General features: G+C 40.5%; 4 protein-coding genes and 1 pseudogene across 4 annotated transcripts; 2 read left to right on the top strand and 3 right to left on the bottom strand.

The window, feature by feature from the left end:
* Positions 1-27,161: 27,161 nt before the first annotated feature.
* LOC138892798 (uncharacterized) lies at positions 27,162-29,143 on the bottom strand. Its single transcript, XM_070176537.1, has 4 exons — positions 28,373-29,143; positions 28,199-28,225; positions 27,449-27,989; positions 27,162-27,319 (listed from the first exon to the last, which is right to left on the bottom strand). The coding sequence occupies exons 1-4, from the start codon at positions 29,141-29,143 to the stop codon at positions 27,162-27,164; spliced, it is 1,497 nt and encodes a 498-aa protein (XP_070032638.1).
* Positions 29,144-70,409: 41,266 nt separating this feature from the next.
* LOC104090376 (large ribosomal subunit protein eL14y-like) lies at positions 70,410-70,855 on the top strand (annotated as a pseudogene).
* Positions 70,856-72,559: 1,704 nt separating this feature from the next.
* On the bottom strand, positions 72,560-73,969 carry LOC104090374 (E3 ubiquitin-protein ligase CIP8). The gene has a single exon (XM_009595447.4). The coding sequence runs from the start codon at positions 73,904-73,906 to the stop codon at positions 72,755-72,757; it is 1,152 nt and encodes a 383-aa protein (XP_009593742.1). The 5' UTR covers positions 73,907-73,969; the 3' UTR covers positions 72,560-72,754.
* A 16,753-nt stretch (positions 73,970-90,722) lies between these two features.
* On the bottom strand, positions 90,723-93,766 carry LOC104090373 (uncharacterized). The gene is made up of 4 exons (XM_009595445.4): positions 93,609-93,766; positions 93,433-93,514; positions 91,986-92,936; positions 90,723-91,728 (listed from the first exon to the last, which is right to left on the bottom strand). The coding sequence occupies exons 3-4, from the start codon at positions 92,919-92,921 to the stop codon at positions 90,838-90,840; spliced, it is 1,827 nt and encodes a 608-aa protein (XP_009593740.1). The 5' UTR covers positions 92,922-92,936; positions 93,433-93,514; positions 93,609-93,766; the 3' UTR covers positions 90,723-90,837.
* A 31,123-nt stretch (positions 93,767-124,889) lies between these two features.
* Positions 124,890-125,336, top strand: LOC138892799 (uncharacterized). Its single transcript, XM_070176539.1, has one exon. It carries the CDS (start codon positions 124,890-124,892, stop codon positions 125,334-125,336), a length of 447 nt encoding a protein of 148 aa, XP_070032640.1.
* The last annotated feature ends 18,843 nt before the right edge of the window (positions 125,337-144,179 follow it).

Raw genomic sequence — 144,179 nt, forward strand, 5'->3', positions numbered from 1 at the left:
CCCTCTTCGGCTCCGGGCCGATGCGAGCCCATGTCTAGATATACCTGTTCGATATCCGAAGGCGATCTCGAGTAGGTAAAAAAAGGCTGCCACTGGGAGAATAAAGAGGTGGTGATTCCTACCCCCCGAGGAGGACATCACCACTCATGTGAAAAGGGTTCTTAAGTGTGTATACTTACCCTTTCACACTGGGTTTCGTTGGTTATGTCATAATCAGCTTCTGCCGCCAATACCGGGTAACCCTACGCCATATCTACCCCTTTTTTTGGAGCATTATCATTTTGCTCAGATTCTTCTCGAGCAAGGTCGAGGTGATGTCTTTCACCCTCGATCATCTCATTAGGCTATATAGCCCTCGTCTTTATCGGGGCGAACTGATAAGGCTTCAGCGTCGGGCCACGAAGGTGTTTTTCTCGAGCATAGACGAGGACAAGGAATGAGGATGGATGGGCCGGTTTGTCCGAGTCAGGACCTCCGACTTAATCCCCGACGAGAAGATGTCATTCCCCGAAGAATGGAACATGAAGCGTAAGTAGAACCTCACTGATAACGTTTGATTACTTGTCATGTTTCCTTTACCTCTTCTCATCTATATTCTTCTTTATGGTGCAACTTCCCCCTGATTTCCTAGTGCAGTCCCGGACCTTGCAGGTTGGGTTCGACAACTGGTTTCAACTTCTTCGTATGTTGAGCGCTTGTGGCTCTATTTGGCCAAGGGTCGATGAGAGGCCAAAAATCATGTAAGTTCCCCTGTCCGTGTTTGATGCTTTCCTGTGAAATACTTTTTTTTAGCTTGATTTCTTCTCATACAGGTCTTGGAGATAATGTCGTCATGAGGCCTCTTCCCCTGAGGGAAGAGGAGGTCCCGAAGCCGACCAAATACAAGAAAAAAAGAAGGGCCTCTCCTCCAGATACCCTGAAGCCCAGGAAAAGCAGGGCTCAAAATTCGAAGACTGATCCCGCCGTTCTGTCTACCGATGTAGTCCAAATGCTACGAGATGAAGACGAGGAGGGAGAAAATGCCGACTGCCTGCTGGTGGCTCGGAAGAGAGGAGGCATCGAAGCTTCAAGAACTGCTGAGTCGGTGACGGTCGAGGAGGTTTAGCCACAGACCGAGGTGATCTCAGAGAAAGGTCCGAGCAGAGTCCCCGAGTCATCGGGTGTTGATGATGCCTCCTGCCGTGGTGAGCAACCGGCAGGTATGCCCGAAGGGTCTAGTTCTGAGGCCCTTCAAAGAGAAGAGAATTCCCTGAGTGACTCGCTCGGGTAATTAACATTGATGATTCGCCGCACGGCCCCACGTTCTCTAAGGGGCAGTTTCGGGATGCCCGGTCCATGGGAACCCCCGATGTGGGGATGGCCCCCGAAGGTGATGATATATTTCACGGCTGATTTACGGGGGTCGATGATGTTCCCGACTTGGATGCATCACTCATTTTTTATGAGGCTCAGCGGCTTCTGAACCAAGTGAGTTTTAGCCCATGTTACCATGCTTGCATTTGTTCTTATTTCTCTAAGTCTGATTTTCTTCCTTTCTGTACAGGCTATGGCGCTTCATCAAGAAGCATCCTTTAAATATCGAGCTGATCTGGCCCGATGTGAGGCTAATCTCAAAAAGCTTACAGAGGAGATAGACACCCTCAAACTCCTCTATGTGCAAAAAGAAGAGGAGATCATGAGCATTCGAGCTGAGATGACAAGAGCTCATCAAGATCAGACCGAGCTCATTGAACAGGTAATGTAAATTTTTGGGAGCTTGTTATGTATTAACTTGATATTGGCGACTAACACTTTGATCCTGCAGGTTCAGCAGAAGGCCGAATTGGTTGAGCAACTTCGTGAGGAGGCCAAGGTGAAAGAGGCAGAGACTTTGGGGTGGAAGCATAACATGGACCGTCTCGCCTCGGAGAAAGATACGGTTCGGCCCCAACTGTCTTTGGTTGAGCGTCAACTCCAAAGTGTGAAGGGGAGAACTTGACCTGAGCCCATAAGGTTGAAAGCTCGAGACTTGGTTGGCCGCTGAGCTTGTAAGGGCCACATCCGAGGCAGAGGCGCTCGTGGCCTCCTACCGAGACGACGCTGAAGCCGCTAACACTCGGGCAAAGGAAATTTCTGATGCTGCTGAAGTTAGATTGTCCATCATGTTATTCCAATTATTTGGCAGTTGTTCGCCGTCCATCGTGTCGAGCTTATAAGATCCCTTACTGACGATGTCGAGCACTTGGTAGGGTCCCTCCCAATTTGGCCGAGATTTCCTTCATTAGGATCTCGAGTGTTGATGGTGACTTTCCTCAAAACTAAGTACCCGACTCTGAAGTGGCGAAGGTTGGTTCTCCTATTGTAGTATCTTTCGATTCGTTGCTTTTGTGAGACCATTCAAATGAGTGCGGCTTCTCATTTTTCATCCAATAATTCGAGGCTAGTATTCATAACCTCGTGATTTGACTCTTCTGTTGTATGTCAAAACCTGGCACTGGGTTCCCCGACTTCAACTAGAATCAAGGTTTCGGAGCCATATACTAAGGAGAATAGGGTTGCCCCCGTACTGGACTTTGATGTTGTTCGATATGCCCAAAGGACTTCGGGTAGAATTTCTCTCAATTTCCCCTTAGCGTCGTTCAACCTTTTCTTTAGGTTTTGAATGATAGTCCTGTTCGTCGATTCGGCCTGTCCGTTCGCACTAGGGTGATACGGCGTTGATAATATCCTTTTTATTTTTTGGTCTTCGAGGAATTTCGTCACTTTGCTACCGATAAATAATTTTCCATTGTCGCACACTATTTTGGTGGGTATCCCAAATCGACATACGATGTGATCCCAGATGAAGTCTATAACCTCTTTCTCTCTCGCTTTCTCGAACGCTTGTGCTTCAGCCCATTTAGAGAAATAGTCAGTCATAAATAAAATGAACTTAGCTTTACCTGGGGCCGATGATATCCATTCCCCATTTCATAAATGCCATAGGGATAAGACTGAATGAAGTTGTTCTCCGGGCTGACGGATCATCGGTGAAAACCTTTGACATTTATCACATTTTCGAACAAACTCTTTAGTGTCTTTTTCCATGCTATCCCAGTAGTATCTTGCTCTAATGATTTTGTGAATCAGTGATCCGGCGCCGGAGTGGTTCCCACAAGTGCCTTCATGGACCTTTCGTAGAACATAATCGGTGTTTCCTATTCCTAAGCATACTGCCAATGGTCCATCGAATGTCCTTCTGTATAATGTTCCATCTTCAGCCAATGTGAATCGAGCAACTTTGGTTTGTACGGTCCTCGACTCTTTAGGGTCTGATGGGAGCTTTCCGTTATTCAAGTATTCAATATATTTATTCTTCCAATCATAGGTTAAGCGTGTAGAGTTTATCTCTGCATGACCTTCCTCGATCACGGATCTTGAGAGTTGAACGACAGTCCCCGAGCTGATCTCATCTTCCTCGATCGATGACCCCAAATTTGCAAGTGCATCAGCCTCATTGTTTTGTTCTCGAGGTACATGCTGCAAAGTCCATTCCTTAAAACGGTGCAAAGTTACCTGTAGTTTGTCCAAATACCTTTGCATTCTATCCTCTCGAACTTCGAAGGTTTTGTTTACTTGGTTCACTACCAGTAAAGAGTCACACTTGGCTTTAATGACTTCAGCTCCGAAGCTTTTAGCTAGCTCGAGACCTGCAATCATGGCCTCGTACTCGGCCTCATTGTTAGTCAACCTAAAAGTTTTGATAGATTACCTAATAGTGCTACCCGTGGGCGGCTTCAAAATGATGTCTAGCCCGGATCCCTTCACATTCAAAGCACCGTCTGTGAAGAGGGTCCATACTGTCACAAGCCAATTTCACCTATAGGTCGTGATGGTGCCCAACACTACCGCTAGGCAAGCCAACTGATAAATCAAACATATATTGATTAAACTTTTAATCCAAAAAAATAATAAAATACCAAATTCTACCAATGTGTGTGCCAAGACCCGGTGTCACAAGTGCATGAGCATCTAGTAGATTATACAGAACTCCAAATATTGTCTGAAATGAAATAGACAGAATGTAAATATAAGAAGAGACAATGGTAGCTGCAGAACAACTCAGAAAGGCAGCTCACCACTATGCCTCAGAATGGCATGGATATGTGATGATAGGTCATCCACTAGTATCTGTCTCAGATCCTGCACAAAAGTGCAGCAAGTGTAGTATGAGTACGTAAACAACGTGTACCCAGTAAGTATCAAGTCTAATCTCGAAGTGGTAGAGACGAGATGACATACTTTGACACTCACTATGGGTCAATTATAATAATTGAAATAAAGCTAGAATATTTAAATCAGCATGATTCATAGAATATAACAATAATTTATTTAACCAGTAGAAAATAATTAAAGTCCTTCAAAATGCAACAATTCTCAATATATATATATATATATATATATATATATATATATATATATATATATATATATATATATATATAACTCCTTTAATTTCAATAAAAAAAAAATTTAATTTATCAAATAGCTTTACAAGCTGTAATAAACCGTCAAAGTATCGTGTAATTATTATTATTATTTTTAAGCATAATTTCTGCCAAGGCGTTCGGCCCGATCCACAAGAAAGGAGGACATTTTCTTATGTACCTCCGGAATAAGAGTATTTATTGTAAAATTTATTCGAGAGGATAATAATTTATTTCCAACAATTAATTAATCTAAACAAAATTAAGCATATGAAAATTTTCATATTTCTCTCCTTTCTTAACAATTCACAATATATACATCAAATATTTTAATTAATAAAGAATACAATTTACACAAGTAATTCATGCTTTGAGTCCTAAACTATCCGAACTTTAGCATTAATAGTAGCTACGCACGGACTCTCGTCACCTCGTGCGTACGTAGCCCCTGCAATTTAGCAAAAATATATTTAATTTAATCACCTATGGGGTAAATTTCCCCCTCACAAGATTAGGCAAGAGACTTACTTCAATTTAATCCACTAAAAGGCCTTTTCCACGATAATCCAACTCTGTCTGGCTCGAATCTAGCCAAAATAATTTAATATTATCACTAAAATTATAGGGATCAATTCTATAAGAAAATACTATATTTTTAATAGAAATCCCGAAATTAATTAAAAATTCATTTGTGGGGCCCACATCTCAAAATCCGGCTAAAGTTATGAAATCCGATAACCCATTTACGAGTCCAACGATACCAGTTTCACTTAAATCCGACTCTGAATCGATACCGAAATCTCAAAATTTCGTTTCTATGAGATTTCTAAACTTTTCCAAATCTCAATCTCAAAACACTAATCAAATGGTGAAAACAATGATATATTTATGTTTATAGACCAAATCTAAGTTAGAATCACTTATCCCAATGTCTTCTCCTTGAAAATCTATCAATACTCGTCTCTGCTCAAGCTCCAATTTGTTAAAAATGGCGAATGGGACAAATGCCCTCTTTTATAATTCTGCCCAGGCAGCCCTCGATTGGCGGCCTCGATTGGCAGCCTCGATTCACATCCTCGATTCTTGGGAGCTCAATTTTTGTGCTTTGATTTTTGGGCCTCGATTTTGGGCCAGAATTTCCAGTAGAAAGGAAAAAAACTTGCAGCAACTGTTTTAAGTCCAATTTTTGATCCGTTAACCATTCGAAACTCACCCGAGGCCCAAGGGACCTCAATCAAATATACCAACAAGTCCTAAAATATCATACGAACTTATTTGAAATCTCAAATCACATAAAACGACGCTAAAACCACGAATTATGCTCCCATTCAAGCTCAATGAAACTTAAAATTTCCAACTCCTATATTCGATATCGAAACCTACCAAATCAACTCCGATTGACCTCAAATTTTATACACAAGTAATAAATGACATAACGGAGCTAAAAAAAATTTCGGAACTGGATTCCAACTCCGGTATCAAAAAGTCAACTCCTCGGTCAAACTTCCAAACTTAAATTCTTGGTTTTAGCCATTTCAAGCCTAATTTAACTACGGACTTCCAAATAAAATTCTGAACACGCTCCTAAGTCCAAAATCACCATACGGAGCTGTTGGAATCATCAAAATTCTATTCCGGGGTCGTTTTCACATAATTAGACATCCGGTCACTATTCGAACTTAAACATTTTAATTTTTCTTCAAAATTCCATATCTCGGGCTAGGGACTTCAGAATTTGATTCCGGGCATACGCCCAAGTCCCAAATCACGATACGGACCTACCGGAATTGTCAAAACACTAATCCGAGTTTGTTTACTCAAAATGTTGACCAAAGTCAACTCAATTGAGTTTTAAAGCTCTAATCCACATTTTAAATCCATTTTCACATAAAAACTTTCCATAAAAATTTTACGGATTGCGCACGCAAGTCGAGGATTAATAAATAGTACTTTTTGAGGTCTTAGAACACATAATTAATTATTAAATTTAAAGATGACATTTTGGGTCATCACATTCTCCACCTCTTAAACAAACGTTCGTCCTCGAACGAGTTTAGAATTATACCTGAAGTGCTGAATAAATCTGGATATCTGCTCCGCATGTTTTCCTCGGCCTCCCAAGTCGCTTCCTCGATTGGTTGGCCCCTCCACTGGACTTTGACTGCAGAAACCCTCTTGGACCTCAAATGGCGAACCTGTTTATCAACAATGGCAATTGGCTCATCTTCATAACCCAAGCTATTATCTAGCTGAACTGTGCTGAAGTCTAACATATGTGATAGGTCGGCATGATACTTCCGGAGCATAGATACGTGGAAAAGTGGATGAACTCCCGATAGGCTGGGAGGCAATGCAAGCTCATAAGCAACCTCCCCAACTCATTTCAACACCTCAAATAATAAACCTTGGGCTCAACTTGCCCTTCTTCCCGAATCTCATAATTCCCTTCATCGGCGAAACCTTCAAGAGAACTTTTTCACCTACCATAAATGATATATCACGCGCTTTCTAATCCGCGTAACTTTTCTGCCTGGACTGTGCTGTACGAAGTCGTTCCTGAATCAACTTTACCTTTTCCAAGGCATCCCTTACCAAATCAGTACCATATAACTTAGCCTCACCTGGCTCAAACCATCTGATAGGTGAACAACATCGCCGACCATATAAAGCCTCAAATGGAGCCATCTCGATGCTGGATTGGTAACTGTTATTATAAGCAAACTCGGCCAAAGGCAGGAAACGATCCCACTGACCTCCAAAGTCGATTACACATGCCCTGAGCATATCCTCCAAAATCTGAATTGTCCGCTCTGACTGCCCGTCGGTCTGCAGAAGAAAGGCTGTGCTGAGCTCTACACGGGTCCCCAACTCACTCTGTACTGCTCTCCAGAAATGTGAAGTAAACTGAGGGCCTCTATCTGATATGATGGAAATTGGCACACTGTGCAACCGAACTATCTCCTGAATATAAATCTGGGCCAACCTCTCTGAAGTATACATAGTCACAATGGGAATAAAATGTGCCGACTTGGTCAACCTGTCAACAATCACCCGAACTGCATCAAACTTCCTCAAAGTCCGCGGCAACCCAACTATAAAGTCCATAGTAATTCGTTCCCATTTCCACTCTAGTATAGTCATCTGCTGAAGTAGGTCACCTGGCCTCTGGTGCTCATATTTCACTTGCTGGCAATTTAGACACCTAGATACATACTCAACTATGTCCTTTTTCATTCGTCGCCACCAATAATGCTGCCTCAAGTCACGATACATCTTAGTAGCACCTGGATGAATAGAATATTGAGAACTGTGTGCCTCCTCCAAGATCTTTTTCCTCAGTCCATCCATATTAGGAACACATAGACGATCCTGGAGTAGCAGAACACCATCCGCTCTAATAGTAACTTCCTTGGCACCGCCTCGTAGTACCGTTTCACGAAGAGCCGTCAAGTATGGGTCATCATACTGGCAAGCCTTGATCTGTTCAAATAGTAAAGATTGGGCCACCACACATGCAAGAACTCGGCTGGTCTCTGAAATATCCAGCCTCACAAGTTTGTTAGCCAAGGACTGAATATCCGAGGCTAATGGCCTTTCCTCTGCTGAAATGAAAACCAAACTACCCATACTCTCCGCCTTCCTACTCAAGGCATCTGTAACCACATTTGCTTTACCCGGATGATACAAGATAGTAATATCATAATCTTTTAGTAACTCCAACCATTTGCGCTGCCTCAAATTTAGATCCCTCTGCTTGAACAAATGCTGCAAACTGCGATGATCAGTATAAACTTCACAAGACACCCCATAAAGATAATGCCTCTAAATCTTTAGAGCGTGAACAATTGCAACTAACTCCAAATCATGTACTGGATAATTCTTCTCGTGGGGCCTCAGCTGACGTGAAGCATATGCAATAACTCGCCTTTCCTGCATCAATACACAACCCAAGCCAACGCGTGACGCGTCGCAATACACTGTATATATTCCCGAACCAGATGGTAACACTAACACGGGTGTTATAGTCAGTGATGTCTTGAGCTTCTAAAAGCTTGACTCACGATCATCGGACCATCGGAACTGAACACCCTTCTGGGTTAATTTTGTCAAATGTGCTGCAATAGATGAAAAATCTTCCACGAATCGACGATAATAACCTGCTAAACCCAGAAAACTCCTGATCTTAGTCACCGAAGTGGGACGATGCCAATTCTGAACTGCCTCAATCTTTTTGGGATCAACTTTAATACCTTCTCCCGATACAATATGTCCCAAAAATGCTACAGACTCTAGCCAAAACTCACATTTAGAGAACTTAGCATATAGCTTTTGTTCCCGCAATGTATGAAGCACTACTCTCATATATGCTGCTCATGTTCCTCCTTACTGCGTGAATAGATTAATATGTCATCAATGAAGACAATGACAAACGAATCAATATATGGCATGAATACCCTATTCATCAGATCCATAAACGTTGTCGGAGCATTAGTTAAACCGAAGGACATTACCAGAAACTCATAATGACCATATCTAGTCCGAAAAGCAGTCTTCGGAACATCTGAATCCCGAATCTTCAACTGATGGTACCCCGACCTCAAATCGATCTTAGAGAACACCCTAGCACCCTGCAACTAATCAAATAAGTCATCAATACGCGGCAATGGGTACTTGTTTTTAATAGTGACTTTGTTTAATTGGCGATAATCAATACACATTCGCATCGTGCCATCTTTCTTCTTCACAAATAATATCGGTGCACCCCAAGGCGATATACTCGGTCTAACAAACCCTTTGGCTAGTAAATCTTCAAGCTGTTCTTTCAACTCTTTCAATTCTTTTGGAGCCATACGATACGGTGGGATAGATATAGGCTGAGTGTCTGGAGCCAAGTCAATATAGAAATCAATATCACGATCAGGTGGCATACCTGGAAGATCTGAAGGAAATACATCGGAGAACTCCCGAACTACAGGCACTGAATCAATAACCAAAGTCTCTGCAGTAGTATCCCGAACATAGGCTAGATAAGACAAACAACCCTTCTCAACCATGTGTTGAGCCTTTATAAAAGAAATAACTCGATTAAACGAACTAACAGGCGAACCCTTTCACTCCAGCTTAGGCAATGCTGGAATAGCCAAGGTAACAGTCTTGGCATGACAATCTAGAATAGCATGATATGGAGACAACCAGTCCATGCCTAGAATAATTTCAAAATCGGTTATCTCAAGTAATAGGAGATCTGCTCTAGTTTTATAAGTGCAGAATGTAATAATACAGGACCGGTAGATCCGGTTCACAATAACAGAATCGCCCACAGGAGTGGACACATAAACAAGAGTACTCAAGGACTCATGAGAAACACCTAGAAATGGAGCAAATAGAGATGACACATATGAATACGTAGATCCTGGATCAAATAATACTGAGGCATCTTTGCCATAAACAGAAATAATACCTGTAATCATGGTATCTGAGGTCTCTACATCTGGTCTAGCCGGAAAAACATAAAATCGAGCTGGAGCGCCAACTGGCTGGCCTCCGCCTGGCTGACCTCCACCCCTAGAACAACCCCTATCTACTTGTCCTCCACCTCTTGGTGGTCGGACTACTGGTGGAGCAACTGGTCCGGTAAGCATAGGCTGCTGACCCTGCTGTACTGGTCTACCCCTAAGCCTGGGGAAAAACTTCCGCATGTGACTGGGATCCCTGCACTCGTAATAAATCCTCGGTGCGATAGGATGCTGACTAAGTGTCTGGCCTTGGGGACCTGAATACCCACGGGAAGAACCCTAAATAGCTGGTGGGCGATAAGAGCTATCTGGTATAGCACTGAAATAAGGTCGTACTGGAGCACCCCGAGGAGGTGGTGGTGCCGGATATGGGGGCCTGCTGGACTGCCCTCTCACGAACTGACCTCTGCCCCCAGACGGAGCACCTATGAACTCTCCAGAATACCTGAACCTCTTATCTCTCATACCCTACTCTCGGCTCCGTTGACGTACACCCTCAATCTTGCGGGCTATCTCCACGACTAGCTCATAAGAAGTACCCATCTCAACCTCTCGAGCCATAGTGGCATGAATGTCAGTATGTAAACCCGCAACAAACCTCCGCACTCTCTCTGCCTCAGTAGGGAGTATCATAAGTGCATGGCGAGATAACTCAGAAAACCTCGCCTCATAATCGGTCACTGACATCTGACCCTGCTGGAGCTGCTCAAACTGAAACCTCAACTCTTCCTTCTGGGAGGGTGGAATATACTTGTCCAGGAAGATACGAGTGAACCTGTCCCAAGTTATGGGAGGAGAATCTGCTGGTCTGCCAAGAACATAAGACCGCCACCATCTACGGGCTCTGCCCTCTAGCTGAAAAGTAGCAAAGTCTACCCCATGAGACTCCAATATCCTCATGTTGTGCAGTCTGTCCCTGCAATGATCAATGAAGTCCTGTGGATCCTCATGTCGCTCACCCCCAAATACAAGAGGATGTAGTCTAGTCCATCGGTCCAATAATTTCTGAGGATCGGCGGCTACAGCTGGCCTGGGCTCAGGTGTAGCTGTTGTCACTGGCTGGGCTACACCCACAGGTAGTGCACCCTGGGTCTGATATACAGCAGCTGCCTGTCCATGGGCCTATGCGGTAGGGTCTGTGCTCCCCAACCCGCCTGAGATGTGGCTGGGTCTGCCGGAAATAAACCGGTATGAGTCATATTGTCCATGAACCGCATCATACGACCCATGACATCCTGAAATCCTGGTGCAGAGGTGAAATCCACCGGAGCTGGCTCTGCCACAGGCACCTCACCCTGTTCCTCAATAATGGGATTTTCAGCTGGACCCACTGGCGGCATAATTGGAACAGTCCTGGGACGTCCTCACCCTCTACCACGGGCTGGAGCCCTCCCTCGGCCTCTGCCTCGGGGAGTAGCTCTTCCCTGATCTGGAACCTCATTAGAGCGCATTATCACCATCTATGAGAGAATAAGAGAAGGATATTTAGTATTACATTAATTGCACGATGGAATATGGAGAAAGGTAGTTTTCTAACACCCTATAGCCTCTCGAAGATAAGTATAGAAGTCTCTGTACCGATCAGTAAGACTCTATTAGGCCTGCTCATAACTTGTGAGACCTAAGTGAACCTAGTGCTCTGATACAATATTGTCACGACCCAATTTCACCTATAGGTCGTGATGGCGCCCAACACTACCGCTAGGCAAGCCAACTGATAAATCAAACATATATTGATTAAACTTTTAATCCAAGAAAATAATAAAATACCAAATTCTACCAATGTGTGTGCCAAGACCCGGTGTCACAAGTGCATGAGCATCTAGTAGATTATACAGAACTCCAAATTTTGTCTGAAATGAAATAGACAGAATGTAAATATAAAAAGAGACATTGGTAGCTGCAGAACGACTCAGAAAGGCAGCTCACCTCTATGCCTCGGGATGGCGTGGATATGTGATGATAGGTCCTTCACTAGTACCTGTCTCAGATCCTATATATATATATATATATATATATATATATATATATATATATATATATATATATATATATTAACTCCTTTAATTTCAATAAAGAAAATTTCAATTTATCAAATAGCTTCACAAGCTGCAATAAACCGTCAAAGTATCGTGTAATTATTATTATTTTTAAGCATGATTTCTGCCGAGGTCTTTCGGCCCGATCCGGAATATTGTGTACACTGCCGAGGGACGTGCGACACGATCCATAGATGCATCTATCCTGCCGAGGCGTTCGGCCCGATCCACAAGAAAGGAGGACATTTTATTATGTACCTCCGGAATAAGAGTATTTATTGTAAAATTTATTCGAGAGGATAATAATTTATTTCCAACAATTAATTAATCTAAACAAAATTAAGCATATGAAAATTTTCATATTTCTCTCCTTTCTTAACAATTCACAATATATACATCAAATATTTTAATTAATAAGGAATACAATTTACACAAGTAATTCATACTTTGAGTCCTAAACTACCCGAACTTTAGCATTAATAGTAGATACGCACGGACTCTTGTCACCTTGTGCGTACGTAGCCCCCGCAATTTAGCAAAAATATATTTAATTTAATCACCTATGGGGTAAATTTCTCCCTCACAAGATTAGGCAAGAGACTTACTTCAATTTGCTCCAATTTAATCCACTAGAAGGCCTTTTCCACGATAATCCAACTTTGTCTGGCTCGAATCTAGCCAAAATAATTTAATATTATCAATAAAATTATAGGGATCAATTCTATAAGAAAATATTACATTTTAAATAGAAATCCCGAAATTAATTAAAAATTCGTCCGTGGGGCCCACATCTCGAAATCCGGCGAAAGTTATGAAATTCGACAACCCATTCAATTACGAGTCCAACGATACCAGTTTCACTTAAATCCGACTCCGAATCGATACCGAAATCTCAAAATTTCGTTTCTATGAGATTTCTAAACTTTTCCAAATCTCAATCTCAAAACACTAATCAAATGGTGAAAACAATGATATATTTATGTTTATAGACCAAATCCAAGTTAGAATCACTTACCCTAATATCTTTTTCGTAAAAATCTATCAAAAATCACCTCTGCTCAAGCTCCAATTTGTTAAAAATGGCGAATGAGACGAATGCCATTTATTATAATTCTGCCCAAGCAGCTCTCGATTCACGGCCTCGATTGGCAGCCTCGTTTCACAACCTCGATTCTTGGGAGCTCGATTTTTGGGCTAGAATTTTCAGTAGAAAGGAAAAAAACTTGCATCAACTATTTTAAGTCCAATTTTTGATCCGTTAACCATCCGAAACTCACCCGAGGCCCTCGGGACCTCAACCAAATATACCAACAAGTCCTAAAACATCATACGAACTTATTTGAAATTTCAAATCACATAAAACGACGCTAAAACCACGAATTATGCTCCCATTCAAGCTCAATGAAACTTAAAATTTTCAACTCCTATATTCGATGTCGAAACCTATTAAATCAACTCCGATTGACCTCAAATTTTACACGCAAGTCATAAATGACATAACAGAGCTAAAATTCCGAATAAAATTCCGAACACGCTCCTAAGTCCAAAATCACCATACGGAGCTGTTGGAATCATCAAAATTCTATTCCGGGGTCGTTTTCACATAATTAGATATCCGGTCACTATTCGAACTTAAACATTTTAATTTTTCTTCAGAATTCCATATCTCGGGCTAGGGACCTCGGAATTTAATTCCGGACATACGCCCAAGTCCCATATCATGATATGGACCTACCGGAACTGTCAAAATACTGATCCGAGTCCGTTTGCTCAAAATGTTGACCAAAGTCAACTCAATAGAGTTTTAAAGCTCTAATCCACATTTTAAATCCATTTTTCACATAAAAACTTTCCATAAAATTTTACGGATTGAGCACGCAAGTCGGGGATTGATAAATAGTACTTTTCGAGGTCTTAGAATACATAATTAATTATTAAATTTAAAGATGATATTTTGGATCATCACACATACCCCTGATGATGTACCCGATTTTAACAATAGTTTCTTTTCAACTTCGGGTACAAGGGTTTGCATGAAATCGGCCACGAAGTCCGCTAAAATTTGAGACTTGATGGACTTCCGAGGTTGATATTTGATGTCGTACCCACTGAGTTCGACGACCCATTTGGCCACTCGGCCCGATAGTTCGGGCTTGTGCAAAATATTACGAAGTGGGTAAGTGGTTAATACGCATATGGGGTGACATTGAAAGTATGGTCTTAACTTTCTAGGGAGCTTATCAGTGCAAGTGCCAATTTTTTCAAGTGTGGATATCTAGTTTCTGCTTCTCCTAAGGTTCAACTTACATAATAAATGGGAAATTACGTACCTTGCTCTTCTCGAACTAGGAAATCACTTACCGTGATGTCCGATACTGCCAAGTACAAGTAAAGTTTTTCATCTGCTTTTGGAGTGTGAAGCAGTGGTGGGGTTGATAGGTATCGCTTCAATTCCTCTAATGCTTGTTGGCATTCGAGGGTCTAGGCGAAATTGTTCTTCTTTTTGAGTAGAGAGAAAAATTTGTGGCTTCGATCCGACGACCTCGAAATGAATCGGCCTAAGGCAGTTTTCCGTTCAGTTATCCTATGCATGACTTTTACATTATCCATAACGGTGATGTCTTCGATGGCCTTGATTTTATCCGGTTGATCTCGATCCCCCGATTCGATACCATGAAGCCAAGGAACTTGCCCGAACCAACCCCGAAAGCACATTTCTCTAGGTTAAGCTTCATGTTACATTTCCTTAAAATCTTGAACGTTTCCTACAAATGAGCCAAATAGTCCTCTACGCGCAGGGACTTAACTAGCATGTCATCAATATAAACTTTCATTGATTTACCTATTTGTTCTTCAAACATTTTATTTATTAGGCGTTGTTAAGTAGCTCCTGTATTTTTTAGCCCGAAGGGCATTACATTATAACAATATGTTCCATAATTGGTGATAAATGAAGTCTTTTCTCGGTCCTATGGGTTCATTTGGATTTGATTGTACCCACAATAGGTATCGAGAAAAGTAAGGATCTCGTGGTCGGTCGTGACATCGATCATGCGATCGATGTTTTGCAGTGGAAAAGAATCTATGGGGCACGCCTTGTTTAAATCCTTATAATCTACACACATTCTATGTTTGTTCCCTTTTTAGGGACTACAACTACATTGGCTAATCATTCGGGATATTTCACCTCACGAATGGACCCTATTTTGAGAAGTTTAGTTACCTCGTCCTTTATGAATGCGTGCTTTACCTCGGACTAGGGTCTTCTCTTCTGCTTCACCGGTTTGAACCTAGGGTCCAGGTTTAGCCGATGCGTCGTTATCTCTGGTGAGATCCCTGTCATGTCTAAATGGGACCAAGCAAAACAATCTATCTTATCAATAAGAAGTTGAATAACCTTTTTCCTGAGTTCGGGGGTTAATCCCATTCCCAGGTATACCTTTTGCTCGGGCAGGTACTCGAACAATATAACCTGTTCCATCTCTTCGACCGTTGATTTGGTGGCGTCAGAATCTTCGGGAACAATAAAAGTTCGAGGGGTCAGAAAATCCTCTTCTTATTATATCTCCTGCTTCCCCGATTCGGTCGAGGCTGGTGGCTGTGATTTCTATTTGACTTCTTGTTTACCTTTGATGCTCGACCTTTCCGAGTTGATAGCGCCGATATTGGTGTTACCTCATCGACCGTAAACATTTCCTTTGCAGCATGCTGCTCCCCGTATACTTTTTTTTACACCGTCCGACGTCGGGAATTTGATCATTTGGTGTAGAGTCGAAGGGACTACCCTCATATTGTGGATCCAAGGCCTTCCGAGCAGGGGCATATTACCTCATGTCTCCCTCGATTACGTGGAACTTGGTATCTTGAATGGTTCCAACCACGTTCACCGGTAGAATAATCTCCCATTTAGTTGTTTCACTGGCCATATTGAAGCCGTTTTAGACCCAAGCTACGGGCACAATTTGATTTTCTAGGCTAAGCTGCTCCACGACCCTCGATCGGCTGATATTCTCCGAGCTACCTGGATCCACTAAAACACGCTTAACTTGAACTTTATTTAATAAGATAGAAATTACCAGAGCATCGTTGTGGGGCTGAGAAATGCCTTCTACTTCTTCATTGTTGAATGATAAAGTGCCTTCGAGCACATAATCTCGGGTTCATTGTTCCCTGGTGATTGATACCTTAGTGCATTTGAATATGGGTCCCTGTGGAATGTCGACCCCACCGACGATCATATGAATTACATGTTGGGGTTCCTCCTTTTCATTTTTCCTATTGACGTCCCTTTCTCTGAAATAATTCTTGGCTCGATCACTGAGGAACTCTCGAAGGTGGCCCTCATTGAATAGACGGGCTACCTCCTCCCTTAATTGCCTGCAATCCTTGGTCTTGTGACCATACGTGCCATGATACTTGCATATCAAATTTGGATTTCTTTGGGAAGGATCGGTTTGTATGGGTCTGGGCCACCTAGTATCTCTGATCCTTCTGATTGCCAATACAATGCCCGATGCATCGATACTAAAGTTATATTTCGATAACCGAGGTACCTCTGTGGGATCGGCATACTTGTCAAAACAACTTTTGCTCATAAGTCCCCGAGAATTCTGTCCTCGATCACTTCTTCGATCGTTTCGGACGGAATTGCGTTCTGAACCATTATTCCTTCAATCTACGGTATATGGTTGATATCGATCTTTGTTCGACCTTGGCTCTCTGTCGATATCCCTATGGTTTTTAACTGCCGACCTGTTTGGATGTACTGAACCGAAAGAGGCTCCTAATTGGTCGTCCTCGACCCTGATCTTCGATTGATATTGATTGTGCATATCTGCCCAAGTTACAGCTGGATACTCGATCAAATTTTGTTTCAACTAACGTGATGCTATCGAAATCCGCTCGTTCAACCCTTGGGTGAAAGCTTGAACGGCCCAATCATCTGAGAGCGGTGGAAACTCCATGCATTCCATTTGAAATAGGGACACGAACTCCCTCAGCATTTCATTATCCCTTTTTCTTACCTTGAAAAGGTCTGATTTCCTCGTTGCGACCTTTATGGCCTGGGCGTGTTCCTTTACGCAAGAATCTGCTAATATGGCAAATGAGTCGATGGAATTTGGTGGCAGGTTGTGATACCAAATCATTGCTCCCTTTAAAAGGGTCTCATCGAATTTTTTCAACAGCACAGATTCGATTGCCATCTTCTAAATCGTTACCCTTGATGGCGCATGTATATGAAGTAACATGCTCGTTGGGATCGGTGGTCCCATTATATTTGGGTATGTCTGGCATACGAAACTTCTTTGGAATAGGCTTCGGAGCCGCACTTGGAGGAAACGACTTTTGTACAAATTTCTTCGAATCCATCCCTTTCAATATTGGCGGTGCCCCTAGTATCTGATCAACTCGAGAGTTGTATGTATCCACTTTTTTATCGTTGGCTTTGATTTTCTTCTCCCCTGATTCAATTCTTTTGGTGAGCTCCTTGAGCATTTTCATTACCGCAGGATCAATCCTCAATTCGTTACCATTCGACCTTTCCGGTACTGGCTCGGTACGACGAGTAATTTTTGGCTCGACCCTATTCGGAGCTCTATGTTGATTTTGTAGCTGAGCAATAGCGGCTTACTGAGACTGAAGCATCTCGAATATCACTTGGAGACTGACTTCTTCGTCTCCTCTGCCCTGTGTTCCTTGGCCACTAGATCGGCCTTCTCTGCGTACACTCCCATCGAGATTTGCATCTAGCTCCGCGTTTAGAGCAACGTGCGAATTGACATCGACTGGGTTGGCAACCGGTGCTTCCCCGAGATTAGCCTGTGGCACCTCGACTCCTGGAGCAATCACATTTTCGTTTTCACCGTGGAATCCGAGGCCATTGTCACCGTGTGTGGATGCGTTTTTGTGAGTTTGACATGTTTTAATCTGAAAGCAAAGATACTTGACAAGAATAAGCATAAAATAGTATATTTTACCAGAATCAGTACTGAATAATCACTATTATCCTTAGCCCCAAGGTGGGCGCCAAACTGTTTACCCTAAAAATTGAGTAACAATTAAACTTATATTGTGGTTTTAAGGATATGTGATTTAAACTAGTACCACTATCAACAATGAATTAAATAGATAAATTGGACAATAAAATAAATCAAACCAGTCTGCAAACAATGCCCCGACCTTGATTCGAGATAGTCTTGAGATTAGTTAATAAGAACAGTAGAGGATGGAACAAACAACGATGAATAGTAAGTAAAACAAAGAAGGCAGCGTGTGTATATATTCTTATCCATGAATAATTCTTCCCCCTTACAAGTGAATAGGATCCCTCTTTATATAATAGAGGAATCTTAAATAAGGTACAACTCTAATAACGGAAGTAGATCCCATGATTGGTACTAATAACCGCTTTGATTTGATTTGTTCTGGGATTTCCGTCGTGATTTCCGACCGGTTACTGATATCTCGCCATTCCGTTATTATGCCTTACTCAAAGTCAGTCATGCTTGATCTCGATTGTTGCTAGCCTCGATCTCAATGAACACTTCGATCTCCAGGCTTGATGTTCTATCTTCGAACGCTAGCCCGATCTATTATGAGGTTACCCTCGAGGCAACTCTCCTTCCCCGCATTTCCACCGTATACATGTATCACTTTCCCAGCTATGGTTATTGTTTAACGTTGTCCACTCCAAAGTAGAATTCATGGCCAACGAGACTCATGATTTATCGCTTTTGCAACATATAAAAAAAATGACGATAAAATATGTGGAGCTTGAATCTCAAGCGAGAACGAAGCTCAAGCTTCTTTGGAGTGAAACGGCCAATTTTCGAAAATAAAAAAGGGCAAACATATGTAAATTAACTGCAATAATCAAATTAAAATAACTAATTTCATCATCCAATGGGACAATAATACCAACATTAATCTAACTCCTCAAAACTAAAATTCAAAAGAACGGCTGTTATTCGTTTGGATCACTTTGTATGATATTGTTTGAAGCACACACTTCATAACCCCTTGTTTCGCATCGCTTTATAACTTTGATGACTTTTAATAACATTGTTAAGAACAACACCACGAAAAGATATCTTAAATGAAATGACAGTTCTAGTAATAGGTAAAGAGATTCCGGGAAAATATTATGCAAGAGGAAATTTTCCTCTATTTCTCTTTGCTCTTCCCTGCCAGAGGTTTCTACTTTTATCTCCCAGCCACAAAAGCACACCAAAAATATAATACAACCAAAAAACTTTCGAATTAAAACAGATTTTCATAAGCAGTTGTAGAACAGTTTAATTAGGGCATTATCTTAGCTACACCCAACAGCTAAAACTCATTTGCAATGAATGAACAAGTAATATATAGTAATTACTAAGGAATTTTCCTTTACAGATATATTCTCCTACGAGTTTCCCATAAGAAAATTTGGACTTGTTAAAGACCACTATTGCAAGGATAATTTTTTTAAAAGTTTTGAAGGCTGGGTTGAGACGACGACAACAACAACAACAACCCAGTATAATCCCACTAGTGGGATCTGGGGAGGTTAGTGTGTACGTAGACCTTACCCCTACCTGGGGATAGAGAGGCTGTTTTCGATAGACCCAACTTACGACCTCTTGGTTGAGATCATTCTACATATAAGTTAGAAAACTGCAACAAACTCATTTTATTTTTTGTTCTACTTCACGATTTCAATCTCTCTTATAACCCTCATATTCATGATTCTCAGTAATTCTCTTTACCCACAAAATCTTATACCATGGTTCGTTTGCCTACCCCCTCATGATCATCTGCCCCAACACTAATCTCTAAAGGGCACTAATTGATGTTCTTACTATCCAAGAAGGTATCTCAAGGTTTTCTCATCAAGTACTGTTAAATTTGTGGAACGAAATCGAACCCAGAAGAGAGAAGCAATTGCAGCTAGGAGTGGAAGAGAAAAGCAGAGAAAGAAAGTGAATCTTCATTTCTTGTTATGATAGTTGTACAGTAACGTATCTATTTATGCACGTCTAACTACTATAACTAACTATTAACTATGGCTAAATAACTATAGACTCTAGTTAGTATTATAAATATATTTAAGTTATGTTACACCACTAACAACATTTATACTACTACTTTCAACACCTCCCCCCCTCAAACTAGAGGAGGTGAAGATATCTTCATCCCTAGCTTGGATAATAAGAAGTCATGTTGCAGCCTGCCCAAGCCTTTAGTGAGAAGATCAGCTTGCTGATCAGCAGTGTTAACATAGACAGTGTGAATCAATCCCGACTGAATTTTTTCACGCATAAAATGGCAATCGATATCTATGTGTTTAGTGCAATCGTGAAAGACATGATTGACAACAATATGAATTGTTGACTTGCTATCACTGTAAATGGGAACTGGAGCTTGTTGATCAACCCTTAACTCTTTGAACAGACCAACTATTCAAACAATCTCAGCTACAGTCGAGGCCATACTCATGTACTCTGCCTCAGCAAAACTCTTGGAAACTGTTGATTGTTTCTTGGATTTTCATGAAATGAGGGACTCAACAAATTTCACCAAGTATCCAGTGACAGATCTCCTGCTGTTGGGACATGCTGCCCAATCAGCATCACAGAAAGATGACAAAGAACCAGAGCATTGAGCCTTTATTAATACCCCTAGACTAGGACAATGTTTGACATACCTCACTACTCTGAGGGCAGCTTCCATGTGAGAGGATTTGGGATTGTGCATAAATTGACTTAAGGTTTGAACTGCAAAGGAAATGTCAGTCTGGTGATTGTCAAATGCAATAATCTACCAAGTAACTTTTGATATGGCCAAGGATCCTCCAGTAGAGTGTCATCACTTGTAGAACCTGTGTGTGTATCAAACTTCAATGTGGTTAGCTTGGCATTCAACTCCAGGGGTGAATTAACAGGTTTGCAACCTAATAATCCCAAATCAACTATTAACTCTAAGGTATAATTTCTCTAATGCATTAAAATACCCTCTCCACTTCTGGAAAATTCGATTCCCAAAAAGTATTTTAGCTCTCCCAAATCTTTGATCTTGAAGTTATCTTGCAATTGTGATTTGGTCTATTGTATCAGATGTAGATCATCTCCGATAATAATGAGGTCATCTATGTAGACTAGGACCACTACAAACTGTCCTGAAGTTCTCTTAGTGAACAAATAGTAATCTAGGTGGCTCTGTTGGAATCCTGAAGCAAGGAGTATTGTAGTGAGTTTAATATTTCACTATCGAGATGCTTGCTTGAGGCTATAGAGGGACTTATGAAATTTATACACTAATGACTTGTTGTTAGAGCATGAAAAACTAGGTGGAATGCACATAAACACTTCTTCAGTCAAGTCACCTTGTAGGAAAGCATTATAAATATCCATTTGGTGGATTGCCCCATGCTTAGCAGTAGCTAAAGCAATTACACTTCTGACAGTTACCATCTTCACCACTGTGAGAATATTTCTTGGTAATCCAATCCTTCCTTCTGATTGTATCCTTTAGCCACAAGTCGTGTCTTGAACCTTTCAACCTCTCCAGTTGCCTTGTACTTAATATTATACACCCATTTGCATCCTATGGCCCTTTTCTCTGGGAGCATAGACACTATCTCCTAAGTTTTGTTATCCTCCAATACCTTTATTTCTGCTTGCATAGCCTTAATCCATCTTTTATCTTTTGCGGCCTCATATCTATTGGGTTCTTGTTCAGATAAAAGTTGAGATAAGTAGCTTTGGTATTTGGGAGACAAGTGATCATAGCCTATGACAGCAGCTATGGGATATCTATAATCCTATAATCCTTAGATGAGACAATGAAGGTTGTTTGTGATACAGCATCTTAAATGGTGACTTATTGCCCAGGACAGTGGAAGGCACTCTATTGATAAGATATACAACAGTCTCAATATAATCGCCCCAAAATCTAGCAGGTAGATGGCCTTGAAATCTGATAGTCTTTGCAATTTCTAAAATATGTCTATGTCTTCTTTCTACTACCCCATTCTATTGAGGTGTGTAGGGACATGAACTTTGATATAGGATCTCATGCAACTGAAAAAGTTCTCTACAATGAACGTTGAAAAATTCACTTTCATTATCTAATCTAAACATCTTGACAGACTTGCCAAATTGAGTTTTGACCATAGCAATGAAGTTTTTAAGTATGAAAACTACATTAGATTTCAATCTCAAAAGAAATGTCCAAGTCCATCTAGTGTAATCATCCACCAAAGTAAGAAATTTTTTTATTCCATTAAATGTAGCAACCTTGTAACGTCCCCAAACATCTATGTGAATTAGTTGAAAAGGTTCAACACTTCTAGTGGTACTAAGTGGAAGTGGCATTCTAGTTTGCCTAGCCAAGGGGAAAATCTCACATTTATGAGCATTATTATTAGTCTATACTATTTCTGAAATAATGCAATTTTCTAAGGACTGGCAGAGGTACATATCCCATTCTCTTGTGCCATATACCTGGATCTCCTTGTTTTACAAATGTAAAGACTTTTCAAGAGTGCAGTATGTTTTGTGATTCTACAGAAGTCATAGTGTATAACCCATCTTCCTCCCTACCAATCTCCTTCACCTTCCAGACAAGAAGTCCTGAAATACACAAAATGTAGGAAAGAAAGAAGCAAAACAATTCATATCTTTTGTCACCTTGGAGACAGACAAAAGATTGTAACTTAAAGGCAGGAACACATAGGACATTCTTAATAGTGTCACCTCCTGACAATTGACAATCCCCTATGTGAGTAATTTTGGAAGAATACCCTGTTGGTAGTTGAACTTGTCCTGCATTTTCTATTTGTGTTCCATGGTGCAACAATTCTTTATTTCCTATCATGCGGTTTGTAGCTCCTGTTTCTATAATTCATGTAGGATTGCTAATATTTTTACAAAAATATTTACCTGCCATTGCTGCCACAGTTCCACTTGATTCACCAATGCTTTTGTTCAATTTTTTTTTAAAACAAACTACTACTATATTAATAATTAAAAACAAAATTACAAAAACATTGCCATGCGTCCTCGCTTGATGGAATTGCAGAGTACATAATACCTATTACCATATTTGAGCAAAGATTCTTAAATTTGGCATTACAATTTGATCTAGTATTTAACTTTCACCTAGTATAATCAAACATGAAAGTTATAAAAACTAGCCCTTTGAAAGTCTTAAACTTGTAACAGAAAATTCTCCAAAATGAGATCGTGATCTTCATGAACCATGGCATTAGAGTTGCACAGATAGTAGGGCTGATAAGTGTACAAGATTTCCTGATCAATTGCATTGTCCAGTTCACTTTTTGTGTGTCATACTCCATGTTTTTTATCCTATCATGTGTATTTGAAGAAACCAGGAGTCTTCCTTGTCTAGCTGATGATCTTCACATGCTTTGTTCCTTCCTCTTTGTGTGTAGCGTCTGTGAGGGAGTGGTTGAGCGCTTAACACTAACCAATTTTTGCACAAACTCCATTTTTGTTGCTTTTGTTCCCATGATTCCATGAAGTGAAAGCCCTTGATGTTGTGATTCTGTATGTACCACTGCTCCATCCCAGTTTCTAACAATTCTGTTGTAGCTCTTCCTTGTGGATATCTTTATCCTTGTGATATCTAACATTCCCACACGCACGAGACTCCACTGTCCAGGAATGGACAACCTTAGTGTCAAACTTATGAGTGGCCTCCCAGTAAAATTTGTTATCATCTTTATCTGTATCTTATCTTGATCTATTGTATTAATGAAATACATTGAAGATTGAAGTCACAGTGCATCCATAAGATCCTTATCTGCAGCCAAAAAACAGTGCATAAAATGGCCGCACATATAAAACCAATGTGCATTTTTTTTAGTAGTTGTGTGTCTTTTCCCATAGTTGCTGCTTCCATTCTAGCTGACAACTGCTTTACAAAGTGATGAAACCACACTATGAATACCATATAAAAGATAGTGTATGTGTACAGTATTTATTCCTGCAAAAAAGAATACATTGTTAGATAAAAAATGTACCATCTTATTCTCCTCCCTTAGGAATCGAATAACATGGCCATTGATTCCTCCTTGTATATTTATTCTCCTACTAGTATAACCCATCATTATGGCCTTAAACTCCTCCACATGTGTATCTACTCCCCAAGGTGCAACTTCTTCACTTGTAATAAACTGTTCGCACATACACCAAAACTGGGCATTTCCAGTAACATCCATGTGTTTGTTACTACATTTGTTTATCCTCTTTTGAGCATTCTTCTTTATAGTCCACAACCAAAAACCATACACACCTTCTTCTTGATAGAGTGGTGATGTCCTCCACATTGAGTAGTGCTTCTTGATAGAGTGGTGATGTCCTCCACATTGAGCAATCATAGCACTCTTCACTGTACAGTAGATGTATGTTATAGGTCATCGTATCATCAGTGCATAACTCACTATCATTACCTAATTGTATTTAAGTTGTGATGCTATTTTTACTTAGCTTATGCCATTTTGTTGTTGCATCCAATAGCATTGCATCTAGTGTAACAACATCGTTAGTGTATTGCTCGAAATTCAAAGCAACAAGACTGCAGAAATAGTTCAGTTTCTTGTTGGCTAATCCCAGTAGTCTATTGATATCCTCCAGCTCCTTGTTCGTGCCTATACTTTCCTCACCTTCAACAAAATACGCAATTAATACCATCCATTTAAGGGGGAGCAAATAGGTCATTCTCACAGTAAAACGTCCTCAGAAAATACAACAACGGTGATGCCATCACCCCAAAAACAGGAAGATGAGGTTCATCTATATACACCCTCCTTCTTGAGAACATATGAACAAATTAGCTAACAAAGAAATTAGATTTTTCATACTTTATCCTTATACTAGGAAGCTGTCATTTATCTAGGAGGAAAGGTCCTTTTGCACTGTTGGGCATTTGTTGGAATGAATGAAACAATCTCCTCTGATTTGTGGTGGTAGCCAATTTAGCAAGACAATCCGCTACCTGATTACCTTCTCTGAAGCAGTGCTTGACATTAACTCTAGCTTGTTTAACAATGTAGGAAGCTTTGTCAATCACCATCTTTATCTTCACATTGTTGGTGTCTCCTTCTGCGAGCATATCTGCTACGACCATTGAATCCAGTTCGAGAGAAAAATTAGTGTATCCATTTTGGCTACACCATTTCACTCCAAACTCAGCTGCTTTAGCCTTCACCATGGTATTACTATCACAACTGATAGGAATAGAAAATGCCATAATAAGATTCCCGTGGCAGTCTCTGACCACCCCTCCAATGCCTGCTTTTCCACTTTTCTTGCTAAAACTACCATCCGTATTAACTTTGACAGTTCCTGGTAGAGGGGGTTCCCATGTAACTTGCATCCATTTTTGGGATGATTTGAGTCTCTCAATTTTATCACATAATAATGGCCATTCCATCTGAGTGTAGTCACCGGGAACAAAGTTAGAGATAGCTACTTTTAAGGCCCAAATGTTTTGATGTCTCATAGTGTTTAACTGAAACTTCTTATGTTTTCCATATCTACACGCATTTCTCTGTTTCCAAAGTTCCCAACATATGATTGTGGGAGCTATCTGTAGGATTTGATTATGTACTTTATTGTTGGCGCTTGTCTCCCACCATCTCTTGAAGGTAGCAATAACAGGTTCTTGTTGGTGTTTCATTCCAAGTGCATTCCCAATGGAATTCCATATGAAGTTGGCAGTATTACTACTGTTGAAGACATGTTGCACTATTTCTACCTGCGCAGAAGAACAACAAGAACATATGGAAATGATATTAGTACCAAATCTGCAAATAACATCATCAAATGGCAACCTATTTTTAAAAATTCTCCAGGTTATAAAAGACATTTTGAAGGGGATAGAATTATGCCAAATTTTGTTTATAAACTCATTCTTTTGCTTTTTGAATCTAATAGAGTGCCATGCTAAGTTAGAATAAAAGTTTCCATCATTAGAAATAATCCAAACGGGGAAGTCATCTTCATTTGGATCCCCAATTTTCAGGTGAGCAATACTATCAGTAATATGAGCAGGGAGAAATTCATTGAGTTTGCCATTACTCCATTCTCCATTATCCAAGAATTATTTCACCTGTACTTTAGTAGACCTCCCACATCCTTATAAAAGATTGGCTAAAGCACCTTTACTAGTCCAGTTGTCTCATCAGAAGCTACAATTACCTTTCCTTCCCATCTAATGTTACTCTCCGCTTTGTTCCTGATTTTGAGGATATTTTTCCAAATATAAGAATAAATTGGATTTAGCCTTTTGTTCACCGGATGAGCTCTTTTGCAATATTTACTCTTGAGAAATTTGGCCCAGAGGGAAGGTTGAGTTTTGAATCTCCACCACCTTTTAATGCTAAGTGTATCAATGATATCCTCTATTTTTCTGACACCAGCTCCTCCCTCATCTTTAGGGAGACATAGGTTGTTCAATGAAGACCAATGATCTTTATTTTTACCATCATTGGTTCCCCAGAAGAAGTTTGCAAAGTGTTTCTCCATGAGCTTAGTAATTCCTTTAAGAGGATTCATAGCAGACATAATGTATGTGGGAAGGGATTGCAGAACATGTTTGATCAAAATTATTCTCCCCCCAGAAGACAACATATTGGCTTGCCATCCATTGAGGTTTTTGATAATTTTGGAGAGCATACCATCAAAGAGATTGCTAGTCTTTCTCCCATAGTATATAGGGCACACAAGATAAGAGAAAGGGAAAGACTTATCCATATAACCATTAGCATTTCTGATTCTATTAATTCTTGTGGCACAGGGGTGAGGGGATGTAATAAAGAAATTCTTGTCACTGTTAACTTTCTGCCCAGAATCCTTTTCATACTTGTCAATAACCTTTTTGATAAGCTTGATAGTCATGTTGTTGCCTCCACAGAAAATAACAATATCATCGGCATAAGCTAAATGGTCGATTATTGGACCTCTGTGATCCATGCTAAAAGGAGTGAAGCTAATAAAGTCATTCAGCTCATTAAAAGATCTGGAAAGAACCTCAACTCCGATAATAAACAATGAAAGGGATAAATGATGTTCTTATTTGAGGCCCTGAGTAGATGTGAAAAAATCAGTTCTAGCCCTATTGATGATGATAGAGTACCAGATTCCTTGTAGAAGCTCCTAGATAAGGTCAATCCAATTTTTGGAGAAGCCAAATTTCCTCATTACTGCCATCAGGAAAGTCCAGGACATTCTGTCATAGGCTTTTGCCATGTCGAGTTTTATAATAACATTGCCTCCTCTGTTCTTCTTGTTCACACCTTGAGCAATCTCCTGGGCTAGCAGAATATTTTCAGTGATCAATCTACCTTTAACAAAGCCACTTTGATTCTCTTATATGAGCTTCCCTAGGATAGGATTCAATCTTCTGGAAAGGATTTTGGAGATAATCTTGGCCGTAAAGTTACTCAAACTAATAGGTTTCAAATCTGAGAAACTACTAGGAGAGTCCACTTTAGGAATAAGAACTAGGCAAGTATGAGAAAAAAACTTAGTAAGTCTCCTATCATTGAAGACATCTTGAACAAAAACAATAATATCCTCCTTAATGATATCCCAACAGGTTTGGAAGAATTTTCTATTATATCCATCCGACCCAGCTGCACTAGTAAGACTCATGTTGAATACAACATCTCTAATCTCTTCAGTGTCAGGAATGGCAGTGAAGTTTTCATTGTCATCATCATTTACGCACTGAGAGATACAATTGATGATATTATGATAATTGAAGTGGTGATTGATATTAAAGAACTGTTGGAAATGGTGGACAACTGCTTTGCCAATGTTAGAATCTCCCTCAATCCAGTGGCCTCTGTGGTCTTTAATTTTGAGAATTTGAAGTCTTCTCCTTCTATCTCTGATGGTGCTATGAAAGTAATTAGTATTAGCATTACCTTCTTTGAACCAGTTCACCCTAGCTTTCAACCTGAGAATGTCATCCCCATCCACCTAATGTATTCCGCTTGGCCTTTATTCAGTTCAGTCTTAGAGATGCCATTATTGTTAATAAGATCACTCTGTTCCAAGTCTTTTATTTTATTTTCTTAATATTAAACTTGATCAAAAACATTGCCAATGTCTTCTTTAGACTATTGAGTCAGCCTTCTGCTAAGCATTTTAAGTTTTTGTTGAAGTCTCCACAAAGGATTTCCATTAACTTGATTCTTCCAGACTTCTTCAACTACCTGCAAAAAAGATGGTTGATTAGTCCAAAAATTTAAAAACTTGAAATATTTAGGCCCTCGTTGGTTAGAATCATGGCATTGAATTATAATAGGTTTATGATCAAATCCAATTCTAGCCAAGTGATTGACTATGTTGTTTTGAAAAACCTGGGACAATTGATCATTGATAAACACTCTATCCAGCCTCTTCCATATTCTTCTTCTAGGTTCCCAATTATTACACCATGTGTATTTTGGCCCAACAAAATCCAAGTCCATCATTCCACAGTTATCCATGCAAGTACTGAATTCAAGACTTTTACTCATTCTATAAGGTCTGCTGCCTTTTTTCTCATCTGGGTCTAGAATGACATTAAAATCACCCCCAATGCACCATGGAACCTTCACCTGTAGATTAGTTAACTCTAAGCTACTCCACATATCTCTCCTTTCTTCAGGAGGGCATTTAGAATACACTGCTGTAATATAGAGATCACTGTTAGCAGCCCCATAATCCAATTTGATAGTAAGTTGTTGCTCGTGATTGTTCAATATAGTGGCCATGTTGTTGCCTGACCACATGATCCAAATCTGACAATTTGTATTAGAGACACAATGTTGATAGCCAAGGAATCTCCTGCACCTTTTAATTTGATTGATACTGGCAAAAGGTTCCAGAATGGCAACAAGTTCCACGTTATAGATGGCAATCAACGTTTTTAGCCTTGGCAAGGCTTTTTTGGTATTGACTCCCCTAATGTTCCAAAATATTACACTTATCATGGAAACAGAATTCAAGTCAGCATGAGTGTCCTCCTTTAGGAGGTGTAGTATCTTTGTTTTTGTTCTTTCTTCTTTTTTTCTTCCCTTTTTTTTACCTACTATAACCTGAAAGGATCCTTCCTTCGAATATGTTTGGATCTGGTCTTCTGGAATCATAATTGTCACCCTATTAGGGGAGGTCACTTCAATTTATTGGCTTGTAACATATTTGTCTTGTTTTGGATCGGGTTCTATATTGAGATCAACTACCACATTGATCCAAGGAAGATTTCTAAATCTCTGAAGGAACACTGGTTGATTCATTGACATAATATCTCATGGTAGGAGCTTTCTTTCCTTATTGTCTTTTCTCTTGATCTCCATTTTTATTTTGATCATCATTTTCTTGCATCGATTCCTGATAAGTTTCTTTAGTTTCACTATTATTGGAAGTTCCAGTGTGATCCTGACTGCTTGGGTTTTTACCAGAAGTATCTTGATTATTGGCATCCCCAAAGTGATCCCCCTTTCTAATGTTACTCGACTGCCTCTGTTCATTATTAGCCTCTTCATGATCACTTTCCTGATTCAAATTTTTAAGATCCACTGTGATTTCTTTGTTGTTCTTCTTACCCCTGTTTGTGACATCAGATAGATTGAGCATAGGTTTGGAGATAACTTTAGATTTCTTCTTGGGCAATTTCTTCTGTTTGCGCTTCTTAACTTTTCTGCTGGATCTATCTTTGATATTGCTTGAAGGCTTTTGATGGTGATTCTCCAGTTCATCACCACTCTTTTGTTCCACTTGATTTTGTATCCTATTGTCACTATTCTGATCATTATTTATAGCACTGCCATATTCAGAAGCATTCTGTTTGTTATCAATTTCATTTTCTTTTGTTTCATCACTCTGATTTGTCACAGTTTTTTGAGCTTCTAATTCTCTGTTTTCAACAGCTTTCTTCCTTTCTAGAGCTCTACAGTTGATCATATTGTGTCCCATCTTTCGATAAAATTTATAGTATTTAGGCATGCCTTCAAATTCTAATTTTTGCACAAAACCTTTCTGAGGAGCATTGTCGTATGTCTGTCCAACATAGATAGAATTTGGCTGGTCTTTAAGCAGGTCTATTTCAACTCTGACTTTAGCCATGCTAGGCCTCGTTCTTCCTCTAATAGCCAAATTCATTTCAAGGGGAGTACCAATTGCACTCACCACGTATTTAACATAGTTCCATGTGTGCATATGAAAAGGTAAACCAGGAAGAAGGACCCATACCAGAGCAATATGCAGTTCCTCTTCAGGCTTGAAATCAGGGGACTATTTTTGCAGCCACATCTGCTGCCCTTCCATTTCAATCACCCTTTTAAACCAAACTTAGTTAAAGTCTTCTTCATTGGTGAAATAAAGGAAAACATTATAGTTGTCATAAACCCCAATCTTGGCAGAGCCTTTAATCGATATTAACTCTTTGAATTTTGACCTAATTTTGTCAATTTGTGGCCTTGGTTTGAGGAATAGCCCAATAATTATGAGCTTGCATTCTTCGGCCATAACACCATAATAATCCGTTGCTTTGAAGAGAACCGCTGGAATTCCATTATGAGTGGTGTGAGTAGCTATGACTGAGTCCTTGCCATGGCGATTTTGGGGAGTCGGAGCATTCGAGGTGGAGACAACTTTGGTAGCATAGGACAGTTTTGGATCAATAAGTTCAGTAGGTTGGTTCGGCGTTGAATTTGGAGTCGATTGACCTTCCAGACGCGCCAGAGCGGCGCCGTCTGGCGGGTCCATCGGTGGGTGCGTGTAGGGGACTTTGGTTAGTGTATAGCCGTTGTTATTCTATTTTAGAGAAAGAGCATTGCATGTGTTTTTGTGAGCTTTTGTTCAATAGTTGTAGGATTTGAGAATATTGTTCATTTGTGAACATGTGTGTTGGAAGTCCTCTATTTGCTTCCTGTGGGTGGGTCATTACTTTTTATCGATGCTGCATTACCTCTTCTCTTAGGTTTAAAGTCAGATGGATAGCCCACTATTTTATAGCTATTATCTTTCGAATGACCTGGTTTGTTACAGAATTCACACTTCATCAACTTGTAGCAACATGCCTTCTTCCTTGGCTTGTTCCCTGACTGTGTGGTGAACATAGCAGTATGCCCAACCTGCCCTGTATGCATATTAAAGTGGTTTCCTGAGATCATTCTCGTTCTTTCATCTTGAACTATCATAACATAAGCTTTGTTAATGGAAGGGACACTGGGCATCATCAAACTTTGACTTCTAGCTTGGTCAAAACGATCGTTCAACCCCATCAAGAACTGCAATAACCTCTAAAATTCTAGCTATTCAACATAATCCTTAACAGGAGATGGTGGTTATATATCATCATATTCAGCCCAAAGATCAGTTAATTTGGTAAAGTAAACAGAAATAGAAAAGATACCCTTTGTAGAAGTAAAGATCTCCTTGTGTAAGTAATAAAGCCTCGAAGCATTTACTTTGTCAAATCATTCCTTAAGTTGCGCCCAAACAGTTTGAGCATTTTCAGAAAATAGAACACTAGTTAGGAGGTGTGAATTAACATTGCTCATCAACCACGAAGTAACAATGGTGTTACAACGATCCCACTGATGAGCTTATCCTGGTCCAAAATTACATTTTAAAGTAGTACCGTCTATCAAACAAAGTTTATTCTTTCCTAAAAGAGCTACTTTCATATCTCGATTCTACAACGTATAATTCTCCATTCCGGTTAACAACACACCAACTGACAACGAGCCTGGTCCATCAGATGGATGTAAGTAAAGTGGGTGATTATGATCTAGAAAGAAGTTCCCACTATTCACAGTTCCAGTTGGTGCCACTGCTGCGGTGGTGCTATTACTGGAATCGTCAGCAATCGTCATGGAAAATTGCAAAAATCTAGCGCAATTACACAATTAAAGCAAAATTAGGGTTCCGATCATAGATCGTCGTTCCCAAAGTGAAAGAAATTGAAGAAACAATTGAAGCTGATTCTCTCAATTTTCTTCAATCTTACAAAGAAATCCCTAGAATCGCTTAGTAATTTGCTATGATATCATGTTAAATTTGTGGAACGAGATCGAACCCAGAAGAGAGAAGCAATCGCGGCTAAGAGTGGAAGAGAAAAGTTGAGGAAGAAAGTGAATCTTCATTTCTTGTTATGGTAGTTGTACAGTAACATGTCTATTTATATAAGTCTAACTACTATAACTAACTATGAACTATGGATAACTAACTATAGACTTTAGTTAGTATTATAACTATGGTTAAGTTATGTTATACCACTAACAAAATTTATACTACTACTCTCAACAAGTACTCATTGTACTTCTTTTGCGTTTCAAAAAGTTATCAAATTCTTGGGTGCTAGATGTTCTTGTTGTCGCTATTGATTGCCCATTTCTAGATTTTTGAATACAAATAGAGTAGTGGAGGAAGAAAATGACTTGGGTGGTTGTAACACCCCAGAAAATTTTGAAGTACTTAAGCGTTATTAAGAAAGTTGATGTGTGCTAGTTATATTATTTTGTGTACAAACGAGGACTATTAATATGGTGAATTTTAATTGGATATGATAATAAGTGTACGAGGCATATTATAAGTGGTGTGGGGTCTAAGGAGAGCCCTAAGTCTAAGTCAACTTGAAAAATTACATAATAGACTAAAGTTCGAAAAGAGTACGCACAAGACTAAATTTTGGACGAGCATATCTATATATATATAAAGTGTAATATGATTCACAACCTATCAAATGAAAGATATTAGAGTCTAGTTTCTAAAGCTTCAAACCGTTTGTCATTTGGATACTCCTACAAGAAGTTATGACCACATTACCAAAGGCCGAAAGAATGTGATTTTGCGGTCAAATATGCGACCGCAGAGTCATTATGCGAACCGCAAAAGTGGTCTGCGGACCGCAAAATGGTCGCAAACCTGACCAGTGCAGCCCAATTCCGGGTATCAGTTTTGTGGTCCATTGTGCGACAGCAGACCTGAGTTCAGAGGGTCCATTTTTCTATTTTTATAACCCGGCCCATTTTGATAAATATCATTTGGGGCTTATTTTGGGGCTATTATATGATGATTTTAGAGAGAAGTGAGAGTGTTCTAGAGAGATGAAGAATCTGAAGTGCTTTGTTCATCAAGATCAAACTAGTGCTATGCTTGGTAGGTATTTCCAATAGGTTTTGAGTTCTCACATATTCACAAGTCGAGATTGTGTATTGCCCTTTTTCGGAAAAGGTATTTCAAGAGTATTCTATATGATGATGTTTATGATGATAATCCTTGAAAGTAAAGAAATGAAAGTGAAAAATATGATATATGGCCATAGTTCCATAAATGAAGAATAATATGTATGGCCAAGGGAGTCAATAAAATAATGATGTTGTAAGTAGTTGAAAGTAATTGTGAAGTGATATATGGTGTGAAAGGTTATGCTATGAATGTATTTGTACTTATGTTTCCAATGTGTTATAAGCTCCTATGCCCTCATGAGGAGAGGCTATGGTGTTCATAAATATTTTAAATGTTCTTGATGTCCTATGATCACCCATGGAAAGTACAAGTAAGTGATAGTATGAACATGAAATGTGATCATTTGCCAAAATAAGAATTATGAGGTGTTGTATGTCCCTATTCTTTCAATCATAGTATGTATGCTACTAAAATAATTAATGTAAATGACTTCGACGTTAAGTCCCCAAGAGTCATGAACTTAGCTAATGGCCTCAAGATGTCAAGTGAGTGAATAACGAGATGAAAGGGAGATGTCCTATGCTAAGTGATGATGAACCTTAAGAAAGGAAATTGGACCCATGTGCCATTGAAATTGACTTATTGATTTACCATGCATGTGCTAATGTAATGAGTTGTGTTTCTCTATAATGAGCATGGACATGAAGTATTCCAACGATATGAGAAATTACGACCTTAAATGTAATGACAATCTATGTCGCCTTGAGTTTATATATGGTATTGTGATTGGGATTATACCTTCACCCGCATATATTGGGGTGAGGCGGCATGACCGCTTTGTATAGGGAATGTGGTATTGTGATACACCTCCACCCGCATATATTGGGGTGAGGCGGTAGGACCGCTTTGTGTAAGGAATATGGTATTGTGATACACCTCCACCCGCATATATTGGGGTGAGGCGGTAAGACTGCTTTGTGTAGAGATTGTGGTATTATGATACACCTCCACCCGCATATATTGGGGTGAGGCAGCAAGGTCACTTTGTGTAGGGATTGTGGTATTGTGATACACCTCTACCCGCATATATTGGGGTGAGGCGGCAGAGCCGCTTTGTGTAGGTATTGTGGTATTGTGATACACTTCCACCTGCATATATTGGGGTGAGGCCACATGACCGCTTTGTATAGAGATTGTGGTATCGCGATACACCTCCAGCCGCATATGTTGGGGAGAGGAGGCAGGGCCGCTTTGTGTGAAGGTGGTTATAGAGGATCCCCGACTTAATATCTATAAATGATTAATGAAAGCTCTTAGTAAATTGGCTCGACGTTGATGGCTATCTAAGCCTTTTTATTGTTACCATGATTCATCATATTCATGTTGTATTTTCAAGTGCTTAAATAGGTATATTATATAGGTGATACTGTGAACGGTCTATGAGACGCATAGGTGTATACTATGATATGGGAACACTAAGGACGGTCTATGAAATATATATGTGAAAAATAAAAGAGGAAAGTGCCATTTTCATTGGCCTTGTTTGTACATGTTATTACAATTACACTATATTATGTATTCCACGTATAGTTCATATGGCTCAGTTGGTCCTAAAAGAAGTTTAGAATGATGCAAGTATAATAAGACTTGAAATGCGATCCTGTGGGATGTTTCGTAGTTTCTTGATGTACTTTATTTGCCTCTTATTTGAGTTACCGTATTTTCATATGTTGCTTTGACTGCCTTACTTATGAGTACTATTCCACATGTACTCTCGTCCCTTTTGCCGGGGGCGCTGCATCTTTTAATGGATGCAGGTATACTTCTACAAGATGATATGGATCTTTGATATGGAACTTCTTCACTACTCAGCTTATGGTGAGCCCGCTACAGTTCTAGTGGGTGTTTGGGTCTAGTTCATTTTATGTATATAGGTATCTATTGTCATAGAAGCTCCATGTATACTGTGGGTTATGTACTTAAAGTTTTGAGTTTTGTCATGTATTTACGTTCACAGTATTTACAGATATTTATAAAGCTATGTACCCATCGTGAAGAGAATTTTAGGCCATTGAGCCAAAAGTATTCAATATGAAAGTCAAAATATAATTATGTTATGGTAAATCATGCATGAGTAATGATGAGAGGTTAATGTTAATTAGTCTTGCTCGACTGGGTTTACTCGGTTGAGCGCCGGTCGTGCTCCTCGAGTTCGGGGCTTGACAAACTTGGTATCAGAGCATGGTTTAGGAGTCCTAAGGTGTCATGGAGATGTGTTAGTAGAGTCCCTCTTATCAGTATGTTGCCGGCCATACTTATAATAGGGATGCTATAACGACATTTAGGAAATGTTTCTCTTATTCTATCCTTGATCGTGCGTTAAGGTTCCAAGTTAGTATCGGAGTTCCCTTGTTAATACCAAGGAATGTTGCACATCGTGCTACGAAATGAGAAAGGCCTAATGATTAAAGGAATGACGCACAATTGTCCTCGTAATGGAGGGAGGAAAAGTCACGGATATGACCAAGGTAAGCAAGGTCATACAGTTGGCCTCGAGAATCGTAGTTGTTGATTTCATGTATATGGTGCAATGTGGTGTTATCTATATGTTGTTTAGGATTGATTTTTGGGATTTTCTGACAGGTGGATAGGCCCAGTTATAGGGAAAACTCTGCCAAAATGTTTAAGAATTTGTAAAGATAACCAAATTTTAAGAGCCATAAGTAAGTTGAGATATTGGAAAAGAAGTATAAGATCCATGTAGTCATAAGTGCCTATGCATAATGATTGGAAGTAAAAGGATGGTAACTCTATTATTAAAAGTGACTTTTAAAACATTCGAGGAGAATGCTCTTAAGTGGGGGAGAATGTAACACCCCGAAAAATTTTGAAGTACTTAAGCGCTATTAAGAAAGTTGATGTTTGCTAATTATATTATTTTTTGTGCAAACGAGGACTATTAATATGATGGATATCAATTGGATATGATAATAAGTGTACGAGGCATATTATAAGTGGTGTGGAGTCTAAGGAGAGCCCTAAGTCTAAGTTAAGATGCAAATTACATGATAGACTAAAGCTCCAAATGAGTACGCACAAGACTAAACTTTGGACGAGCATAAATACATATATATAAAGTGTTATGTGATGAAAAATCTATCAAATGAAATATCTTCGAGTCTAGCTTCTAACGCTTCAAACCGTTCGTCATTTGAACACTCCTACAAGAAATTATGACCATATTACCAAAGGCTGGAAGAATATGATTCTGCGATCAGATGAGCGATCGCAGAATCATTATGTGAATTGCAAAAGTGGTCTATGGACCGCAAAATGGTCGCAGACCTGACTAGTGCAGCCCAGTTCTGGGCATCAGTTTTGCGGTCCATTGTGCGACCCGCATACCCATTGTGCGGTTCATTGTACGACTGTAGACCTGAGTTCGGAAGGTCTATTTTCCTATTTTTATAACCCGACCCCATTTTGATAAATAGCATTTGGGGCTTATTTTGAGGCTATTATCTGATGATTATAGAGAGAAGTGAGAGTGTTCTAGAGAGAGAAAGAAGCTCAAGTGCTTTGTTCATCAAGATCTTGTCCAAGCTTTGAAATTCAACAAGGAAATCTCACAAGTTCTTCATCTAAGAGGTAAGGTTCCATACCCTAGTTTTCAATTTTGAATTTGGCTAGAAGATGGTTGATTAAGGATATGATTCTTGGGTATAAGAATATTATTTATACATGAATGTACCAATAAGGTTTGTGGGAAGATTGTTGAGCTAAAATGGGTAAAGATTGGGTTGAGGAGTGAAGGAAATCTTGTAGAAGAACCTTGTAGTTAAATTTGCACACCTAGTGTTTGATAAAATGCTCAAATGAGCTGAGACCATGAATATCTTCCTAATTATGGTTCAATTTTATTATGTCTCAAAATAGATTGGGATTTCTAGAATTTTCGGAACATTGTAGAAATTTAAGGAAAGCTCAAAGCGAGGTATATTGACTAAACTTCTTTCCTAGAATTGAATCTCATGATGTTCTTATAAGTCCCGAGTTATTCTTTATAAATTAACTATTCCGAATAAGCTTTGTGTTGAAAAGTATACGTTCAAAATGTGTTCCGGATGCTCTTATCATATGATGTTATCCTTCGGGAATGTTTTCAAAGTATGAGCTAGGTATAAAAATGTTATGACTCCAAGTAATGTTTCAAGTGAAGGCTATTATGCCAAATTGTGTAAGAAGTCTCAATGTGCTTAAGACTCTTAATTGCTCATAGGTATACTAAAAGTCATGATTAGAGATTCTTTGTTGTCGATAATCTATAAAGTTTCTTGAAAGCGAAAGTAGTGAGTTGAGGATATAAAGTGTGGACACCGTGCCAAGAATGAAAGTATACTTGTGGCCAATAGCGCCAATGAAATGAAATAATGTGTGAAATACTATGAAATGAGCCTTGATTCAACTATTCCCAAATTGACTCCGAAAATAGAATTATCCAAAAGCTTATATACTCAAGTCATGTAAAAATCTGGTTGTTCTAACTAATGCTATGCTTGGAAGGTATTTCCAATAGGTTTTGAGTTCTCACATATTCATAAGCCGAGATTGTATATTGCCCTTTTTGGGAAAGGCATTTCAAGAGTATTCTATATGATGATGTTTATGATGATAATCCTTGAAAGTAAAGAAATGAAAGTGCGAAATATGATATACAGCCACAGTGCCATAAATGAAGAATAATATGTATGGCCAAGGGAGCCAATAAAATAATGATGTTGTAAGTAGTTGAAAGTAATTGTGAAGTGATATATGATGTGAAAGGTTATGAGATGAACGTATTTGTACTTATGTTTCCAATGTGTTATAAGCTCCTATACCCTCATGAGGAGAGGCTATGGTGTTCCTAAATATTTTAAATATTTTTGATCACCCATGGCAAGTACAAGTGATGGTATGAACATGAAATGTGGTCGTTTGCCAAAATAAGAATTATGAGGTGTTGTATGTCCCTATTCTTTCAATCATAGTATGTATGCTACTAAAATAATTAATGTAAATGACTTCGACGTTAAGTCCCCAAGAGCCATGAACTTAGCTAATGGCCTCAAGATGTCAAGTGAGTGAATAATGAGATGAAAGAGAGATGTCCTATGCTAAATGATGATGAACCTTAAGAAAAGAAATTAGGCCCATGTGCCATTGAAATCGATTTACCATGCATGTGCTAATATAATGAGTTGTGTTTCTCCATGATGAGCATGAACATAAAGTATTCCAATGATTTGAGAAATTACGACCTTAAATGTAATGACAAACTATGTCGCCTTGAGTTTAAATATGGTATTGTGATTAGGATTACACCTCCACCCGCATATATTGGGGTGAGGCGGCAGGACCGCTTTGTATAGGGAATGTGGTATTGTGATACACCTCCACCCGCATATATTGGGGTAAGAGTGTAGGACCGCTTTGTGTAAGGAATATGGTATTGTGATACACCTCTACCCGCATATATTAGGGTGAGGCGGCAGGGCCGCTTTGTGTAGGGATTGTGGTATTGTGATACACTTCCACTCGCATATATTGGGGTGAGGCGGCAGGACCTCTATGTGTAGGGATTGTCGTATTGTGATACACCTCCACCCGCATATATTAGGGTGAGGCGGCAGGGCCGCTTTGTGTAGGGATTGTGGTATCGTGATACACCACCACCCGCATATGTTGGGGTGAGGCGGCAGGGCCGCTTTGTGTGAAGATGGTTATAGATGATCCCCGACTTAATATCTATAAATGATTAATGGAAGATCTTAGTAAATTGGCTCGACATTGATGGCTATCTAAGCCCTTTTATTGTTACCATGATTCATCATATTCATGTTGTATTTCCAAGCGCTTGAATAGGTATATTATATAGGTAATAATGTGAATGGTCTATGAGACGCATATGTGTATAATATGATATGGGAACATTAAGGACGGTCTATGAAATGTATATGTGAAAGATAAGAGAGGAAGGTGTCATTTTCATTGGCCTTGTTTGTATATGTTGTTACAATTACCCTATATTATGTATTCCACGTATAGTTCATATGGCTCAGTTGGTCCTAAAAGACGTTTAGAATAATGCAAGTATAATAAGACTTGAAATGTGATCCTATGGGATGTTTCGTAGTTTCTTGATATACTTTATTTGCCTCTTATTTGAGTTACCATATTTTTATATGTTGCTTTGACTGCCTTACATACGAGTGCTATTCCACATGTACTCACGTCCCTTTTGCCGGGGGCGCTGCATCTTTTAATGGATGTAGGTATACTTCTACAAGATGATATGGATCTTTGATAAGGACCTTCTTCACTATTGAGCTTATGGTAAGCCCGCTACAATTCTAGTGGGTGTTTGGGTCTAGTTCATTTTATGTATATATGTATCTATTGTCATAGAAGCTCCATGTACACTGTGGGTTATGTACTTAAAGTTTTGAGTTTTGTCATGTATCTATGTTCACAGTATTTACAGATATTTATAAAGTTATGTACCCATCGTGAGGAGAATTTTAGGCCATTGAGCCAAATGTAGTCAATATGAAAGTTAAGATCTAATTATGTTATGGTAAATCATGCATGAGTAATGATGAGAGGTTAATGTAAATTTGGCTTGCTCGCATGACAATGGTGGAATTTTTGGGGGGTTCGGATTATGTGTAATGAAATTCAGGAAAAGAGTATCTTTCAGGGGTTTTGATCAACTTGTTGAGTATAGGGTGTCACTACTAGAAATTCGGTAAACACCGACCAAAAAAACCGACCAACGTTGGTCGGTAATGGCCAAAAATCGATCAAAATACGACAATTTATGTGTGGACGGTATTTTTGTGGTCGGAAAGGCATACCAACCAAAGTTGGTCGAAAATTACCGACCAACTTTGGTCGGTCAATTAAATTAAAAAAGAATATTGCAAAAAAAACCGACCAAAGTTGGTCGGTATTTTAATTATGTAATAAAAAGATTCACCATCTGGGAATCGAACCGGGGTCTGTACTATGGCAGGATACTATTCTACCACTAGACCATTGATACATTTTGTTTTAAGATCGTCTTTTATTTGATTTATACTCTTTAATTATATTTTTGCACGAAAATAACCGACAAAAGATGGTCGGTTTTATTAAAAAGTAAAATTACCGACCAAAGTTGGTCGGTTTTTTAAATGACCGGCCGAATTAACCGACCAATTTTGGTCGTTTTTTTAATATTAATTTTTATTTATTTTAATTAAAAAAACCAACCAAAGTTGGTTGGTTTCTTGAAACATAAATTTCGCGGGACATAAAAATAGTTTCCCGCATTTTTGCGCCAAAGTTGGTCGGTTTCGTAAAAAATATATATATATATATATTTTTTTTGAAAAACCGACCAACTTTGGTCGGTTTTTTGATCGGTTTTTTGACCGACCAAAGTTGATCGGTCGTCCTCGGTCAGTTTTTGCCGAATTTCTAGTAGTGTGTGTGGAATATGATGAGAAAATTAAAGTTTCGAAAAGAAAGGTTGTTAAGGCCATTGATTTGGGTGCTGAAAAAATAGGGAAAGCATTGTGGCAAGTGATTGGTTCAATGGGATTTTGCACCCGTGGATTTATTTTTTAAAATTTTATTACTAAATTTAAATTTTATGTATAGCCCAAGAGAAAAAGACAGATGAACACTGACGCTAGATATAGTCCTAGATTTTATCTATCTTACTATTCCCACAGGCTACTCTCGTACAACAATTACTGCCAGTTTCCTCTATTGCTGAAGCACAAAAGTTTAGGCTAAACAACTTCCTAGACAAGTGTGATTTCATACTTCTCTGTGAATTATTTTCTACACTATCAACTTGATGATTTCAGAAGTGCTCATCTTCTTGTTTTGGGATACTTTTTGGTTCCTCTCATGCCAAATATAGTAGACACAACCTGCAAGGGATATTCTATAGATTTCAGCATTAGCGCACTTGCCATTGAACTTAGCTACAACCCAGGATTAGCACTTGTGAATTTGGTTTTGCATGATTTTGCACTGAGTTTGAGTGTTAATTGGGTGTTGGAGAATCGAGAATTACTTAGAAGTTTGGTACTCTAGATAGTAGAATAGCATTGCCATTATGAGTGTTGGAAATACTAGTAATGAGGGATATTGCTTTGGGGTATAAATTTACTTTTAGGAGATTAATTGGAATGTGTTGATGTTCTAGATTAGATGAGTGACTTAGAGGCTGAGAGTCATATGATTATTTTGAAGGAAAAGGATAGAAGAAGAGTTGTCGTGGGGATGGGGAAGAGTTTGAAACGTAGTTTTGATTTGAAGGAATAGGTTGCTTTGGATGGGGGTGAAAGGATTGTCGATGCAAGTAATTTTGTCCAAAGAGTGGACAGAGGAAGGACGCCAAGTGGCTGATGCAATCCTTCACGCGGAATTTGTCACTCATTCTGGTGAAATGACCTCGTGAGCATAATTCTGAAGAAATAGTTGAAAGTTTGTTTTAGTTTATCGCTTCGTTACCAAAGTTTGTGAAATAAATTGAGAAAGAACATGCACTCAAACATATCCAAAAGATGCTTTATGATAATGGGTGGGCTATGTAATTTGCTTTCCGGGAAATGTACCCAAGTTGATTGCTTTCCATATTTTAGGACTATATTCCTATTGTTAAATTACTCTCAATTTTAATGGAATAGTGTTTACCCGAAAAATGGATAGAGTTGAATTTATACGCAGTTCCGAGGATATGTGACATAACTTAACACAAAATGTAATGATAAATACAAATGTAAATATAGATTGTAGAGAATGCGAAATAATTAAGGTTGTCAGGAACAATGAATCTTAGGATTCAACAAATAGAATCAATCTAAGAAATCTGAAAGAACGATTCTTTACTGTAGAAGAATATAGTGATTTTATTACAGTGTAAGCCTGAGAAAAACCTGTCTTATAGAAATGGTAACCAAGCCCTTTTATAGTGGAGGGATTTGGCTCTAAGCATAATAAAATAAATATTAAGTGGGAGACCCATGATAAATCAGCTTTTCCGTAATTTCTACCAAGATTCTCTCTAGTGGGATTGCAACGGCTTTTGTCTGCGAGCTCGATCTTGCTTAGAACCCTCGATTTTGGTTTGAGCTTGATTTCGACTCGAGCTCATGATCTTGGTTCGAGCCCGATCCTGGCTCAAGCCCTCGAATTGATTTGAGGTCAATGTTGGTTGTTCTCTAGATTATCAGCATGATAGATCTACTCTGCATCATGGTTCGATTTCGATTCGAGCTTGATAATGATATCGAACTCGACACGGATCGGCCTCCCCGGGTTTGAGGTTAATTTGTTCCACCTTCGGGATCTTACTTCGATAGATCATCATTCGAACTCGATCGGACATGTTAAGGCCGAAATCTATTTCGACCGTATACAGATAGTCCCCTCGTTTCTCAGAAAGAATGTGGCGAGAAACGATATGATTTTTTAACGGCTCGATCGGATTATAATCTGACATTTCCATCAGGTTCGACCACGACGCATCTGGTAGCTGTCCCGTCGGTTTAGTCTTTCAAGGCATTTAATGCATGTCAGTCGGTGGTCGGCCATCGCTGATACTGAACCGCCATCGCTTGAACCTATAAATAACCCTTTCTTTTATCTTTCACCACTTTTACATCTTCTATCTTCCAAATTTCCCAAGTTCTTCTTCGTACTCTCCAACTTACGAGTAAATCTATGATTTCTTTCTGCACAAGCCCCTCTTCAATTCTACCAAATCTTTGTCACTTTCTTCTATTCCTCACCTTTGAATTCGAAAATGACGAAAACATCACAAACCATTCCTCATAAAGAGAAGGCTTCATCTTCACAGTGTGCCGCCGATGAGACACCGACAGAACCACGGCCTGAGGAGTGTGTTCCCGGGGCATGTGTTCTTACTTCAGATTTTAAGGTCGATAAAGATTCATCGGTCCCTGGCCGGTGTGAGCCGGTATCAAGGTACATGTGTTCGATAACCGAGAAGCATCTCAAACAACTAAAGAAGGATTGAAATTGGGGTAAAAAAGAAGTAATAATTCCTACCCCTGACGAAGATATCACTTCTTACGTGAAAGGGTTTTTGAATGTGTATACTTACCCTTTCACTTTAGGTCCCCTCGATTCCGTTATTATTGACTTCTGTCGTCAATACCAGGTAACCCTAGGCCAGGTCCATCCTTCTTTGTGGAGGATCGTTATCCTGATCCGATATTTTGTGAGCAAAATCGAGGGGATGTCGTTCACCCTCGACCATCTTATCTGATTGTACCGTCCTCAACTTTTTTGAGGAGGGTTAATAAAACTTCAGCGTCGGGCTACCAAGGCTCTGTTCTTGAGTATTGACGAGGACAAGGACCGGGGTTGGATGGGCAGGTTCGTTCGAGTAAGGACTTCGTACCTGATTCCGATTGAAAAGATTCCCTTTCCCGAGGAGTGGAATATGAAACGTAAGTGTGATCTTGTTGTTCTACTTTGTTCTTTCATTTATTCTCTCATCGACACTCCTCTTTTTGTGATGTAGCGGTTCCCTGGATGCCCAGAACAGTTCCCGATCTTGAGAACTGGGTATGAGCCCTTGTTTCGACCTCTACATACGCCGAGCGCTCATAGCGTGATTTGTCAAAGGGTCGGTGGGAGGCCAAAAATCACGGTAAGCTCATTTCTCGTACTCTTTGATGATCCGAACGAGGTGGTTTTCAAAATATTTTATTAAGGTTTTCCATATGCAGGTTTGGGTAAAGACGCGGTTTTGAGGCCCTTGTCCAATGAGGAGGAAATTTTGGCCTCTGTCCCAAAGCCGGTGAAGGAAAATAAAAGGAAAAGAGCCTTCATTCCCGAAGATCCAAAACCGAAGAAGAGGATGGCTCGTAAGCCGAACAAAAATGTCTATCCTTTGACCGTGGAATCCGTTCTGCGCCTAAGGGATGAAGATGAAGAAGAAGAAAATGATGAGTCCGCACTGGCGGTCCGAACGAAGAGAACCACCGATGCCTCATCGGCGGCTGGATCGATGATGCTCCATGAGGCTCCGCCTCGTATTGAGGATATACCGGAGAAAGATTCGGGTAGAGTCCCCGAACTATCAGATATCAAAGACGCATCTCATCGGAGTCAACGGGCAGGGGATACGACCGAGGAGGCCCTCGAACCCCTTCGAACCGAGGAGAATGCTCTAGGCGATTCATTTGGGACAGCAGCAATCGAGGATTCGCCTACCTTTCCCGCTTTTTCCGCAATGATGATTCGGGAAGCTCAAGCTCTGGGAGCCCTCGATCTAGACAGGCCTCATGATGAAGAAGATCCCTTTCGTGACCAGTTTACCGGCATTGAAGATGTTGTCGGTGTTGGTGATGAATCAGATCTTTTTCACGGATTGCGGCAGGCTTTGAATCAGGTGAGCTTTTAAAATTATTTTGTTGGTACTATCTTTATGTTCATTTTTCATTAACTTCGCTTCTTGTTTCTTTGTAGGCAGCGGCAATTCATCGAGAACAATGTTCTCGATCCCAAAATGAGCTGCATCGATACGGGGCCGACCTATAATGGGCTACTGACGAGAGGAACTCCCTTAGACTTTCCTTAGGACAGAGAGAAGAGAAAATAAAAGACCTCCGAGCTGAGCTGGCCAAGGCTTATCGAGATTAGACCGATTTGTCTGAGCAGGTAATGATGCTTTTGAAAGCCTATGGGCTTGATACCGGAATGATAGCTAACATTTCGGTCTCACAGCTGCAACAAAAAATCGAGATGATCGGGAAGCTTCGTGAGGAGGTCGACGTGATAATAATGGAGTCTTTGCGGTGAAAAGAAGGTATGGACTGCTTTGCTGCAGAAAAAGAGACTGCTCGAGCCCACTTATCATCGTCCGAAACCCAACTTCAAAAAATAAAGGAAAAAAGCCCGGTTCAAGCAAGAAGAATTGAGGAGCTTGAGGCTTGGTTGGCTTCCGTACTTGCCAAGGCCGAATCTGATGCCGAAAAGGCAAAGGCTAATTCGGATGCGCTTGTGGCAGTCTATCGGGCCGATGCTGAAGCTGCCCAAGTCCAGGCAAGAGAGGCAGCCGAGTCCATCGATACTCGAGCACATTGGGTCGCCGAACTTGCTAAGTGTCGATCCCGAAGGAAAACTCTCGAGGAGATCCATGCTCGTGGTTTCGATCTCGCTGAAGAGATAAAAAGGACCAAAGAACTTGAAGCCGATGCTAAAGCTCTGGTTTCTGATGGCGATGATGATGACGATGTGAGAAAGAGCGGATCCGAAAATAGGGGGAGCCTGATAAAGAACAGACCGCTCCTGACCGAGAAGTTTAGTTCTTAGTTTTTACGTTGTAATCACCCATGCAGATAAATCTGTATATAGATATATCTCTTTTTTTGCTAACTTGCTTCTGTTTTTGTTTCCTATCTTGTGAGGATTTTATTCACGCCTTATGAATGTTTTCACAATGATTTAAATAACTTGATCAAATTTGGACTTCGTAGCCTCTGTAACCGAGCGAGCGCTTACTCAAACTCGGAGCGATGTAGCCCTTAGGCTTATTAGTTGAGTCGATGATTCGATCTTGAAGAAATATAGCTCGTAGGCATAATGGTCGAGTGAGAGCTTGCTCGAACTCGAAATAAAAGTAGCCCGTAGGCTTAGTAGTCGAGTGAATGATTCGAACTCGAAGCAATGTAGCCCGTAGGCATAATAATCGAGCGAGTGCTTGCTCGAACTCGAAATAAAAGTAGCCTGTAGGCTTAGTCGAGTGAATGATTCGAACTCGAAGCAATGTAGCCCGTAGGCATAATGGTCGAGTGAATGTTTGCTCAAACTCGAAATAAAAGTAGCCCGTAGGCTTAGTCGAGTGAATGATTCGAACTCGAAGTAATGTAGCCCGTAGGCGTAATGGTCGAGTGAGTGTTTGCTCGAACTCGAAATAAAAGTAGCCCGTAGGCTTAGTCGAATGAATGATTCGAACTCGAAGTAATGTAGCCCATAGGCGTAATGGTCGAGTGAATGTTTGCTCGAACTCGAAAAAAAAGTAGCCCGTAGGCTTAGTCGAGTGAATGATTCGAACTCGAAGTAATGTAGCCCGTAGGCGTAATGGTCGAGTGAGTGTTTGCTCAAACTCGAAATAAAAGTAGCCCGTAGGCTTAGTCGAATGAATGATTTGAACTCGAAGTAACGTGGCCCGTAGGCGTAATGTTCGAGTGAGTGTTTGCTCGAACTCGAAATAAAAGTAGCCCGTAGGCTTAGTGGTCGAGTTTATCTTAATTCTGATTGCATAATAAATCTCCAAATAGAGGAATTTTTCTTGGATATAATATATCGGTAAAGAGGAGGACTTTATTTGCACGTTATTACACGCCCGGGTTCAGGCCAATCTATATGAGCATGGTTCGCTTCGACCATTTGGCTCTTACAAGTTTTCCTATTAGAACCCTGTTGTGAAATAACTCTCTTGAGAGGCTCGGATATTGTTGTAAATGCTACACGATCAATGGTTGCCTCATTAAAAACCTTGCCGAAAAACCCATTTGGGATAAAACCGGTCTAAGGGAAAAAGAGTTCAACGTGTGATGTCAAGCGAGAGATCCATCTCAGCCCTTGTTCGGACTTCTGCAGGGGTCAGTTTTGAAGTATAAACAAATATGGAAAGGTCGTACCTTAGCAGTAGTACTATTTTAGATGTAATACATTCCAGCTACTTGATAGTTGTTTGCCATTTATAATGCCGAGCCTGTACGATCCCTTCCCGATGTTCTCGAGCACCTGATATGGTCCTTCCCAATTCGGTCCTAGTTTACCTTCGTTCGGATTTCGGGTATTGATGGTAATTTTTCTTAACACTAAGTCCCCAGGCTTGAAATGGCAGAGCTTGGTTCTTCGATTATAATATCTTTCGATTCGCTGCTTTTGGGCGGCCAATTGGACGAGAGCAGCTTCTCGTCTTTTGTCCGATAGTTCGAGGCTGGTATTCATAGCTTCGTTATTTGATTCTTCCATTGCGAATAGAAATCTGGCACTGGGTTCACCAACTTCGACTGGTATCAATGCTTCGAACCCATATACTAAGGAGAATGGGGTCGCCCCTGTACTGGATTTTGACGTCGTCTGATATGCCCAAAGGACTTCGGGCAGGATTTCTCTCCATTTCCCTTTAGCGTCGTCCAACCTCTTCTTTAAGTTTTGAATGACAGTTTTGTTCGTTGATTCGACCTGTCTATTCCCACTGGGGTGGTATGGCGTTGATAGTATCCTTCTTATCTTGTGGTGTTCGAGGAATCTTGTTACTTTGCTGCCAACGAATTGTTTTCCATTGTCACACAATATTTCGGCGGGTATCCCGAATCGGCATATGATATGGTCCCAAATAAAGTCTATAACTTCTTTCTCTCTTATTTTCTCGAACTCCTGCGCTTCAACCCATTTAGAAAAATAGTCAGTCATAAATAAAATGAATTTGGCTTTACCTGGGGTCGATGGCAGAGGGCCGACGATATCCATTCCCCACTTTATGAACGGCCATGGGGATATGACTGAGTGGAGTTGCTCTCCGGGTTGGTGGATCATCGGTGCAACCTTTGACATTTGTCACATTTACGAACAAATTCCTTCGCATCTTTGCCCATATCGATCCAATAATACCCTGCTCTGATTATTTTTCGAACTAATGTATCGGCTCCAGAGTGATTCCCGCAAGTACCCTCATGCACTTCCCGTAGGATGTAATCCGTATCTCCCGGACCCAAGCATACTGCCAACGGTCCATCGAATATTCTTCAGTATAGCGTTTCGTCCGAAGCCAATGTGAATCGAGCAGCTTTAGTCCGCAGGGTTCTGGAATCTTTAGGGTCCGATGGGAGTTTTTCACTCTTCAAGTATTCAATATACTTGTTTCTCCAATCCCAGGTTAAGCTTGTAGAATTTATTTCGGCGTGACCTTCTTCGATTACCGATCTCAAAAGTTGAACAACATTCCCCGAGCCCGAATCATCCACCTCAACCGACGACCCCAAATTCGCAAGTGCATCGGCCTCATTATTCTGTTCCCGTGGTACATGCCGTAAAGTCCATTGTTTGAAATGGTGCAAAGTGACAAGCAGTTTATCTAAATACCTTTGCATTCTACCTTCTCGAACTTCGAAGGTTTTGTTTACTTGACTCACCACCAGCAAGGAGTCGCAATTGGCTTCAATGACTTCTGCTCCCAAGTTTCTAGCTAGCTTGAGAACTGCAATTATGGCTTCATACTCGGCCTCGTTGTTAGTCAACCTGATAGTTTTAATAGATTGCCTAATAGTGTTACCCGTGGGTGGTTTCAAAACTATGCCCAGCCCGGACCCTTTCACGTTCGAAGCCCCGTCCGTAAAAGAGGTCCATACCCCCGATGATGTACCTGATTTCAACAGGAGTTCTTTTTCGACTTCGGGTACGAGGTTTGGCGTGAAATCGGCCATGAACTCTGCTAAAATTTGAGACTTGATGGCCGTACAGGGTTGATATTCGATATCGTACCCACTGAGTTCGAGGGCCCATTTGGCCAGTCGGCCTGATAACTCGGGTTTGTGCAAAATATTACGAAGCGGGTAAGTGGTTAACACACATATGGGATGACATTGAAAGTACGGCCTTAACTTTCTTGAGGCGCTTATTAGTGCAAATGCCAATTTTTCTAGGAGTAGATATCTAGTTTCCGCTTCTCCTAAGGTTCGACTCGTATAATAAACGGGGAATTGCGTACCTTGCTCTTCTCAAAATAGGACACCGCTAACGGCGACTTCCGATACTGCCAAATACAAACAAAGTTTTTCGTCTGTTTTTAGAGTGTGGAGTAGTGGTGAGCTTGATAGATATCGCTTTAGTTCCTCTAATGCTTGTTGGCACTTCGGGGTCCAAGCAAAATCGTTCTTCTTTTTTAGTAGAGAGAAAAATTTGTGACTTCGGTTAGATGATCTTGAAATGAACCGGCCTAAGGCTGCAATCCAACCCGTTAGCCTTTGTACGGCCTTCACGCTGTCCACGACGATGATGTCTTCGATGGCCTTGATTTTATCGGGGTTAATCTCTATTCCCCGATGTGACACCATGAAGCCGAGGAACTTGCCTGAACCGACCCCGAAAGCACATTTTTCGGGATTGAGCTTCATGTTGTATCTCCTCAAAATTTCGAACGTTTCCTGCAAATGGGTCAAATGGTCCTCCGCGCGCAGGAATTTAACTAGCATGTCATCAATATAAACTTCCATTGATCTTCCCATTTGTTCTTCGAACATTTTATTTACTAGGCGTTGGTAAGTAGTCCCTGCATTATTTAGCCCGAAGGGCATCACATTATAACAATACGTTCCATATTTGGTGACAAATGAAGTCTTTTCCTGGTCCTCCGGGTTCATCTGGATTTGATTATACCCGGAATAGGCATCGAAAAAAGTGAGGATCTCGTGGCCGACCATGGCATCGATCATGCGATCGATGTTGGGCAGCGGAAAGGAATCTTTGGGGCATGCTTTGTTCAAATCCTTATAGTCCACACACATTCTAAGTTTGTTCCCTTTTTAGGGACTACAACTACGTTGGCTAGCCATTCGGGATATTTCACCTCCCGAATGGACCCTACTTTGAGAAGCTTGGTTACCTCGTCCTTTATGAATGCGTGCTTTCTCTCGGACTGGGGTCTTCTCTTTTGCTTCACCGGTCTGAACCTGGGGTCCAAACTTAGCTGATGCGTCGTTATGTCCGGAGGGATACCTGTTATATCTAAATGGGACCAGGTAAAACAATCGATGTTATCGATAAGAAATTAAACGAGTTTTTTCCTGAGTTTGGGGTTCAACCCCGTTCCCAAGTATACCTTTCGCTCGGGCCATTGCTCGATTAATGTGACTTATTCTAGCTCCTCGATTGTTAATTTGGTGGCGTCAGAGTCATCGGGAATCACAAAATATTGAGGGACCCTTTGATCATCATCCTCTTCGATTTTTTGATTGTCTGGCTGGGTTGAAGCCGATGTCTGTGATTGCTATTTGGTGTCCCGTTCTCCTTCCGGGCCCGATCCTTTTATCGGCGAAAGTGAGGACATTGGTTTAGTTTCGTCAACGACGAACATTTCCTTTGTGGCTGGTTGTTCTCCGTACACCATTTTGACACCTTTCGATGTCGGTAATTTGAGGGCCTGGTGTAGGGTCGAAGGTACAGCTCTCATGTTATGGATCCATGACCTTCCAAAAAGGGCGTTGTATCTCATATTGCCTTCGATCACGTGAAACTTTGTTTCCCGGATGGTTCCGGCCACGTTTATTGGTAGGATTATCTCACCTTTGGTGGTTTCACATGCCATATTGAACCCGTTTAGAACCAGAGTTGCGGGTACGATCTGATCCTCTAGGCCGAGCTGCTCTACTACATTCAATCGGATGATGTTGGTCGAGCTACCTGGATCGATTAACACACGCTTAATTTTAGTTTTATTCAAGAGTACAGATATTACCAGTGCGTCATTGTGAGGTTGGATGACCCCTTCTGCATCTTCATCATCAAAGGACAAAGTCCCCATAGGTGCGTAATCTTGAGTCCGAGATCGCTTTTCCCTCACCATCGATGTTTTAGTGCGTTTAAGCACTGGTCCCTGAGGGGTATCGATGCCGCCGATGATCATGTGGATGACATGCTGCGGTTCTTCTTGCTCGTTTTGCTTGCTGAAATCCCTGTTTTTAAAGTGGTTCTTCGCCCTATCACTCAGAAATTCCCGAAGGTGCCCTTTGTTAAATAAGCGAGCTATTTCCTCTCTTAGTTGCTTGCAATCTTCCGTTCTGTGGCCATGGGTACCATGATATTCACACGTTTGATTGGGATTTCTTTCGGCAGGATCGGTCTGCATGGGTCGAGGCCATTTAGTATCTTTGATGCGTCCGATGGCTGACACGATAGCGGATGCACCAACGCTGAAGTTATATTCTGATAATCGCGGTGCTTCTATAGGATCGGCATATTTATCGAAGCCGTTCTTACTCATAAGCCCCCGAGAATTTTGTCCTCGATAAATCTTTCGATTGTTCCGAACTGCATTGCGTGCTGAACCGTTGTTCACCCGATCTGCAATGTACGGTCGATATCGGTCTCTGTTCGTCCTTTGTTCTCTATCGATCTCCTTTTGGTTTTTAGTAACTATCATGTTATGATGAACGGGTCCGTACAGTGCCCCCAACTGATCGTCCTCGACCCTAATTTTTGATTGATATCGGTTGTGTACATCTGCCCAAGTTATCGCTGGATACTCGATCAAATTGTGTTTTAGCCGATGTGATGCTGTCGAACTTAGCTCATTCAACCCTTGGGTGAAAGCTTGTACGGCCCAATCATCTGTGACCGGGGGTAATTCCATGCGTTCTATTTGAAATCGGGATACGAATTCCCTCAGCATTTCATTCTCCCTTTGCTTTACTTTGAAGACGTCTGATTTCCTTGTTGCAACCTTTATGGCACCAGCATGTGCCTTTACGAACGAATCTGCCAACATGGCAAAAGAATCGATGGAATTCGGTGGTAAATTGTGGTACCAGATCATAGCTCCCTTCGAGAAGGTCTCCCCAAACTTTTTCAACAACACGGATCCGATCGCATCGTCCTCCAAATCGTTGCCTTTTATGGCACATGTGTAAGAGGTGACATGTTCGTTAGGATCGGTCGTACCATTATATTTGGGAATTTCGGGCATACAGAATTTTTTGGGGATTGGCTTCGGTGCCGCACTCGACGGAAAAGGCTTTTGTATGAATTTTTTTGAATCAAGCCCCTTTATCATTGGTGGAGCCCCCGAGATTTGATCGACCCTGGCATTGTACGTTTCCACCCTCTTGTCATTGGCTTCGACTCGTTTTGTTAGTTCCTCGAGCAATTTAGTAATTCTGGGAGTAGTCCTCAATTCTTGCTCGTTAGATTTCACTATGGCGGGCTCTGTTCTGGGGGTGACTTCTCGAAGTGGATTGGAATCCGGCCTGCTTTGTGTGCGAGTTTGGCTCTGTAGCTGAGCTATCGCTACTTGTTGGGCTTGTAGCATCTCGAAGATCATACGTAAGCCGGCCCCATTTTCCCCCGCATTTTGGGTGTCTCGGGCTACGGATCGAGTACCGTCCTGAATGCTTCTTTCGGGTTCGGAATGTTGATTCACCTCCAAAGCTATTTGTGAATTGACATCCAATGGTATTTCGGCTCGACTTTTGGGTACTTTGATTCGAGCCTCGGTGCCATTGTCAATTAGCCTTCTGGCCCCGGGTGCCAAGTTGTTGGTTTCATCTTGAAGGCCGGCTTCGTTATCGATCGGTGAAGCCATTTGATTGGTGGTTATTCGTAGCTGATCCGAAATTCAAGATGTTTTCGAAAATAAGCGCAAAGCACAATGGCATGTTTTTTCAGATTTGTATCAAATAACCATTATTATCCTCGGCCCCACGGTGGGCACCAAACTGTTTACCTGAAAAATGGATAGAGTTGAATTTATACGCAGTTCCGAGGATATGTGACGTAACTTAACACAAAATGTAATAATAAATACAAATGTAAATATAGATTGTAGAGAATGCGAAATAATTAAGGTTGTCAGGAACAATGAATCTTAGGATTCAACAAATAGAATCAATCTAAGAAATCTGAAAGAACGATTCTTTACTGTAGAAGAATATAGTGATTTTATTACAGTGTAAGCCTGAGAAAAACCTGTCTTATAGAAATGGTAACCAAGCCCTTTTATAGTGGAGGGATTTGGCTCTAAGCATAATAAAATAAATATTAAGTGGGAGACCCATGATAAGTCAGCTTTTCCGTAGTTTCTGCCAAGATTCTCTCTAGTGGGATTGCAACGGCTTTTGTCTGCGAGCTCGATCTTGCTTAGAACCCTCGATTTTGGTTTGAGCTTGATTTCGACTCGAGCTCGTGATCTTGGTTCGAGCCCGATCCTGGCTCGAGCCCTCGAATTGATTCGAGGTCAATGTTGGTTGGTCTCTAGATTATCAGCATGATAGATCTACTCTGCATCATAGTTCGATTTCGATTCGAGCTTGATAATGATATCGAACTCGACACGGATCGGCCTCCCTGGGTTCGAGGTTAATTTTTTCCACCTTCTGGATCTTACTTCGATAGATCATCGTTCGAACTCGATCGGACGTGCTAAGGCCGAAATCTATTTTGACCGTATACAAATAGTAAATAAAAAAGAGTTCCTCTACCTGCATTCGCTAACACTCCTCAATGGGCTGAACGGTTATTTTTACCGGAATCAAAGAAAGAGACTAAATTCGAATGATTCATAATGACAGACATCTGAATCAGTGATCAGGTGACAGTTTGGCTCGACGTCTTTTGGACTTCCTCATTTCATGGACCTCCATAGGATGGGATTGTTCGGATTATAACTGTCAACGACATAGAAGCCTATAAAAAGTGGGGGAAGTGAAGAACGGTTGTCACGAATAGTGCTTCATAAAAGAGACTGAATTTTACTTTGATTTATCCATGTAGCAATTAGTCCTTCGATGGTGTATTATAAATGTTATTATGCTCATTCTCGTGGCCCACCAATTGAAATTTTCAGGATACGAGGTTGTTATTTCCTATAATTTGAACTACGATTTCACTAGTACTGCTATATTTCTTAATATTTACTATTAATCAGTAGATTCAGGGAGGTCCGGAGACTAGGTGGGTAGAATCGAAGGTGAGGGATGCAGATGAGTTTAAATTGTGGTACTCCGGAAGCATGAAGGGTAAGAACGGAGTGGGTATTTTGGTGGATAGGGAACTCAGATAGTTAGTGGTAGAGGTTAGACGGGCGAATGATAGAGTAATGGCTACTAAGTTAGTAGTTGGAGGTATCACTCTGAATGTCATAAGCGCTTACGAGTGTGGGCTTGGATGAGATCAAAAGGCGCTTCTGGGAGAGGTTGGATGAGGTGGTGCATGGTATTCTGCCTACGGAGAAGTTATTTATAGAAGGGGATTTCAATAGACATATTGGGTCATCTACTGGTGGACTATGGCAAGGTGCATGGCGGCTTTGGCTTTGGGGATAAGAACGGAGGATGTACTTTGCTGTTGGATTTCGCTAGAGCTTTTGAGTAGGTGATCACGAACTCTAGTTTTCCGAAGAGGGAGGAGCATTTGGTTACTTTCCAAAGTACGATGGCTAAGACTCAGATTGACTACCTCCTCTTCAGTAGGTGTGATAGGGGTTGTGCAAGGATTGCAAAGTCATCCCGAGTGAGACCCTCGCGATACAACATAAGCTTTTGGTGATGGACGTCGGTATCATGAAGAGGATGAAGTGGTTTGTACGGGGGCATCCGAGGATCAAGTGGGGAGCCTTGACAAAGGATAAAGTTCGGGAGTTGGAGGGGAAGTTAATGGCTTTGGAAGCCTAGAGAAGTAGTGGGGATGCTAGCATTATGTGGACAACAACAGCGGACTGTATGAGGGAGGCAGCGAGAGAGGTGTTAGGGGTCTCAAAGGGTTACTCTGGCGGGCGCTGAGGCGACTGATGATGGAATGATGTGGTCCAAGGTAAAGTAGAAGCAAAGAAAGCAGCATATCTTAAGTTAGTGAAGATCGCAGATGAGGATGAGAGGAGAGCGAACAGAGAAAGATATAAGGAAGCTAGGAAGGAGGCAAAGTTAGCAGTCACGGAGGCTAAGGCTGCAGCAATTGGTCGTCTGTATGAGGAACTGGGGGTCAAAGGCGGGGACAAAAAGTTATTTCGGCTGGCCAAGGTGAGAGAAAGGAAGGCTCGTGACTTGGACCAAGTGAGGTGCATCAAAGACAAGGAAGGCAGGGTATTGATGGAAGAGGACTAGATTAAGCAAAGATGACAGGCTTACTTTCATAAACGTCTAAATGAAGTGGGTGACAGAGACATTGTGCTGGGGGAATTGGGCACTCTGAGAGTCACCAAGACTTTAGGTACTATAGACGTATTAGGGTTGAGGAGATCGTGGGAGCTATGCATAAGATAAGTAGGGGCAGAGCGACTGGGCCAGACAAAATTTCGGTGGAATTTTGGAGGTATATGGGTAGAGCATGCTTGGAGTGGCTGACTGAACTATTTAATATTATTTTTAGGACTAAGAGGATGCCAGATGAGTAGAGGTGGAGTACGATGATACCGTTGTACAAGAACAAAGATGATATCCAGAATTGTAACAACTATAGGGGTATCAAGTTACTAAGTCATACCATGAATCTTTGGGAGAGGGTGGTTGAAGGGAGGGTGAGGAGGGAGGTGTCTATAACAGACAACCAGTTCGGGTTCATGCCGGGTCGATCTACTACGAAAGCTATCCACCTTATCAGGAGGTTGATGGAACAGTACAGGGATAGGAAGAAGGATTTGCATATGGTGTTTATTGACCTAGAGAAAGCGTATGACAAGGTCACCTAGGGAGGTTCTTTGGAGATGCTTGGAGGTGAAAGGTATGTCGGTAGCTTACATTAGGATGATAAAGGATGTGCATGATGGAGCTAAGACTCAGGTTAGGACTGTGGGATGTGACTCAGAGCATTTTCTAGTTGTTATGGGGTTACACCAAGGATCTGCGCTCAGCCCTTCCTATTTGCCCTGGCGATGGACGCACTAACACACCATATTCAGGGGGAGGTGTCATGGTGTATGTTGTTCGCCGATGATATAGTTCTAATTGATGAGACGCGAAATAGCATTAATGAGAGGCTAGAGGTTTAGAGACAGGCCCTTGAGTCTAAAGGTTTCAAGTTGAGTAGGACTAAGACATAGAGCCCGTTTGGATTAGCCTAAAAAAAGTGGCTTTTAAGCATAAGTGCTTAAAAACACTTTTTAAATGCTGGAACTTGTTTTATAAATAAATAGTTACGTGTTTGGATAAATGTGCTGAAACTGAAAAAAAGTTGTTAAAGGGTTTGGTAAACAAGTGATATTAAGCACTTTTTCTGTTAAAATAATTGAAATATCCTTAAAGCTGGTAACAGTTATTGCTAAATTAATTCATATACAAATGAATTTATGTCTAGTTCTCGATAAGTTCTAAAGGATTAGATAATATTATTTGTAATAAATATAAATTATTTGTTTAAACAACATATAATAATAATTTGACTAAAATAATCACTTGGTCAATAATAATAATAATAATTTAACTACTTTACCACTATGGCCAATGAACATACAAATGAACACTTGCTCAATGACAGCCATTGATTTAAGGGCCAACGGTATTGCAGGCCTTGATTTTCACCTCAACGAGAAAATATTAGCGAAGTGTTGTCGATCAGTTTATGCTAGGTACAGGTTTCTATTTTCTAATAGAAGTAGTAATTGTCTTTGTAGTTCAAAGTGTCTACCTAAATTAAATATATCTGGATGGTTCCAACTTTCAAATCTTTCTATCGCTTCAAGTGCCTATCAAATTTGACATTGCAGAGAGGAGAGTAAGGGGAAGAGAGCAGCACTGGAGGGGAAGAAATGAAAGGAAAAGAGGGGAAAAATAGATGAAGAGGATGATGTCTGGGTGTACTCTAGGAAAAGCAGAAAGGCACGACAAAGAAGAGGAGAAAGAAAAAGATTGGAGCTAGGGATTTGATGTAGTTAAGGGTACTTTAGGGATTATAAAAAAGTACGAGGGATAATAATGTAAAGTACTTGGTCAACTCCAAATAGCTTTTAAGCTAAAAAAAAAAGTTGGGATTGCCTAACTTGTTGCTTTTAGCTTATTTGGGCTTAAAAGCACGTGACTTAAAAAGTTGTTTTTAAAGTTACCAAACACTCAAATATGCTAAAAAGTGCTTTTAAGCTGGTTTGACCAACTTTTAAACCAATCCAAACACCCTCATAATATCTGGAGTGCAAGTTCAGCGACGTGACAGGGGAAGCAGACATGGACGTGAGGCTTGACTCATAAATCATCCCCAAGAAAGGAAGTTTTAAGTACTTTGGGTCAGTTATCCATGGGGATGGAGAGGTCGACGAGGATGTCATGCACCGTATAAGGGTGGGGTGGATGAAATATAGGTTAGCATTTGGAGTTCTGTATGACTAGAATGTGCCACCGAAACTTAAAGGTAAGTTCTATAGAGCGGTGGTTAGACCAGTCATATTGTATGGGGCTGAGTATTGGCCAGTCAGGAATTCATATATTCAAAAGATAAAAGTAGTAGAAATGAGTATGTTGAGATGGATGTGCGGGGACCTAGGCTGGATAAGATTAAGAATGGAGATATTCGGGAGAAGGTGGGTGTGGCCCCCATGGACGACAAGATACGGGAAGTGAGGCTTAGATAGTTCGGGCACGTGCGGAGGAGAAGCCTAGATGCCCCAGTTAGGAGGTGTGAGCGGTTGGCTTTGGCAGATATAAGAATAGGTAGAGGGTGGTCTAAGAAGTATTTGGGCAAGGTGATCATGCAAGACATGGCGTGGCTTCAAATTTTCGAGGACATAACTCTTGATAGAAAGGTGTGGAGGTCGAGCATTAGGGTTGAAGGTTAGGGGATAGTCGAGCATCTTTCTACTTTGTACCGCAGGTGGGGCTAGTCTGATAGTGTTTTGTCTTAGACTACTAGTGGCTTATGTTGTGTTCATACTATTTTTTATTTTTTATAGTACTGTATCATTATTACTTGTTATTGTTATTGCTTTTCCATCTATTTTTTGTCACTTACGATACCGATATTACCATTCTAGTTTATGTTGCTGGTACGGATCTACTGTCTCTTTTTGTCTTCTTGAGTCGAGGGTCTTTCGGAAACAACCTCTCTACTCCTCGTGAATAGGGGTAAGGTCTGCGTATACTCTACCCTCCTCAGACTCCACTTGTGAGATTTTACTAGGTTGTTATTATTGTTGTTGTTGTATTCAGGGAGTGCGCATCTATTTCGTGGCACTGAATGCCTCTGGTTTGCTGCTTCACGCCCATGTTTATCACTTGCAGTATGTTAGGAAACCTCTGACTATTGAAACAATTTATTTTACCTAAACTTTAGAGTTTGTTGTATGCGGATTCTCTCAGAACAGACACTCATGGAAGGATTGGCTTGTTTGGGTACCAGTTTTTACATATGCAAATGTTTATTGTGTATGGTGTATTTCTATGATCTAGTAGGAAGTGTATCTCCTATATGTATTCTATAATGTGTTTAGTTATCTCTTTAGTTCAAGAAGCTTGTAACTCTTATGGTCTTCATAATATTATCTATTTTGTTGCGCAAGATCGTGGGTTAACTATCACATAATTATGCATAATTCAAATGGAGAAAATAAATAACACAAGAATTTAATGATGTTCGGCTAAGCCTAGTACTCGTGGCAGAAGTAGAGAGAGCTTTTCACCCTGAGTGAGAAGAAAAATATCATACAAAGAATCCCCAACTACAACCCGTGTATATAAATTTAAAATAGTCCCATACCTACAAGAAATTATTTTTTCTAGTCCTACAAGGACAATAAGATTTTCTTTCTCAAATCCATTAGAACAAAGGTTTTTTCAAACCTATAGAGATTATGAATTTCTTAAGAAGATACTAGGAAATCTAATATTACTAGGATTCATAAGAATTAAGATACAATTAATAAATCTTTCCCTTGACTTAAATTTTTCCCATCAATAGAAACTACATCTCTCTGCCTTGCCCGCAGACCTTGCAAGGGCTCTATCCAATGCTACACATATCAACCAAGTCTAGGCAACACCTAAACTTATTAAGAGATCCAATCTCTTCAGCTATAGCACCAATCTGCCAATCTATTTTTGCAATTGAGATAGCTTCTAGATGGCTATTTCACTCAAGCACATCAATGATCTCTACAACAAAGTAAATCCCACAGGATTTATATATCCGAGAAGATTTTCATTAACTATATTTGTAAACCTTTGCAGTTGATTGATCACTTTCTTTTCTCTGCTTGTTGCAATGATATAGATAGATATTTCATAGGCGCATTAATATTATCATTTTGATCAATATTTTGTACCTTCTCCATTTTTGAACTACTGGCTGAGCTAGTAGAGATTCAATTCTTAGCTCTATGTGGTGACTATCATCAAAAGTGTTTCTAGTGTCAATAATATTTGCATAATTATCTACTTTTTGTTTATCATTTTTCTCTTTTCACTTAGAACCCCATGATGACCTTGCTCCCCGAACTTATAGCAATTATGCGTCCTTACTCTTGACTTTGATCTGATATTAGACTTTTTCTCTTGAAGTCTTTTTGTTGTGTTCTTTCTCTACTCACAAGATCCCTGCCCTCAGTTCTGCTGTCTGAAAAGCTCATTTTCAATTCTTTAGAATTTATTGCATTACTAACATTTTCCAGGGGAATATTACTATTTTTTCATGTAGTATTTTATCAGCAAAAATATCGTAAGAAGGTGTTAAAGAACATAACACAATTACGGCCTGACCCTCACCCTCAATTTTTATATCTACGTTCTTTAGGTCCATTATAATTGAATATAACTCATTATGGTGAGTTTTAATCGGTGTACCTTCGCTATGGAGATTGTACAACCTCTTGTTCAAGTAGATGCAGTTTGACGGTGATTATTTTAGAATACAAATCTTCCAGCTTCTTCCACGCATTGTTACAGAAGTTTCTTCAGCAATTTCCTGAAAAATGCTATTTGTAACGCTCATGAAGATCGCACTTAAAGCCCTCTACTTCAGGTCTTCTTTCTTTGACTCTTTTATATTTTCAGCAAATTCCTCATCAATTGCTTTCATAACTCTTGTAACACCATGGGCGATTTTATCATAATCTTCCATAGACTGAAACTAGACTCCCCTATTGAATTTCTCTATTTCATACTTTGTTGAAGATGATGAAGACATCTTAACTTTAGAGTATGTGTAGAAACCCGAGCGTAGATTTGATACCAATTATTGTGCAATATCGTGAGTTAACTAGCGCATAATCACACATAATGGAAATAGAGAAGAAAGATAATACAAGGGTTTAACGAGGTTCCGCTAAGTTTATTCCTCAATGCAAAATTAGAGAGAAGTTTTCACTATGAATGAGAAAAAATCAACATACAATGAATTCCCAATTCCAACCCCTAGATCCCAAGTAGTTCCAAACCTATAAGAGAAAACATACGAGGACAATAAGTTTTTCTTTCCCAAATCTGTTAGAACAATGGATTTCCCAAACCTATATGGATTATGAATTCCTAAAAAAATTAGAAAATTTGATATAACTAGGATTCATAAAATTCAAGACACAATTAATATATTTGTCGGAGAAAAAAAAAAGAAACGATGCAAATATCATCCTTTTCCCAAGATTCACCCATTATATTACCATTTGAGTTATAATTTTCGCAAAACTTATGTCAACCATATAGAAACTTGTAGATCAATTTTTATTTTTATGTTTTATTATCTCTAGCTTTTTAAAAGAAAGATTTATGTGAGAATGTATCCATGGATGGTCGATCAGATCCCGAGAGCGCTTCTAATATTGAAGGGGTCGGATTCCAAAAAAATCATTCAGAAGCCTTTCCCTCCATGTGCGGCGCCGAAGCCAATCCTGAAGAGATTTCGAATGCCCGACATTCCCAAGTATAATGGGACCACATATCCAAATGAGTATGTAACCTCCTATACATGAGCAATCAAGAGGAATGACCTGGAAGATGACGAGATTGAATCGATGTTATTGAATACATTTGGGGAAACCTTGTCCAAAGGAGAGATGATATGGTATCACAACTTGCCTCCAAATTTTATTGATACATTTTCTATGGTTGCAGATGCTTTCGTAAAAGTCCATGTCGGCGCCATCAAGGTCGAGATAAGGAAATCAGACCTTTTCAAAGTCAAGCAGAGAGATAATGAGAAGCTTAGGGAGTTCGTGTCGAGGTTCCAGATGGAGCGAATGGACTTGCCCCCGATCGCAGATGATTGGGCCATTCAAGCATTTACTCAAGAGCTCAACCCCCAAAGTTTCATTTCTTCTCAACAAACTTGGTGGAGTACCCGGTGGTTACTTGGGCCGACGTCCATAACAGGTATCAGTCGAAGATCAGAGTCGAGGACGACCAGTTGGGGGCCTCCTCAGGGTCTGTTTACCCCAACAAAGAAAATGATAGATATAAGAGGATTATCGACCAGGAGCCAAGGCCGGTTCGAGGTCGGTATCAACCATACGGCTCAAACATAAGGGGAAATGTATCTGATTGCCACCCAACTAGGAACTACAGGAGAATTGATCAAGGACTAAGCAATCAGGGTCTGATGAGTAAAAAGGGTTTTGACAGGTTGCTAGGGGGTAGGGAAGCATCGAGATTATCGGAGTACAATTTCAACGTGGATGTTGCAAGTATAGTGTTGCCCATAGGTCGCATCAAAGAGACCAAGTAGCTTAGACCACTTCAGTCAGATCCCGCATAGAGGGATCATAGCTTGGTGTGTAAGTACCATGGTACTCACAGTCATGGGACCGAGATTGTCGACAGCTAAGGGAAGAATTGGCTCGATTATTCAACAACGGGCATCTTCAAGAATTCCTAAGCGAACGGGCCAAAAATCATTTCAAAAATAGGGATGCCAACAAATAAATCTCGAGTTAAATGTGTGTTGATTGTTCCAGGTAGCTCGGCTAACATCATCCGATGCAGGGTCGTAGAGCAACTAGGATTATTGGACCAAATCATACCGACGGTTCGGGTTTTGAACGGATTCAAGATGGCATGCGAAACGACGAATGGTGAAATAACTTTACCAGTGAACACTACCGGACCACCCAGGAAACAATGTTCTACGTGATCGAGGGGGTTATGGGGTACAACGCCTTGTTCGGAAGGCCATGGGTTCACAGCATGAGGGCGGTGCCTTCAACTTTACGTCAGGCATTGAAATTTCCCACTGCGGGAGGAGTCAAAATAGTCTACGGGGAACAGCCGGCCGCAAAGGAGATGTTCGTTATCGATGAAGTTATCCCGATGCCCACGATTTTGACATAAAAATAGGAGGAGCACACAGCGGACGAGGATGATGATTACGGTGTCCCGAGATCTTTTATAGCACCCGATGACACCGATGCCACTAAATCGACAATCGAGGAATTGGAGCAGGTTATATTGATCGAGAACCTACCGGATGGAAAGGTATACCTGGGAACGGGATTAACACCTGAGCTCAGTAAAAAGCTTATTAATTTTATTAAATCTACTGCTAATTGTTTTGCCTGGTCCCACTTAGATATGATAGGGATCCCATCGGAGGTGACAACCCACAAATTGAGCCTGGATCCAAAGTTCCACCCACTCAAACAAAAGAGAAGGCTGCAGTCCGAGATCAAACATGTATTCATCAAAGAAAAGATATCAAAACTTTTGAAAATAGGTTATATCCGGGAAGTTAAGTAACCGGATTGGTTAGCTAATGTAGTAGTCGTACCTAAAAAGGAAACAAACTTAGAATGTGTGTAGATTACAAGGATCTAAACAAGGCATGTCTGAAGGATTCATTCCCTTTGCCTAACATCGATCGAATGATCGATGCAATGGCCGGACAAGAGATTCTGAGTTTTCTCGACGCCTATACTGGGTACAATCAAATTCAGATGGACTCGGGCGATCAAGAAAAGAATTATGTCATAACCAAATTTGGCACCTACTATTATAACGTGATGTCATTTAGGCTAAAAAACGTCGGTGCCACGTATCAATGCCTAGTTAACCGGATGTTCGAACAACAAATAGGGAAATCAATGGAGGTTTATATTGATGATATGTTGGTTAAGTCCCTGCGAGCAGAGGACCATTTGAAGCATTTGCAGGAAGCCTTCGACATATTGAGGAAATACAACATGAAGCTAAACCCGGAGAAGTGTGCTTTCGGGGTCAACTCGGGCAAGTTCCTCAGGTTCATGGTATCCAACCGGGGAATAGAGATCAACCCGGAAAAAATAAAAGCTATAAAAGATATCACCGTAGTTGATAACGTTAAGGCAGTACAGAGACTGACCGGGAAAATAGCCGTGTTGGGCCGATTTATTTCGAGGTCGTCAAACAAGAGCCATCGATTTTTCTCATTATTAAAAAAGAAGAACGACTTCTCATGGACCTCGGAGTGCCAGCGAGCTTTAGAAGAACGCAAGCGATACCTATCGAGCCATCCCTTGCTGCACACTCCGAAAGCGGATGAACATTTGTACCTCTACTTGACAGTTTTTGAGGTAGAGGTAAGTGGTGTCCTGGTCCAGGAAGAAGAAGGTACGTAATTTACTATTTATTATGTTTGTAGAACCCTAGGCAATGCCGAGACAAGGTATCCACACATAGAAAAATTAGCGCTCGTCTTAGTAAGCGCGTCTAGGAAATTAAAATCGTACTTTTAGTGTCACCCCATAGGTGTCATGACCTCGTACCCGCTAAGGAATGTTATGCATAAACCCGAGCTCTCAGTCCTGTTGGACAAATGGGACATAGAAATTAGCGGGTAAGATATCGAGTACAAACCCTGGACAACCATAAAATCTCATATTTTGGCAGACTTCATGGCCGACTTTACGCCGGCCTTGATCCTCGAGGTTTAGAAGGAATTACTGCTCACCTCGGGGACTAGCTCGGGGATCTGGACCCTGTTCACAGACAATGCTTCCAACGCAAAGGGGTCCGGGCTGGGCATCGTATTAAAACCACCTATGGGTAACGTAATAAAACAGTCTATTAGAACTGTCAAATTGATTAACAACAAAGCGGAACATGAGGCTATGATTGCAGGTCTAGAACTGGCTAAGAGCCTGGGAGCTGAGGTGATCGAGGCCAAATGTGAATCCTTCCTTGTCGTCAACCAAATCAATAGGACGTTTGGAGTAAAAGAGGAACGCATGCGAAGTTACTTGGATAAGTTGCACGTTACATTACACCAATTCAAGGAATGGACTCTACAATATGTACCTCGGGATCAAAATAACGAGGCCGATGTGTTGTCCAATTTAGGATCATTAGTAGACTCCGATGAATTTGACTCCGTAGAAGTAGTACAATTGATGAACTCGGTGGTAGAAGAAGGTCACGCCGAGGTGAACTCGACAAGCTTGACTTGGGACTGGAGGAACAAATACATAGACTACCTTGAGAAAGGGAAATTGCCATCGGATCCCAAGAAATCAAGGGCCCTACGTACTAAAGTTGCCAGGTTCAGCTTGGTCGAGGGACAATTATACAGAAAATCCTTTTTCGGGCCACTAGCCAGGTGCTTGGGTCCAGGGGAGACCGACTACGCCATGAGGGAAGTGCACGAGGGTACTTGTGGAAACTATTCAGGAGCGGAATCCTTGGTTCGAAAATTGATCAGAGCCGGTTATTACTGGAACGAGATGGAAAAGGATGCGAAAGACTTCGTTCAAAATGTAATGAATGCCAAAGGCATGCCCCAGTGATTTATCAACCAGGTGAAATGCTTCACCCGGTCCTATCGCCATGGCCGTTTATGAAATGGGGGATGGACATCGTCGGTCCCTTGCCATGGGCACCCGGTAAAGACCAATACATACTACTCATGACTGATTATTTCTCCAAGTGGGTCGAAGCACAGGTGTTCGAGAAGGTTCGGGAGAAAGACGTCATCGACTTCATCTAGGATCATATCATATGCCGATTGGGGATACCGTCGAGATTGCTCACGACAACGGGAAGCAGTTCATTGGCGGCAAGGTAAGTAAGTTTCTCGAAGACTACAAAATTAAAAAGATCTTGTCAACACCTTGTGGGAATTCGAAGGGAAAGTGGAAAGAAGTTTTGCCCAAGGTCTTGTGGGCATATCGAACGACTTCGAAATCAAGCACCGGTGTGACCCCGTTCTCTTTAGTCTGCGGCGCGTAAGCTTTGATCCCGGTCGAAGTAGGGGAACCAAGCCTAAGGTTCCAGTACGCTACCAAGACGTCAAATAGCGAGGCCATGGCCACGAGCATGGACTTATCAAACAAAAGGCGAGAAGCCGCCCTGATCCGATTAGCGACCCACAGCGAATGGGGAGATACTACAACCGAAGTGCTAACCTTTGATATTTCCAAGTCGGGGACTTCGTATTAAGAAAAGTTATGCTACACACCAAGAACCCAAACGATGGAAAACTAGGCCCAAACTGGGAAGGTCCGTACAGAGTTGCCGGTATAACCGGGAAAGGTTTGTATAAGCTCGAGTCAGGGAACGGTGTACAGCTACCGAACAACTGGAATGTGGCACACTTAAACCGATATTACTGCTAAGGTACAAACACAATTTCCTTTTAAATTTGTTATGCTTTCGACTAACCTATGCAGGTATTCCCTTGGACCGGTTTTTCCCGAAGTGGATTTTACGGCAAGGTTTTTAACGAGGCAACAGTAAAATATGCAAACTTAGTTTTGAAGACCGGCCTGAGGCCGTGATTGCTGACCACCCATACTAGATCGATAGTATTCGAGCCCTCACGAGCTCAATCTTGAATACTGGGAGAGCCATTACGCCCTAAGTCAGGATCCTTAAAAGGAATTTTTTATTTGATGTTAAAAGCCAAGGCTTGAATATTAAAATCCATTGTAAGGGTCAAACGGTCAAACGAACTGTGCCCGTAGCTCATTCTTGCCATGGCAGAAAGCTTTTGTGCCTTCGATCACGTATTCTACATGCAAAGTAATGAAAGAAATTTGCCCTCTATATTTCATCCCTTCACATTTGCACCAGCGATATACTCGTTAAGTTATTTAGAACAAATAAGGGGTTCAAAATCCTAGAGCCCACGGGCCTCCCCGAGTCGAGGACTAATGTCTGATAATAAAATCAGACTGCTAGGGATATCGAATCCCGAAGGCACTGAGTCTATTAGGTAGGGCCCGAACATGAAAGGCTACATCCAACTTAAAACGGCTTGGAGACATCCAAGTCTGTACGTAGAAAGTAAGGTCCTTACACATGATTAAAACCTATGAAAAAAGGCCACCCTCGGCAAAACATCATAGTGTCTGGTTGAAACATTCAAGTATTTTTGAGGACTTCATTTTTATCAAATATTCCGAAGCAAAAGCAACTCAGAATTGTTATCGAAACCAGGCTTCATTCGGGCTCTGGGGGAACGAACACTCTAAATTATGTCCAATTTTATGCTAAGGTATTAATGACATTTTTTCAAACAAAGAGTTGCAAGCGGATGCTGAAAAGTAAAGACAGTATAGCCGAAGGAAATCTTTTCTATATATGCCAAAAGTATTTACAAAGGCACGGTAGCACAGCCTAAAAATAAACAAAAAAATGTACAAAAAAAAGAAAACAAAAAATAAACTAAGGCATCTCCGCCTAGTCTTCACCAAAGCCCGATTCACTACCTGAACCCTCGGGCTGGTATATCTCTTCGGCCTCGGCCTCAAGCCTCTTCAACCTCGGCTGATAGACCGAACCCCCGGGCGTGAATCTCCTCGAGGGTCTCCCTCCGCGATAACCACTTTACATATTCGGCCTTTGTTATTAAACGGGCCTCGGTTATCTCCACGTTATTCTTGTATTCGGCCAACATATCCTGGACCTCGGAGGACTCGTTCGAAGTCGCCTCCAACTTGGACTTCAACACGGTATACTCCCGGCTGAGGGCATCCCGTTCCAAGACGGCTGAGCCCAGTTGTGCTCGAAGCTCATCATTCAGCCGAGACCACTTGTCAGCTTTATCATTCATCACCCTGGGCTAGTCCTTGGCCGATGCCAACTCCTCTTTAGTAGCCTCCTTTTCCGAGGCCAGAAGATCTATCTTGCTCCTCAACGCCTCGGCCCAGGCTTTGAGCTCGTTCATCTCGGCCCGAAGCTGGTCGATCGGGTCTATCTTTTCTTGGACCTGCGAGGTTACGGTGTTAGCAGTTGCGCTTAACCTCTCGTTATTAATCTCAAATACCCTTACCTTTGCGACCAGAACGCCATGCTCTCGTTTCACAGACGAGGCCTCCTTTTGAGCTTTTTCCAGCTCAACTTGGAGGATGGGGAGGTCCTTGAGGGCCTCGTCTCTTTGCTCGGTAAGAGCTTTGTACATGTCCTTCTGCCTAACCCGTTCCTTGAGCTCGAACTCGAGCTGGCTCACCTCCATCCGAGACCAATGAAAGCTCTCATGATGAAGCACCGAGGCTTGAGAAACAAAGTTGATGAGATCATAAGAATACGCTAAGGTTAAATGAACCCTTCAAGGGATACAAAGAGAGAAAATCATACCCTGTTCGGGGACTATTGTGCCTCGTTGAAAAGGCTCGCTGCATCCACCTCGTTCATCTTCGCCTAATCCTCTTCGGTCACCAAGCAGTGAAGATAGCTAGCAATGCCAACCGGTCCGGACAGCACCCGGGTATCCGTCAGGATCGTAAACATGACCATTCTTCTGCGGTCGGGATCCACGCTCGGGGCGGGGAACTGCTTCACCAGCTTTGAGCTAGAGCTCGGCCCGCCTGACTCTTGCAGCACATCTTTTTTCGGGATCTCCAGGTGACCGAACCTGGAGTAATCCTTCAACGCACCAATGTCCATGCCTTTAAAGAACAAGTTGAGGGTCTCATCTGCAGCCCTTGACATCTCGGTTGGTTCCTCTTTGATGGTCTGAGCCTCGTCAAATAAAGACTCTGTGTGAGACGGTGACTATGAGATGTCAATGACACCGGCGGCTTCTCTCGGAGCGGGAGTAGCTTCTCGATAGGCCGTAGCAACTGGCTTTCCATTGGGCTCCTGGGCCAAAGAGGGTTCGGCCTCCCGGTCACTTCCCACCGATACTGCCCGCTCTTCTGTATCAACATCTGGCCATGGGCGATGAACTCTAAGTCATCATCTTCAGGGTAGTCCCTGAGCCGGTAAAGGGATTAGAGGTCCGGTACCCTAGCCCGAGTGCTCTTCTTGTTGCTCTTTTAGACCCTGATCGCGACCCTCTTCTTCTTGGCCTCGGCATCCGCGTCCGAGGAACTAGAAGAATCCCTCTTATTTCTCTTTTTCTCCTCCTTCTTCACAGCGGCCTCAAGTTGTCCCGAAGCGAAGGGTTTAGCAGGTGAGGACGGAGCCTCGTCCTCGTCCACAGCCCGTAGCTCAGTGGTCTTGGGCAAACCTGTGGAAGGAAGAGAGGGACTTAGTAAAGGTGACAGTTGAATAGAAAAGGAAACTTGATCGGGAGGGAGAACACTTACCATGGGAACGAGCCTCCCACTCGCCCTTTGAGGGTTTGTGCCATTCGCGCTCAAAGTACGATAACTGTTTGCAGATCCCCTCGACCCACTCTTTGAAGCAGGGAATTATGATGGGGACTCGGACAGTAGAACTAGGCGATGAGAAAGAAGAACAAAATCCAAAAAGTATTCTAAATACTCAAAAGGAGAGGAACTTACGGGTTAGGTTCCACTTTTCAAGGAACGACAGGAACTCGGGGAGAATAAGATCCTCGGTCTTCACCCGAACGAATCTCCCGTGCCAGCCTCGATCCCTGTCTTCATCAATGCTCGAGAATAGAGCTTTCTTTGCCCGACGGACGAGCTCGATTAATCCCCCTTGAAAGATTCGGGGACTGTAGAGGTGAAGTAGGTGGTCGATGGTAAACCGAGGCTCCTCCGTGTTATTGATGAAGTGACGGAGGAGGATCACGATCGACGGGTGAATCTGCCCGAGGCAGACCTCGTACCTATTGCAGAAGTTGAGGACTATTGTATCTACCGGGCCAAGAGCGAAGGGGTATGTATAAATATTTAAATACCCCTCCACATGTGTGGTGCTGTCCTCATCGGGGCCAGGGACAACCACTTCCTTTCCCTTCCACTTGCAGTCCTCCCGAACCGTCAGGAGCGTGTCCTCGATGATGGAGCATATGTACCTCCACACCTCCTCACCTCGGTCCCCTTGCGTGGAGGCTTTTTCGACCTTAAAGTAATTCTCTATAGAGCATCCTCCGGGGATAAAATTCATTAGAGGAGGTTTCGGGGCCGCTTCAGGTACGACCACCTTGACATCCGTGGTCGGCTTAGAAGTTGAAGGGGAGGCTTGTTGGGGCACAGACTTCGAAGTTTTCTCCCTCGAATTCTAGGAATATGAATGTATGAAGATGAAGGTATGAAGATTTGAAGATGAGAATGAAGGTTTGAAGGTCAAACTTAGAGATTCAAGGACAAAGTATGAAGTTTTGAAGATGGGAAGATAAAGATATGAAGATGTGAAGAATTGTGTGTGAAGATTTGAAGGGATTATGAGCAAGTAAAAAGTTTCGGGGGTAACTTAAGAAGGTTTGAGATCGGATAGTAAAAAAGTGAAAAAAGAACTGAAGCTTTTATAGGGGGAGAGGTAATTAATGCGTGATGTCTCGCATTCGAGGACGTTCAACCAGCAGCTCACACGTGTCCAATATCAGAACAACGCGATTGATGGGACGTTTCACTGACTCGTCCACTCGATTGCAGCGTACAGAGGAAGGAATCGGGGTCAATTAATCACTTCTCGTCGCTTCGATAAATCTGCTCTCCGAAAAGTGAGGCGACTATCGATGTACAGGTAAAATCGGGGATAATGTTATTCCCAATTTTCTACTAAAAAAACGAGAGGAAAACATGATCTGACACAACCCCGAGTGAAGCCGAAGGGTTCCTCGTTTCGAAGCCCGGGGAGGACGAACGGTGCATCCGAGATCGGACACGGCTGAACATCGGATCCGGACAGAGTAAAGTTTCGGGACTAAGGAAAAAAGAGAAACAGTTAAGCACGATGAGCAGGGAGCCGTAATATCTGCCCCCAACTGGATATTACGACGCAAATCCCGTCCGATATCAACTGCAAATCGACATTTACCGAAAAGAGAAGATTTTTACCTTATTTAAAGGATTGAAACTCCTTTACTATATAAAGGGGAGAACTTTTTCATTTTAAACCATTGTTGGCACGCATATCAAAGCAATACAATTTATTTTTGTCTTCTAGTTGTTGTTCAAAGTGTTCTTCAGTTCCTCTTTTCTTTAGTTACTACCGAACCCGCATCAAGGGCTCGATCAGAGCCAGTTTTCGGTGTTCAACTTAAAGTCAGACTCAATTGTTCTATCGCATTTGGTTTGATCGTTTTATCTCTCTTTAATTTAATTATTTGTTGTTCTTAGATCATTCGTTTTAAATTAAATCACTTGTCCTTTAAACCGCATATAAATTTAATTGTTACTCATTTTTAGGGTAAACAATGGAGATTGGAAGGATAGCCTTAATCAACTACGGAAAGGACTCCGGAACGCTCGTTGTTATGTCGACGTCATCGACCAAAATAGGGCTCTTGCTGATGCTCCGGACATTGTGAGGAGCCATATTAACTTCAAGAGGCTTTCACTCACAGATATCAAAATTGACATCAAAAGAATCTCAAAGAAGAAGACCTTGGTAGAGGCTACGGAAGCTGCTGATGTGAAGACCAAGTGGGAGAACAGTTCATGGGGAAGGAAGTTGAAGAGAGGGCTTGACAGGTTTAAGCTTATGTTGGCAAAGATTAAGAGGGCCGGAGTTGTGAGACAGGAGCTTGCATAGCTTAAGCTTAAGAACTCTCTGATTGGTGCAATCGATATATAGGATTTTTGGATCTTGTATTTTCTTTAGCTTTGAGAGATGTTATAAAAGAAGTCTGTTCCGTTTAAAGGACTTTTATCTCTTTTATTACCCTTCCTATTGATTATGTTTGGTGGAATCCAATCAATAATTTATTCTTGCTTTTTTCCCCCATCATAATCAATAACTTTGTTCCTATTTTAGACTCGATTTTCACCCGAAAATCACTGGATAAATATCTAACTTGCAGAGTCCCAACGCAAAAGGAAAAAGAGAAGACCTAGGGCAAGCTTCAGTGAAGAATGACGCAGATGAAGAAAAGTATTACGTAATACACTGTAAAGAAAACCATTCATTCATAACATTTCCTCAACAATTAGTGCATCATTCTGCCGACTACGTTTATTGTTTAATGATGCCATCTCCAAGGTAGAACCCATGGGCAATACTCAATAGGCACACGCTTTACCAATTTGTGCCTGCACTAATGTGCCGCCTAGAGGAGGCGAAATGCCCTGCCTACATTGCATCCAACTTACACGTGCTTCAAGCAAACCTTCAACAACAATGCAGCGAAAAGATATTTTAAACAAAATGACAGATCCAGTAATAGGTAAGGGATTCCTCCATACAACACACAAAAAGTTATGCATGACGCTCTTCGGTTCTTCCCAACTAGAGGTTTCTGCTACAAAGCACACTTAAAAGATATTTGTGTATCCGAAGAACCTTCTGAATCTGCTAAACCAGATTTCCACAGCAGCATTAAAACTAGAACAGTTTATGGCACGACTCATCTAATTTAAAGATTAGCTGCTCCCAACAGCTGAAGCCCATTGGCAGTGAATGAACAAGTAACGTATCATTACCAAGGAATCTTCCTTTCCAGATATTCTCCTCCTACTCAAGGGGAGTTACCCACAAGAAAGTTTGGACATCTTGGAGACCACTAAGCAAGGATAAGTTTCAAAATTTCAAGGTTGAGGGGAATGAGGACATATTTCATAGGGCCATGTAAAGAAATCTCACATAGAAGCATCCATTTCCAGAAGCATTCTGCGCTATAGATTCAATGATCACTGATGAACTGCAAGTAGAAATAAATGATCCGCAACTCCCACTCTTGCTGTCCTTCTAGAACTAGGAACATACTACTCAGCCAACAGAAGTTAAAACTCAAAAACATTACGTTCACCAATGATTAAACTGAATATACCAGCAACAATGTTTTGATAAGAGCAACTTTTCTCTAATCAACTTCATACTCCAACTTAGAGGAAACAAACTTGTAGAAATAGACCCTTTCAGTTTGCACTTTCCATCTCCTCAATGAATCCTTACCAACTCCAGTCCATACTAGCTCCAGCCATATCTCCACTCCAATGGCAAAACATTTTCTCCAAATAAATTGCTCCTAAGTTTGATTTTTAAGATAGTTCAAAATATAAAAACCAGCATCAGTTCGCAAACTTCAACCGTGAAAGGACTAACTTCAACTTTTAAATGTGATCTACAGCCAATTCCTCTATCTTGTTCCATTCTGATCTTTCTCATTCTCCAGCCGATTCCGCTATCTTGTTTCATTCTGATCTTTCCCGATACGCAAGTCCCCAGAAACATATTTAAAGCTTTAAGCAGTTACATAGTCTGGTGAAGATTCCAGCAAAACAATGCAAATGTCACCAATATTTTTTTGGGGGGGGGGGGGGGGGAGAGAAAATAAGGAATGCAAATGTGACGACACCATTTCAATCAGCTTTCACAAAATTATCCACATAATAGAGTAAAATGATATTTGTGCAATAGCAAATTCATATCAGCATTAAGATAAACAGATTATTACATTTAATACAAGGGGGGAGAGAGGGTGAAACACTAAAAAACAATCACCAGAGCATTCAAATTTCAAAATTAAGAAAAGAAAAAGAAAATAAGCAAGAATAAAGCTAAAAAGTATGCCAATGGCTGATTTTACCACAAAAGCATCAATCAGAGGCAACTAGCATTATCATCATTAGCAGCAGCAGTAGCAGCCGCCTCACCCGAGCTCGAAGAACCACTGCTGCTAATGCATACTCCTCGCTTCTTTCTCTCCTCTTCGTATTCAGGATCATCTGTAGGCAATTCAAACCTACACACTGGACAAGAATTCCTCGAACCCAGCCACTGAACTATACAATCATCATGATAACCATGCCCACATGGCAATTTCTTCGCCATTTCGCCCAAGTTAACTACATCTTTGCAAATGGCACATGCCATTACTTCCTGTTCTCCCTTGATCACCAATGTATCAAGACCCTCAATTGCAGTCTTGGAAGCTGGTGGAGCTCCTCGCCTTCCGCTACCATCACTCTCAGCTAGGGTTTGCAGCAGAGCTTCGTAACCCGCCGCATCCACGTAGTCCCCAGGGTTTCCGATGTAGCCGTCGACGTCCGGAACTTGTAATCGGAGCTCAATCGAGTGGTCTTCAAGTCCCATCAGAATCTCTGCCCAATCAAGAATCCGGTTGCGCCGATTGGCGGCTCTGGCGGCAAAGTCACGGAGTCGGAGACGGAGCACTTCCCGCCGCCTTCGCCGGACATCCTCTTCGTCGCCGTCGCCGCGATTCTCGTTTCCTTCATCCTCATCAACATCATCGTCTTCTCCTCCATCATCTTCTTCATCATCATCCTCGTCCTCAGATTGGCTTCTATTCCCGCGATTCTCTCCGTCAACAACATTTCTAACCTCGATGTCGTGCTCGTTGTCCTCCTCGTCATCGTCATCGTCGTCGTCGTTTCCCCAACCGTCCAGCTCAACACGGAGGTAATCGTCATCGGAATGATGATCAGCGTGCTCAGATGGCGGGGGAGGGGGCGCGTCGTTGTCACGCGCTGCCTCAGCGATGAGCCGGAGGACCTGGATGAACTGGTTGCCGAAAGTAGGATCATCGATCTGATCGGAACCCGTAACCGGAGTGACGGAAACAGCAGCGTGTGAGGGTATGGACTCGACGAAGCCGTTCTTGCAGTCGGTGCAAATGAGATCGGGAAGATCGGGTAGGGTTTCAACGGCAACCCGTTTGTCACACTGGTAGCACCAGTAATCAGGGTCCGACCCGGCTGGAGCTGCAGGGACTGAGATGGGTGTCTCGGCCATTGTTGGAGACCAAAAGTGGGGGAGAAAAAGCAGAAAGAGGAAAAAGAAAAAGATTGAGGGAATTTATGTGGTTTAATTGGTAAGATTCTTATGATAATCATAGCCGTTGGATATGATCACTATTGGTTGATCAATGGTTAGTAACTTAATAACTTAGTGGAAGGGAATAGATAATGATAGATATAGTAATATTCTATTTTAGGAAGTACAAAATTAATAGTAAATGATGATTTTTAACCCATTGCAAATCACTTCTTTTAGGTAAAAAAGAAACACATGCGCACAGGTGAGGAGGTGCGAGAGATTGGTAGTGGGAGACCAATGGAGATGCAGAGTCAGGCCGAAGAAATATTGGGAAGAGGTGATTAGGCAAGATATAGTGTTGCTCTAACTTACTGAGGATATGACCATGGATAGAAATGTGTGAAGGTTGAGAATAAAGGCAAAGGATTAGGTGACCGACTGTTGTTCTTGTTTGTAGCAGTAGTTTTAGTACATCACTTAGTGTCTTTCGTGTATTCTGGTAGCTTTAATTAGAGGGTATTTGCCCATAGCCAGTCTATAAATAAATATAAAGCAATGCATTTGAGACAATTTTATAAACAAAAAGAATATAAACAGCTACTTCCTCCGTTTTAATTTATGTGAACCCATTTGACTGGGCACGGAGTTTATAAAAAGAGAGAAGACTTTTGAACTTGTGGTGTAAAATAAGGCACATTTATTTTGTGTGGCTATAAATCATTGCATAAAGGTAAATTGTTTCCAAATATGAAAAAGAGTCATTCTTTTTTACACGGATTAAAAATGAAATAGGTTCACATAAAATAAAACGGAGGGAGTATTAGTTTTGATGTGTAATTTTTTCTATATGTTGTAATTAACGTCAACGCGAGATAAGAGATGTAGCCAAAGAATTTGGGAGAATGAAAGATTTGTCATAAAATAAAGACAGTAAAGTAAAGACAAGTATAGAGAGAAACTGATATATTATTCAAACTTCAAACTTATGTACATAATGAACTGAAAACTCCTCTATTTATAGAAGAAATGAAGCAGCTGCGAGGCTTTTCGGGAAGCAGCTGCAAGGCTTTTCTTTAGTTGCTTGTAAGATGTCTGCATGAGCTGCTTGTAACCTGCCTGTTTAATAAGAAGCTGCTGCAAATTATTTCATTGAGCTGCTTGCAACCTTCCTGCATCAGCTGCTTGTAGATAAACTTCAACAGAGTACTAAACGGATAATCTTCTTCAGGAAGATTATCTATAGCGGAGTAATAAATGGACATCCACAATATAATTATTTTCATAACACTCCCCCTTGGATGTTCATTAAAATGTATTGTGCCTCGTTAAAACCTTACTAGGAAAAATCCAATGAAAAAAATCCTAGTGAAGGAAAAAGAGTACACATAGTTAGTAATACGCATTTCTAGCTGCCTCATTAAAAACCTTATAAGGAAAACCCTGTGGGAAAAAACCTTAGTAAGGAAAACAAAAGAGTACATCGTGTATTTTACTCCCCCTGATGAAAACCTTGTTTCAAATATTTGAGTCTCCGCATTCCAATCTTGTATATCATCTTCTCAAAAGTTGAAGTTGGCAAAAATTTAGTGAATAAATCTGCCGGATTATCACTTGAACGGATTTATTGCACACCAATGTTACCATTTTTCTGAAGATCGTGTGTGTAGAATACTTTTGGTGAAATGTGCTTCGTTCTATCTTTTTATAAATTCTCCCTTCAATTGGGCTATGTATGCAGCATTGTCTTTGTATAAAATTGTGGATCTTTTATCACACTCCAAACTACATTTTTCTTGAATAAAATGAATCACTAATCTCAACCATACACATTCCCTACTTGCTTCATGAATAGTTATTATCTCAGCATGATTAGAAGTAGCAATAATTGACTACTTTGTGGAGCGCCATGATATAACAGTACCTCCACATGTAAATACGTACCCGGTTTGAGATCGAGCTTTATGGGGATTAGATAAATAACCTGCATCTGCATAACCAATAAGATGTGCACTACCTTTGTTAGCATAAAACAAACACATATCAAGAGTTCCCTTTAAATATCGTAATATATGCTTAATCCCGTTCCAATGTCTCCGTGTAGGAGAAGAACTATATCTTGCTAGTAAATTAACAGAAAATGTTATGTCAGGCCTTTAGTGCACCAATTGCACTGAGATAGGGTACTTCGAGACCAAGGAGTTCCTCATCCTCTTCTAGAGGTCGGAACAAATCTTTATTCACTTCAAGTGATAGAACAACCATTTGTGTACTCAATGGGTGCGCTTTGTCCATGTAAAAGCGTTTTAAGACCCTTTCTGTATAGGCAGATTGATGGATAAAGATCCCGTCTGCTAAATGTTCAATTTGCAGACCAAGACATAATTTTGTCTTTCCAAGATCTTTCATCTCAAATTCTTTCTTAAGATATTCAATTGCCATTTGGAGCTCTTCTGAAGTTCCAACAAGATTTATGTCATCAACATAAACAACAAGTATAACAAATTCTGAAACCATTTTTTTTATAAAAATACATGGACAAATAACATCATTTATGTAACCCTCTTTCAGCAAATATTCACTGAGGCGATTATACCACATGCGCCCAGATTACTTTAAATCGTACAAAGATTTTTGTAATCTGATTGAGTACATTTCCCGAGATTTTGAATATGCTTCAAGCATTTTAAATCCTTCAGGGATTTTCATATAAATTTTATTATCAAGTGACCCGTACAAATAAGATGTAACCACATCCATTATATGTATTTCAAGCCTTTCACGTAAGGCTAAACTGATGAGATATCGAAATGTTATGGCATCCATAACGGGTGAATATGTTTCTTCATAATCGACTCTAGGTCGTTGTGAGAATCCTTGTGTGACAAGGCGAGCCTTGTATCTTTCAACTTCATTTTGGTCATTCCTTTTTCGCACAAAAACCCATTTATGACCAACTGATTTTATACCGGCAGGTGTTTGGACTACTGGTCCAAAGACCTCTTTTTTAGCAAGTGCGTTCAATTCTGATTGAATTGCCCCTTGCCATTTTGGCCAATCAGATCTTTGTTGACATTCTTCGACAGATCGGGGTTCACAATCCTCACTATCTTGCATAATGTTAAGTGCAACATTATAAGCAAAAATATTATCCACCACTATTTTAGATCGATTTAAATTAATTCCATCACCAGTAGAACTTATTAAAAGTTCCTCGCTCACTTAAGTCTATGGTTCAATGATTTCTTCAGGAATCTCAGAACTAATCAGATCTTGGGTCTCTTCAGGAGATCCCTTTATAGTATCATTTTGATCATTTGTCGATTTTCTTTTTCGAGAATTTTGATCCTTAGAACCCAAAGGCCTACCACGCTTCAGGCGTGCTTTAGGTTCACTAGTTCTTATGCTAGTAGATGGTCCTGCTGTGACATCAATTCGTATAGGCACATTCTCTGCAGGGATATGTGACTTAGTTATCCTTTTCAAATCAGTAAACGCGTCTGGCATTTGATTTGCTATATTTTATAAATGGATGATCTTCTGGACCTCCTGATTACATATAGGGGTACGTGGATCAAAATAAGATAATGATGAAATTTTTCACACAATTTCTCTTTTAATTTCCTTTTTCTCTCCCCATAATTATGGGAAATTTATTTTATCAAACCAACAATCTGCAAATCGAGCAATAAATAAATCTCCCGTTAATGGTTCAAGATAGCGAATAATATAGGGTGATTCAAACCCAACATAAATTCCTAACCTTCTCTGCGGGCCCATCTTACTGCACTGTGGTGGTGCTACTGGCATATATACAGCACATCCAAAAATTCGTAGATGGGCAATATTTAGTTCATGACCAAAGACTAATTGTGACGGAGAATATTTATTATAATGTGTCGGTCTGAGACGGATAAGTGATTCTGCATGCAAGATAGCATGGCCCCAAACAGTAGTAGGTAATTTTATTTTCATAAGTAGTGGTCTTGCTATCAATTGCAGCCGTTTAATAAATGACTCAGCAAGGCCATTTTGAGTATGAACATAAGCTACATGATGTTCAACTTTTATTCCAACTGATAGACAGTAATTATCAAAAGTTTGAGATGAGAATTCTCCAGCATTATCAAGGCGAATAGCCTTTATAGGATAATCTGGGAATTGTACCCTTAATCGAATTGTTTGGGCTAATAACTTTACAAACGCTAGGTTGCGAGATGATAGTAAGCACACATGAGACCATCTTGAAGATGCATCTATTAGGATCATAAAATATCTAAATAGCCCACTTGGTGGGTGAAAAGGTCCATATATATCCCAGGTATACGTTTTAAAAAGGCTGGGGACTCAATGCCAACCTTCATTGGTGATGGTCTAGTGATCATTTTGCCTTGATAACAAGCATCACAAGAAAATTCATCATTTGTAAGAATCTTCAGGTTCTTTAATGGATGCCCACTCGAATTTTCAGTAATTCGTCTCATGATTATTGATCCAAGATGGCCCAAACGGCCATGCCAAAGCACAAAAATATTTGAATCAGTAAACTTCTGGTTTACGATAGAGTGTGCTTCAACTGTACTAATCTTTTAATAGTATAAGTCAGAAGATAAAGTTGGTAACTTTTCTACAATGCATTTATGGCCAGAAATATTCTTTGTAATACAAAGATATTCCATGTTCATTTCATCTATTATCTCAATATGATACCCATTTCGGCGGATATCTATAAAACTCAACAAGTTTCTTCGGGACTTGGAGGAGAACAATGTATTATCGATAATAAGTTTTGTTCCCTTAGACAGAAATACAGTAGCTCTTCCGGAGCCTTCAATCAAATTTATATTATCAGAAATTGTTGAAACATTTATTTTTTCCTTATGCAAATAAGAAAAGTATTTCTGATCTTTGAATATGGCATGAATTGTTCCACTATCAATTACACAAATATCTTCATGATTGGTCTTTGATCCAAACATAATTTGAGGATTATTCATATTTTTCAAAATAATATAAACAAAATAAATATGATAGTAAACATCATTTTCAAAGCATAACTTTTATTTATGTACAACAATTATATAACCATAATATCTACTACAAACAACAAAAATTAAAATATTGATATTTCTACAAATTCACTACCGATCACATGACTTGTTTCTCCTTCTGGGAGTGTAAAATAATCAGCTACATCCAAATGCATGAAGTCTAAATTATCTTCAGAAATAAAATTTGCTTCAGCATTTTTCTTTGTATTCTTCAGGGAGGCTTGATACAGCTCAACCAGGTGCTTTGGCGTACGAAATGTACGTGACCAGTGCCATTTTCCTCCACATCTATAACATGCATTTTTTAGCTTTGCTGGTCATATCTATCTTTCAAGTTATTCCACAGTATGACTGGATCTTTAACAGTAAAATATTCCATTTTCAGGCCCTCATCAAGGTGATGGCGTATGAATATCATTGCTTTGGCACAGTCTTGGTTTGATGCCTGATTTTTATCTTTGATGGTGTTTGCCAGACCCATCGCATCAAGTTGAATTTCGGTATCAAGCACCCAAGACATGTAGCTTTTGCCCGATATATCCAGGGCTACAAACTCAAGTTTAGAAAGATTTGACATTATTTAGAAAAAGAAAGTTCGTACCTCTGATACTTTCAAAGTATTTTTTCGAGATGGCAGAGTCTCGTGCTGATAACGTGTTATAAAATAAAGACAGTAAAGTAAAGACAAGTATAGAGAGAAACTGATATATTATTCAAACTTCAAACGTATGTACATAATGAACTGAAAAATCCTCTATTTATAGAAGAAAGGAAGCAGCAGCGAGGCTTTTCAGGAAGCAGCTGCAAGGCTTTTCTTTAGCTGCTTGTAAGCTGTCTGCATGAGTTTCTTGTAACCTGCCTGTTTAATGAGAAGCTTCTGCAAATCATTTATTGAGCTGCTTGCAATCTGCCTGCATCAGCTGCTTATAGATAAATTTCAACAGAGTACTAAATGGATAATCTTTTTCAGGAAGATTATCTATAGCGGAGTAATAAATGGACATCCATAATATAATTATTTTCATAACAACATCTACAATATAATTATATTCATAACAAGATTTTATTTCTCTTGAGATTATTATACAAAATGGATTGTTTTGGCTATCTATTTATAGAAGAAAGGACCTACTTATTTTGGCTCTTTATTTATCATGAAGCAATAGAAGTAATAAGAGTTGATTTTTTCTGAAGGGAGCTAAACTAATAAAATTTATTTAAGAAAATTATTTTACTTTATTTTATAATTAAAAAGTCACTCTATTTTGTCCAGAAAACTTTTTTTACTTTGTTTTGTAACTAAAAAAGTCACTTTATTTTAATTATTATAATCGAAAAGTCACTCTATGCTTTCCGGGACATCTTCGGTTGCTTTTTGTTGATGTGGTATTTTTCTTTAAACCCAATCATTTATATAATTAAAAGTCATTTACCGACCCACTCTATGACCCGATTTGCTAGACCTTTCTCTTTTTAATTTTTAAGAAAAAACATAAAAGAAGCCCCGCTCGGTTAAAACAAAATGGTGCAGATTATTAGCATTTATTTCTCGACTATATATCTATATATCTATAAAAAGAATAACAAATTCAAAAAGAATTTAGTAATACTCCTATTAGAATAAGATATGGAGTATCTCTTTGTGGGCTGATATAAATAATAAATTAGACTAGGCTGCTGTTTGATTCTAGCCAAAATACATAAGTTCCCTTTAAACTTGTCCAAAAAAATAAGTTTTAACACTTAAACTAAACGGATATTTTTTTATCCTCTATTCTTGTGAATTAAATACCACCCGGTAAAAAGTTAATTATATAACAAAGGTAGGCGCGTTGAACTGGAAATAACACGGAATTTCCCCTCTCCCTCATCTTCTTCTTCACGGCCTCCTCTCTCCTTTCATCACAAGCACCCTTTTTTTAATCTCCATACCAAATTTAATCTTTTTTACTCAAATCAATTTAGTCTAAGTTAAAGTAATGCTTGTTTGCCGGAAAAATCAAACTTCGTGGAATGGAACTATGATAAGCCATAACAAGGTGTTTGCCGGAAAAATCAAACGTCACCGGAAAAAGGAATTTTTTGCCGTTTTTGTTCTATTTCCTCTTCTTCTTCCAGATTTTATTTTTTTTGACATTTACTTTTGTCGCGAATTCAATTTGATTCTTTTCTCATTCTTTAATTGAGATGATTGCAGTGCATGCTTCTTCGTGAATTTCTACTTTTTAAGGTGAAATTTCCTGTACACTTTGAATTTGGTATTATGGGTTTGCTATTATTTATTTGAGATTGTGTAATTATAGAAAAACAGTACTTTCGCCTAATTTTTCTTTCTTTGCTTTTTTATTATGGCGGAGGTTACTGTAATTTTCCATTTTCGTTTGTAGGGCGGTTTGTAGGGCCACACCGCGATGGCCGATGCGACTTGGGGAAGGGATACGAAAAGAAAAAATAGTGAAAGAAAGAAGAGAAAAGGAATTAAAAAGAAAAGAAAAAAGAGTGAAAACAAGTAAAATTAAATAATATCTGATGTGGCAAAATTATAGGAAGAGTGCAAAACACTTCCTGCCATGCAACTGGTTATATACGTGGAAGAGGGTGTCAAATTCAATCCTAACAAGAATAAGGGATAAAAGAACACCCATTTAGTTTAATTGTTCACAACTTATTTTTTGAATAAATTTAAGAGGAACTTATGTATTTTGCGGTGATTCTACTATCTTTTCTATTTTGGCGTGTGAAGCCTCCCGCTATTTTCGAATATATACATGACATACATACCAATCAATTATGCCTCTATCCGGGAATTAGTTGTACTCATTTCATTTTAGTTAGAACAGTTTACTAGCAAGTAGCTAAATAATTTTATAAAGTAACAAACCAAACAATTTGATGAAGCACCACATCGTAGAGGTGTTTCATATACATATTCTTACACCATTTTATTTTAATCGAGTGCGGCTTCTATTATATTTTTTTCTTAGAGAGAGGGTCTAGCGAGTCAGATGGTGGGGTGGCAATAGATGATTTTAATGTATATTTTTAATTTTTTAAATGGTTAGGTTGAGAATAAAAAATTCATATTAGCAAAAGGCAACAAAAAATGTCCCCTGATAGTATAGAATAACTTTTCAATTACAATTGGCAAAATATAGTAACTTTTTAGTTATAACGTGTAAAATAGAGTGACTTTTCCGTTAAAAATAAAGTAAAGTGACTTTTCAATAACAATAATGCCAGTGATCTTTGTTTGTTAAAAGAACAAGTGTTACTGTTCTATAGTCCAAACAAGTTAAAATTAACTATATAAATCATCACTAATCTTTGTTTCGACAAAAGTAGATTAGAATTATGAGCAAAAAATTCCTTTACTTATTTATTGTATATGCACTTTTTTTTAGGTCATATCGTATATGCACCTGTTACTATACCAACTTGGTATAACCAGCTTGTTGTTTTGTTGTTGCAGATCAACTTATTTGTTGCACTCTATTGCTGCATAGAAGTTAAACTCCTAATAAACAGAAAAGAACTTCGTCATTTTAAAATTCTTAACACACCAATAGGATGAGCCAAATGAGTTTTGCATCATGAACTTTATAGTTTGTACATGTGATATGATCAAATGTGTCATCTTTAAATTTAATAATTATTTTGGTGTTCTAAAACCTCAAATGGCATCATTCATCATTTTTCGACTTGCGTGCGTAATACGTAATTTTTTTCAAAAAGTTTTTATATGAAAAATTGATTAAAATGCGAAATAGAGCTTTAAAACTCAACTGAGTTGACTTCAGTTAACATTTTGATCAAACGGACCCGGATCAGTATTCTAATGATTCCAATAGCTCCGTATGGTGATTTTGGAATTAAGAGCGTGTCCGGATTTTTTTTGAAAGTCCATAGTTAAATTAGGCTTGAAATGGCTAAAATAGAAATTTAAGTTTGGAAGTTTGACCGGGGAGTTGACTTTGATATCAGGGTCGGAATCTGATTCTAGAAATTTGAATATGTCTGTTATGTCATTTATGACTTGTGTGTAAATTTTGAGGTCAATCGGACTTGATTTGATAGGTTTCGGCATCGAATATAGAAGTTAAAAATTCTTAAGTTCCTTAAGCTTGAATTGTGGTATGATTGGTGGTTTTAGCGTCGTTTGATGTGATTTGAAGTTTCGACTAAGTTCGTATGATATTTTAGGACTTGTTGGTGAATTTGGTTGAGATCTCGGGGGCCTCGGGTGAGTGACGGATGGTTAACGGGTTGTATTTTGGACTTGGAACTTTGTTGGAATTTTTCTAGTGCAATATCTGGTTTCCTTCATCGCGTTCCTGAGAGGGGTCTCGCGTTCGCGAAGAGGAACTGGAGGCAGGCAAAATTTACTCTTCGCGTTCGCGAAGAGGGCATCGCGTTTGCGAAGGGTAATGGACATTGTTCATCGTGAACGCGAGGTCGAGGCCTGGCCGGGCACCAGGTGATAAGGCTTCGCATTCGCAAAGGGGAGACCGCGTTCGCGAAGGCCAAGCTTGGCAAAGCATCGCGTTCGCGAAGAAGAAATCTGGGGTAGCACAAAAATGTGCTTCGCGAACGCGAGGGTCCTATCGCGTTCGCGAAGAAGAAATCCCTGGACAACAAAACTTAAGTTCTGGAAATGGGATTTCGTCTTTTCATTATTCACGATTTTGAGCTCAGGTAAGGCGATTTTTGGGCGCTTTTTACGGAAAAATATTGGGGTGAGTGTTCTTTATCCTATATTGATTATATTTCATGATTCAATTCTCATTTACATCATGAATCCATGAATCTATTGAAGAAAATCAGATTTTTATACAATTTTCCAAAAATATAAAATGAAGATTTGAAGGTCAATCCGATGTCGGAATTTGATAATTTTTGTATGGTTGAATTCGTATCGGAACGGGTGTTCAGATTTTGTGAGTTTTTCCGGGATTCGAGACGTGGGTCCTACTGTCGAGTTTTAAAATAAATTTTGGATTTTAATCCGAAAAATTAGTAAATTCAAATGGAATTAATTCCTACGATTCGTGTTGAGTATATTGAATTGTTTGTGACTAGATTTGAAGCTTTCGGACACGAATTCGCGAGGCAAAGGTTTATTGGAATCTTGAAATTGGTTGCGAAGCGAGGTAAGTGTCGTGGTTAACCTTGACTTGAGGGAATAGAACCCTTAAATTATTTGTTATGTGGAATTCATGTGAACGACGTATAGGCGAGGTGACGAGTGTCTATACGTCGTCAAATTAATTGTTTGTATAATTATTTAAAAATTATAAATCATTTTAAATCGTTAATTAATTATTATATTAATTGTTTCTCTCATATTCCTTACTCAATATTATGTGCTGAATCCATGCTATAATTGCTACATGCTTATTTGATTTATGTGACTTAATTGCTACTTGACATTTAGTATACTAATTATTAAAATGCCTATTTCCTCCTTAAATTCCACAATTAATTGCTACTTGTCATCATTTATTTTTAAATAAATCATAATTATTGTATGCTTGTTGTCTTATAATTTCATATTAATTGTTGCATTTATTGGAGTAATTTCTTTTATAAGAATTGGTAAATTATAATATTGGAGGAGCGGGTTGCACGCCGCAACAGAAGTGAAAGTGAATATATTAGAGGAGCGGGTTGCACGCCATAACAGAATTGATTGAAATGAATATATTGGAGGAGCGGGTTGCACGCCGCAACAGAATCGATTGAAAAGATATATTGAGGTTCGAGTTGCACGCTGCAATAGGATTAAATAAAAATTAATATATTATGGGATCGGGTTGCACACCGCAACGGAATTGAATATGAATATATTGTGGAATCGGGTTGCACGCCACAATAAAAACTGATTGAAATACTAATTGGTTATGACTACCGAGTTGGCTTCAACTATTGAATTGAGTTACCTTTTTTATTTTTATTATTGTTGTTATTATTATTATTGCGTACAAGTTAATGTAAGTGATATGCCTTAGCCTCGTCACTACTTCGTCGAGGTTAGGCTCGGCACTTACTGGGTACATGGGGTCGGTTGTACTCATACTACACTCTGCACTTCTTGTGCAGATACCAGAGTTGGTCCCAGTGGCGTACAGTAGATTTGCTCGGATTCAGCTATTCGCAGGAGACTTGAGGTATAATTGCATGGCGTTCGCAGTTTTGAAGTCCCCTTCCACTTTATCGTAGTTGTGTATTTCTTTCAGACAACTTCATTTTTGTTCAGACTTTTATTTGTATTATTCTAGTAGCTCGTGCACTTATGACACAAGTTTTGGGATGTTATTTAGACATCGCTAGTATTATGGATTATTCACTTTATTTCAGACTTTATTTCCGTATTTGTTTCTTTATTATTAATTAATTTAAAATTATTTTAAAATGGCTAATATTATTCTAACGTTGGTTTGCCTAGCAAGTGAAATGTTAGGCGCCATCACGGTCTTGAAGGTGGGAATTTCGGATCGTGACAGTATAATGCACATTACTTAGACGGGTTCTAGAAAGGCATATAGGAAGGACTGGAGAAATCCGTAATGAAAAAATCGAATATGAAAGAAAAGATAAAGAAATGAGAGAATATGGATTCTATTTCTTTGGGTCTGAGCTGAAACTCGTCTATATCAATCCCCCTAGATTCTGATTCAACTTTTGAGCCTTTCAACAACTAACCAATTTAACCTTTCGAATATATATTACGTATTCAAATTCGGTTGAACGAGAGGAGAAAAAAAGAGAGGAGATAGAATCCAATTCTTTTAGATACTTTATCTAAGAAACTCTACCCATCTAGAACATAAATGGAGTATATCTCGCCAAACGTAAGGTCGTTTGGTACATAGGATAAGGATAATAATCCCTGGATAAAGTTTGGGATTAACTTTATCCTATGTTTGTTTGGGTATTAACTAATCCGGGGATAACTTTTACACTAAAATGGTGATATTAGTTATCCTATATAGAAGGTGGGATAACCAATCCCATAGGATATCCCACCCCATGAAATATCCCACCATTATACCGAACAACCCCTTAGACCTAGTTTAAGCTTCACACAACCCCTTAAATTTCTTACTCTTTGACACGTTAAGATTGATTCTTCAACAAAACTGACTCTACAATAGTTGAATCCCACTGGAAAGAAGACTCAAAAAACCTACCGCGAAAAACAATTAAAATTACAAGCAAGCCACCATTCTATTGGATGTACTGAATCAATTTATGCCATCAATGCATAAATAGGTTTACAACTGTTACATGCTAATTGTAATATGGGGACCTAAGTGTAAAAAAGAAAAGATGAGGGAATCAGTTAGTCATTGGTCGCAAAAGCGTTAGTCGGTTAGGAGGAATAAGAGTTGTTGGAAGTTAGTTAATGGTGGTTAGGAGAATTAGCTTGATATAATATCCTTTCCTCTGTAATTGAGATTCATTGGAGTAATTCTCCAATTTCTGCTCCTTAGGTTTGCAATTTGGGTGTTCTTCATTGAACACATTACATTGGTATTAGAGCGCAGTTGATTATTGGCCAGTAATCATGCCGGAGGCGACGAGAAATGGTGAACTCCGTGAGGAAATGGATGAAATCAAGGAACAAGTTCGTGAGCAAGGTGAAAGGCATGGAGACTCCTTGGAGAAGATTCATCAGTTGCTAGAAACCCTGACTGCTAATAGTTAGTATCAGAATCAACCGGCCATGCCGGAAGTCGTAACTCCAGCGGAGGGGGATGAGGCACAGACAGGTAACAAAAAGAAATCTAAGATCGATTTTTCAAAATTTAATGACGAGGATTTAAAAGGGTGGATTTATAGAAGTGAGAAATTCTTTGATTATGAGGGTAACTCTAGATGAAAAAAAGGTTAGAATTGCTGCAATTAACATAAAGGGTAGGGCTTTACAATGGCATAGGGTTTTGATAAAGTCACGAGTAGGTAGAGGATTAACCAATTGGAATGATTATGTGAGACCGTTACATTTTCGATTTGGGTACACTTTACATGAGGACCCTATGTCCGAGCTGATGAGTTAAAACAAACGGGGACTGTTCAAGAGTTCCTAGATCAATTTGATGCATTGCTGGACGAGGTAGAATTATCGGAGGAGTATTCTATCAACTATTTTCTGAAAAAGGTGAAACCAGAGATTGAGGTTCAGGTCAGGATGTTGGAACCAAGAACCTTGATGAAGGCCTATAACTTGGTCAAATTAGATTACAGAAGGCACAAAGTCAGGCAGTAGTGAGGGAGTTCTAGACCATTATTGTCAACCCCAAACTCTTCTTGGAATCCAAATTCGCGAGGATTCATAGGGAGTAGGGGAAGTAAATACAATGAGGGGAGTAAATACAATGAAGGGGGGAAATTCTCTAGTTCACAAGGGAAACCTATGGTGAGAGGGTCAAGGAGACTTACTAAAACTGAGATGGATTAACAAAGGGACAAGGGATTATGATTTTAGTGTGATGAAAAATATGTTCTAGGTCACAGTTGCTGAAAAATATGTTCCAGGTCACAGTTGCAAGGAAAGAAAATAGTTGTAAATCTTAGAGGTTGAGGAGGAAGAAGAGGAGTGGAAAGTAACAGGTGCTTTTGGAGAGGAAGAGACTAGTGAAGAGTTGGCTCTAAGTCCTCAAATGTCAGTCCATGATTTGGATGGTACATCTGATAATAGGACGATGACGGTAAGTGGGGAATAAAAGGGAGAATGGTTCATGTACTGATAGATTCAGGATCCACTCACAACTTCATGGACCTGGAAACAACTAAAAGACCGAGGTACATGTTAGAAATGATCCCTCATTTCTATGTGGCAGTTGCCAATGGGAGAAGAGTACACAACTCTTTCATGAGTGCAGGAGTAGCATAGAAAATGCAGGGGAGTGGAGTTTAGAGCTGACATGCTAGTCATGCCATTGAGAGGTACACATGTAGTCTTAGGCACACAATGACTTATAATATTAGAAAACACCAAGTGGAATTTCAGACGGTTGAAAATAGAATTCCAAATTGGGGGAATAAGATATCCCTGAGAGACAACCAATGGAGCCTAAGATGCTGACTAACTAGAAAATGAAGAAGGTTTTCACTAAGTGTGCTCAATTGAGCATGATGTTTATAGCTTTTGTGCAGCTTAGTGACCAGCAGAATACCATGCAGGCCATCAACATACAATCCCAACAATTGGAGCTTCCTGATGACTTGCAGGCACTACTAGACACCTGCTCTTCTCTTTTTGAAGTTCCTACTACCTTACCACCTCAGATAGATCATGACCACGGGATAGTACTGAAGGAAGGAATATCTCCGATCAATGTCACACCCTATAGGTACCCTAGGATCATTAGACCAAGTGTAAGCCCATACTCCTCACCCATTGTTATGGTTAAAAAGAAAGATGGTAGTTGGAGGCTTTGCACGAACTACAGACAGTTAAAATAATTGTAATGTCAAGGACAAAGTTCCAATACCAGTTATGGAGGAGTTACTAGATGAATTGGGAGGATCCAAATACTTCTCTCCGTTGGACCTTAGATCTGGCTATCACCAAAACAGAATGGCTGATGATGACATGGAGAAGACATCTTTTAGGTCACACCATGGCCACTATGAATTTGTGATCATGCCTTGTTAGTGAAGTTGAGTAAATGTACCTTTGGGAAGACTGCAGTGGATTACCTAGGGCACATCATTAATCAGGAAGGATTAACTGTTGATCCTAGCAAAACCAAAGCTATGAGAGATTGACCAACACCTAAAACTATTAAAGAACTCAGAGAATTCTTGGGGTTGATTGGATATTACAGGAGATTTGTAAAAGGGTATGGAGTTCTAGCTAGGCCACTGACCAACTTATTAAAAAAAAGATAAGTTTGAGTGGTCACAAGACGATGCTGAGACATTTGAAGGACTTAAGCTGGCTATGACTTCCACTCCTGTGATGACCATTCCAGACTTCTCAAATGAGTTTGTAATTGAAACAGATGCATGTGGACATGGAATATGAGTTGTACTAATGTAAAATGAAAATACCCTAGCTTATATGAGCAAGGCACTGAGTCCCAAATATTCAACACTCTCAGTATATGAGAAAGAAATGTTGGCCATTGTGACATCTATTGATAAATGGAGGCCTTACCTCATTGGGAGGCACTTTGTGATCAAAACAGATCATCAACCTCACAAGTACTTGTTGGAGCAAAGAATATCCACTCCTAATCAGCAGAAGTGGGTGGCAAAACTGATAGGATATGATTACACTATATTGTATAAAAAGGGCAAGGAGAATATAGTTGCAGATGCCTTATCACGAAGTCCAGTAGTCGGGGCTCAATTACTAACTCTATCCACAGTCACTTCTGATTTTCTGGATAGAGTTAAATCTTCTTATGGTAGGGATGCTGACCTTTAGTCAGTGTCTTATATAGGAAGGGAAAAATTGTAGTTTTGATCTTTTGCATGCAGCAGACAGAGTAGCCTACCAACTAGAACTACCGGTGCATGCCAAAATCCACAACACTTTTCATGTATCACAGTTGAAACAACACATTGGTGACAAGCCTGCAGTTCCAGATCTACCGGTGGCCTTATCCTCTCATCATTGTTATAGAACCTGAAGCCATAGTGGACACCAGGAAACTACAAAAGGGACAGAGGGTGCTCACACAAGTCCTAGTGAGATAGTTCAACTGCCCCATGGAAGATAGTACGTGTGTGGCTGGATGTTCATACATTAAACAACAATTTCCAGACATTGTCGTTTGAGGACAAGGACTTGGGGGGGGGGTGTTATAATTGTAATATGGGGACCTAAGTGTACAAAAAGAAAAGATGAGGGGATCAGTTAGTCATTGGTGGAAAAAGAGTTAGTTAGTCGGAACAAAAACTGTTAGAAGTTAGTTAACATTGGTTAGGAGAATTAGCTGGATATAATATCCTTTCCTCTGTAATTGGGATTCATTGACTTGATTCTTATGAAATAATACCTTCGATTCTTCTCGATTGCTAAACTGTTCAGGAGTAATTCTCCAATTTCTGCTCCTTAGGTTTGCAATTTGGGTGTTCTTCATTGAACACATTACAACAACAGAATGGAGAAGTAAAAATACCAATAGCTAGTCACCACTTGTACAATCTTTGTCTTGTACAAGAACAATTGAAACGACAAGCAACCAAACTGAAGAAGTAATAGTAAACTTGCTAGTCACCAATCATACATTCATACTACAAAAATGTTCATAGCGGACAATAGAACAAACCTATGCAAAGCCTAAGAATATGAAAAAGCCATATGTTAGATGTACGAAGAAGGTGTCACAAAACAATGTGCAAAAGAATCGTAACACAAAACCAGCCATCATTGAGAACAAACAGATGGCAAACAAAATTATTTTCCTCTTTCTGCAAGGTAAAGTTTGCTAAAAAGATCAAAACTGGCTATTAACTTTGTCTGCTGCATGCAAAAGATACCTGCGCATCTCCTATGCTCTGGCCTAACTTCAGGTTAACTTCCGAAAGAGAGAGTACACTTCAATGCAATCAACTTACTTCCCAAATTCCTTCTTCCAACATGAACGGTTAGGGAACTGTCACTCTGCTCTTTTAACAGGTATCGACTCTTTCCTCTAAAAGAAATGATCATTTGCTTTGTCTGATCCTAATTTTTTCATGTCTTCCAACTTTTTAAATTTCTTTCATTTTGTTGCTACACGTGCATCTACTTTTGGATTGACGACTTAGGCTCTTTATCTTTTCTGATGACGATTCTGTTGATCTCTTTTCTTGAGGTGTGGATTTGTTGATTCCATTTTCCACAATATCCTTAGTGTTGGCATATCACTCAATCTTGTCTCCCAAGGCCGTGGAGTCCACACTTTTTGGAGACTCCATTTTGGGTGAGGAAGCTTTGGAGTCATGGTGTTTCTTGGGTGATGGCATAGACTCTTTAGGTTTAGGTGTCTCCGTTTCAGGTGGCGAAGCTGTGAACTTTTGATATTTCTTTGGTGATGGGGCAGACTCTTCACTTTTGGGTGACTCCTCTTTCTTAGAGGATGCTGTGAGGTCCTGATGTTCCTCAGCTGACTTAGAAGATTCTTCATTTTTGGGTAATTTTGGAGACACTACATTCTTGTCAGGAGATTTCGGACCTTCATTTTCTACTGGAGGTCTACTTTTACTGGGGGATAGATTTGTTGAGTCTTCTTTCACTTCAGTTTTGCTGGTTGGTTCCGCAACATTCTCTGATTTGGAGGATGCTGTGAGGTCCTGATGTTCCTCAGGTGACTTAGAAGATCCTTCATTTTTAGGTAATTTCGGAGACACTACATTCTTCTCAGGAGATTTCAGACCTTCATTTTCTACTGGAGGTCTACTTTTGCTGGGGGATAGATTTGTTGAGTCTTCTTTCACTTCAGTTTTGCTGGTTGGTTCCACAACATTCTCTGATTTGGCAGGCGACTCCTCTTTCGTCGGCGTAGCTGTAGAGTTGTGCCGAGTCTTGGGTGAGTCTGGAGACTTTTCATTCATATGAGGCGAGTCCGTGACATCATTCTTGTTGGTGGATATATCCGTGTCGTCCTCTTTTTTGTCTATCAATTCTGCAACCTCTGGATTGACCTCTGTCTTTTTCTCAACTTCCAAAGGTCCAAGCTTTGCATCACTATTCTTAATTGCGGTTGTTAGTGATCTTGCATCACGAGCAGCTGCTAGCCGTTCAGGTGATGATGTCTGTTTTGCGAGAAGAAAAGAAGATATCACCACATCAAAGTAGTTATTCATGGCTTAAGTGGTATTATTATTAGTATAATTATTGTTATTATCATTATCTGATAATTACTGCAAAGAGAACCCAGAAGTGGTCAAAATGACCTCGGATTTCATAGCAACAGAATGGATAGCTCTAAAATCAGTTATCAATGTTAGCAACGAGTTCACAAGTCACATTTGAATGCTAGAAAAATTGCGGGAACCATTTAATAAGTTACCTGTTGCAATTCTTCAGCCCTTTTCTTAAGAGCTTCTAAAGATGCTTCCTTGTGAATAAGTTTTAAAATGTAGACCAAGTGAGACTGGAGATTCTCTTGACGATGCTCGTCTGCTTTGCATTGGGGAATGGTAGACAGGCAACCAACTGGGTAAAAGGAACAGTTGACGAGCTTCATCGGACAAACAGTTATACAGTGCCGGTCCATTTCACGCCGCATGAGCAATTCTGGGCACTTCTGCTCGCACTGAAGTATTTTGAAAGGACAAGTAGAATCATGCTGTTCCAGTTGAGCTGCACTAAATCTGGCATTACAGCCCTCATTTGCACAGTTTATTTCCCTGAAACCACACGAGGAGACATGTTGCACAAGCTCTTCTTGGAACTTAAACTTCATATTGCAGTGAAAGGTGTTCTTGAAGTCAACATTTCTAATCACTGTTTGTGCTACGGTTTCCCTCCTCCCCATCAACCAAAAGCCATTTATTTCCATTTCTTGTACGAAATCATCTATTCTGTCCTCTCTCCTTTCACTTAGTACCCATCCCGAAACCTTGCTGAAGAAATTCCTCTTTGACTGTCCAAAATCATCAATAAAATCTGAAATGATATCGTAAGGGTTGTCGGAGACTACTGTTTCTGTTCCACCATCTAAGACAACAGACTCGGCAACAAATGTCTCGCTTCTCTGGATAAGATAATCCACCATTTCTCTTCTGACATCAACAGCGACAGAAGCAGGGCTCTTGAATAGACCACCAGTCGTGTTGTCAACACAGGCTGAGGCTAATCCTGTAAGGAATTCCTGTGCTACCTTGCGAACCATTTCTGCATCGAATAGATTACAAGAAAAGAGAGGACCTTCCTCTTTTACTTCTTCAAGTGTTGAATCCCCTTCATTTGTAGGTGGATCCATGTTTGAAGATGCTTCCAACATTATGTATGAATTGCACTACAGTTAATCAGGATTAGTATATTCCAGGTACAGCAAATGAATATATGAAAACAATAACTTTCAGGACCGGTGAAGGAAAGAACTTTCAGCGAGAAAAAGGTGCACTAGTAAGGAGCTTTAACCGCAAATAAACAGATGCCACTGGAACAAGAGGATTGACAAGATTCACCAAGTCTTAGGTTTCATATTTGGTATGCTACATTATTTGATCACAGGATTTATGCTCGAGAAACAGACGCAGTAAAAGATTCAAGAAATAACACCCAATCCGAAAGACAAAAGGGAAACTTTAGAGTAAATGCAAATTAGTGAATTGCTTTTACCCAAATTTCCAACCAAAGAAAAATCAGAGGAATGCATTTGCAAAAATGGCCATTACAGAATCAGACATAAAACCCAAAACAGAACACAGAAAGAGGTCTAACTTGTATGCTGTAAGATTGGATCAAATGTAAAAAATTTGAAATTCATAAAAATGATTAGAAACACATACCTAAATAAATGCCAACCCTCGAATCCAAAATCAGCTCAAATCACCTTTCTACTATATGAACATTTTTCAAGGAAGTCAAAAGCTACAAAGTGCAGAAAGAAAAAGCATAAAGACAAGAACAAAACAAAAGGTAAAAGAAAAGAAGACAAATTTCAGAAAGAAAGAAAAAAAAGAACCTCAGTGCCTTCAGTTTTGCGACTTTGTCTCCGCAAATGAAGCTAAATAATTTTCTACAAAATGTACATAATTATTCTGACCGACAAAACCGTCCCTCCACGATCGCCTTTCTCCTTTTTTTTAAGCATGCGCCTAAGCGCATTTTTTCCCCCATTCTGTGATCTGTATGCTGAAGCCGGTAATATGAAAATAAGAAACCAATATTTTTATTACGACCCCTCAAGTTTCGCAGGAGGTCCCAATTATGCCACGGAAACAAAATTCATACATACTTGCCCTCAATGTTTTAAAAGGCTTTTTTGGGACTCGCCCCAGGGCGGGGCACTATCAAAACGCCTTGAGAGTTATGTGTGAGGCTTAGTTTTGTGAGGCTTACGTCCTGAAGCGCCCGACTATGCGTCCTAAACACGCCTAACGCTCAACGTCCGGGGCTCGCCCAACAGTTCCTATGCAAATCATGTGTCGAATGCACTAATTAGTACTTTTTACTCTCAAAATTCTTTAACAACTGAATAATTAAAGTTCTTTCATCAATATGAATATGAAAATTTGAATAACTCAAATAATGAATCATAATATTGCATATTTACTAATTGAGAGCATTATGAGGTACATATCATTTGAATATTTTTTTCTAAAAATAGATAGCCAAAATTTGTATCTTTACTTACAATTCTTATGAGTTTCTTTAATTTGTTTTTAGTTTTCTTGAACTTTGATTGTACTTTTTATATATTTTGTGTTATAATACTATATTATTAATTTATAAATTAAAAAATTTAAAGATCCGTGGGGCTTACGCCCTATGTCTCGAGGCTTACGTCTCGCTATGTATTAAATAAAATGCCCCGCCTTATGCCTCCGTCTTTTAAAACACTGCTTCCGGTCAAACCAATTCAAGAGAAGCATAGAGCTCCAAATACGGTTTAACGGCTCAAAGGTCCAAGCTTTTCGACTCCTCTTTCACTACTATTCCCTAACTTTTGATCTGGCTCATAGTTTAAAAAAGAGTTTTTTATTATTATCTTAAATATGCATTTAAATTAAATGAAGATTTTAAATTAAATTACTTTTTAACTATAGAAGGGTATTGTTCTTTGTTAAAGGAAAAAAATGAAACATTATGTAACACATAAAATGGAACATAAGTAACATTTAGTTACCTATATAGTGAGGAAATAATATTCTTTTCAAAATTTCATCTTACTCACAATTAGTCATACCTATTTGGTATAATTTTAATCATTGATCACCTATCGGACATAATACTCATATTTTGGCTTGGGCAAAGAGCTAACCTGGCTCGGGCTTCGGGTTCGATTCACTTGCATTTTAATTCCACTTGGGCGTATGTTTGAATGCTTTTAAATGTTGATCAATCGTTAAATATGATTATGAAGTGAAGTTGACCGTATTATCAAATATGTACATTGTTTACCTTCAAAATCAGATAACAATTAAATTTGTAAGTGATTTGAAGGATACGCGGATTTATTTGACACAAAGCAGTAAATAGTGACAAATTAAATAAATAAGGATGAAGTAAGTTCAAACCACGCAAGGAAGACGATTTAAGCCTTAGTGAGGTATTTGCCCTCGATCTAGGCTGGTAACAACAAGCACTGACGAACGAAAGCAAAAGAACTAATAACAAAAAAAATAATGGTATATAGCCTTGGAATGCGTGTTATAACCTAATTTATGAATTATCAGACCCCCTTTATATAGTAGATGAGTCATACTTTAGGTACAATTCTATAAAAGGTAAAAAAATCTTTTGATTTACTGATTGCCGGTTCTTTATCGGTACATGCCGAGATTCCCGTCGCAATATTCGGCCGGTCACAGATATTTCGGTCTTTCGTTGGCTATGCTGACAACGTTTCTTCAAAATCGCTTGAGGCTATGACCTATTCCGGGATCATGGCCCCGATATTCTCGAAGGCAGGCGTCCTATCTCCGGGTTCTAGCCCGGTGGGACTCGGGGTTGATCTTCAGTCCTTTATTGTCATGTATCGAGCCTGGTTCACCATGTCGGAGGCTAGGATGCACCACGAGCTCGATTTCGACCGTATACAGATAGTCCCCTCGTTTTTCGGAGAGTAGACGACGAGAAACGACATGAGTTTCCGATTCTCACTTCGATACACCGTGACAGAAACGACAAAATAACTGAAACGTCTCATCAGTCAAGTCCTGATGGCATTAAATGCATGTCAGCCGTCGGTCGGCCATTCCTGGATGCGAACCATCACTGGAATACTATAAATACCTCCTTCTTTGCTCATCTTAACTTTACATTCAAACCTTCTACCCTCGTACTCTTAAAATTTTAATACTTTTTAGCACTTTCACTCCAGTTATCTGAGATCCTTTGCAAGAACTCTTGTTTATATTCATCTCAAGCCAACAAGTACAGTCCTTCAACTTCCTTTCTTTCTCCATTTTCCCTTCAACTTTTAAAGAAATGGCAAAGACTTCCAAATTCGTTTCCTAGAAAGAAACCCTTCTACTTCGCGGCCGGCTACTGAGGCCGAGGAGACTGTTTTGCGTACTGCCATTGATGAACCAGTACCGGAACCCCTATTGAAAATGTTCATCCTCGGAGGATGATTGGTCAACGCCGATTTCAAGGTTGAAAAACCTTCATCCATACAAGGCCGGTGTGAGGAGGTCTCGAGATATATATGCTCGATCACTGAAGAAGTCCTCCCTACGGTCTGAAAAGACTGCAACTGAGCCAGTAAAGGCATAGTGATCCCTAACCCTGATGAAGCCATTACCACCCATGTTGAGGGATACCAAAGTATTTACACTTATCCCTTTACATTGGGCTCGATGGACCCGATCATCATCAATTTCTGTAAGAGGTACGAGGTATGCCTCAGTCAAATTCATCCTTCACTCTAGAGGATCGTGATCCTCCTCCAATTCTTCGTGGGCAAAATCGATGGGTTATCGTTCACCATAGACCATCTTCTACGCTTGTACAGTCCCCGAATCTTCCGGGGGAATGATAAAGCTCATGCGCCGGGCCAGCAAAGCCCCATTCTCGAGTATTGATGAAGACCAGGATCGGGGCTGGCAAGGCCATTTTGTTCGAGTGAGGACTTCAGATCTGATCCTAGCTGAGTGCATGCCATTCCCCGAGAAGTAGAATACATCACGTAAGTACAATTTTATTTTTGAAAGTCGATTTTAAACTTATTTCCTTCTTTCTTATCGGTGTTTTATGGTGATGCAGCCATCGCTTGGGTCCCGAATGCCATTCCTCGACTACCCTACTCCAGCGCTCATGGAGCAAGCTCTCGAAGGGCCATTGGGAGGCCCATTCCCATGGTGAGACTCTTTTCCTGAGTAAGTAATATTTGGATTCCTCATTTATTATTAAGTTCTCACTCCCTTTACTTCTTTTTGCAGGTTTATCTAAGGACGTCGAACTGAGGCCAATAGCCGGTAGTGAGGACTTACCTACCAAGTCTCGCTCCGAGACAGGCCGAAGAGAAGAAAAGAAAAAGGGCTGCGAGTTCCCCATGCTCGGAGAAAAATAAAATAAAAAGAAGGTTGGTGCGCAAGTCAAAAGACAGCACCAGTGCCCTAGCACCACCTTCGGATTCGCTCTACCAGCTGAGAGATGAATCTGAAGAAGAAGAAGAAGCCTTTGTCCTGATGACTCGTGTGTCGTCGCATATCGAAGGGCAAGAGGCCTCCAAACCAGAGAAACTCGAGACCGGCCTGCCTCAAGCAAAAAAGGTCGATGAAGAGGCTGGGGCCAAGGCTTCCCGGGATGCGGGTAGTGACCCAAAGGAAGCACTCGGTGTGATAGACATCAACGAATCACCCTCGTTTACTGAGTCAATGTATAACGAGGCCCAAACGGTGAAAGAGCGTCCCAACGAGGGGGCCCGTGGAGCGGACGACCCTTTCCGCGACTTTTTTGATGGCGTAGATTCCACCGCCATGGAGGACGTCACTGGATTGGGTGACTTAGAGATACCGAAGAAGAGTCCATATTCGGGAGCAAGCGGTCCTTCCTCAAGCCCAAAACTGATCAACCGGTTCCCAGCTCCGAGTGTGGATCCTGACCGGAAGCGGTCCATCGTCATTTCTATTCCGGAGGATGCCCGGGTCCTCTCCATCCCCGTAGGGGTGGCCAGTTACCTTCGGTGTCTGGTGATCGAGGAAGACCAATCCAAGATGAATGAAGTAGATATGCCCTGCCTGTTCAACGAAGCACTTTAATTTGTACTTAGACTAATTCATAGATAACCCTAACATTTTTCTTTTGTGTTTGTAGGCCTTGGTGCTTCACTATGAAACTTTCCTTCAATATCGTGACGCGTTGAACCAGCTTGAAGTCGAGGTCCGAGGGCTCACTGAGAAGATAGATACTTATAAATTCCTCAGCGAGCAGCGTGAAGGGGAGGCTAAGAGCCTCCGAGCTGAGATGGAGGTGGCTCGGAAGGAGCATGCTGACCTGGTCGAACATGTAAAAATATTTGAAGTTAGTGACGATGAGCTAGACACGGTGACGAATGGTCGGAATCCGCAGGTCCAATAGAATATTGATCGGATCGACCAACTCTGAGCTGAGATGGATGCAGTTAAGGCCGAGGCCGAAGAATGGAGAGAGAGGATGATCTGCCTGGCCTCGAAAAAGTAGACTGCTCGGGCGCAGCTGACTTCGATAGAGGTCCAGCTTCGGGCGACAAAGGAGAAGACCGAATCATGTGTCGAATGCACTAATTAGTACTTTTTACTCTCAAAATTCTTTAACAACTGAATAATTAAAGTTCTTTCATCAATATGAATATGAAAATTTGAATAACTCAAATAATGAATCATAATATTGCATATTTACTAATTGAGAGCATTATGAGGTACATATCATTTGAATATTTTTTTCTAAAAATAGATAGCCAAAATTTGTATCTTTACTTACAATTCTTATGAGTTTCTTTAATTTGTTTTTAGTTTTCTTGAACTTTGATTGTACTTTTTATATATTTTGTGTTATAATACTATATTATTAATTTATAAATTAAAAAATTTAAAGATCCGTGGGGCTTACGCCCTATGTCTCGAGGCTTACGTCTCGCTATGTATTAAATAAAATGCCCCGCCTTATGCCTCCGTCTTTTAAAACACTGCTTCCGGTCAAACCAATTCAAGAGAAGCATAGAGCTCCAAATACGGTTTAACGGCTCAAAGGTCCAAGCTTTTCGACTCCTCTTTCACTACTATTCCCTAACTTTTGATCTGGCTCATAGTTTAAAAAAGAGTTTTTTATTATTATCTTAAATATGCATTTAAATTAAATGAAGATTTTAAATTAAATTACTTTTTAACTATAGAAGGGTATTGTTCTTTGTTAAAGGAAAAAAATGAAACATTATGTAACACATAAAATGGAACATAAGTAACATTTAGTTACCTATATAGTGAGGAAATAATATTCTTTTCAAAATTTCATCTTACTCACAATTAGTCATACCTATTTGGTATAATTTTAATCATTGATCACCTATCGGACATAATACTCATATTTTGGCTTGGGCAAAGAGCTAACCTGGCTCGGGCTTCGGGTTCGATTCACTTGCATTTTAATTCCACTTGGGCGTATGTTTGAATGCTTTTAAATGTTGATCAATCGTTAAATATGATTATGAAGTGAAGTTGACCGTATTATCAAATATGTACATTGTTTACCTTCAAAATCAGATAACAATTAAATTTGTAAGTGATTTGAAGGATACGCGGATTTATTTGACACAAAGCAGTAAATAGTGACAAATTAAATAAATAAGGATGAAGTAAGTTCAAACCACGCAAGGAAGACGATTTAAGCCTTAGTGAGGTATTTGCCCTCGATCTAGGCTGGTAACAACAAGCACTGACGAACGAAAGCAAAAGAACTAATAACAAAAAAAATAATGGTATATAGCCTTGGAATGCGTGTTACAACCTAATTTATAAATTATCAGACCCCCTTTATATAGTAGATGAGTTATACTTTAGGTACAATTCTATAAAAGGTAAAAAAATTTTTTGATTTACTAATTGCCGGTTCTTTATCGGTACGTGCCGAGATTCCCGCCGCAATATTCGGCCGGTCACAGATATTTCGGTCTTCCGTTGGCTATGCTGACAACGTTTCTTCAAAATCGCTTGAGGCTATGACCTATTCCGGGATCATGGCCCCGATATTCTCGAAGGGAGGCGTCCTATCTCCGGGTTCTAGCCCGGTGGGACTCGGGGTTGATCTTCAGTCCTTTATTGTCATGTATCGAGCCTGGTTCACCATGTCGGAGGCTAGGATGCACCACGAGCTCGATTTCGACCGTATACAGATAGTCCCCTCGTTTTTCGGAGAGTAGACGACGAGAAACGACATGAGTTTCCGATTCTCACTTCGATACACCGTGACAGAAACGACAAAATAACTGAAACGTCTCATCAGTCAAGTCCTGATGGCATTAAATGCATGTCAGCCGTCGGTCGGCTATTCCTGGATGCGAACCATCACTGGAATACTATAAATACCTCCTTCTTTGCTCATCTTAACTTTACATTCAAACCTTCTACCCTCGTACTCTTAAAATTTTAATACTTTTTAGCACTTTCACTCCAGTTATCTGAGATCCTTTGCAAGAACTCTTGTTTATATTCATCTCAAGCCAACAAGTACAGTCCTTCAACTTCCTTTCTTTCTCCATTTTCCCTTCAACCTTTAAAGAAATGGCAAAGACTTCCAAATTCGTTTCCTAGAAAGAAACCCTTCTACTTCGCGGCCGGCTACTGAGGCCGAGGAGACTGTTTTGCGTACTGCCATTGATGAACCAGTACCGGAACCCCTATTGAAAATGTTCATCCTCGGAGGATGATCGGTCAACGCCGATTTCAAGGTTGAAAAACCTTCATCCATACAAGGCCGGTGTGAGGAGGTCTCGATATACATATGCTCGATCACTGAAGAAGTCCTCCCTACGGTCCGAAAAGACTGCAACTGAGCCAGTAAAGGCATAGTGATCCCTAACCCTGATGAAGCCATTACCACCCATGTTGATGGATACCAAAGTATTTACACTTATCCCTTTACATTGGGCTCGATGGACCCGATCATCGTCAATTTCTGTAAGAGGTACGAGGTATGCCTCAGTCAGATTCATCCTTCACTCTAGAGGATCGTGATCCTCCTCCAATTCTTCGTGAGCAAAATCGATGGGTTATCGTTTACCGTAGACCATCTTCTACGCTTGTACAGTCCCCGAATCTTCCGGGGGAATGATAAAGCTCATGCGCCGGGCCAGCAAAGCCCCATTCTCGAGTATTGATGAAGACCAGGATCGGGGCTGGCAAGGCCATTTTGTTCGAGTGAGGACTTCAGATCTGATCCTAGCTGAGCGCATGCCATTCCCCGAGAAGTGGAATACATCACGTAAGTACAATTTTATTTTCGAAAGTCGATTTTAAACTTATTTCCTTCTTTCTTATCGGTGTTTTATGGTGATGCAACCATCGCTCGGGTCCCGAATGCCATTCCTCGACTTAAGGAGTGGGTTGAGGGTATCGTATCACAGATGCCCTACTCCAGCGCTCATGGAGCAAGCTCTTGAAGGGCCATTGGGAGGCCCATTCACATGGTGAGACTCTTTTCTTGAGTAAGTAATATTTGGGTTCCTCATTTATTATTAAGTTCTCACTCCCTTTACTTCTTTTTGCAGGTTTATCTAAGGACGTCGAGCTGAGGCCTATAGCCGGTAGTGAGGACTTACCTACCGAGTCTCGCTCCGAGACAGGCCGAAGAGAAGAAAAGAAAAAGGGCTCCGAGTTCCCCATGCTCGGAGAAAAATAAAATAAAAAGAAGGTTGGTGCGCTAGTCAAAAGACAGCACCAGTGCCCTAGCACCACCTTCAGATTCTCTCTACCAGCTGAGAGATGAATCTGAAAAAGAAGAAGAAGAAGCCTTTGTCCTGATGACTCGTGTGTCGTCGCATCTCGAAGGGCAAGTGGCCTCCAAACCAGAGAAACTCGAGACCGGCCTGCCTCAAGCAAAAAAGGTCGATGAAGAGGCTGGGGCCAAGGCTTCCCGGGATGCGGGTAGTGACCCAAAGGAAGCACTCGGTGTGATAGACATCAACGAATCACCCTCGTTTACTGAGTCAATGTATAACGAGGCCCAAACGGTGAAAGAGCGTCCCAACGAGGGGGCCCGTGGAGCGGACGACCCTTTCCGCGACTTTTTTGATGGCGTAGATTCCACCGCCATGGAGGACGTCACCGGATTGGGTGACTTAGAGATACCGAAGAAGAGTCCATATTCGGGAGCAAGCGGTCCTTCCTCAAGCCCAAAACTGATCAACCGGTTCCCAGCTCCGAGTGTGGATCCTGACCGGAAGCGGTCCATCATCATTTCTATTCCGTAGGATGCCCGGGTCCTCTCCATCCCCGTAGGGGTGGCCAGTTACCTTCGGTGTCTGGTGATCGAGGAAGACCAATCCAAGATGAATGAAGTAGATATGCCCTGCCTGTTCAACGAAGCACTTTAATTTGTACTTAGACTAATTCATAGATAACCCTAACATTTTTCTTTTGTGTTTGTAGGCCTTGGTGCTTCACTATGAAACTTTCCTTCAATATCGGGACGCGTTGAACCAGCTTGAAGTCGAGGTCCGAGGGCTCACTGAGAAGATAGATACTTATAAATTCCTCAGCGAGCAGTGTGAAGGGGAGGCTAAGAGCCTCCGAGCTGAGATGGAGGTGGCTCGGAAGGAGCATGCTGACCTGGTCGAACATGTAAAAATATTTGAAGTTAGTGACGATGAGCTAGACACGGTGACGAATGGTCGGAATCCGCAGGTCCAATAGAATATTGATCGGATCGACCAACTCTGAGCTGAGATGGATGCAGTTAAGGCCAAGGCCGAAGAATGGAGAGACAGGATGATCTGCCTGGCCTCGAAAAAGTAGACTGCTCGGGCGCAGCTGACTTCGACAGAGGTCCAGATTCGGGCGACAATGGAGAAGACCGAGGTGTGGCCCCAAAAAGTTGAGGAGCTCCGGTCTCAGCTAAGCTCGGCTGTCTCCGATCGAGAATTCTTGCCAAGGAGCTCGAAATGGCCAAGTCGATTGTTGCGGTGGTCAAAGCTGATGGCGACAAGATGGTGGATCAATATAAGGCCGATGCCAAGGCGGCACAGGATCGACTGAAAGATGTCGTCGAGCACGCGAAGTGGCAATCCCGAAGAGAGGCCCTCGAGGAAATTCATGCTCGGGGGTTCGACTTATCGGCTGAGATTGAGAGTGCTAAGGGACTCGAAGTCGAGGCCAAGAAGTTGGCGTATCCTAAGGATGAAGAAGACTCCAAGGGTTCGAGCGGATTCAAGGGTGGAGTGGACTCCGAAGACCATGACGACGAGGCAGGGTTCGATGAAGACCATGCCGTTTAAGTGCCGTGTACATTTTCCTTTGCTTTTGTATTTTTGTACTTTTCTACTTTTTGTTAAGGCCGTTTGGACTTTGAAAAGACTTTTTATATATTATAGTATAATGCTTTTTTTTCCCTTCGACAGTTTCTAAGTTTGTTTTCCTTCACTTTATTCTTTATGTTTGCAAAGATCGAAATGCCTTAGCATGTAATAATTAGCTCTTGTTTGGAGGTTCGAATAGGCCTTTCTTTCGATAATATTTCGTTTACAATTCGTGGGGGCTCGGTATGACCGAAAGCTGTGCCCAAAATACTTAGAACTTTTTAGATGATAATTTTGTCGAGGGTAGCCTTTTGAACCGGTTTAGAAATTTTGAAGGCCTTGTTTTTTGTTACGGGTCTTGAACGTCTCCGAGCCTTTTTAATATGGCTGTAGCCCTTTTAATTCGGGTGTTGCCCAATAGGCTTGTTACCCCGAGTTACCTGGGCTTGCCCAAGATAAGAGTCCCCGAATAGGGATGGTCGTAGCCTTTAAGGTTCGGGAACTGCCTAATAGGTCTTGTGCCCTCGGGCTTTGATAGCCCGAACCGTCCGAGTTTGTCTTTGGACGGCAGTCCCCGAGTGAGAGCGATCCTTTGGACCCGGATAAAGGCTACCCTTGAGCTAGATATCTTTAGGGGATTGAATATAGGAAATTCCTTAAGAGATATATATGGTTACACATGTGTACAAGCTTTGTGTCAGGTCTCGAGCAGTCTATGTGGGCACAGTTCATTTGACTATTTGGCCCTTACAGTAAATCCTATCGATCGAGCTGAGACCATTCGATCACAAAGTTTCTTTCCTTGCTAAAGTCATTATCCGAGGGTGATGCCCCCCAGTGTTCGAGGCCGATCATAGAGGAGCCTCGAATACTATTGTCGTGATCTTTGACACCGGTTTGTAGCTGGTCTTCAATTCTAAGTTAGCACGATTTACTGTTGCCTCGTTGAAAACCTTGCTGGAAAACCCATTTGGGACAAAACCGGTTCAAGGGAAAAAGAGTGCAACGCGTGCTTTTAGGCCTAGAAATTGTGTCGTTCTTCGACAGTCACCTGCAATTGTTAGTTCAAAATGCAGATAAGTAAAAGGAATAAATAGGGTCGTACCTTAGCAGTAATATCGCTTCAAGTGAGTTATGTTCCAATTGTTCGGTAGTTGCTGACCGTTCATTGTCCCAAGTTTGTATGATCCCTTTCCAGTGATCTCGATAATCTGATAAGAACCTCCCCAGTTCGGCCCCAACTTCCCTTCGTTCGGGTTTCAGGTGCTTAGCGTGACCTTCCTTAACACTAGGTCCCCGACATTGAAATGTCGAAGGTTGGATCTTCGATTGTAATACCTCTCGATCCGCTATTTTTGGATGGCCAACCGAACAAGGGTGGCTTCGCGCCTTTCATCTATTAGATCCAGACTTATATTCATGGCTTCTTCGTTTGATTCTTTTGTTGCATATCAGAACCTGAGACTTGGTTCTCTGACTTCGACCGATATTAGAGCTTCGGTGCCGTAAACTATCGAGAACAGGATGGCCCCGGTACTGAACTTCAAGGTCGTACGGTAGGCCCATAGGACTTTGAGCAGGCTTTCCTTCCATTTTCCCTTGGCGTCGGTCAACCTCTTTTTGAGGTTTTGGAGTATGGTTTTGTTGGTTGACTCTGCTTGTCCATTCCCACTAGGGTGGTAGGGTGTTGATAGGATCCTTTTGATATTATGGTCTTCGAGAAACTTGCTTACTTTGCTGCCGATGAACTGTTTCCCATTGTCGCACATGATCTCGGTCGGCTTTTCGAACCGACATATGATGTGGTCCCAAATGAAATCAATGACTTCCTTCTCCCTAACCTTCTCATATGCCTAGGCTTCCACCCACTTAGAAAAATAGTCAGTCATAAATAATATAAATTGAGCCTTACCGGGTGCCCATGGAAGGGGGCCAACGATGTCCATCCCCCATTTCATGAATGGCCAAGGTGACAAGACCAAATGCAGCATCTTTCCGGCTCGATGAATCATCGGAGCGTGCCTTTGACATTCATCACATTTTCGTACGAATTCCTTCGCATCCTTTTCCATTTCGATCCAGTAGTAGCCAGCTCTAATTATTTTTCGAACCAATGATTCGGTGCCTGAATGATTTATGTAGGTGCCTTCGTGAATTTCCCTCTGAACGTACTCGATATCTCCCGATCCTAGACATATTGCGAGAGGGCCATCAAATATTCTTCTAAACAGGGTTTCGTCTTCGGATAAACTAAACTAGGCTGCCTTCGTACGTAGGGCCCTCGATTCTTTTGGATCTGAGGGAAGTTTTTCGGTCTTCAGATATTCTATATATTTGTTTCTCCAATCCCTAGTTAGGCTCGTCGAGTTTATCTCGGTGTGGCCTTCTTTCACCACCGATTTCATGAGTTGTACGACTGCCCCCGAATTGAACTCGCCGTCTTCGACCGACAACCCCAAGTTAGTAAGGGCATCGACCTTACTGTTTTGATCCCGAGGTACGTGTTGTAGAGTCCACTCCTTGAACTGGTGTAATGTTACCTGTAACTTATCTAGGTACCTTTGCATTCGTTCCTCTCTAACCTCGAACATCCCATTAACTTGGTTTACCACAAGGAGGGAGTTGCACTTAGCTTTGATCACCTCCGCCCCCAAGCTTTTGGCTAGTTCGAGACCTGCAATTATGGCCTCATATTCGGCCTCGTTATTAGTCAATTTTGCAGTCTTAATAGATTATCTAACTACATTACCTGTTGATGGCTTAAATACGATACCAAGTCTGGACCCTTTTGCGTTCTATGCGCCGTCCGTAAAGAGGGTCCAGATCCCCGAAGAAGTCCCCAAGTTCAACAATCACTCTCTTTCGACCTCAGGTATTAGGGTCGGCGTAAAGTCGACCACAAAGTTTGCCAAAATTTGATATTTAATGGCGGTCCGAGGTCGATATTCCATATCGTACCCGCTAATCTCCACGGCCCATTTGGCCAACCGTCCCGAGAGCTCGGGTTTATGCATTGCATTCCTCAATGGGTAAGTAGTCGCAACACATATGGGGTGACATTAAAAATACGGTTCCAGCTTCCTAGTGATGCTTAGCAAAACGAGTGCCAATTTCTCTACTTGAGGGTATCTAGTTTCGGCCTCGCCCAAAGTCCTGCTTACATAGTAAATTAGAAATTGCGTACCTTTCTCTTCCCGAACTAGGATGCCACTTACTGCTATCTCCGATACTGCCAGGTACATGTATAGCTGCTCGTCTGTCTTCGGCGTGTGGAGCAGCGGTGGGCTCAATAAATATTTCTTGAGCTCCTCCAAGGCTTGTTGGCACTTCAGGGTCCACAGGAAGTTATTCTTCTTTTTTAATAGTGAGAAGAACCGGTGACTCTTGTCGGAATACCTCGAGATGAATTGCCCCAGGGCGACTATGCGTACGGTTAATCTTTGTACGACCTTCACGTTGTCCACAACAGTGATATCCTCGATGGCTTTGATCTTATCGGGGTTGATCTCTATTCTCCGGTTGGATACCATGAATCTGAGGAATTTACCGGATTCGACTCCAAATGCACACTTCTCCGGATTCAGCTTCATATTTTATTTTTTCAATATGCTGAAGGTTTCCTGCAAATGTTTCAAATGGTCCTCTGCTCGCAGGGACTTAACCAACATATCGTCAATGTAAACCTCCATTGATTTTCCTCTTTATTCCTCGAACATCTGGTTTACTAGGCGTTGGTAGGTGGCACTGGCATTTTTTTAGTCCGAATGACATCACGTTATAGCAGTAAGTGCCGTACTTATTGATGAATGAGGTTGTTTCCTAATCGCCCGGGTTCATCCGTATTTGGTTATACCCAGAATAAGCATCGAGAAAACTGAGGATCTCATGGCCGTCCGTTGCATCGATCATGCAATCGATGTTGGGCAAAGGGAAGGAGTCCTTGGGACATGCCTTATTCAAGTCTTTATAATCTACGTACATTCTTAATTTATTCCCTTTTTTAGGGACTACCACTATGTTTGATAACCAATCCGGGTATTTAACCTCCCAAATGGACCTTATTTTAAGGAGTTTAGATACCTCATCCTTGATGAAAGCATGTTTGACCTCGGGCTGGGGTCTCCTCTTCTTCTTGACCGGGTGGAACTTCGGGTCTAGGCTTAGCCTGTGAGGGGTTATTTTCGGCAGGATCATTGTCATATCATGGTGGGACCAAGCGAAACAATCTTCGTTAGCTATAAGAAATTGAATGAGATTTTTCCTGAGCTCGGGGCTTAACCCTGTGCCCAGGTATACCTTTCAATCGGGAAAGTGTTCGATTAGTATGACTTGCTCCAGTTCCTCGACCGTTGATTTGGTAGCGTCAGAATTGTCGAGGGCTATGAAGGATCTGGGAACTCCGTAGTTGTCGTCCTCGTCTACCCCTTGTTTCTCTGGTTCTGTCAAGGCTGGTACCGGTAATTACTATTTGGCCTCGTCTTTGGCCACTGGATTCGGACCCTTCAATTTTGAGAGTATGGATGCCGGGATTACCTCATCGACCATGAACATTTCCTTGGCGGCCGGTTGTTCCCCATAAACTATTTTGATTCCTACGGGTGTCGGGAATTTCAGCACCTAGTGCAGTATTGAGGGTATTTCTCTCATGTTGTGAATCCATGGGCTTCCAAACAAAGCGTTGTATCTTATATCTCCTTCGATTACATAGAACTTGGCTTCCTGAATGGTTCCGGCGATGTTCACCGTAATGTTATCTCCCCTTTAGTGGTCTCACATGCCATGTTGATCTCATTCAAGACTCGAACCGCATGTACGATCTGATCTTGTAGGCCGAGTTGTTCCACGACCCTCGATCTGATGATGCTGGCTGAGCTACCTGGATCAATTAACACACGTGTAACTCGAGATTTATTTATGAGTACCGATATTACCAGTGCATCATTGTGGGGTTGCACGATCCCCTTAGTGTCTTCGTCGTTGAAAGACAAGGTTCCTTCCGGTACGTAATCCCAAGTCCGTTTTTCTCTTGTGATGGATACTTTGGTGCGCTTTAGCATTGGCCCCTGGGGAATGTAGACCTCACCGATGATCATGTTAATGACATGATGTGGTTTCTGCTATTCAGTATGCTTAATAGAATCCCTATTCCTGAAGTGATTCTTGGCCCGATCACTTATGAACTCTCGCAGATGTCAATTGTTGAACAGTCAGGCCACCTCATCTCTTAATTGTCGGCAGTCTTCTGTTCTGTGACCATGAGTGCCGTGATATTTGCACATTAGGTTAGGATCCCTTTGGGTTGGATCAGACTGTAAAGGTCGAGGCCATTCGATATCTTTGATGCATCCGATGGTAGATACAATAGCGGCGACATCGACGTTGAAGTTGTACTCTGATAATCTTGGCGCTTCTTTAGGCCCGACGGGCCTGTCGAAGCTGTTTTTGCTCATGAGTCCCTGGTTGATAGCCCCGACGTGTACTTTTACGAAGGAATCTTCAAGCATAGCGAATGAGTTAATGGAATTAGGAGGTAAGTTGTGATACCATATCATGGCTCCTTTTGACAGGGTCTCCCTGACCTTTTCAACAAGACAGACTCGATCTCATCATCCTCCAAGTCGTTCCCTTTGATGGCACATGTATAAGAGGTCACATGCTCATTTGGGTTGGTTGTTCCATTGTACTTAAGAATCTCGGGCATGCAGAACTTCTTAGGGATCGGTTCGGATCTGCGCTCAGAGGAAAAGGTGTTTGAACGGATTTTTTGGAATCCAGGCCTTTTAATATCGGCGGTGTTCCTGGGATTTGGTCGACCCGAGAATTGTAGGTTTCTACCTTTTTGTCATTATCTTCGATTTTCTTCTCTCCTGATTCTACCCGTTTTGTCAATTCCTCGAGCATCTTTATGATCTCGGGGTTGGTCCCCGATTCATTTTCAGTTGGCCTCTCTACGACCGGTTCGTTTCTGGGGGTGATTTCCCGGGATGGATTGAGTTCAATTCTGCTCGGCGCGCGGCTTTGGTTCTGTAACTGTGCTATCGCCACTTGTTGAGCCTATAATATTTCAAAGATCCCATCCCCTCCAATGTCTTGTGTATTTTGGGCTGCTGATCGAGCTTCTCCACACACACTATTTTCGGGGTCAGTAGGCAGATTTGCATCGATAGCCGCATGCGAGTTGGCGTCAATCGGGTCAGCGACCGAAATTCCGATGGGATCAACAGGTGGTACTTTGCCACTGGGCACTATGTTGTTATTTTCACCGTGATGACTGGACTCATCGCCAACATGTAGAGGTGCTGACTAGGAGTTTGACATTTTGAGCTTTAACCTAAAATTAGAGACACTCGAACGAACAAGTATAAAGTACCGTGTGTTATAAAAATTTGTATCAAATAGCCACTATTATCTTTAGTCCCACGGTGGGTGCCAAAATGTTTACCCTCAAAATCGGATAACAATTAAATTTATAAGTAGTTTTGAGGATATGCGGATTTATTTGATACAAAGTAGTAAATAGTGACAAATTAAATAAATAAGGATGAAGTAAGTTCAAACCATGTAAGGAATTTAAGCCTTATTGAGGTATTTTCCCTCGATCTGGGCTCGTAACAACAAGTACTGATGAACGAAAGTAAAAGAACTAATAACAGAAAAAATAATGGTATATAGCCTTGGAATGCATGTTACAACCTACTTTATGAATTATCAGACCCCTTTTATATAGTAGAGGAGTCCTACTTTAGGTACAATTCTATAAAAGGTAAAAAAATCTTTTAATTTACGGATTGCCGGTTCTTTGTCGGTACGTTCCGAGATTTCTGCCGCAATATCCTGTCGTTCACGTATATTTCGGTCTTCCGTTAGCTATGCTGACAATGTTTCTTCAAAATCGCTTGAGGCTAGGACCGATTCCGGGATCATGGCCCCGATATTCTCGAAGGCAGGCGTCCTGTCTCCGGGTTCTAGATCGGTAGGACTTTGGGTCGATCTTTAGTCCTTTATTGTCATGTCTCGAGCCTGGCTCACCATGCCGGAGGTTAGGATACTCCACGAGCTCGATTTTGAGCGTATACATACATGTTATTGACATGCCTATCATATGAACTTTTGTTCTTATTTTGTTATAAATTGAACAAAGTATGTTATGTCTTAATTGTAAATGCTTGTCAAAGACTTGTCGCAACATTAGTGGGTCGTCTATAAGACTTACTAAGTGCATCATATATTCATGTCTCCCTTGTTGTATATTTTCCTTTTCAGATATAGGTTTAGTGCGGCAGCGCTACGAGCTAGGTGCCATTTTGTTTAACTCAAAAGATAGTATTTGAAGTCAAACCAAATAAATAGAATAATTCGGGTTTATAACAACTAACTTACTTCACTTTTTCAAATATAATTGATGTGAAAAGGAATAACGATATTAAAAAATTAAACTGAGAATAAGGAAATAGAAATCTTATTGATAATTGCCGCTTTCTTCCAGTAGGAAAGAATAGTTCTCCCAATTATAGAAAACATTAAGAATATTGATAATTGACAGGATTGCTTAGCAGATTTTTTGATGGGGATACAAGTTATGAAAATGGGGGTTTAAATAGTACTATTTATTGTAACCATTTGGCTTGTTTAGCTCCCGCCCCTTATTGCAATTTATTGTATTAATTGCGTGTTATGTGAGTGATTTGTAAAGGCTGAGACAATAATAACAAATCGCGTGTAATAAGGAACTTTACCGATTCTTTTCATATTCGTAACTATTAATAAACTTTCCATATCCGTGGCCATTAATGACCTTAATTATAAATCCCGTAACTATTTTTTTATATTCAACCTTGTAACTAACAGGTACGGTATATGCACAAGCGATCTTGTAGGTGTTGCTCACATATAGTGTACACGCCATTCTTCTTTTTTGTTTTAACTCCTTTGACACCTGTCCCTGTAGTATTAGTCTAAGTGGCAGGTTTATTTTTCACTAATACAGATAGTCCCCCCACTTTCTGAATATTGAGGAAGTGGAGAGTTTATTTATGGCGGGAATGTTTGTCGCCTCTTATCGAGATCATTATGATGAGTTGTAGAAGTGAAGAGACCTGTGTCTCATCCATTTAATGCCACGTGTCTTACTATAATTGGCTCTGAAGTTTGCAGCATTTTCCTAGGCACAAACGGCTGTGACAGTTTCATGATGACAGTTCATGATGAAGTATGTACCTTATAAATACAGAACCATTAACCCTTAAAAATTTATTCTACTCTCTTGTCTTTGCCTTCTTCTTCAAACTCTCTTAACAATTCTTCACTCCTGCGTTCAATTTTTCTTTTTTATTGACAACGGTTTCCAAATCTTCAACTTCTACTGCATATACTGCTCCCCCTCACCTTGCCATCATAGTTGATGACCTTCATTCTACAGTAGCTCTAGTTAGGAGTAGGAGGAGTGATAGACTCTGTAGCCTAGGTTCTCTGGCGACTAGAAATACTTCCTCCTCTAAAGGAAGTTCTTCAAAATTTGCCTCATCTTCTAAAGCAAAAGTGCCCGCTACTTCCAAATCTTCTTCTAAAGGCAAATCAAAAGACACCAATAAACCTTTGGTAGAATCTCTAGTCTCTGCGATTGTATCCCAAGAATTTTCCTTTATTGTTGATTGTGCTATATGGAACAATGACGTAAATAAGAGGGAAGGTCGTAACGAATATGTTGATCTTTATCCATCTCTTATTACACCTAGCCACTTTCCTCTTGTTCGCAGAGAATGCCAATGGAGGTCTAATTTACCTATTGTAGCTCCTGGTGGGAATGATCGGATAACTACGCACCGTGAAGGTTATTCTTTTGCTACACCTACTCCTTTAATTTCGGATTCGAGCCAGATATAGACCCGGTAATCATTGAATTTTGTCGATACTTCAATTTGTGCCTTGGCCAAATAGGCCTGATAGTTTGGAGGGCAGTAGCATGTCTACGTTACTTGTCAGGTTTAATTGCTGCCCCTTTTACTTTTCAACGCCTTCTTCACCTTTATTCGCCCAAATTATTTTGTGCTGGTATATTTACTCTTTCCACAAGAAGTAAGAGAGTAATTGTGTCACGACCTCAAATTTCCATATTAGGATGTCGTGATGACATCTAGTCCCAAAGACTAAGTAAGCCTAACACATGCTGAATTATTAATAGATTTAATCCATTTAACCATTATACATGAACAAGTAATTGTCATACACAACCAACAACCATCAATATATTTTTAATATCCCAAAACCGGTAGTATGAAGTCATAAACTCTTCTAAGAGTAACTAAGAATATCAAATACATCACTGTTTGAAATGAAAATAAATAGTAACCATATAAAACTCCAGAAGGTGACTTCGAGGCCTGCGAACGCAATGACATGTGTACCTTGAAGTCTCTGTCGCAACTCAAAATCAGCTAACTAATGACCGGCACACTCCGAGGTACCAGGATCAGCACAAAAGATGTGCAGAAGCGTCACCACAATGGTACCCAGTAAGTATCAAAACTAACCTCAGTGGAGTAGTGACTAGGTTCAAGTCAAGATACCTAACATACATAATAACCTGTGCAATTATTAATATAAAGCTAGCAGAGGAACAAATATCAATGTACAACTAAACATAGAAAGAACAACAATATAACGCTAGCAATGGAAAAATGAAAACGACAAGTAGACACAAGAAATAAACAAGTGATAACGCTTACAAGTAATCAAAACACAGGTAAAATGCCAACGATACCAATTAAGGAAAAAAATGACAAACAAATAATCAACTGTTCTATCACAAGGTTTACGCAAGAATCATACCGAGGCACCACACCTCATAATCACAAATCACGATTCCCAGTTACGAAATCATAATCACATGGAATTTTGTGCCCACATTATCAATCACAACTGCACGGACAACTCACGTGCTGCACGGACAACTCACGTGCCAATACCGATAATACCTTAGATCTGCACGAATAACTCACGTGCCAATAGTAACAATATCTCATATCCGCACGGACAACTCACGTGCCACCAGTCCAATCCATACATAAAAAATAGGTGTACAATAATACTTGTACATGATCAATAAACATTAAGATTCATACTCCTGGACTAATATAAATGAAATGTTACAGTGTATGCTTGTGCAAGTGTACTATCATAGCTTAAGTCAACACGTATGATCAGAGACACCAAGTTTCACATTAGAAACAACACATCAAGGCTCGTAATATACATAACACACACAAGAAAGCCACACCATCACACAAATATCATCAATAATAATGTCCCAGGCCATCACAAATCATCCCCGACATAGCCCACCCTGTCTCGCCGTGTGCGCAATAATAAAATAAATGCCTGCCTTGTCTCGCCACACGCGCATAAATAATTTTCCCACCCTATCTCGCCATATACGCAAGCCTAACATATATAGCCCGCCTTGTCTCACCGTATGTGAAAATATCAAGAATACAATAGCACAGACAACTCACGTGCAAAATACCCCGGCAATCATCTCAACAAATCCCACATGTGCCAAGGTCACAACATCATAACATATCAACTAATACCACACGTGCCCATATGTCACAAAATTTCCAAAACAAAAATACCAATACCAATACCATGACAATATATGGCCTATGGCTCAACAACACTAAGTGCAACAACAACAATAATAACACGAGAATACGACAAGTAAATCAACAGAAGAATTACAACAACACAATAAAACAGAAGAATAAACTCGGCAATGAAAGAGATAACATGTAATAACGACTTCAAATAAGGAGAAATCAACAATAAAAGGTGTGACATGTAATATAACTTCAAATAAGGATAACTCAACAATAAACGAGGTAGCATGGCAAAAAAGAGGTAACAACTTCAATTGAAGCATATAAGTGTAAGCTTGACAATAAAAGATAGGACATGTACTAACAACTTTAAATATAGCATGTATTAGTAGAATAAACAATAGAAAATATATCATGATATGACAACTTCAAATTAATGCATGAAAGAAGCCTAAGAGTCTAAACTGGTCAATTTCCATATATAAGGCCATGTACACACTCGTCGCCTCGTGTACATATCTTCCACGTAAATCAAATAGTGCAAATAAGCCAATCCATATGAGTCAGTTTTCCCACACGAATTTAGGTAATATACTTACCTCAACTAGGCTAAATCAACACTCAAAAATAGTTTTTCCTATACAATTCACCTTCTCTCGGCTCAAATCTAACAAAAAATCAACTTAATAACATCAAATAATGTAAGAGAAACCAATTCCAATAATTAAAGCTATAATCAGATCCCTCTACTAAGATCGCAATTGCGACACCTGAGGCATCAACACACTAGCAGTCTTGATTCAGTACAAAACTATTCCGAAACATGTCTGAAACTCACCCGAGCCCTCGAGGCTCCAAACCAAATATTCACACAAGTCTAACAACATCATACGAACTTGCTCTCATGATAAAAACATCAAATTGACATCCGGAACCATCAATCAGACATCAAAATGCATGAAATTAACATTGTAATTCAAGAACTTCTAAAAACACAACCACACATCCGATTCCTATCAAATAAACTCGGAAAGACGCCAAACTTTGCAAACAAGTTCCAATTAACCATACAGACCTATTCCAAGTTCCAAAACTATAATTTGAACCCAATATCCATAAAGTCAAAACATAATCAAACCTAAGAAATTTCTAAACCTTCGAAATGCCAACTTTCTGCAAAACAAGTCAAATCATCCTTGGAACCTCCATATTCAATTTCGGGCATACGCCCAAGTCTAAAATCACTATACGACCATATCGAAGCCATCAAAATACTGCTCCGGGATCGTTTTCACAAAAGTCAAACCTTAGTTAATATTTCTAACTTAAGCTTCTAAAATAAGAATCACTCATCCAAATCAATCCTGAAACATCCGAAAATCGAATTCGACCATACACACAAGTCATAATATACAATATGAAGCCACTCAAGACTTCGAACCACTGAACGGAATGCTAAAGCTCAAAACGAGCGTTCAGGTCGTTACATGTTGTCTCTCCTGAGGATAACCATGATAGAGGATGGTACAACTGGTACGTGACTGTTCCAACTCGTGAGTTGGTAGGATAGAAGAATATGTTTTTACCTAAGAAATGGAACTTTAAACATAAGTATCTGCCACTACTCCTCAATTTCGTTTCCTTTTAATTAGAGCTTTACTTTTTCCCTTACATATATTTTTTGTAGCTATCATGGAAGTCATTGGTGAGATTTTAGACTTCTGTGAATAGGTTGCACTGATGCTATCTTCTGATCCCATAGATCAAGGAACTTGGGAAGTTTCTCTCCAAAATATTTGGAGGGAAAGTAAAAAAATCATGGTAAATTTCTTTTTCACCATATATATTCTTTGTATTTGCCTTTATCATTTTTTAAAAAATCTTATATTTTGAGTGTAGGATTTGGAATTCAAGGGATTCGTCCCTCCTCTGCTCTTTCTGCTGGACTTAATGTCAATACAGCTTAGGAGCGTATCTTGAGTTTATCCTCCTCGAAGAGGAAAAATAGATAGGCTCCCCCCTCTGATGAAGAAGAAGAAGAAGAAGAAAAGAAAGAAGGTTCTATTGTGAAGAAGCCTCGAACTAGGAGGCAAATTATTTTGGATAATGATCAAGAATAGTCCCCAAGCTCCGCCTTTAGAGATTGTTCCGTTTCATCTTATTGACGAGTCAGAGGAAACTCCAATAACGGTGATTTGAGATGAGGAAATCACTGAACTGCTCATGGCTCTATCTACTGACTTTCTTGATGAGCTGTATAATCAAGGGTTCGGTAGCCATAAAGGTGAATACCATCATTTAGGATTTGTTAATGAAAGTCTTTCTCCTGCTGCTCTATCTTTAACTCCATCCGTACATGTTCAAATTGACGTTAGTCCTTATGACATAAGGGAAATGCAGTAGTTGACGGTAAATGTCCCAAGAACTATTAATTTATTCAAATGACCTGACCAGGCTTCTGTTTGGTTGAAGCCTCTTATTGGGCCACTTGAAAAGGAGAAGTTGAAATCTCATTCTGATATCACTCAATGATATTGTGCATTCTGCCTTTCGGGTCTGCTCTCTTTCTTTTTACTTCTTTCTTTTCTTGCCCGTATCTATTTTCCTAACTTTCTTTTACTTTCAGATAAATTTAAGTGGCACAGAGTTGATGAAGAGAATCGCTCAAAATGAGCAACATGCAACATATTTCTTTGGAGGTGGACATCTAGAAGGAACAATTTGTAAGTCTCCAATTAGAGAAAGAAGAATCAGAAAGGAGAAGGAGATGCTTCAACAACAACTTAAGATGGTAACCGCCGAACTAGCGGTTACTAAAGCTGAGGCATGACAATCAAAGAAGAATATTGCAAAGATGAAGGCTAATTTTGCTGAGCGGCACTCCAAGGTCACTGATGAGGTTTGAAGTTTAAAAATTTTTTTGAATCAAAAGGAAATATAAGTGGGTGAACTAGTTCAAGAGTTTATGCATGCTCAGGAAGATCTTCGTGCCTCCTATGATAAGGTTAAATTCTTTGAGTCTACTTTGGAGCCCTTATAGATCTTTTATAATGCTGTTGAAGCAGGAAAAAAAACTTATGGGCTGAAGTTGATCAATTAGAAAGGGAGTATGAGGCCCTTGAAGATAAACTAACTATGGATGTTAGCTGAGCTTATCTTTGCACCTGTTTTGAGACTTTGACTGAAGCTAGCCAAGAAGATTTTGATCTCGAGGCTAAACTTGGTAAAGCTAGAGTTTCTATTGAAGTATCTCAACATGGCCAAAGCTTTTTCACTCCCGAGAAAGAAAGTTCTAGGGGTGATGCTAGTAAAGAAGATACGGAGGCAGATCTTCACCCTTCAAATTCAAGTCCCCAAGTTAATCTTCCTCCTATTGCCATATCTTCTCTAGATGACAGCCTTCCTCCTGAAGATCCTTTCGAGCTTTAACTTTTATTATTGCTGATTCTTTTGTTGGCCGTTTGAAGATATTTATTATATCAACTTTTCATATGGTTTATATATTTTTTATTTTTGCTTGTTTAATGTATCGAGTCTTTTACGGTATTACTTCAATTGAATGACTGCTTTAATATTGTCGCAACTAATCACATACGGTCTTAATCATAAACGAGGGCCCTTTCATGCAACCAACACTAATGAAGATGACATCTCATTTTTATGTTGGCGTAAAAATATGAAATAACTTGAGATGTTTCATTTGAAATTTCAAAATTAATATTCATATATATCATCACTATAATTGTTGTAATGACTCGATCGCTCATTTTACTTTCTAGTTCTCTGTTTACCTAATTAAGACTTCTCATATTTGGTTTTACTATTTTATAACTTGCGGGGATGGTTGGTTTGGGTTTGGAAGGGTTCGGGTTGAAATCGGAACACTTGGTTCCTTAGTAGTGGCCTAAGATGACCAAGTTTGTCTTGAGTCAACATTTTGAGTAAACAATATCAGAACCGGGATTTGATGGTTCCAAAAGGTTCTTATGATAATTTTGAACTTGTGCGTATGTTCGGATGGAGTTTCGGGTGATCCGGGAGCGTTTCAGCACCTAATGTTGAAAGTTGGCACATTGAAGGTATTCTAGTTCTTTGAATTTGGTTTGAAGAAGACTTTGGTGTTATCCAAATCCGTTTGGGATTCCGAACATGAGAATAGGTCGGTATGGTGATTTATGACTTGTATGCAAAATTTGGTATCATTTCGAGTTGTCTAAGTATGATTCGACGCCTTTGGAGCTAGTTGAAAAGTTTGAAGTTTAGAAATTGATTTAATTTGGTTTTGGGGTGGGATTCTTAGTTTCGATGTTGTTTTACGTGTTCGAGCAGGTCCGTATTATATTTATGGACTTGTTGGTGCAATTGAATGGGGTTCCGGGTGGCTTGGGTAAATTTCGGACCACCCGGAGCTAAGTCTGAAAATTTGCTATTGCTACTTCTAGTTTCCTTCTTCGCGAACGCTGAGGTGGAGTCGCGATAGAAAAGAAGGAATTGGGGAATTGGGAATTTTTCCCTTTGCATTCACGATCAAGAGGTCTCGTTCGCGAAGGTCTGGGACCGGTAGCCTTTGCGTTCGCGTAGACAGGCCCGCGTTCCCGTAGAATAAAGGGCCTGGGGTGGGTCAACCACCTTTGCTCTTCGCGTTCGCGAAGCACTGAGCGTGTTTGTGAAGCTCAGGCTGGTCAAGCCTTCGCGATCGCGAGACTGCGCTCGCGTTGAAGGTTTTAGGGCCTGGGCCAGCTTTGCCTTCGTGATCATGAGGCCTCTTCCGCGATCGCGAAGAAGGGTCAACTGGGCAGTGTCTTGTTTTAAATCGGGACTTGGGTTCATTTTCTCTCATTTGACTTTGGGTTAGCTGATTTTGGAACTCTTTGAGAGGGATTTTTCACCTATCATTGTAAGGTAAGTAATTACTACTTAATGTGAGTTTAATATACAGATTTTGGGTAGATTTTAACATGTAAATTGTAAAAATTATAGGATTTTGTTGAAAAATCTAGGTTTTGATATAAATGGGATTAGACCACGAAAATGATTATGAAATTTAGTAGAAATTATATATTTGTGTTCGTGAGGTTATGGGTAATATTTATTTATAAAAATTTCCGGAATCAGAGCACGTAGGCCCAGGGTTGAATTTTAGGAACCTTCCAATTTGGGTTGGGTAATCACTCTAATCGTGAAATTATAAACTTTTGAGCATATATTGATTAGTTTGTACAACATTTGGCTAGTTTCGGATTGCATGGCTTTGATTTGAGGCTTTTAGTGTGAATTCTGGACTGGGAAGAGGGCTTGAAAACGAGGTAAGTCTCTTTCCTAACCTTGTAAGAGGTAATTATCCCCGTAGGTGTTATAAATGGTTGTTTGCTAATAATTGTGGGTGCTACGTGTGCACGATATGATGAGAGTCCGCACATAAGTAAAATCATGCTTAGGTCTGGGTAGTTTTAGGACTCTACCATGTATTACTTGTATTATTTGCACTTAACATGTTAGTTTAGTTGCTTAAATTATAATTGAAAGTGGATAAAGGATTTGTAAAGACTGAGCTTCATTACTTTGAGTTTTAGCAGATTACTAGACTGTTTGTAGAGATTATGCCTTCTTTGAGTATTATTCTTGTGCAGTAGCTGTCAATCGGAGTTTGTAAAGTATTCTATCTTCTTGTGGATCGGGCCGAACTCCTAGACAATATATTAGATGCATCTATGGTTCACTCCGGTCGACCCTCGACAGTGTACACACTATTTTGGATCGGGTTGTACGACCTCAGCATGAATCCTGCGTGATATTGCTCGGAGTGCGATTATACTTGATATTTCCTCTTGATATGAGACTAGGAAATTACTTGGTGGTTCTTACGTGTTAAATACTTGGCCTGTGATAGTTGGAGGCTTTAAATTTATATTATGCTTAAGAAGTATAAATTTCTGTTTCTTATCTCACTATTATTGCTCTATTTCATGCCTACTTATCATTACTGTATTTTATTTATTGACCCTTAGTAAGTGTCGATGTTGACCCCTCGTCACTACTTCTTTGAGGTTAGACTAGATACTTACTGGGTACATGTAATTTATGCGCTCACGCTACACTTCTATACTAATCGTCCATGATCTGAGGCAGGTGCATCTGACAACCATTCAGGCGCATACCCCCGCTACACGGAGACTTAGTGGTGAGATGCTCCTTATGCTCCGTTCTAGTGTGCCCGAAGTCTCTTCTTTATTGTATTTATTTTTCTGTCTATCTTACTCCAGACAGTAGTATAAGAGGTTTTGTATATTCTACTAGTTTGCTCATGCACTTGTGATACCTAATTTAGGGAAATTATGGTAGATATTTCATGGAGTTTTATAATTAAATTCAGTACTTCCCTTTTATGTTTAGTTTAAGCTTTTCATTACTACGATCACCTACTAATTATTTTTTTATTAAATAAAAATAAATAACTTTAAAAATTAGTAAAATGAACAATTAAATGGATAGTCACCGTTGGTTTGCCTAGCGGCGACGTTGGGCGCCATTACGGCATATAGTGGGAATTGGGTCATGACATCTTGGTATCAGAGCTCTAGGTTCAAATTGGTCTTACAAGTCATGAGTAGGCCTAATAGTATCTTATGGATCGATGAGGAGACATCCGTACTTATTTTCGAGAGGCTATAGGGTGTTAGGAAACTTCTCTTTCTTCATCTCTTATTGTGCAGATGATGTTGTGCTAAGTATTTTTATCTTATTCTTTCACATATGGTGAGAATGCGCATGGCATATATACTCGGCGGTGGAGGAGCTGCTCCTCCCATTGCTAGAGGCCGAGGAAGGGCTCCAGCTCTTGCTAGAGGACGGGGGAGTCCTAGAGTTTCTCCCGTTGTGCCACCGGTGGATCCAGTGGAGGATCCTGTTATTGAGCGGCAGGATGAGGTACGTGCAGCTGAGCCGACCTCGATAGATTTCATGTCCGCGCCAGGATTTCAGGAGGTCATGGGTGGTATGCTGTAGTTCATGGACTCTATGACACAAGCTGGTTTATTTCCAGCGGACCCAACCACATCTCAGGCAAGATGGGGGAGCACCGACCCTTACTTGTTAGGCTTCAGGACACGTTTCTTTTGTACATCAGACCCCAGGTGCACTACATGCGGGCGAGGCTCAGCCAGTTGTAGCACTTATACTAGAGCCCATACCAGCCGTGATCGGTGTGCAAAAGCTGTTGTATAGATGGACCAGGCTACATCCTCCTGCCTTTAGCGGTGAGCGACATGAGGACCCCCAGGACTTTATTGATCGTTACAAGGATAGACTGCATAACATGAGAGTATTGGAGTCCCATGGGGTGGACTTCACCAAATTTCAGCTGGAGGGTAGGGCCCGTAGATGGTTGTAGTCCTATCTTCTTAGCTGACCAGTAGGTTCTCCTCCCTTGACTTGGGACCAGTTCACACATCTCTTTCTGGAGAGATATATTCCACCCTCTCAGAGGGAAGAGGTACTGGGTCAGTTCGAGCGGCTCCAACAGGGTCATATGTTTGTGACCGATTATGAGGCGACATTCTCTGAGTTGTCTCGCCATGCACTTATGATACTCCCCACTAATGCAGAGAGAGTGCAAAGGTTTATTGAAGGCTTACACTATGGTATTCATGTTACTATGGTCCGAGTGATTGAGATGGGGACTCCTTACGAGCAGGTTGTGGAGATAGCTCGGAGCATCGATGGTATTCGTCAGCAGGGCCGAGAGCACGTACCAAAGGATATGCAGCCTAATTGTTTTGGAGGGTTCAGTGGTGCCCCATTTGGAGGCAGAGGTTAGTTTATAAGGGGCCAGTCTAGCAGGCCCACGTATTCATCACCGCTGCCTTCTCGGGGCGCTCTAGTGCGACCCTATTTCAGTATCATTCCAGAGAGCTCCTACCGTCCATTGGCTATTCAGGGTTCTTCTAGTGGGTATGCAAGTCCCTAGGGTCAGACTCAGGGTCAGTCATCTTCTGCACCGAGAGGTTTCTATGAGTGCGGGGGAGCTTGGTCACATTAGAAGATTTTGCCCTAGGTTTCGGGGCAAGGCAGTTCAGGAGGGCCATCAGCCCATGATCATCGCACCATCTGCCGCACCGGCTGTCCACCCTACCAGAGGCGGAGGGAAGGTGGGTAGGGGTCACCCTACATGTGGTGCTCTAACTAGGTTCTATGCTTTTTCAACCAGACCAGATGTAGTAGCCTTAGACGTCGTGATCACCGCTATTATTTTTGTCTACGGTAGGGATGCTTCGGTACTATTTGATCCAGGGTCTACGTATTCATATGTCTCATCTCTATTTTCTCATTATCTGGGTGTCTCTCGTGAGTCTTTGGGTGCTCCTGTATATGTGTCCACGCTGTGGGCGATTCTGTTATTGTGGATTGGATTTACTAGTACTGTATTGTGACCTTTTATGGTTATGAGACCATATCAGATCTTATGTTGCTCGACATGACCAACTTTGAGGTCATCCTGGGCATGGACTAGTTGTCTTCGTACTATGCCGTTCTTGATTGCCATGCCAAGACCGTTACCTTGGAAATACCAAAGTTTCCTAGATTAGAGTGGATGGGTTCATCTATTAGTACATCTAGAAAAGTTATCTCTTTCATGAAGGCTCGAAATTTGGTCGATAAGGGTTATTTGGTGTATCTGGCTTATGCTCGGGATACTGATGCAGAGACTCCCATAATTGATTCAGTGCCCGTGGTGCGGTAGTTCTCCGATATGTTTCCTTCTGATCGACCAAGCATGCCACCGGATCGTGATATCGATTCCAGTATTGATTTGGCGCCAGGTACCCAGCCTATCTCTATTCCACCGTACTGCATGGGTCCGAAAGAGTTGAAGGAGTTAAAGGAACAACTTGAGGAGTTGCTAGTGAAGGGGTTCATCAGGCCGATTGTGTCGCCTTGAGGTGCACTGTATTGTTTGTGAAAAAGAAGATGGGAGTATGCGGATGTGCAATGATTACCGCCAGTTGAACAAAGTTACCATTAAGAACAAGTACCCGTTACTGCATATTGATGATTTGTTTGACCAGTTGCAGGGTGCCATGGTGTTCTTTAAGATCAACTTGAGATCTGGGTATCATCAGCTGAAGGTAGATATGGTCACTATGAGTTTCTAGTGATGTCCTTTGGCTTATCCAATGCCCCGATGGCATGTATGGACTTGATGAACTAGGTGTTCAAGACATATCTTGACTCATTTGTCATTTTCTTCATTGATGACATATTGATTTGCGCGCGTAGTATGGAGGAGCACGAGCAACATTTGAGAATTGTGCTTCAGACCTTGCGAGAACAGAAGCTATATGCTATGTTCTCCAAGTGTGAGTTCTGGTTCGATTATGTGGCATTCTTGGGGCCTGTTGTATCAGGTAAGGGTATTAAGATTGATCCCAAGAAGATCGAGGCAGTCAAGAGTTGGCCTCGTCCTACCACAACAACCGAGATCAGGAGTTTCTTGGGGTTAGCAGGTTATTATCGTCGATTCGTGGAGGGCTTCTCATCTATTATGGCACCTTTGACTAGATTGACCAGAAGGGTGCTCCGTTCCAATGGTTCGATGATGTTGAGGAGAGCTTTTAGAAGCTCAAGACCGCATTGACTACAACACCGGTGTTAGTGTTGCCTTCCGGTTCAGGGATGTATACTGTGTATTGTGATGCTTCACGCATTGGCCTGGGTTGTATGTTGATGCAGGAGGGGCGAGTTATTGTATATGCTTCACGTTAGCTGAAGCCCCATGAGAAAAATTACCCCGTACATGATTTGGAGTTTTTTGCGATAGTTCATGCTCTCAAGATCTGGAGGCATTATCTTTATGGGGTGTCTTGTGAGGTTTACACCAATCATCGCAGCTTGAAGCATTTGTTTAAGCTGAGGGATCTTAATTTGAGGCAGTGCATGTGTCTTGAGTTATTGAAGGACTATGATATTACCATCCTTTATTATCCGGTCAAGGCGAATGTGGTTGTGGATGCCTTGAGCAGAAAGGCCGAGAGTATGGGTAGTTTGGCATTCATTTCAGCAGAGGAGAGGCCATTGGCTTTGCACATTCAGTCTTTGGCTAACAGACTTTTGAGGTTGGATATTTTAGAGCCCAGTCGAGTTCTTGCATGTGTGGTGGCTCAGTATTTATTATTTGAGAGGATCAAGGATCGTCAGTACGATGATCCACACTTGCTGGTTCTTAGAGTGACGGTGCTACAGGGTGGTTCCAAAAGGGTTACTATCGGTAAGGATGGTGTTCTCCGATTCTAGGGTTACCTATGTGTTCCTAATGTTGATGATTTGAGGGAGAAGATTCTATTGGAGGCACATAGTTCTCGGTATTCTATTCATCTAGGTGCTACGAAGATGTATCATAACCTGAGGCAACATTATTGGTGGCGATGGATGAAGAATGAAGAAGGATATAGTTGAGTATGTAGCGAGATGCCTAAATTGCCAACATGTTAAGTATGAGCACCAGAGGCTAGGTGGCCTACTTCAGCAGATGGTTATACCGTAGTGGAAATGGGAGTGCATCACTATGAACTTCATAGTTAGGTTGCCACGGACGTTGAGGAAGTTCGATGTCGTTTGTGTCATTGTCGACAGGCTGACCAAGTCGGCACACTTTATTCCAGTGATGACTACATACTCTTCAGAGAGATTGGCCCAAATTTACATTCAGAAGATTGTCCAATTGCATGGTGTGCCTATTTCCATCATTTCAGATAGAGGCCCTCAGTTCGCTTCGCATTTTTGGAGAGCAGTACAAAGCGAGTTGGGTACCCGGGTAGAGCTCAGCACAAATTTTCATCTGCAGACCGACGGGCAGTCAGAGCGGACAGTTCAAATCTTGGAGGATATGCTCAGTGCCTATGTGATTGAATTTGGAGGGCAGTGGGATCGATTCATGCCTCTGGCCGAGTTTTCTTATAACAACAGTTACCAATCTAGCATTAAGATGGCTCTATTTGAGGCTTTATATGGTCGGCGATGTCGCTCGCCCATCGAATGGTTTGAGCCCGACAAGGTTAGGTTATATGGCACTGACTTAGTGAAGGATGCGTAGGAGAAGGTAAAGTTGATTCAGGAGTGACTTCGCACAACACAATCTAGACATAAGAGTTACACGGATCAGAAAGCGCGTGATTTATCATTTATGGTGGGCAAGAAAGTTCTCCTGAAATTATCACCGATGAAGGGTATCATGAGGTTCAGAAAGAAGGGAAAGCTGAGCCTAAGGTTTATTGGCCCATTTGAGGTGTTGAGGAAAGTTGGAGAGGTTGCTTATGAGCTTGATATGCCTCCCAGGCTATTGGGAGTTCATCCAATTTTCCATGTGTCTATCCTCCGGAACTACCATGCCGACATGTCGCATGTATTTGATTACAACACTGTTCAGGAAGATGAGAGCTTGGGTTATAAGGAAGAGCCAGTTGCCATTGTTGACAGGCAGGTTCGCCAATTGAGATCTAAGAATATTTCTGGGGTAAAGTTCCAGTGGAGGGGTAAACCAGTCGAGGAGGCAACTTGGGAGACCGAAGAGGACATGCGGATCAGATATCCACACTTATTCAGCACTCCAAGTATGATTCTAGACCGGTTCAAGGACAAACATTTATTTAAGAGGTGGAGAATGTAACGACATGAGTAGATCCCCGTTCCCCTAATTAAGACTCTCCATATGTGCTTTTACTGTTTTATGACTTGTAGGGATGGTTGGTTTGGGTTTGGAAGGGTTCGGGTTAAAATCAAAACACTTGGTTCCTTAATAGTGGCCTAAGATGGCCAAGTAGTTTGACTTGAATCAGCATTTTGAGTAAACAACCTCGGAACCGAGATTTGATGGTTCTAATAGGTTTGTATGATGTTTTTGGACTTGGACGTATGTTCGGATCGAGTTTCTGGGTGATCTGTGAGCATTTCGGCACCTAATGTTGAAAGTTGGAGCATTGAAGGTTTTCTAGTTCTTTGAATTTGGTTTGAAGTAGACTTTTGTGTTATCGAGGCCCGTTTGGGATTCCGAGCCTAGGAATAGGTCCGTATGGTGATTTATGACTTGTAAGAAAATTTGGTGTCATTCCGAGTTGTTTAAGTATGATTTGATGCATTCAGAGCTAGTTGAAAAGTTTGAAGTTCATAAGTTGATTCAATTTGGTTTTGGGGTGCGATTCTTAGTTTCAAGGTTGATTTACGTGTTCCGAGGGTTTGAGCAGGTCCGTATTATGTTTATGGAGTTGTTGGTGCAATTGGACGGGGTCCTGGGTGGCTCGGGTGAATTTCGGACCACCCGAAGCTACGTTTGAAAATCTGCTATTGCTGGTTCTGGTTTCCATATTCGTGAATGCGGAGGTGGAGTCCCGATGGTGAAGAAGGGATTGGGGGACTGGGCATTTTTCCCTTCACGTTTACGATCAAGAGGTTGCGTTCGCAAAGGTCTGGAACTGGTAGCTTTTGCGTTCGCGTAGACATGCCCGCATTCGCGTAGAATAAAGAGCCTATGGGTTGGCCACCTTTGCTCTTTGCATTCATGAAGGGTTGAGTGTGTTCGTGAAGCTCAGGCTGGGCAAGCCTTCGCGATCGCGAGGCCTCTTCCGCGATCGCGAAGGAGGGTCAACCCAATTTGACTTTGGGTTATCCGATTTTGGAGGTCTTGGAGAGGGATATTTCACCTATCTTTGTAAGGTAAGTAATTACTACTTAATGTGAGTTTAATACATGAAATTTGGGTATATTTTAACATGTAACTTGTGGAAATTATAGGATTATTTTGAAAAACCTAGGTTTTGATTAAAATGGGATAACACCATGAAAATGATTATGGAATTTAGTAGAAATTATATATTTGTGTTCATGAGGTTATGGGTAACATTTATTTACAAATATTTTCGAAATTCGGGCACGTGGGTCGGGAGTAAATTTTAGGAACCTTCCAATTTGGGTTGGGTAATCACTGTAATAGTGATATTATAAACATTTGAGCATATATTGATTAGTTTGTACAATATTTGGCTAGTTTCAGATTGCGTGACTCCGATTTGAGGCTTTTAGTGTGAATTGTGGACCGGGAAGAGGGCTTGGAAATGAGGTAAGTCTCTTGCCTAACCTTATTAGAGGGAATTATTCTTGTAGGTGTTATAAATGGTTGTTTGCTAATAATTGTGGGTGCTACGTGTGCATGATGTGACGAGAGTCCGCACGTAGCTAAAATCATGCTTAGGTCTGGGTAGTTTTAGGATTCTACCATGTATTACTTGTATTATTTGCACCCAACTTGTTAGTTTAATTATTTAAATTATAATTGAAATTGGATATAGGATTTGTAGAGTATTCTCTCTTCTTGTGGATCAGGCCGAACGCCTCGGCAGTATATTAGATGCATCTATGGTTCACGCTGATCGACCCTCGACAGTGTACACACTATTCTGAATCGGGCCGTACAACCTCAGCATAAATCATGTGTGATATTGCTCGGAGTTCGATTATACTTGATATTTCCTCTTGATCTGAGACTAGGAAATTACTTGGTGGTCCTTATGTGTTAAATACGTGGCCTATGATAGTTGGAGACTTTAAATATGTATTATGTTTAAGAAGTATAAATTCATGTTTATTATCTCACTATTATTGCTGTATTTCATATCTACTTATAATTTTTATATTTTATTTATTGACCCTTAGTAAGTGTCGACATCGACCCCTCGTCACTACTTCTTCGAGGTTAGACTACATACTTACTGGGTACATGTTGTTTATGTACTCACGCTACACTTCTGCACTAATCGTGCAGGATCTCAGGTAGGTAGATCTGGGGGCATTCAGGCGCGTACCCCCGCTACCCGGAGACTTAGTGGTGAGCTACTCCCTATGCTCCGTTCTGCAGTGCCCGGAGTCTCTTCTTTGTTGTATTTATTTTTCTGTCTATCTTACTCCGGATAGTAGCATATGAGGTTTTGTATATTCTACTAGTTTACTTGTGACACCGTAATTTGGGAAATTTTAGTAGATATTTCATGGTTTTTTATTATTAAATTTATTACTTCCGTTTTATGTTTAGTTTAAGCTTTACATTACTACGATCACCTATTAATTATTTCTTTATTAAATATAAATAAATGACTTTAAAATTTAGTAAAATGAATAATTAAATGGATAGTCATAGTTGACTTGCCTAGCGACGATGTTGGGCGACATCACAACCTATAGTTGGAATTGGGTCATGATAATTGCTTTCTTCCAGCAAAATTATTTTCACTTTACAAGTAGACTTTGAGAATATTTTATCACGTGACTATTTTTGTAGTCTCAACTTGAATTAAATATTTATGAAATTTTCTTCTTCGAAGTTCTTCGTTTCACTACTCCTTCTTAGAGTTCTTGAAATTATTTGAATTTTTCCTAGTTCTTGAAATTCTTTGTGTTTTTTCGAGTTCTTGAAATTCTCCTCGAAATGTACCCTTGTATACTTCCCCCACTGTTTGAGTTTGAAATATGAAATTGAATCATATATGGGATTCAGGGCTTTTTGGGTTAACTTTGTGCCTATCATATTAAAATGTTAGTAAAACTCATATGAACAAATAAATAATGAATTGAAAGATACCTGACCGTGGATACTTTATTTTATAAGTAATACTTATTTAAATGCACTGCATTCTAATTGGAAGGTAATACTTTTCCGTCCATTGTCTCTAACTCGTATGCTCTTTTCCTAACCATGCCTCAAACTCGATATGGTCCTTCCTAACTCAGGCCTAATTTTCCTGAATTCACCACTTGTACTGATTGGAACACCCTTCTAAGGACAAAGCCCCCAATTTTGAAGTATTGTAAATTTGCCTTTCGGTTATAATGCCATTCCATCCTTTGCTTTTGAGCTGCCATCCATATCAGAGCTAATTCCCTCCGTTCCTCTATCAAACCCAGATATATACTAAGTTCTTCATCATTTGAAAATTCATCGATATATTTATATCTCAGACTTGGTTCCCCTATCTCTACTGCTATCAGAGCTTCAGTGTCGTAAACAAGTGAGAAAGGAATTTTTCCCGTACTCATCCTGGCAACACTTCAGGCCACTTTCCCTTTGCTGCTTCTAAGAGCTTCTTTATATTATTGACAATTATCTTGTTCGTTGACTCTACTTGCCCATTAGCAATGGGATGATATGGTAATGAAGTATTCTCTTGATTTTTCAACTTTTAAGAAATTCAGTTGTCTTTGTTCCAATGAACTGTGGTCCATTATCATAAGTGATTTATCTCGTAACTCCAAATCGACAAATTATATTTCTCCAAATGAAATCTACGACTTCTTTTTTTCCCGTACCTATTTGAAGGCACCTGCTTTCACCCACTTAGAAAAATAGTCAGTTAAAACCAACAAAAATATTACCTTTCCCGGTGCTTGTGGTAATGGACCTATGATACCAATCTTCCATTTCATAAACGGCCACGGTGAGGGTACTAAATGAAGTAGCTCTGTCGGTTGATGCAATTGATTTGCATACCGGTGACATTTATCGCACCTTTTCACAAAATTTTCCGCTTCTTCTTTCATTCGGGGACAATAATATCTAGCTCTTATAAATATTTTTACCAACGATCTACCTCCTGCATGATTCCCACATTGCCCTTCATGCACTTCTCGCATTACATATTCAGTTTGTTTGGTGCTAAGGCGCTTAGCTCGTGGTCCACTGAACCTTTTTCGATACAAATTTCCTTCTACTAAGTAATAGCGAGCAGCTTGCATTCGCGGCCGTTGAGATTAATTTTTATCTTCAAGCAATATTCCATGCTGCAAATAATTTATGAATTTATTTCGCCAATCCCATGTTGAACTATTACTCCCTCTGTTTTAATTTAGATGACACATTTCCTTATTAGTCCGTTAAAAAAACAATGATAGATTTCTACAATTAGAAATAATTCAATTTTAAACTTTTCATTTTACCTATTTTACCCTTAATGATAAGCTTTTATAAATACACAATTGTCATGGCCCCACAAAGCTTTTATCCCTTAAGCTTTTAAGACCACAAGTTTCAAAAGTCTTTTTTTTCTTAAACTCCGTGCCGAGTCAAACTACCTCATCTACATTGAAACGGAGGGAGTATAATTTACCTCGCTTTTGGTTTGGTCAAGTGGTTAATGAAATAAATACACCACTGTTCCATTTTTAGAGTTGGTTATATCTGCCACCGATCCTTTACTAATGCATCTGCTTCTACATTCGCTTCTCTTGGGATTTGAATGGTTCTCCATTCTTAGAATTGATGTAACAAATCTCGTACCTATTCCAAGTACTACTGTATCCGTGTCTCTCTTTCCATGTAATTTTCTTGCATTTGATTAACTACTAGCTGAGATTCACTTTTAATTTTGATTTTCTCAATTTCCATTTCTTTTGCAAGTTCCAAACCTGTAACCACTGCTTTATACTCGGTCTCATTGGAAGTAATAGGATAGCATTTTATCGTTTGTCTAATAATTTTCCCAGTGGGTGCTATTAAAACTATGTCTAAACCTTCTCCTTTTACATTACGAGATTGTCACGACCCAATTTCCCCTCCGTATGATGTCGTGACGGCACCTAGTCTCTATGACTAGGTAAGCCTAACATTTTGCGAAATAAATAAAATAAAAACATAAATTTAACAACTAACTGTAGCAATAACACTATAATTGAGTACCATGTCACTTGGCATGTACAATAACCAACTCCTCAATATACTACACAACATTTTCAAAACCCGGAACATCTTGAATCACAAACTACACGAGGAAAATCTAGTATTTCTATACATCAGAGTCTATCAAAAGAAAATACATAAGATATTGGACATGGGGAAGAATAGAAGGGGACTCCGAGGTCTGCGGACGCGGCGGATATACCTTGAAGTCTCCAAAGCTGTCCTGAATCACTGATAGTGCGGCTGATAAGGAGTACTGGATCTGCACCCGAAATATATGTGCAGAAGAGTAGCATGAGTACACCAAAATCGGTACCCAGTAAGTGCCAAGCCTAACCTCGGTCGAGTAGTGACGAGATTAGGTCAGGGCACTACTGGTATATATATAATAACACAAGATAGAATGAAATACCGCAGTAAAATAAAGACTGAAATTTAACAAGAATGAAATCATAGAAGACAACAGCTCAGTACACAGAGATAACAATAGGGGATTTCTTCAGATACCGTCCCGTAGTCTCAACGTAAATGTGCAGAACAAAGGGATCTCCCGGAATACCGTTCTGTAGTCCCAAAGTAAATGCGCAGTATAGGGAGATCTCCCGGAATACCGTTCCGTAGTCCCAAAGTAAATATGCAGTACAGGGGGATCTCCCAGAATACCATTCCGTAGTCCCAAAGTAAATGCGCAGTACAAGGGGATCTCCTGGAATACCCCCAAAGTAAATATGCAGTACAAGGGGATCTATCGAAATACCGTTCCGTAGTCCCAAAGTAAATATGCAGCCAAACTATAGAATTCAATAGTTACGGCACGAAATTCTACAATTCAACCTAAGTACCAGTTAAGGAAAGACAGGTAAATTCACTAAACATGCTGCACGTAGTTCAAAGAAATAGTTAAGGAAAGTAGGCATGCTATTCTAGTCTAGCCGGATACCACACATGTTGATGGAACTCAAATAAGAAGAAGATCAGGTTATTTCTTAGTAGAAAAATCGGGGTTTTACACAATTAGTCCATGTACGTACTCGTCACCTCACGTACACAGCGCTCATATATCAAAAACAGTACAAATCCTACAAGGAGTTCCCCCACACAAAGTTAGACAAGCTACTTACCTCGAACCAAGCTCAATCAATTGGTAAGAATGCCTTTTCCATGAATATCTGACTCTGAATGGCTCGAATCTAGCCAAAATAATTCGATACAATCAACAAAAATTATAGGAATCAATTTCATAAGAAAATACTACATATTTCAATAAAACTCCGAAATTAACTCAAAAATTTGTCCGTGGGGCCTACGTCTCGGAATCCGATCAAACTCAAAATATCCGACAACTAATTCGATTACGAGTCCAACCATACTAGTTTCACTCAAATTCGACACCGAAATCTCAAAAATTCTTTTCTATGAATTTTCTAAAATTTTCCCAAATTTCAATCTCAAAACAGTATTTAAATGATGAAAACAAATGTTGGTTTCGGGTAATCTAACCATAATTGAGTTAAGAACACTTACCCCGATTTTTTCTCTGAAACTCTCCCCAGCTCCAATTGATCAAAAATGGCACAGGGGACGAAGTCCCCTATTTTATAATTCTGACCAGGCAGCCCTCGGTCCTGCCTCGATCCTGGCTCTCGATCAAGGCTTCGATCATGGATTTGATCATGGCCCTCGATCCTGTGCCTCGATCCTGACCTTTGATCATGGGCATCGATCATGGCTTCGATCCTGGCCTTCGATGATGACCCTCGATCCTGGCCTTCGATCATGGCCCTCGATCCTGAGCCTTCAATCATGGCCCTCGATCCTGAGCCTCAATCATGGCCATCGATCCTGAGCCCTGACCCTGGCTTCGACCATGGGCTCGATTTCTGGGCTTCGATCCTGGGCTCAATTTCTGCATCAGCAGAAGAAAATTGTAGCAACTTTTGCAGCAGCTGTTTAAGTCCAACTTTTGATCAGTTAACCATCTGAAACTCACCCGAGGCCCTCGGGACCTCAGCCAAAAACACCAACAAGTCCTAAAACAGCATACGAACTTATTTGAAACCTCAAATCACATCAAACAATGCTAAAATCACAATTCACACCCCAATTCAAGCTTAATGAAACTTAAGAATTTCCAACTTCTACATTCGATGTCGAAACCTATCAAATCAAGTCCGATTGACCTCAAATTTTGCATACAAGTCATAAGTGACATAACAGAGCTATGAAAATTTTCGGAACTGGATTCTGACCCCAATATCAAAAAGTCAACTCCCCGGTCAAACTTCCAAACTTAAATTTCTATTTTAGCCATTTCAAGCCTATTTGAGCTACGGAGCTCCAAAATACAATCCGGACACGCCCCTAAGCCCAAAATCACCTAACGGAGCTAACAGAACTGACGAAATTCCATTTCGGAGTCGTCTTCACATAGTTCCGACTACGGTCCAAATTCTAAGGTTTAAACCTCCATTTAGGGACAAAGTGTCCCAAAATACTTCAAAAACCAAAATGAAACCTCCCGACAAGTCACAATAGCAGGAATAGATATGGGAGAAGCAGTAAATAGGGGATCGGGGCTATTACTCTCAAAACGACCGGCTGGGTCGTTACATCCCCCCCTCTTAAAATAATCGTCTATCCTCGAACGAGCATGGAGACATAATTGAAGTGGTGAAAAGATGAGGATAACGGCTGCGCATATCCTGCTCGGTCTCCCAAGTTGCCTCCTCGACCGGATGACCTCTCCACTGAACCTTCACGGAAGCAATGTCCTTTAACCTCAGCTTTCGAACCTGCTTGTCCAAAATAGCCACCGGTTCCTCAACATAAAATAGGTCCTTGTCCAACTGAACTGAACTGAAGTCTAACACATGAGATGGATCGTAGTGATACTTCCGGAGCATGGAAATATGGAACACTGGATAAACTGTATAGAGACTACGTGGTAGTGCAAGTCTGTAAGCCACCTCCCCAACTCTCTCAAGAATCTCAAAAGGCCTAATATACCTAGGGTTCAACTTTCCCTTCTTCCCGAACCTCATAACACCCTTCATAGGAGAAATCCGGAGCAAGACCCGCTCACCAACCATGAATGCAACATCGTGAACCTTCCGGTCCACATAAATCTTCTGTCTGGACTGGGCTGTGCGAAGTCTATCTTGAATCACCTTAACCTTCTCCAAGACATACTGAACCAAGTCTGTACCCAATAGCCTAACCTTGCCCGGTTCGAACCAACCCACTAGAGACAGGCACCGTCTACCATACAAGGCCTCATATAGAGCCATCTGAATGCTCGACTGGTAGCTGTTGTTATAGGCAAACTCCGCAAGTGGCAAGAACTGATCCCAAGCACCCCCAAAATCTATCACACACGCACGGAGCATATCCTCCAGTATTTGAATAGTGTGCTCAGACTGTCCATCCGTCTGAGGGTTAAATGCTGTGCTCAACTCAACCCGAGTACCCAACTCATGATGTACAACTCTCCAGAACCGTGATGTAAGTTGCGTACCCCGATTAGAGATGATGGATACCGGTACGCCATGAAGTCTGACGATCTCGCGGACATAAATTCGAGCCAACTGCTCGGAAGAATAGGTAGTCATCATAGAAATGAAATGAGCTGACTTGGTCAGTCTGTCCACAATTACCCAAACTGCATCAAACTTCCGCTGAGTCCGTGGGAGTCCAACAATGAAATCCATAGTGATTCGCTCCCATTTCCACTCCGGAATCTCTAACTTCTGAAGCAACCCACCTGGCCGTTGATGCTCATACTTCACCTGCTGGTAATTTGGACATCGGGCCACATACTCTACTATGTTCTTCTTCATCCTCCTCCACCAGTAATGCTGTCTCAAGTCTTGATACATCTTTGTGTCACCCAGATGAATAGAGTACCGCAAACTGTGAGCCTCTTATAGAATCAACTCATATAAACCATCTACATTGGGCACACATAGCCTGCCCTGCATCCTCAATGCACCATCATCTCCAATAGTGACATATCTAGCATCACTTCGCCGAACCCTATCCAAAAGGACGAGAAGATGGGGGTCATCATACTGATGCTCCTTGATACGATCATAAAGAGAAAACCGAGAGACCACACAAGCCAATACTCGGCTCGGCTCAGAAATATCCAATCTCACAAACTAGTTGGCTAAGGCCTGAACATCCAATGCCAATGGCCTCTTTGCTGCTGGTAGATATGCTAAACTCCCCAAACTCTCCGCCTTACGACTCAAGGCATCGACCACCACAATTGCCTTCCCGGGATGATAGAAAATGGTGATATCATAATCCTTAAGTAACTCCAACCACCTTCTCTGACGCAAATTAAGATCCTTCTGCTTGAACAGATGCTGCAAACTCCGGTGATCGGTGTAAATCTCACAAGGAATACCGTACAAATATTGCCGCAAAATCTTCAAGGCATGAACAATAGCTGCTAATTCCAGATCGTGGACATGATAGTTCTTTTCATGCACCTTCAGTTGTCTGGACGCGTAGGCAATCACCCTACCGTCTTGCATCAACATCGCGCCGAGACCAATCCGCGATGCATCACAATATACATTATAAGACCTTGAACCTGTAGGCAACACCAATACTGGGGCTGTAGTTAAAGCTGTCTTGAGCTTTTGGAAGCTCTCCTCATATTCCTCTGTCCACCTGAACGGAGCACCCTTCTGGGTCAGCCTGGTCATATGTGTTGCAATAGATAGGAATCCCTCTATAAAGCGACGGTAATACCCCGCCAACCCAAGAAAACTACGGATCTCCGTAGCCGATGATGGTCTAGGACAACTCTACACTGCTTTCACCTTCTTCGGATCTACCTTGATCTCATCACTCGATACTACATGGCCCAAGAATGCCATTGTGTCTAGCCAAAACTCACACTTAGAAATTTTTTCATATAACTTCTTTTCTCTCAAGGTATGAAGCATAGTCCTCAGGTGCTGCTCATGATCCTCCCGAGTCCGGGAATACACTAGGATGTCGTCAATGAACACAATAACGAATGAGTCAAGATAGGGCCGAAACACAATGTGCATCAAATGCATAAAGGCTGCTGGGGCATTGGTTAGCCCAAAAGACGTGACAAGAAACTCATAGTGACCATATCGGGTCCTGAAAGCAGTCTTCGGGATATCTGGCTCCCGAATCTTTAACTGATGATAGCCTGAACGTAAGTCAATCTTGGAGAACACTCTGGCACCCTGTAACTAATCAAATAAGTCATCAATACGAGGTAATGGATACATGTTCTTTACTGTGACTTTGTTCAGTTGGCGATAATCAATACACATACGCATATAACCATCCTTCTTCTTTACAAACAAGACCGGAGCACCCCAAGGTGACACACTAGGGCGAATGAAGCCCTTATCAAGCAATTCCTGTAACTGCTCCTTCAACTCCTTCAATTCAGGAGGAGCCATACGATAAGGAGGAATAAAGATGGGCTGAGTGCCCGACAACAAATCAATTCCAAAATCAATATCTCTGTCGGGCGGCATGCCCGGAAGATCAGCTGGAAATACATTTGGAAAGTCCCTCACTACTGGAACTGACTCAACTGTAGGGGTATTAATACTTATATCTCTCACGTAATCTAGATACGTGTCACACCTCTTCCCAACCATTCGTTGAGCTTTAAGAAATTAAATAACTCTGCCGGGAGTATACTCTAAGGTACCTCTCTACTATAATCGCAGTAAACCTAGCATAGCCAATGTAATGAGCTTCTGTAATGAGCTCATTAGGTTAGTTATCATACTATCTGCTCATCTGATCTTGTAACCATGAAATTCTGTAGGAACCTCAATGTATATAGGTTTGAGTAATTTCTGTTAACCTATATGTTTGTGCTTACTCAGTAATGCTTGTGAATGCTTGCATGTGTTTTACCTGAGGAAATTTCATGCTTCTACTGCTATGTTCTTCATTTGAAACTGTTTTGTCAAGAATGAGATTGAATCATGCCAGCCTTAATAACCTAACAGTTTGAGTAATACATAATCTGAAATGGAAAGTTTACTGTTATCACTTACAAGCTTAAGGAAACTCATTAATACTTGCCTGTCTTGTTAAAATAAACACTCCTACCTATTGTCTCATACTTGGTATTGAATCTGGAGTTTGTGAGAGAACATGATAGACCAAAGATTATACTGTTAAATTTGAACTGGATAAAAACTGACTTTCTTGCCTATATAAATGCCTCTACTGATGATGTTACCCATTAGGAAATTTGAATAAGTCTATCAATACATGTATTTAGTAGAGTGGAACTCCACCATGTGTGTATGATTATTTCTGATTATTTCGAAGACCATCTAAATGACTGTTGGAGTACTGTAAACCTAGTTAAGGATCCCTGAAAGTTTTAACCTTTTAACAAAACTAATGAGAATAATATGAATGTACTCTTTATCACTTGGACCACTTAACTTAGCTTCTCTAAACTTGGATTAGTTTACTGATGGGTTACCATGGACTCTTCTTGTTTTATATCAATAATAGTATTTTTAAATGTTCTGGTACATGCTGTGAATGATTATTGAATATCCCTGGACATTACAAGTATCTGCAATAGTTGGCCTTTACTTTCTGAGTTCTGATCTTAAGGTTACTGGTGTACTTCAAAAGTGTTCACATCTTTGCACTTTGATGATATTCCCTGTACCTTTTGAACTCTGTGTACTTGAACCTTTTGGTGTCTACTGCTGCTCTCATGTTAATTGCTGAAGTGAATATCTCATTTGTATCTAAACCTTTGGGGATAAGAGTGAGTGTGAGTGATTAAGGGTATTTGGGGTGGGACCTAGCTTGTGGTTAAAATGCCCTTCCTTGACACAAGTACTGCTCGGGGTCCATGAGACCCTTGTGAACTTTGAAGTGTTAGGGGGCCAAAGGGTATTTTGTCCATGAATAAGGTTTTATCCTAAGCCTTTAATTGTTGACTCTTATTTATCCTCTTGGTATTAACACAAATGGACTCAGTTACACTGTATTCTTTAGCCTCGTTCATGTGTTGTGATTTTACTTTGACGGGCTTCATATTGATTTCACTAATGGTACTTTATCTTCTTTTTTGTATGCATGATTTGAACTGGACCTGCTGAGTTCTTTGGAACTTAGGCCTAAGTTCCAGCCTAGGAATGCTTTCCTACTCTATGAAGTCTGCCGCCGCTTAAGATCTACTGAGCCTGTCTCACTGACCCAATATCGAAGAGTCCAGTTTCCTTTCCCTTCTCCTTTAAGACAATAGAACATGATTGTTCATTCTGTGTATGTTTGATACTAACATTATTTATTGAATACTTCTATTGTGTTTTTGATTATTTTAGGAACCTAGGCAAACCAAAGTTCATAGGTAAATAAAGAAAAGAATCAGAGTTTATATTATGTTCATTGAAATATTTCGATGTTTTGATCACTTATTAAAGACTTCATTGTTGTTGGCACTAACTATTTTCAGTATGATTCTTTTTGAGATTAAAAAAAATCATAAGGATGTTTACAAGGCTGGTTTTCAACAAGTAAAACCAACACGGCTGGTAATTGCGAACAAGTCTAAACTTCAATGAGTTTCAAAAGCATAACTCTGGTTGAACTCGATTTTCCAAAATGTATACCCATGGCATGTTCTATTTCGCAAAGCTACATGAACAACCAACGTGTTTAGAAATGAAACATTTAGCATTCTTTCAAAAACATAGAAGTTAAGTAGAATATAAACCCTTACTTCCCCGAACCTAAGTTAAGTTCTAAGGAGCTACCTCAAGTAGGTTTTAGGGGGTGCCTAATACCTTCCCCTTAGAAGAACAAGAACCCTTACCCAAATCTCACCGGTTAGTAGATCAATAGGATAAAATATCAAACATAAATAAATAGGTACCCTAATATACCTTAAAATATTAGGTGGCGACCCTCTTTTATCAACAACAGAAGAATTACTAGTTGAATCTTGTTTTGACCTGTGCAAAATAGGGTGCAACAACATGGAGACTCTGCTGGGGACGATTACACGTAGGTTCTGACCTAAGCAGACTTAGGCTAGATATGAGATTTGGGGATGTTTATTTATATTCTTCTCTAATCCCGCTTAATTGCAAATATGTGCTTACTCGTCTTACTTGTCTATAACTTGTCAAACATGTACTCATTTGCCTGCTTTTAGTATTGCTACGACTATCACCAACTATCTATTACCGCTTTATACACTGTCATCACATTATTTCCTATCCAGTATTGGCCATCCATTATCACACAAAAATGACATGCGAAGGTTGTCTTTTATACCCCCCCCCCGAACCTTCTTTCAAAATTCTCAAGTTTCAGAGAATGGCTTTGTCAGGTCAACTGACATAACGTTTCGCAGTGTTTAGTCCAACTCCAAAATTAGGAAACACTCAACCCAACCAAACATAGGTCATACTGAATAAACCTTAGGTGAGTTGGTCCTTGGTTTTGAATTACAATTAGGAAAGTCACCTTAATGTCAATGGGTCATGCACCCAACGACATACGTTTTTTGGAACGACGAACCAATCCAGATAAGATGCTAAAGATACGGCCCAAACACTTACCAAACCTTTTCACCTCTTTAGATGGAAATCAACCAAAATGTCCCTAAAATCAATATGGTCATGGGTGCACTACACAAGCTGAAGCAGTGGTGGAGGAACATTCGCCGAGAATATAAGGATGAGATCAGAACATACTTGGGAGCACTGACCGCTTTGATAAATATCTGAGCCGACAAAGTCTTACTAGACTGCTGTTAGAGTTCTGGGATTTAGCTAAGGTGGTTTTCAAGTTCGTCGATTGTGAATTGGCACCAACACTGGAGTAAATCACTAGCTTCATAGAGTTACCGTTTGCCGGAAGGAACCCGATACTGCCAGTTATCATGCCCGACCACAAGTTCCTCCATGCTTTGGGTCTGACAAACAACAGGAATCTGAAAAAGGTGTATGCGTGAGCTTGGACCAGTTGTTCGACAGTTTCGGACATCGGGAAATTTACGAGTGGCATCTTGAGGAGTTTCAATGCGATCAAGCAACATGGGAGAGTCTCCATCCCTTAACCTTTTCTCTGGCATTGTTTGGATTAATGGTCTTCCCACAAAGAAAGGGACGAATCAACATCAATCTGCTGCCCCTTGTCTTGGTAACTTTTCGAGGGAGTCTGCAAGTCACCCTTGTTCCCATGATATTAGCAGAAACACTCCGGGCACCATCATCATGTTCTAGAGGATATGACTTTTTCAAAGGCTGCAACTTAGTACTTCAGATATGGGCCATGGAATATTTCTTTCAAAGAGAGCTAACTATTAATTACTTTGTGGGCATTAGTAATATGATCAGGAGCCACAACGAAAGGATGAAATACTGGGTTATGCCGCTGGGAAAGAAGAGTGTAGAAACATGCTGACCCATCTGAGTAGAGAGTAGGTGAACTAGAAGGTTTCATGGTTAAGTGGTAGGGCAATTCGGAGGAGCCCCGAAAAATACTTCATCGAGTTAGTGGGACTTAAAGGAATGTAGCCATACGCACCTCTACAGGTTCTAAGGCAATTTGGTCTGATCCAAGGCGTGCCCCTCTAGTCAAGAATGGCTCTATATGAAGATGATTATAACAGACAAATTCCCATCCCAAGGGTGAGGAAACTTTAAGATGAATGGAATGAATTGATCATGATCTATATGAAGATGATCAATTCATTCCATTCATCTTGAAGTCTCCTCACCCTTGGGATGGGAATTTGTCCATTATAATCATCTTCATATAGAGCCATTCTTGACTAGAGGGGCACGTCTTGGATCAGACCAAATTGCCTTAGAACCCGTAGAGGACGACAACCAGGAAATTGGGTACATACAGATTGAATCAGAAATAAAACTGGAGGAGGATCCCTAGGAAGAACCAGAATACAACAATGACGGGGAGTAAGAAGAAGTTGAAGAGGACCCTGAGGAGGAGCCTAAAGAAGAAAGCTTGGGATGTGACTCCGGGAATGAGCATTAGTAGCTGATTAATTTCCTTTTACCTTGTACCTCCTTTTCATTTCCCTAAGGGCAAGCCTATGGGCCCATGTAGTCTTGTGAACTTAGAAAATGTTGTGTCACGCCCTGAGCCTGGGGGCGAGACCAAAACCCGGTGCCTTACCTATCCTTGTGTACCACATGCGACTAAGAGGCTATGAATATGTAATGTCATACTCTGGCCATGGGACACATTACAAGATAATGTGCGAAGAAAACTATAAAACTGAATAGAGACTAACGCTGACTATGTCAACATAAAGCTGGGCCGACAAGGCCGTCATAACCACTATAATTGACGAGCCAACAAAATATGCGTGCATGGCCTACAAGCCCAACATACTGCACTAACTGACAGAATATGTCTACAAGCCTCTATTAATAGATGTACTGTGATCGGAATAGGGCCCCGACCTACCCATAACCTATCTACATATATACACAAGATGTACATAAAACTTCTAGACCCGGTAACTCCGAAGGATGGGGAGCTTACCGATAAAGCTGAACTCGGGCAACACCTACTGAGGAGGTTTACCCGTCTGTTTGTCTGAACCTGCACGCATGAAATACAGCGTCCCCAGAAAGGGACACCAGTACAAAATAATGTACCGAGTATGTAAGTCAGTATACAGAAAGCTGAAACTGAACTGATAATCTAAACATATGCTTACCTACTGATACTGACTCAATTCTCTCAATATAATAAGTAAAATAGTTATCCTGCCCTATAAGGCTCGGTATATATATATATATAACTGCTCTGCCATAGTAGGCTCACTCATAGGAGCTCGGCCATACTAGGCTCTATATCTCAACCAACTGGGCTCGCTCATAGGCGCTCGAACACAGTAGGCTCGGTATATAACTTACCATCTGATCAGAGGTTTCCCAATAGGGGCCTGCCCATCGATTATAGCTCGATGGTAATAAAAATACTGTAATACTGTCCTCCTAACTAACTTTCTAACTAACCACTCTAATAAGTTAGCTAACGCTCCTCTGAACCACCTTAGCTAACTATGGTTAGTAATCCTACTTATCTCAACAGAATCCATATATATATATATATATATATATATTATGACAGTTAGATGTAGAATTGGAATAGATGTATTAATGTATCATGATGAAGCTAATTCTTCATGTTGCTAATCACAATCTCGGTATTATAAGCAATGTCTTATTATATAATAACGTTTTGCTATATTGTTATTACAGTGTGGAAGATATTTAAAAATCTAATTTGTACACGTAATATGTATTGCACACTTATTGAGGAAATGCAATGTAATTCAAACGAATTCTAGTGACCACGAAACACAATTGATTTGATAAGATAATAAACATACCAAATGTAATAGACCAAGCAATACCTGTTTATTCCTTATAGTTTCTTTAAATGAAGTACAATTAATGGAGACACAAGTTATATATCAGGTAAAAACATTGACTAGTATTTAGCATTAGTTTTTCCCATATATATTGGTTTGAAATTTGAGTTGTTCTATATAGACTCTCTGCTCTCTTGACTGAAAAAGGAAATACTCAAATGAATATGAAGTCCCGATAAAGAAAATATTGTAACTTACAAAACTAGAAAAATATTCGTAAATTTCGGGATATGGATTTTTCTTTATGCTTCGTTATCAAACTCGTGTGATTATGCCAAAATGAAAGAAGGGCTTAGCCTTAACATACATGGAGTAGGGACAAATCCGTATAATATTCTTGGAAAAGATTGCACCGTACTCCTTTAGAACCGCAAAATTTTACGTTGCTATGGTTCTAACAATTCTCGTTGGAATTGTTTGGTTGCAAGAATTTTATTGAAATCTTGCTGGATGGAGTTTGAATGTAATGTTTATGAAACCAAATTCTGGTTTGAAATGTGTTGAATAGGATTTTTAGGAAGAAAACCAAATCTTGTAATGTTATGAAACTAAGTTTTATAAGGTCTTACACTTACTTACACGTAAGTGTCTTGTAACTTTAAATGGATACTAAGCCACTATGACTAAGTGTCATAGGCCATAGTAGTGGCTTGCTGCCATGTGGAGGTGGGGGGTGGAAATTATTAAATCTTTATCCACTTATTAGGTGATTAGGTAATGTCCCGTTACCCGATAATTAATCAATTACCCGCATAATTAAGAATTGTCTCACATTACTTAAATTCTACTCATTTTTAATATACTTTATACATCATACTACCATGGTCATATGGTACCTTGTATGGTACTAGTCCATAAATATCGGGTATTATCGCTCGACCCGTATTTTATCCCAAATCGGCAACCTTCAACGAAACTCATTTTCTTCTATTTGCTTACCTTATCTCCTTCACGAATTTACTCATCGTGTATTTGAAATATCATAATTCTTATAATCTCAAGAAAATCTCATCCCCGAGTCTACGTTAATTAACTGAAGATGAAACTTTAACGTACGAAAAATGCGAGATGTAACATGTTGTAACCACCGCTCCCATTTATTGTAATCCAAAGCATATCAGTGAAAAACTTAAGTTTGCCCTGGATCTAAATGTGTCAAAATCTGATTATTCGTCGAACATTCGCGACATAGGCCTACCTCCAGCAAAGAGAGGTCCTTCACATCTTAGGATACATGCTTTCCTAAATAAGTGAATTAATTTCTCTATGTGCTCATATTCGTGCAATCTCTGAAACTAACTTCTACCTTTCCTTATTTTCTTGCTTTATTGCTTTATTTTTTCCCCCAAAAATAGAGGTTTGTTTGTGTGTAGACATAAAACTGGTTGAACCACCATACGATCTGAGATCCAAGAGGCAGATGTCTACAACCGATGACCCGGCCAAAAATGCTCTAGTAATAGCCGACAACCCAGAGCAATCGGTGAAAAAGGACAATACCCGAAATGATAAGCACGTTGCTAGAATGACGTAGGAAATAGAATCTCTAACAGAAGAAGTACAACATATCCGAGAGCTGGCACACTTGGCCGTGACGACACTTCCGCAACCACCTCCGTTTCTCTTCATTAGATTCAATCCCTGATCATTTACCTTTAAATATGCCAAATCCCCCTATGCATACACCTTATGTCTCAAACTATCTCCAAACACCACATAATCCACCAGTTAATACCAATATAGATCACACCCCTCCGCGTGACAACATCACTTTTGCCAACAATCAGAGCCAACACATACCTGTGGCATACCGCCATTCCTGAGCAGTATGTTCCACCAATATATATTGCCTCAGAACCTACCCTTTCCGCTCTCTTCATGGTCAGAGTGCCATACGAGGTCGAACAATATGCTGATATAGAGAAAGAAACAAAGTACAAGGAAGATGAGTCAGTGTCAGAACATGTGCAAGTATTAAGAAAGTAGCTGAAGAATCTACAGGTTGCTCGAGGGAGTGAGAGCCTTGATTATGAAGACTTGTGTATACATCCCGATGTTGACATGACTGCAGGGTGTAAGCGTCCAAAGTTCAATATATTTGATGGAACGGGTGACCCCCAAGCCCATTTGAAGGCCTATTGCGACAAGTTGGTCTGGATAGGAAGAAATTAAATGCTGAGAATCAAATTATTTATAAGGAGTCTGATGGGAGAAGCCCTTACTTGGTATACCCGCCAAGACCCCAGGAATTGGAGAGAGTGGCAAGACTTGTCAGAGGATTTGCCCTAGTGAATTTGTAGAAGAAACCCTCGGAGTCATTTCAAGAGTAAGCTGGT

This window comes from Nicotiana tomentosiformis, chromosome 5 (assembly GCF_000390325.3).
Source record: "Nicotiana tomentosiformis chromosome 5, ASM39032v3, whole genome shotgun sequence".
NCBI lineage: Eukaryota > Viridiplantae > Streptophyta > Magnoliopsida > Solanales > Solanaceae > Nicotiana > Nicotiana tomentosiformis.

What these genes read in the sequence shown, in the direction of transcription:
- LOC138892798 (XM_070176537.1), bottom strand. Translation starts at nt 29,143, where the DNA reads ATGATTCCAGAAGACCAGATCCAAACATATTCGAAGGAAGGATCCTTT. An exon ending in TCAATGATCAATTGTCCCAG is followed by an intron (nt 28,226 to 28,372) that starts GTTTTTCAAAAC and finishes TCTTTTTTGCAG; the next exon opens with GTAGTTGAAGAAGTCTGGAA. An exon ending in AAGAAGTCTGGAAGAATCAA is followed by an intron (nt 27,990 to 28,198) that starts GTTAATGGAAAT and finishes GGAATACATTAG; the next exon opens with GTGGATGGGGATGACATTCT.
- LOC104090374 (XM_009595447.4), bottom strand. Translation starts at nt 73,906, where the DNA reads ATGGCCGAGACACCCATCTCAGTCCCTGCAGCTCCAGCCGGGTCGGAC.
- LOC104090373 (XM_009595445.4), bottom strand. Translation starts at nt 92,921, where the DNA reads ATGTTGGAAGCATCTTCAAACATGGATCCACCTACAAATGAAGGGGAT. An exon ending in GGGCTGAAGAATTGCAACAG is followed by an intron (nt 91,729 to 91,985) that starts GTAACTTATTAA and finishes CTCGCAAAACAG; the next exon opens with ACATCATCACCTGAACGGCT.
- LOC138892799 (XM_070176539.1), top strand. Translation starts at nt 124,890, where the DNA reads ATGAAGGGTATCATGAGGTTCAGAAAGAAGGGAAAGCTGAGCCTAAGG.